Source organism: Elgaria multicarinata, chromosome 13 (assembly GCF_023053635.1).
Source record: "Elgaria multicarinata webbii isolate HBS135686 ecotype San Diego chromosome 13, rElgMul1.1.pri, whole genome shotgun sequence".
NCBI lineage: Eukaryota > Metazoa > Chordata > Lepidosauria > Squamata > Anguidae > Elgaria > Elgaria multicarinata.
In genome coordinates, this window is record NC_086183.1 from 34,151,925 (window position 1) to 34,290,090 (window position 138,166).

The 138,166-nt window shown below is 53.0% G+C and overlaps 8 protein-coding genes and 1 long non-coding RNA gene across 10 annotated transcripts; 4 read left to right on the top strand and 5 right to left on the bottom strand.

Annotated features, from left to right (window-relative positions):
• Positions 1–5,653: 5,653 nt before the first annotated feature.
• On the top strand, positions 5,654–6,946 carry GPR4 (G protein-coupled receptor 4). The gene has a single exon (XM_063140677.1). The coding sequence runs from the start codon at positions 5,832–5,834 to the stop codon at positions 6,936–6,938; it is 1,107 nt and encodes a 368-aa protein (XP_062996747.1). The 5' UTR covers positions 5,654–5,831; the 3' UTR covers positions 6,939–6,946.
• A 2,283-nt stretch (positions 6,947–9,229) lies between these two features.
• On the bottom strand, positions 9,230–13,245 carry LOC134408421 (uncharacterized). Its single transcript, XR_010026096.1, has 3 exons — positions 13,157–13,245; positions 10,179–10,409; positions 9,230–9,250 (listed from the first exon to the last, which is right to left on the bottom strand). It is a non-coding gene; the product is annotated as an uncharacterized LOC134408421 (long non-coding RNA).
• On the top strand, positions 13,042–14,707 carry OPA3 (outer mitochondrial membrane lipid metabolism regulator OPA3). Its single transcript, XM_063140678.1, has 2 exons — positions 13,042–13,259; positions 14,149–14,707. The coding sequence occupies exons 1-2, from the start codon at positions 13,118–13,120 to the stop codon at positions 14,475–14,477; spliced, it is 471 nt and encodes a 156-aa protein (XP_062996748.1). The 5' UTR covers positions 13,042–13,117; the 3' UTR covers positions 14,478–14,707.
• Positions 14,708–18,867: 4,160 nt separating this feature from the next.
• Positions 18,868–51,935, bottom strand: VASP (vasodilator stimulated phosphoprotein). The gene is made up of 13 exons (XM_063140676.1): positions 51,806–51,935; positions 33,160–33,331; positions 31,520–31,688; positions 30,766–30,838; positions 29,655–29,716; positions 28,870–29,174; positions 27,717–27,814; positions 26,620–26,680; positions 25,850–25,883; positions 24,387–24,432; positions 22,336–22,420; positions 21,258–21,315; positions 18,868–20,406 (listed from the first exon to the last, which is right to left on the bottom strand). The coding sequence occupies exons 1-13, from the start codon at positions 51,808–51,810 to the stop codon at positions 20,369–20,371; spliced, it is 1,206 nt and encodes a 401-aa protein (XP_062996746.1). The 5' UTR covers positions 51,811–51,935; the 3' UTR covers positions 18,868–20,368.
• Positions 51,936–56,238: 4,303 nt separating this feature from the next.
• Positions 56,239–67,138, bottom strand: LOC134408416 (amino acid transporter heavy chain SLC3A2-like). The gene is made up of 9 exons (XM_063140675.1): positions 66,944–67,138; positions 63,313–63,663; positions 62,838–62,996; positions 62,204–62,289; positions 61,281–61,358; positions 60,016–60,074; positions 59,622–59,799; positions 58,537–58,665; positions 56,239–56,773 (listed from the first exon to the last, which is right to left on the bottom strand). The coding sequence occupies exons 2-9, from the start codon at positions 63,638–63,640 to the stop codon at positions 56,423–56,425; spliced, it is 1,368 nt and encodes a 455-aa protein (XP_062996745.1). The 5' UTR covers positions 63,641–63,663; positions 66,944–67,138; the 3' UTR covers positions 56,239–56,422.
• A 3,913-nt stretch (positions 67,139–71,051) lies between these two features.
• PPM1N (protein phosphatase, Mg2+/Mn2+ dependent 1N (putative)) lies at positions 71,052–77,856 on the bottom strand. Its single transcript, XM_063139801.1, has 5 exons — positions 76,948–77,856; positions 74,647–74,764; positions 74,056–74,170; positions 71,500–71,563; positions 71,052–71,115 (listed from the first exon to the last, which is right to left on the bottom strand). Exons 1-5 carry the CDS (start codon positions 77,854–77,856, stop codon positions 71,086–71,088), a joined length of 1,236 nt encoding a protein of 411 aa, XP_062995871.1. The 3' UTR covers positions 71,052–71,085.
• A 1,744-nt stretch (positions 77,857–79,600) lies between these two features.
• LOC134407831 (reticulon-2-like) lies at positions 79,601–92,063 on the top strand. Its single transcript, XM_063139779.1, has 5 exons — positions 79,601–79,707; positions 84,895–84,939; positions 85,751–86,245; positions 88,042–88,296; positions 91,882–92,063. The coding sequence occupies exons 1-5, from the start codon at positions 79,677–79,679 to the stop codon at positions 92,061–92,063; spliced, it is 1,008 nt and encodes a 335-aa protein (XP_062995849.1). The 5' UTR covers positions 79,601–79,676.
• Positions 92,064–92,168: 105 nt separating this feature from the next.
• LOC134408158 (reticulon-2-like) lies at positions 92,169–101,035 on the top strand. Its single transcript, XM_063140304.1, has 7 exons — positions 92,169–92,234; positions 94,538–94,745; positions 95,318–95,456; positions 97,143–97,212; positions 98,466–98,512; positions 99,584–99,642; positions 100,604–101,035. Exons 1-7 carry the CDS (start codon positions 92,222–92,224, stop codon positions 100,644–100,646), a joined length of 579 nt encoding a protein of 192 aa, XP_062996374.1. The 5' UTR covers positions 92,169–92,221; the 3' UTR covers positions 100,647–101,035.
• Positions 101,036–106,818: 5,783 nt separating this feature from the next.
• On the bottom strand, positions 106,819–112,678 carry FOSB (FosB proto-oncogene, AP-1 transcription factor subunit). 2 transcript variants are annotated; one of them, XM_063139951.1, is made up of 5 exons: positions 112,500–112,678; positions 109,387–109,698; positions 108,500–108,607; positions 107,017–107,301; positions 106,819–106,916 (listed from the first exon to the last, which is right to left on the bottom strand). In XM_063139951.1, exons 1-5 carry the CDS (start codon positions 112,629–112,631, stop codon positions 106,851–106,853), a joined length of 903 nt encoding a protein of 300 aa, XP_062996021.1. In that variant the 5' UTR covers positions 112,632–112,678; the 3' UTR covers positions 106,819–106,850. The 2 variants fall into 2 exon arrangements, with proteins under 2 accessions (XP_062996021.1, XP_062996020.1); XM_063139950.1 differs by having other exon boundaries at positions 106,819–107,301.
• Between the last annotated feature and the right edge of the window lie 25,488 nt (positions 112,679–138,166).

The following is a 138,166-nucleotide window of genomic DNA, read 5'->3' on the forward strand; positions in this document are numbered from 1 at the left end:
TGAATGAGCCAGGGCAACGGGGCTAAAAAACACGCTTTGTCTGGAAGCGCCCACTGCCATCCCCTCCCACCCACCCCCGCCCCCGCCCAGCAGCAACTGCTCCCTTCATCAAGAGGTGCACAAGTGCAGCTTGGCAGGAAACCCCCTCTCCAGCCCCCACCTGCTCCTCTGGTCTCAATACCAGCCCCCCCCCCCTGCATTGTTCTCCAGAGTGAAAACAAAGCAGCCCAGCCTCTGACCCACCGTCCCACTAAACAAACCAATCTCGTAGGAGAATTGCCAGTCCTCCAATGAAGCTGAAGAGCTGGAGATTCAGGTCAGACTTAATTCATTGCTGAAACTCACTGCCAGGAGATGTGCTGATGGCCACCAACCTGCATGGTTTCAAAACGAGATGAGACCCATTCATGGAGGAGGAGGAGGAGGAGGAGGCGGCGGCTATCAATGGCTACTAGCCTGGATGGCTATATGCTTCCTCCAGCAGCAGAGGCACTTGAATACTAGTTGCTGGGGACCACCAGCTGGAGAGGGCGAATGCACTCATGCCCTGCTTGGGGGATTCTTGTAGGCATCTGGTTGGCCCAATGGGAATCAGGATGCTGAACTGGATGCGGCCTTTGGTCTGAAGGTCTCGTAACTCCTGAAACTCGTTGCCTTCTGACAGATGGAAGCAAACAAAGTATCTCTGCTGTAGGCGTCTTGTTCCACTAAGTGAGCTGCCGTGCCTTTGCACTCCTTCGCTCCGATCAGATTTCTTACTGCAATTACATCTCATTTCTTGCCATGCCTCCCTGCTCCCCTTCCCACACATCTTGGGAGTAATGAGGGCAATCAGGGCTTAGAACTCTCTCCCTCCCCCCCCAGAAGGCCCCCTTTTCCTTCCCTGTTTCACACCAAGAGTCGTGCCAGCTTCTAAGGATTTTGTTAGCAGTCCCCCTGCCCCAGGAACAACACCTTGCAGGGCGTCATGGGAAGGCCGTAAGTGATGAACCAGTTTAAAACTGGTTGAAGTTTATAGTGTAGACACAGCCTATTGTTTATTTTAAAATTCTAGGAAATTACCTAGAAGAGCTGCAGGAGCAGAGCCGTGTAGGTTTCAGAACAATGCACATACATACTTTCTCTCTCTCTCTCTCTTTATTTATATATAGATATATATTATATCACACACACTAAAGTTCTTCCTGAGTGTTCTGTCATTCTGTAGATCAACGAATTTGGGATTTGGGGTGCCATTCCTCCTCCTTCGAGAAGCTGTTCCTCTTGTAGCACTTGGTCTCAATGTTTCAGGCTCACTAATTACTCTGCCACGGTGCTTTCACAGTGCACTGAAGTGAAATGGACCACACCGAAGGGAACTGATATGCATGGTGCAATTGGTATTTATTTATTTATCTCTCTCTCTCACCAAGGTGAACCTATGTTTACGCCATGGCCACAAGCGCTCTTGTCGAAAGAAAGGCTGCATTGCCGACGGGGTGGAGAGCTGGAATGTGGGGAAGACTAGGGGTCCCCTGGCTCTGGTGTATGTTCACGCCCTGCCTTTAACTGGGACTTTTCATGTGAGGAAGAGGAGGTGCCTGGCGGCGGGCTGCGGGAGCCCCGCTGCTCTAGCACCAGCCTGTGTCTGCTTTGTTCGCTGCCCTTTAGAGCTTGGCGGGAGAGTTCGAGGGAATCATGTCAGCAAGGATGGGGGGCCCCCAATGACCTTCAGTTCCAGCGAGTGGGATTAAGGGCCCAGAAAGGTCAGCATTAATTTTTCAGGAGCCCTTTCGTACAGAAATTCAACATGCAGCACTTTGAGAGAAGTGAGTTAATTACAGAATTAACGCTTGCGGCGTTAAACTGGCGGTCAATTCCTAAAAAGACAGGCAACCGGGGCTCCAGCGTGCCTTGCTCCTTTGGAAACCTAGATCTGGCCTTGGGGGTGCACTGTGGCGCTCTGGCCATGCTCAAAACGCTAAAAGGGAGAGTGCCCTGAAAGCAGCCCGGGAACTTTGACGCTGGTTGAGAATGGGGATGCCAGGGTGCCAACCGGAGCCACCCCTTCAAAGCAGACCACACCGACCCTCTGCTAGCTTCGCCGGTTACCATTTTGCTTCCGGGCTCAATTCCAAGTCCTCCTCTGAGCCCTGAACTGCCCGTGACCAGAATCCCTCAACCATCTCCCCGCGGCCCCCATGAGAGCCTGTGCCAGAGAACCTGCCTGCTAGCTTTTTGACCCACGGCTCTTGGGTGGCTGCACGGCTTGTTAACCACTCCAGCCAGCCAGGTCTGAACGTCATGACAACCTGTGCCCGGACGGGGTAATTAGGGAAATCAGCCGGCACACGCGGGGGTGGAGCCCCCATGGCTTATTAACCAGCCTTATATTGCATCAACCGGCACTTTGCGTGCCTCGGCTTCTGTAGGGCAGCGGTCTACGCAAGAGGAGGCCTCTTTTGTTTTGTGGGGCACAAGATCCAGAACGGCCTCCCAAGAGAAGGGCGCCTGGCTCTATCACCGCTCCCTCTGGGACACCAAAGCCCATTTTGCTACAGCAGCGTTTCTTGGAAGGCTCTTAAGAAGTACTGGTTCTTAGCTGCTGAAATTTGTATTTAGATCTGCTGAGATTTGTAGTTGGATTACGTCCATTTTTACTGAGATTTCTTTTTTTACCGTTACAAGTTGCTTTGGTGATCTTATTGAAAGGCACAACAGTCATCCTCAAAATAATTGTAAGGAATAATTATTTACACGGTGGTCGTGCAGGCAGCCACATAAAGAACTGACCATCTATGGTGCCTGCACAGGTGGTCGTGGTGGCAGTGACCGTTTTATTCCCACAACACTGATCAGAAAGGTGGGGAACGGGTCATGAATGCTTGAATCCTACTAGGCAATGCCTTTATGAGGACTAGTTAAAATGTTACAAAGTAAGGATGAGCAAGCTTTTTCAGCTCACTGGAACTCTTCCTCAGGATAGGTGTTAACCAAAAAGGGAGGGGGGAAATGGTGGGGGAAAGAGAATGGAGTAAAACTGTACCTATGCATAGCGAAAAACACTACTAGTCTGCACTTTTTATGATGCAATGGAGGCTGTTTATGGAGACATAATTAGGTTACACCACGCCGGGTAGAAGAAATATCTCAGGTTGCAACCGAGGCTATGAGGGAAAGGTGCAGGCATTTCTTCCCTCTTCGAAAATGTAAAAGGTGGGCACTTAGGTGTCTTACCTGAACTATGGACAAACCAGGAATTTAGGAGGACAGAATCATTTAATGGCTGTAGGCTATTTAAGACAATCCACAGAATCCTGGACTATATCACTTCTGTTTTGCAAATGGGTGGGTGGGATTGCATCCCTGAATGCTCTCCACAGCATGGGGGAGAGATAGGCGGAACCCTTCTTCCTAGCATGCTATTTTTTTATGTGCAGGAAGTTCAAAAGCAAAAATAAAGAAGCATTCAACTATGCAACTCCCACTCCGCTGTGAAGTGGGACAGTTCCAAAAAAGGTTTACTACATAATTTTGCTGATTGTCTGACTCGCAGGTGCAGCGTGTGAGTGAGCGACTCTGTGTGTGTGTGTGTGTGTGTGTGAGAGAGAGAGAGAGAGAGAGAGAGAGAGAGAGAGAGAGAGACTTCTCGTGTAGAAATGGGGTGAGGATGATGCCCAGAACTTTCTGGAGTGGGCCCTACACCCGATTCTCCGCAGTCTGCAGCATCGGAAGACTTGTCGTTTTATTAACTTTGTTCGACTCGAGGATGACGAGGAAAGGTAAACCCGCACAAAGCAGAAACCCTGGAAATGGCTGCAGGCAATGGACCAAATCCCTCTGGTGGCCAATATGCCATGGACTCGGGTCACCCAGGAAGCACAGCTTGCACTTTTATCAGGAGACTTGTGACACACATTTGCATGCTCGCTCACTCCTTCAGAGTTTGAACTGTTGCAGCTTCACCTGCAAACCAGCTGTTTGCTTGGTTTTGCCTGCTTGCTCACCCTTTAGAGTCCAAAGTTTTGTCTGCGGTTCTGATCATTAAGGATGTTTCCCACTCCGATCTCCTTGCATCACCCCACAACGTCCCCCCCGCCCCGGTGCATCCCGTCCACTTTCAAGTGTTTTATTGACAAGCGGGTGTGTGTGTGTGTGTGCGTGTGTGGCAACCTCTCCAGATGGTCTCTTCTTCCGAGAACAGTCAAGCGGAGGGGCAAGGTTTGGGGGGTGTTTTGGCCACTCACTTAGGTAAACAGCAGGCTTTGGTTTAGTTACGGGCAGCGGCTTGGCTCCAGGCCACCGATGTCAGTGCGAAAGGAGTTGCACCTTCAGGGATACATGCGGGCAGTGGAGAAGCGGGTTTGTTGCAGCAAAAATAAGGAAGAGTCTTACAATACTTTACAAGCGAGCCCATTTATTATGGCATAAGCTTGCATGTTTATGAAAGCTTATGCTATAAACACATGCCTTTAGTCTTTACGGTGCCACAAGACTCTTTTTTCGCATTCACACTGCCAGATACTTTTGACACCGGCTGTGTCAAAACTCACCAGCCAGCCAGCCAGCCACCAGGATTCTCTCGCCACCTTTTTCTGCCATGCCACAGCTGCCAGCATCCAGTCGCTTATGGACAGGACTATCTAAGATCTGCAATAAAGTTAACAAAGTACTAAGCTGAAAAAGCTGAATTTTGCATCCTGCAAAAACCATGCACGTTTGCAAAGTTTGTGCTGCTTTTCTGGCCTGCTTGGGCAGGAACATAGGAGGCTGCCCCAGTACTAGTTCAGGCTACTTGTTCATCTGGCCCAGTATCGTCTCCTTGGACCAACAGTTGCTGTCCAGGGTTTGGGGCAGAGAGAGGTCTTCCTGCCCTCTAAGCCCTGACACACACACACACACCCCAGGAGCTCTGGAGAGCCCCACTCCCCTGCTGCCACGAGAGAGCGTAACTCCTGGCTTCTGAGAGCACACCAGGCATAGCCCACACACATTCATACATACGCTTATAACCATGAGGGCTAGAATCGTGCCTTTCAAAAACAATGCCAGGATTATTGGGAGGTTGGCTTTTGCACCAAGCACCACACCCCAACTTTTTCTGCGCATGGCGGCGTTCTTGCACATGCCCCATTCTCCGCTCCCGTTCACGTCAGACAGCCTGGCTGGCACCGGAGGAGATGTCCTCGATGAGTCGTGCCCCCTTGTAATTGACCGAGGAAGGATGACATTTGGATTTGCCACCTAAGGCAGCAAGTGTCGCAGGTCAGCCCTGCCACCGAGAGGTCCCAAAGGGAGTTGAATAGGGTGTAGCTCCCGAGGCCGCCTTCAGTGCCTCAGAGGAACACATGCTGTAACAGGGCAGACTTCCCCAACCATCATGCCTTCCAGAGATGCTGGACTTCAACTCTCAACATTTCTGACCACTGGTCATGCTGGGGGTTGAAGTCCAAAACCCATGGAGGGCACCAGGTGGGGGAAGGCTGTAGTAGGGGGAAGCGTAGGAAAGACGGCTCAGCGATGACTTCCCCGATAACGCCCCTCTCCTAACCTCTACCTGCGTCTGCTCCTCTCCTCTCAGGTCCGGAAGGGCAGGAAATCCCACTGAGAAAAAGGCCCAGCGCCAACCAAGCTGCCTAGCGAGGCCAGTGGCGAAGGGAGAAGGCGACAGCTAGACTCGGCCTATGGAGACCTTGCTGCATGCCGGCTCCAGGAACGTCCTTGCAATGGCCTGCGTGGTCCTGTGGACATGCCACTTCCAGCCCCACAGACTCCTGCTCTGAAGTTGGGGTTCGCCACCCTGTTGGCTTCCACCACTTCCCAGCGGGACCCGCTGCATTTCCGTCCCAAGGATGTGCAATACCACCCTCGTGAGCTGGAGCTGCCACGTGGACTCCAAGATCGACCACCTCTTCCCCCCGACGCTGTACATCATCGTCATCACGGTGGGGCTCCCCACCAACTGCATGGCCCTTTGGGCCGCCTACCTGCAGGTCCGGCAGAAGAACGAGCTGGGCGTCTACTTGATGAACCTCTCCATTGCAGACTTGCTCTACATCGCCACCCTGCCCCTCTGGATCGACTACTTCCTCCACTACGACAACTGGATCCACGGGCAGGAGTCCTGCAAGGTCTTTGGCTTCATCTTCTACACCAACATCTACATCAGCATCGCCTTCCTCTGCTGCATCTCCGTGGACCGCTACCTGGCCGTGGCACACCCGTTGCGTTTCGCCAAATTCCGGAGGGTCAAGACCGCCGTGGCCGTCAGCGCCGTGGTGTGGGCCATTGAGATTGGGGCCAACTCAGCCCCCCTCTTTCACAACGAACTCTTCCACGACCGCTACAACCACACCTTCTGCTTTGAAAAGTACCCCATGGAGGATTGGGTGGCATGGATGAACCTCTATCGGGTCTTCATCGGTTTCCTCTTCCCATGGATGCTGATGCTGTTCTCCTACCAGGGGATCTTGCGGGCGGTCCGGGGGAACATCTCCACCGAGAAGCAGGAGAAGGCCAAGATCAAGCGCCTCTCGCTCAGCCTCATCGTCATCCTCCTCTTCTGCTTCGCCCCCTACCACGTCATCCTGCTTTCCCGCAGCGCCGTCTACCTGAGCAAGCCCTGCGACTGCAGCTTTGAGGAGAAGGTCTTTGTGGCCTACCACACCTCCCTGGCCTTCACCAGCTTGAACTGCGTGGCCGACCCCATCCTCTACTGCTTTGCCAACGAAGGGGCCCGGAGTGACGTGGCCAAGGCCCTGTCCACCTTGGTGCGCTTCCTCACCAGCTCCAAGCCCCAGGAGATGGCCAACGCCTCGCTCACCCTCGACACCCCCCTCTCCTCTAAGAAGAGCAGCTTCTGCCGGCAGCCTCTGGTGCTCCCGCTGCCGCCCTTGCAGGCTGGGTTGGGGATGAGAGACGAGGAGCTCCAGATGAAGATACTGACTTTTAAACAATGAACACTCCCTCCGGTTAAGCACCTGGTGCTACTCTGCAGCATTCAGCTGCTGCTCCTGCTGCTGCTGCAGCCACTGGCAACCTGTCAGGGCAGATCACTAACAAATATAGTGTTGAAAATAAAATAATAATATTATGACAACGTAAAAACTCCTTGGAGTTAGTACATTTCTGTACAGGCTCCACGTGTAAGAAGAGCCACGCTGGGTCAGACCCAAGTCCTATCGAGTCCAGTATTCTGTTCCTGCAGTGGCCAGACAGATGCCCCAATGGGCTGCCCACATGCAGGACAGGAGCACATTATTATTATAACTATTATTATTATTATTATTATTATTATTATCATCGTCATCTCTATACCATCTAATAACCAAAGCTCTCTAGGTGGTTCACAACAATGCAATAGCACCCTCCCACTCATGTCCGCCAGCATATGGTATTCAGACAGAGTCATCCTGCCTCTGATACTGGGGGCGATATATAGCCATCATGACTAGTAGTAGCCACTGATAGCCTTTTTTCCGTGAATTTGTCTAATCCCCTTTTAAAGCCCTCTGAGCTGGTGGCCCTCACTACATTTTGTGGCAGTGAATTCCACAGTCAAACTGTGCGCTGTAAGACGATTAACAGTAACGTCTAGCATTTCTATGACTTTCGCCTGTTGAAAACACGTCATGTGCATTACCTTGGTGACAATATTACAACGACCCTGAAAGGACCATATTATTATCCCCGTATTGCAGACGGGGATGGGTGGGTGAGGCCGCAAAGGTGAGAAGCTTCCAGCTTCGTTGTTTAGCCTCTTAGCCACTGCACCAGGCCTGCTCTGAGCAGGAAACATCCCCTGCCCTGCTGGATGAGGCCAAAGGTCCACTTCGTCCAGCACTCTCGCACCACCAGCGGCCTGCCAGATGTTCTTGGTAAGTTCATAAAGCCTGCATGCTGTAGGGAGCCACAGCACGTTGGTCTCCAGAGGGGGACTGCCTTGGTGGTTCCACTTTTAATCATGGTGACCAGGAACCGCTAATAGGTCTGCCATCCTTCCATGCATTTCACTAATTCTTTTGTTGTTGTTTAAAGCAGCCATCCGTACACCATCACTTGATAGCACATCCCACAGGTCGATTATGTGCTGTGTGAAGATGTCTTTCCCTTACTCTATCCAGAACATGTAAATCAGTTCCCCACGTTCTTGTGTTCTGAGAGGGGAGTAATTTCTCCCTCTTTGTGCCTTTATTCCCAACCTTACAGATGTCCATCAGCTGTGCCTCACTGATCTGAACCTATTGTGCCTAGCTGTTCTTCATGACCCCTGCAAAAAGCCCTCTTTCTATTCCCTTATGTGGGCCCCACAGCAACATAGAAAGGTTTCTAAAAGGACCTGCAGACACACCTGTAAGTTATCTAGAGAACATGCAACTATTTAGGGCTCATAGCTTAGAGCAGGTAGCTGGAAAACTCCCAGTTCTTTCCCTCCTGCACATCCTGCCCCATTTCTCCTTTGCTTTCTACTTTAATCAGGGGTAACCAAGACCATTTGTCGCCCCAAGCAGCTGCAAGGAAGGAAACGGGGGTAGCAGTTACTCACACAATACAAGAGTTTCCCCACAGAATCCCTTGCAATGTCAGAGATCCAAGAGAGAGAGGAAATATCCATCTCTTACTTCCCCTCATTCTCCCCCCTCCCTCCCAGTTTCCCGTCTCCTGGTTACTACAGGAAGCCAAATGCTTGGAGATTATGGGGGCTTAATTAGCAGAGGAAGCTCTTCACAGGCCACAGAGGCTGACACACAAATTTGGCACTGAGCCAAGCTTCAGCCTCCTCTGCGCCCGCACAGACAAAGAGAGCGGGGCGTCTTGCTCCAAATTGCTACACCCCAGAGCTGATCACGTTTCGGTGCCGGGCGAGCAATGGTGATTTTTTTAAAGCCCCAGCGCAATTTGAGCACCATGTCCTCAGACGCTGATCCCAGATGCCCGGGATTTGGCTCCAGTTCTTCCATGGGGAGGCAGGCTACCCAACACATGCTCAGGAGCTCTTGTTGTTTCATAAAAGTTGATGGCCATTATTCATTTGCTTGACACAACTCACCTGACCCTCTTTAATGACTCCCATTATACTCACAAATGAGAGTGTTCAAGTAATAGAGAAAGGGTGACTTTTCTCCTGCTTTCAATGCACACTTATGGGTGAAATGTGAATGTTACCCTATGTCAGAGGCTATAAATATGGAATAGGAGCCAGCAGTTACTCTGTAGGTCAATTCACTGGAGATACAACATTATGATCTATCACCCTCTCAAGAGAAAGTCTCTGCATATATAAAAAGACGACACTTTTCCCATAAGTAATTGTTTGTCAGCAACAAGGCAGAACAGAAATCCCTTGTGTGCTTAACCCCAGAGGTAGCTGCATTTCCACACAGGGCAACTGATCCTGTTATAGACAGCTGCTGTTGAACCACTCGAGATGCGATAAAGTTAAACTTGCACAAATTTCCTCGCCTCTGAGATCAATTTGGCCCTTGGCAAGGAGCCTCGGAGCAAGGCTAGCCCATAGATGACTCCCCGTCCCAGGAATGTGTGAGGCAGAGAGAGTTGACCGTCAGTGACGTCCCAAGATGAGAACAGTCTAATCTCAGCGCTTCACAAGAGGCAAGAGCCACCGCATCGAGAGGCTTACTGGGAATAAACAGGAAGAGGCCACAGGCGAGACCGAGTGGAAAGGTCCCTCTAGGGGAGGTGCTGTCCCATGAATCCCAGCAGGCTGAGGCCTCTCTTGTGCCCCAATTGCTCAAAGAATGTCAAAGCCCCACGTGTCCAGGAAGGGAGCATCTCCACCTCTGCCAAGGTAAGGTGGAACACATGGTTGGCCCAAGAGAATTCTAGTCCTGCAGCTCCCCAGATGATTCTGCCCTTTTAAGGGTGGGTTTTAGAGTGGGATTGTGTCTCTGCTTCTGTTTATTCAGTTCTTTCTCTCCACTAAGTCTTCTTGATCCCTTCCTATTCAAGCTGCTGGGATGGAGCCCAAGACCATAAAGAGACACGGCTGAGCTTGCTGGTTTGGAAGCAGGGCAGGGGAACACTGGGCCTTTTGACTCCTTTCAGGGCCTGGATTCCATACTCCCCGTTTCATGCCTTCCACTAAAAGGCCAGGGGGGCTATACATTCCCAGAACTCCTGAATTCTATGCCTAGCTCAAGGAAAGTGGATAGTGCCTAGAGGCCCTGGAAGTTGCCTACCATGGGTTTGATCTTCTTGGGGAAGCTACCCCTTTGCTCCATTCTTCACATGCTCCCTCTGTAAATCCCATCCAGCTTTTCTGAAGTTTTCTCCGAAGGCTGAGCAGAGAAGGTGGCATCCGAGAAAGGGAAGACAGAAGGAAAGTCCTTTAATTCTTGTTTTGACCCTGTTTCCTCCTGCAGCTCCCACCAGCCGCTTTTCATATTTGTGTTCACATGGTCCGGGTGACCCTGCGGAAAAGAATGAGCTCTGGGTCAGTCTCTTGGCCAGGCAAAACACAGCAAACAACTCAGAGCAACTGAGCAGCCTCTAAGGGGATGGGAATGTCTCAGCTTATTAAGAAAATTCGTATGTCTCTTCACAGATCTCTTTAAATATAGAATGCCCTCCTCTCATTAACCCTAACCTCATCAACACTTCATTGATTTTCTAAACACGTTAGTTAAGGCAGCCAGAAACTTAGAGGTACATTCAAGGTAATCAAATATATCAGAGGAACTTTATTTTAATAGAAGTCACACACACAAAAATTGGTCTACATAGGGCTTGTGAACAAAATTAACAAAAATGTATTAAAATTAAACAGTGCAAAAGATGAAATAAAACCTATTGGCAGGGGGAAATCATTTGGAAGTATGATGATGAAGAATGATTCATACATTTAATTTTTTCTTCAAGTTTTAAGTGATGCAATAGGTATTCAAAGATCAAATGGCAAAATATTTAGAAGCATAATTTCCAGATACTTTGATTTGGCACACAGATATCATTATTCTACCAAGACTGGCCCACATCATTTTGCTTGGCCTGACCTGCTGCATTACACAATTCAGGAGGGGAGCCTAGCCTTCCCAGGAGAGTCTGGCCAACTCACGCTGGGTAAACAGGATGACAGATTAGACAGGCTCACCTTGGGCACACCTTTATTTCGACAAACCAGCCCTTGGGATGGAGAGTTGTAGGACGAAGGAGAGAAACCCTGGGATGGGCTGTTCCACTCATGGCCGGTCAGGAGGATTGCTAGGGGCCAGAGTTTGACAGGGAGGTTCAGAGTTGTAGTGTAGTAACATAGGAAGCTGCCTCATACTGACTGGCAGCAGCACACCCACACCCCACCCCAGGGTTTCAGGCGAGTTTTCCAAGCCCTACCGGGAGATACCGGGCGTCAAACGTGGGACCTTCTGCATGCAAGCAGGGATTCTACCACTGAGCCATGGCCCCTGCTGCTCAGGGTCTTTGGGCAAAGGAGTAAGATCTCGGCGTGAGGCGCAAGATTGGGGTGGCTGGGCAGGAAGATTAGTTGTGACTTAGTTCTATCGCGAAACTGCCAGGCACAGGCTGGTTATTGCCCTTATTCTGCACCCTCCAGACGTGTCAGGGGTGTACCAGGCATGAGGTGAGGCTGTACCATGCATGATCAGGGGTCTGGAAACAAAGCTCTATGAAGAGAGACTGAAAGAACTGGGCATGTTTAGCCTGGAGAAGAGAAGGTTGAGGGGAGACATGAGAGCACTCTTCAAATACTTAAAAGGTTGTCACGCAGAGGAGGGCCAGGATCTCTTCTCGATCCTCCCAGGGTGCAGGACACGGAAGAAGGGGCTCAAGTGACAAGAAGCCAGATTCCAGCTGGACATCAGGAAAAACTTCCTGACTGTTAGAGCAGTATGACAATGGAATCAGTTACCTAGGTTGGTTGTGGGCTCTCCCACACTAGAGGCCTTCAAGAGGCAGCTGGACTAGGGTGGATTCCTGCACTGAGCAGGGGGTTGGACTCGATGGCCTTAGGACTCGACCATTCCAACTTCCAACTCGACCATTCTTCGTTTCTGTGAAGGCCACCTTTACCTCCAGGAGACCTGGCAGCCCCGTTCCACGCAGTGCTGCTGAAACGGAAGCCAAGGGGCACAGAGGGGAGAGCTGGCGGGTGGGACGTCACGGGGCGCCTTTCTTGCCCACGGCTGTGCTCCTGCGCCTTTAAGAGCAGCCTGAAACACGTCAGGTGAAGCTTCCGCCGCCCAGGCACCTCCATGCCAGGCAAAGCTTCCCCTGTGGAAATGCTGCCAGCGTGCCAGGCTGCTGCTAAAGGCACACGCCTGGCCTGTAAGAGCCTCGCAGCAGGCGGAAGTTCAGCAGGTGAAGCTCTTCCCGTCCGGGCGGCGAAAGCTTTCCCTGCGGAACATCTGCTCTGGAAGGCGCAGCGGAGCCAGGAGAGTAGTGGCGGGCGGCGGGGGAAGCCTCCGGGGCCAGGCAGGGCGCGGCTGTACACGTGCGCCCGCGTTCACACGCGTTGTCCGCGGCGGTGCGTCCCTTTCCCGCCAAACGCCCGAGAGAGGGGGGAGCGAGCTCTCATTGGCTCAGGAGGAGACGAGGGCGGAGCCGCCCATAGAGATAAGAAAGATCTAGAGCAGCCTTCCTCAACCTGGGGCGCTCCAGAGGTGTTGGACTACAACTCCCAGAATGCCCCAGCCAGCTCTGCTGGCTGGGGCATTCCGGTAGATGCAGTCCAACACCTCTGGAGCGCCCCAGGTTGAGGAAGTGACGCACACGCGTAAACTTACGGGACGGGGGTGGAACCGAAGGGAAGCCCCCCTGTCCCAGGCATTTCCGGTATTCAACCGCCGCTCTCCCTTGTCATCTCTATGGCAAACCGCCTTCGCGACCAAGATGGCCGTTCCCACCCTTCCGGTTTTTTTCCGGAAGTGGCCGTTTCCCAAGGACTGAGAGGGAAACTAATTCATCATTCCATTTTGCCTCATTAGTATGCGCCCTTCCTCATTCAGAGGGCTCATTTGCGTATTCATGAGGGCTCATTTCGTGCGAGAACCATTCGTGCGCGCTGGCGTCAGAGGCCTGCGTAGGGGAGCTGACGCGCGTGCGCGCTGACGTCACCCGAGTCGGCGGGGCCGCTCCGCGCGCGGGGGCCGCTGGGAGCGCGAGGATGGTGCCCGGCGCCTTCCCGATTGCCAAGCTGCTCTACCTGGGCGTCAGGCAGATCTCGAAGCCCCTGGCCGCGCGCATCAAGGACGGGGCGCGCGCCAGCCCCTTCTTCCGCCAGTACATCTGCGGGCCCCCCGCGCAAAGTGAGTAAGGCGTGAAGGGGAGCCCGCCGATAGGGGGAGCCACCTGTCAGTACGGAGGGGGAAAGCCAATGGGAGCGGCCGAGGGTGGGGTACGAGGAGAGAGTCGGCCAATAGGGCGGCGCGAGGGGCGGGCCTGGCCGGGGGGACGCGGCCAATCTGGAGGCGCCGGGCTGCTAAGGCGGCAGAAGAGGTGACATTGCGGGGCCTCGCACGTGGCTGAGCCCCCGAGCCTACTGGCCAGGCCTGGAACCTCCGCAGGGGGAGAAGGAAGGAAGGAAGGAAGGACGGAGCCCTGTCTTGGGGGGGGGGGGGATGAGAAGGCCCTCAAGGGTTGGGACTGCAACTCCCATCATCCCCCAGGCAGCAACTTCCATTTGCCCCCTGCCCACACGGGAGGTTCCTCCACCCCACCCCAGGGAAGGGCCCACGGAGGAGAAGGGGAGCAGCACCCAGCCCACCATCCCCATCAGCCCCTGCCCTAAAAATGGCTGGCTGGCTGGCTGGCTGGGGGGGAGGGGGCGCAAGGGGGGGTGCTGCTGCTGCTGGAAGACGCCCCCACCCCACCCCGACCCCCCAGCCTCACAGACTCCCTGCCATGTCAGGCTCGAGGACTCCACTCTGGCTCAGACTTGATGTTCACAAATCGCACTTAGGATGATGCCCTTCAGATCCTGCCATGCACTGGACGGATGTTCGTGGGGGGGGGGGGCTCACGGGCACCAGGGAAGGGGAGTGGAGGGGCCAGTTCCTCCCAGGCCCTCTCTCCTGGCCTCCCTTGGGCAGGAAGCGGCCCGCCGAGGGCTCCCAAGGACCAGGCCTGCTGTGAAGCCGCAGTGGGGGTGTTGCCCGTGGGCCCCCGGCTCACGCTCTCTTCCTTTTTCTCCTGCAGTTTATCACTGGGTCGAGATGCGCGCCAAGATGCGCATCATGGGGTTTCGGGGCGCTGCCATCAAGCCGCTGAATGAGGAGGCGGCGGCGGAGCTGGGGGCAGAACTGCTGGGCGAAGCCATCGTCTTCGGGGTGGGAGGGCTGTGCATCTTCCTGGAGTACTCCCGCCAGTCCACCAACAGCAGGAAGAAGGAGGAGGAGCTGAGCAGCACCCTCCTGGGTCTTCAGGAACAGATCGCGGAGCTGAACTTGACTGTGGAGACCCTCGACGCACAGCTGCGGGAGGTGAACCGGGTCCTAGTGGCCGTCTCGGCCTCCCCCAAGAAGTGACCTGGCTGCAGGGGAGATGCAGTTGCCTGGAACGGCGCTCCGCTGCGAGCTGTGTGCGAGGGTCCCCTTGCTGGGGATGCGCCGGCAAGGAGAGCCCTGGGGATCCCGTCCTATATAGCAGGATTGAGGAGTGCAAGGCCCTGTGTTGCACCCCTCCCCTTGGCTGCTGAATTACTTGGGTGTTTCCCTAGAATGTAAATATTGAATCCATTAAAAAAGAAAGAGTGCGAGAGCGTGTGCTCTTTTCCCTTGGTGATTACTGTGGAAGAACTACGGATACCGTCAGCGGGTGTGTATTGGTATTCTGGGGTGGGTGGGGGTTAACCTTTTTTGCAGTGCGATAGAACTGTATGGAGGAGGGTGAAGCAGCCACATTTCCGGCGTTTTTGCTGTTGCATTCTAGTATTTCAGATTCTGGAAATGGGAAGACTGATGTTCTCAGCAGTTTGAAAAATGTTGTGCGCTCGGGGATTTTAAATAATTGTTTGAGATTGTCTGGCTCTGTTGTTACATACGGCAACGTGGACTACATGGCATTCGGAGTTCCGTTTAGGTCTGAACTTCACTCCTTATCTGCAGTGGTTGGAGGACTCCAGTCTGGCTCATATTTGATCTTCATATTAACATCTAGCACCAAAATCCAAAGACCAGGCAAAGCCTAGGGCAGCCTTCTCCAGCCTAATACTTCCCATGTATGGACTGCAAATCCCATCACTTCCAGCTAGCATGGTGATGCCATGGAGCAGTGGTCTTCAACCAGTGGGTCATGAGATCAGTCCAGATGGGTTGTAGCAAAGCTGTTGCCACCATGTTGGGTAATTGTGAAAGTGGGTCCCATGTTGGAAGTCTGAGGTGGGTCTTGGATCTGGACCAGGTGAAGACCACTGCCCCTGGAGCAGAGGGGTAGGTCAGGCTGTGCCAGTAGATCTCTGGGTGATTTACAGTAGATTGGCAAGGGAGTTCTCTCTGTTGTTTACCAATAGCAACAAAATTACCTTTTCCACCTAAATTAATATCTGAAATTTAAATGGAAGATAACTAGGATGGACCTCCATGTTTAAGGATTGGGAGTTCAGGTTAGATCTGCTACTGAAAACAAATTCCTGGGCTCATAATGTGCTCGGATGTTCTTTAATGCTAAGTGTGCATAATTTGCCCCTGGATTTGATGCATCTGCGTTTCTTACGATGAATTCCGATATCCAGGGCTGGGTGGGCCCATTTGGCCCTAATCAGCAGCCGCAACGAAACGTCACACACTCCTGTTCCTTTAAAATGAAGAAGTCTTGTAGGTTGTCCAAATTTCCCGGCACACAGCGTTCCATAGCCTCTGGTGCTGTTCCGACTAGGTACTTAAATTATTAACTTCTTTAAAAGCACTTGTATTGACTGCTTTTTGCCTAGACAAGGCAAAAGGGAACCCACATGGCAGAGCAAAATGCTGCCAAAGATTGCTGACATTGAACCAGGTATTGGGTGGGGGAAGGAGACAAATCAATTAGGTGGCCCTGTACTCTTAATCCCTATTTTTAGGTTAGGATTATCTGTGCCGGTAAAACTCAGGTAAGAGGGTGGCCCTGGGCAAGAAAATTCAAGATTGCGAGCTGAGCCCTATTCTGTTCTGAAGCAGGGAAGGAGAGCCTTTAACCCGTTCCTGGTGATGGGGCTTCCAGCAGGCCCGCTGTTTTGGCTTACATGCCAGGAGGCTGCAACGGCTCTGGTTTGCCTAGGGCAAGGGGAAGGCAGAGGGGAGCAAAGGCCTTGAGGGCAGAAAGCTCCAATTGGAAGCCACACCTGACATGAAGATGGGGAGATAGCTCAGCTGTTTCCCCAAAAAGCATCCATGCTAACACAGCCGTTGGGGGTCTCATCTTGCTGCTGCAGCAGCTTGACTTCATGCCATTATCACCAATATGAACTCCAGACTAGAGTTGGAAGGGGCCTATAAAGCCATCGATTTCCTGCAAAAGTCAGGCTAGAGGAGTCAAAGTGTTCTCCCCACATGTCCCACAAAACCGTAAACTGACCCTCACCTCATTGATACTTGTACTCTAATATCCCAGGTAGCCAAGTATGTTAATGTTCTATAGGCGGTGTTTGTACATGCAAAGGCTCCCATTTGGCCATCAATACCTCCAAAGGCCATCAGAGCAGAGTTGGTGGCTTTTGAAATGCATTTTTTTGGGGGGGGGGGGGTTCTGAGATTCCTTAGGAGTAAGCTTCTCCAGGAAAATGACCTGCAGGAGCTGAAGAGCTGCCCTACAGCTTTAAAGTGTGCAGCTCCTCAGAGAGCCAGCGTGTCACAAGGATTCAAGCTAGCAGACTGTTCAGGCATCCACTAGCCAGCCATGGAGTTCCAGCACAGCCCGAGGGCTCCAGGTTGCCACAGGAGGTGGGTATCCTGTGACCCCCCAGCTGCTTGGCCCTACATCTCAAGAGCAAATATAATGGGGTTAAGAGGTTGGGAAATCCAGGGTGGAATTCCCATTTGGCCAGAAAGCCTGTTGCTCTAACAGGAAGTTTTTCCTGATGTCCAGCTGGAATCTGGCTTCCAATAACGGGCTCAAGTTAAAGGAAGCCAGATTCCGGCTGGACATCAGGAAAAACTTCCTGACTGTTAGAGCAGTACAATGGAACCAGCGACCTAGGGAGGTGGTGGGCTCTCCCACACTAGAGGCCTTCAAGAGGCAGCTGGACATCCATCTGTCGGGGATGCTTTAGGGTGGATTCCTGCATTGAGCAGGGGGTTGGACTGGATAGCCTTATAGGACCCTTCCAACTCTGCTATTCTGTCTTTGGGCCAGTCACTGACTCTAACCTACCTCACAGGGTAGTTGTGAGGTTAAAATGGGAGAAGGGGATCCTGTAAGCTGCCTTGGGTTCTTCAAAGAGGAAACAAGGCCGGATAGAAACGTAATAAATAAAACTGGACTCCCATGATTCCTCAGCATTGGCTATGCTGGCCAGAGCTGATGAGAGCCGGAGGGCTACAAGTTGCTCACACTGGTGGGCAGAACCCGGCCTGGCAAATGCACCAGAATCCTCTGAAAGGGGCAACGTAGAGGAACAGCTTGGGGCCCGTGTGGAACTAAAGACCAACAGGTGGCGCTCTTGATTTGGGATGCTAATTTTCACCACCCCTTTATAGAATCTCCCTTTTCTCACCCCAGCTTCCATCAGGTCATCTACTTCGGCACTCAGGCCTCCCATCTCCAGAGCCTGAGGATATCCGGTATTCGAGGCAGACACCTGTGTGCACCAGTTGCTGGGGAGCATGGGTGGGGAGGGTGCTGTTGCACCCCATCCTGCTTTGTTGGTCCCTGCTGGTTGGCCACTGTGAACAGGCTGCTAGACTAAATGGACCCTCAGTATGATCCAGCAGAGCTCTTCTTGTATATTTCCACTACTAAATCTTGGCCCAAAACAGACAAGGGGGGCAGCCCTTCTTCCCACTCCCCATAGCAAAGAATGGAATTATGGTTTAAATTTGAGCCAAGGCTTATGAAGGTGGAACCCTTAGAACAGCAACTACCCAAAGCTGTAAATCTGAGCAAATCCCAGTGACTACGCACTGCAGAATGACAGAGCTCAGTCTTCCTTCCCCAACCTGTTCCAGATGTGCTGAACTACAACTCCCAGAATACGCCAGGAGGTGTAGTCCCACACATCTGGGCAGCCCAGGCTAAAATGCAGCGGAAGCTCAGAAAACGTGCACAGGGTTACCATACGAGAGCCAGCACGGTTCTAGTCCCCACTGGGCCATGAAGCTCACGGGTGACTTGGGGCCAATGATGGACTCTCAGCCTAACCTACTCCACAGGGTTGTTAGGAGGATAAAATGGAGAGGAAAAGGGTCCTGTATGCCACCTTGGGTTCCTCCCAAAAGGACAAAATGTGAGATATAAATGAATAAATAAGCTTCTAGCTCAAGCCTTTCCCAATCTGGAACCCTCCAGATGTTTTGGACTACAACACCCAGCATTCCTGACTTGGCCATGCTGGCGGGGGCTGAAATCCAAAGCACAGGCAGACAGATGTGCTAGCACAGCCTTCCTCAACCTGGGGTACTCCAGATGTGTTGGACTGCATCTCCCAGAATGCCCCAGCCAGCTGGCTGGGGCATTCTGGGAGTTGTAGTCCAACACATCTGGAACGCCCTAGGTTGAGGAAGGCTGTGCTAGATACTCAAGGCGGCCTTTCCTCCAGCCCTGAACACCTGCTTCTAAGACTAGGATTAGGAACGCACCAGGATGCATCCGACTGACGCCCCGTCCTCCCAAACTGAGCCCCTCCCCACCCATTCTTTGCAAACCAAACAGGACCACAGGAGTGTCACTCCATCTTCAGCCCCCGTCCCCAAACCCACCATGAAACACACACACACGCCTAGATTTTGCAATTTTACAAAAAAGGAAAAGATTTATTCCTAAAGACGTTTGGTGCATGTGCCCGAGATCCTAGTGCCCATCGCCAGGTGAGTGGGTGCTGTGTGTCGGAAGGGTGGGTAGAAATCGGGCAGAAATACCCAGCAGATCAGTAATAATAATAATAATAAAAAATCAAAATATAATATTCCATCCAGCTCAACAAAAACAAAACGAAGTCAAAAATTACAGCTCAGTAGAAAAGCCAAGAACCTGCCCTGTTTCCCCTCCACGGCCTGAGGGAGGTAGAGGGGTGAAAATATTTTTAAAAAATTACCCAGAGAGGTGAGGGCAGGGACTGGGGTATTAGATAAAATATTCTGAGAAGTACCCCATCTCCACGTGTAAAATCAAAAGTTACAAAACCAAGAGAAACCAGCCGTGTGTGTGTGTGAAATGAGGAAGGGTCCTGGGAGGTGCGTAGAGAGGGTAAGGGCCCCCCCTCTTTATTCGGGGAAGAGTTCCATCGTCGGGGTAGGGTGAGGGTGCATGCGTGACTACATGCTTTGCAATAGCGGTGCCCTGAAAAGGTAGTGGTGGGCAACTAGCCAGCCACGGGCCGAGATTCCGCCCGAGAGGGGCTGCTCCCCGACCTCTGCCACTGTCTCTCGTGTCTCTGCTCTTCTCCATCGCCTCCCCCTGCGGCCTCCTTTCTGCAAAAGGAAGAACTCCGGGGGTCTCTCCCCAAGGGAAACACCACGGCTTGCGGAAAAGCACCCGGAAGAAGGGTGCGTGGGCAGGCTGTCGCCCCGAGTCACAGCCCAGCGTGGCAGGGTTGGTGCCGACCCCTGCCCGTAAGGACAGGAAACTTCTCCAGTTTGATCAAGCAAGTGGGACTCTCTCAGCCCGGGGGGGGGGGGGCAGCGGGGGGGGAGGGCTCTCCAAGAAATGGGTGCTTCTCCCACTTCCCTCCTCAGAGGGTCCGGGCTCCCTCTAGCTGGGCTGGGCACACAACCCCTCTAAGGGAGTGGGGGGGGGGGCAGAGAAACCAAACACGGAAGTCTAACAAGAGAAAGAGGATTTGAGGGGGGAGGGACTCGCCCTCTCTGGGAATGGCACAGTGTAGGGGGGGCTCGAAGGCAGTTCCACCAGGGAAACGGCCCCACGACCCTCCCGTGGGAACAGCCTCTCCTTGCCAGGGGAAGGGAGTCAGGGGAGGGGGCAGGGTGCTGCTATTGCTCTGGGTAAGGCACAGGTGGGGGGGTCCTGCCCTTCCTAGGGTGGGGGGCCACCACAGATCATCCCTCTCCCCCACCCGGAAATTGCACAGCGGGGGCCAGAGGCCTCGGAGCCGACAGGGAAAGGGTGTGTGTGTGTGTGTGTGTAGCTTGTCTGGTGCAGGAGGGGGAGGGGGAGGTGACTGGGGGGGGGGTTCTTCATATTTTTTTCCTTATTTTTTTATTCTTGTCTGCACATTTGGGAGAATTAAACTGCTGACTCCAGGTGGCCCCGGCAGGCAGTTGGGAGGCTAAGGCGATCCCCGCTTCCGTAGCTCCGCTACAAATGCTGGAGAGGAGAGAAAAGAGAGGGGGGGGGGCGATGGCAGGGTCAGACGGCAGCAGACGGGACGGGACGGGGGGCTTTGCAACTCGGGAGCCCCTTTCAGGGCCTGCACATTTTACGAATGCAGGACCTATCCAAAGGCGTCTTCTGTACCTGCTGCTTTGTGGTAGGATTGGCATCGCCAACGGGCAGAAAGAGGGTCAACAGAAGGGCCGTATTTCACCAGGGGCAGCTGGAGCATCCGCGGTTCACTCCTAAACACCCAGCCTTTAGACCAGATGTGCTCGACTACAACCCCCATAATCCCCAGCCAGCTATGGAGGGTCGCAGGGTGGGAAAGGCTGCTTTAGGCCATGTCAAGGGGGGCCAAGTCAGGGATGGGGAACTTCCAGCTCACAGAGGCTGCTTTGGCAAGCCATCCCCCCCCGCCCCCCCCAAGTATTAGGTCCAGCCTGAGAACAGCCAGGATTCCCTTGTGCGCCCACCCCCACCCCCACCCCCCACCAGTGAGCCAGAGGGACAGCAGGACCTCCATTGGTTAGGAAGAGCCCATTTTAGATCTAAATCAGGCTGTCAGAATCCAGACAGTTTAAACAACAACGAAGCCCCAAGTCTGCTCTCCTCTGGTGTGAAGTGAGTTAAATGACCATTTGGACAGGACGCAAGAGCCCTGCTGGATCAGGCCATCTGGCAGGTTCCCAGAAGGCCACAAGGCCAGGAGCCAATGGGCCGCTCCTGCTGGTAGACTGTCTCTGGATGTGGAGGCTCCACGGAGCCCCTGACAAAGCCTCTCCTCTCCCATGAGTGGGGCTCATTCCTCGGTTTCTCGTGGCCCAGACCCGGCTCCAACTCACCTTGTATGATCTCCTCTTTCACCTTCTGTAGCTCCCGCCGGACCTCCTGCAGAAGTTCCTAGGGTGGCAGTGATGGAGCGAAAAACATGCTTTTAGGACAAGGTGCGGAACCAGAATTGGGCACGGATGCCCCCCACCCCACCACCAGACATTCCGTGAGCCGGACAACACGTGGCCGTGGCCACACCCACCAACACAGCCCCGCCCATGTTGACTTTCTCTGCTCTTCCTCTGCCCATACAGCAGCCTTCCCCAGCCAGGCGTGATGGATTCCGGCTACCTTCATCCCTCCTGGGGATGCTAGGAGTTGGAGTCCAACACACCTGAAGGGCACGCAGCTGGGGACAGCGAAGCTGGAGAGTCCCACGCCAGCCACCACTTTCATGGACAATCGCACGAGGAGCGAGGTGAATGTGTGCACCTGGTTTCCACCCTCCAAAACTCCCCCCAGAACAGGGGGTGCTACGAAAGGTGGGCAAAGCCTGGGCCAGCATTTGCCCATCCCCCAGACACCCATCCATGGGGAGGGGGAAGGTTAGCCTCCCACCCACTTCCACACACAGCGTCCCACCCCAAACAGCTGCTTGGCAGGCTTTGGGGAACCAGGGGTGAGCCGCCCCATCAGCCTGGCACTAGGGAAGTGGAACTGACACAGGGAGGAGGGGGCCATTCCTGCACACCTCCTCCTGCTTCTCATTCCCCCCCACCCTCCCTCAGGCCACCAAGCGGTTGAGCTGCAGGCTCACCGATTTGGCCAGGATGCAGACACCCACCTCAGGCCACGCTGATGGCCTTTCAAGGGCAGCCTGCCCCCAAAAGTGTGTGTGTGTGTGGGGGGGGAGTCTGTAAAGTCTGTTGAGGCGACGGCCTGAACACCCCTGAGAGCCTACGTGCCCGGGCACCATTTCACATAAGCAGCAGGGAAGGTGGAGCAGCGGCTGCACCGCCTGGGGAGCCTGGGAACCGTCCCTTCTTTGGGCCCAGCAGTGGTTAGACGCAGGCCAGGCCAGGGGCCGAAATCGAAAGCACGCTGCCAGGGTAGCGTGGGGCTGTTTCGAGAGGCCCGGGGCCCAATTACCTGCTTCACCCGTTCCAGCTCCGATTCATCCCCTCCTCCAGCTCCCGTGGGCTCCGGGCCAGTAATCGCCCCGGCAGATTTCATCCTGGGTTGGGGAAAAGCGAAGAATAAAGCCACAGAAGGGGGCTCGGTTTGTGCCCCACGTCCCTTGATCAGAGACGTCCTGGGAACGGTCGTCACCGAGGGCCAAACAGACGATGCGCATTGGGTGGGCGCCGTGGGAGTTCGCCATAAAGCTGCTGTTTACGGGGCAAAAGCAGGCGTGGGAACTGCAGCTGTCCGCGCCACGCCCAGTCTGGCCCTGACCAGCACCTGTGCCCACGGCGCTCCCGGAGTGCTGCCACTTAAACCCAACTCAAGTGGGCAGGAGTGGGCTGGGGGTGGGGAGCTAGTATGGGACCTCTCGCAGGACGGTGTCCATTCAGAACGCCCTTGTGGGGGGGGGGGAGCTTGCCTGTCCCCACCCCACCCCGCAAGCATTTCTTCTGAAGAAAAGGATTTTGCTGGGGGGGGGGGCGGGCTTTGCAACAGAGACATCCTCCTCCATCAGCCTGGTCCCCTCTTAGATGTTTTGGACTTCAACCCCCATCAGCCCCAGCCAGCCTGGCCAATGGTCCTGACAGCTGGGAGTTGTAGTCCAAAACATCTGGAGGGCACCAGGTCAGGGAAGGTTGCCCTATGTGCATTCTGAGGCACCACTAAGGAGAAATGGGCAGGAGCCCTTCCCTCTGCCATAACTCTGTGGGGATGGGGGGGGCAGATTCAGATCAGCTGACACAAACACACTTCCACGTTCAAGGGCGATGCCGGTTGCTTCTCTGAGAAGCTGGCCAGCAGTGAAATGGTTATGGCCAGAATTTCAAATGGCCATAAGGTTCCAGGGTTAACAGCCCCCTGACCTGGGGGGACGAGGAAGACCACCGCTCTCGGAGGGGAGTGAGGGGGGAGCAGGCCTTCTTTCCTCCACGTGCCACATGAAATGTCCGCCGTGGGATAGTGAGCCATAGGGCTGGGCCTTGTGGTTCATTCCCCCTTTGAAGAGAACTACGGGGGGCCAGGAAGAAGGGCTGCAAACCAGGGCTCTGGACTCCACCCAGCTGAGAGGGAGGGCAAAGAGCACCCCTAAACTCCACCTGTGCTTCCATTTCCTCTCTACAGCAAACAAGGCTCCAGGGGGGTGAAGGGACAGTCTGATAAGCAACTTGAGGGGACTGGGGGGCGAGTAGAAGAATAGAAGCCGCCCCCCCTCCCTTCCAGCAGCCCAGAGAGCATCGCCAAGGGTGCTCCAGGTTCTGGGAACGGCCGGCGGCTGCTTTGAAGAGCCAGAAGAGCCCAAACCGGCCGGGGTCCCTGCCACGGCTGCCTCCTGTCTCTGGCCAATTCCCACCCTGGGTCCCTTTGGGGCGGTTGAAAGGAGGACCCCCGGCCCCTTCGGGTCAGCGGCCACTTCTCCACCGGCAGGGCTGCTCCACCTCCTGCCTTGCTTTCTTGCTGCCCCCCCCCGGTGGCGAGAGGCCGTTCCGCCCTCGGCCGAGCCGCTGCCGCTCAGCACCGAGCCAGGAAGGAAGCCAGTGGGCTTCTGCTCACATGGCCCGTTCCAGAACCGCCGGGAATTCTCAGGGAAACCCGGCACAGGGAGGGAAGCCTCAGTTCCCGTCACGGAGGAAAACCCCGGTCATCAAGCTACGCTCTATCAAGTACTTAGCATCATAGATTCTCCTGCCTGATACCTAACGTGGCCGGCCGGCGGCCGGGCTGTGGCTGGGGGCGTGGCGCTCCTCTGGGTCACTGTTTTCCTGATGGGGGGAAGAGAGAGACTGAGAGACGGTTTGGGGGCGGAGGAGAGGAGAGGAAGAGAAGCAGGGTGGTCCCAAGCCTCCACTGTCTGTCCCTGCAGTAGATCTCGTGGCCCCTTGTGGGGTCTGCCGCCTTTCCTGGCCAGGAAAGGAGGAAGAAACGTGGGGGCTGATTGCAGAACCGGGGCGGGGAGGGACGCAGAGTCCCTTCCCTCCCCTCCCCCCCCCCAAGGCTGGTGGACAGACAGCACTCACCTGGGTAGCGTCGTGCTGGTCTTCTCCCAAGGCCTCCGGAAGGAGTCTATGGAAAGCGAGAGAGAGGAGGGTGGGACCGTGCCGTGGAGGCCAAATCCAAGATCTACGACAAATAGCCCAAGCCTCTGGACATCCTCAAAGAGAAATCTCTTTTTCTGCCAGCCACAGACAGGTCAGAAGACAATGGGGAGGCTCAATGCCCCTGGCCACTACAGTCCCATCAGCCCTGCCCTGCATATGCAGCCCATGTGGCTTGGCTCACTTGCATGAGTCGCCAGGAGCCATTTCCTCAGCAAGCATAGGAACACCAGAAGAGCCCTGATGCTGGATCAGACCGAGGGTCCGTCTAGTCTACCGCTCCGTTCACACAGGGCCCAGTCAGCTGTCAACCAGGGACCCACAAAGCAGGACATGGTGCAACGGCATCCTCCCACCCATGTTCCCCAGCAACTGGTGCACACAGGCTTGCTGCCTCGGATACCAGAGGCAGCACCTACACCACAGCACACTCGCTCTCTTTTCCTCACACAGCACGCAGGTCGACCGGTGCTGGGGTTTCGGCTTAGAATTCTCTCTAAATCATAGGGACTAGAAATTCGTAGGACCTCTTTATAATTTGAAAGCAAGAGATTCTCAGTAAGGTAAATCATAGAATCATAGAACAGCAAAGTTGGAAGGGGCCTCCAAGGCCATCGAGTCCAACCCCCTGCTCAATGCAGGAATCCACCCTAAAGCATCCCTGACAGACGGCTGTCCAGCTGCCTCTTGAAGGCCTCTAGTGTGGGAGAGCCCACCACCTCCTTTGTCGTACTGCTCTAACAGGAAGTTTTTCCTGATGTCCAGCTGGAATCTGGCTTCCTGTAACTTGAGCCCGTTATTCCGTGTCCTGCACTCTGGGAGGATCGAGAAGAGATCCTGGCCCTCCTGTGTGTGTCAACCTTTCAAGTATTTGAAGAGTGCTCTCATGTCTCCCCTCAATCTTCTCTTCTCCAGGCTAAACATGCCCAGTTCTTTCAGTCTCTCTTCATAGGGCTTTGTTTCCAGACGCCTGATCATCCTGGTCATCTCTCACAATTCTGTGAGAGATGCCACGTGCCTCCACTGAGGGAGGCGGGGTGTCGAAAAACTCACCTCTGCTTCCGAGAGGAGTGCCCAAATCTTTCAGTGCGAGCAGAGGAGGGTCTGTGGGGGGTTGTAGTCTATACAAGTGGCCTCATTGATAGCCAATCTCAAAGTGGCAGCTCTGTCCTGCCTCCTAGCCGTTTGCCGTCTAGCCAGGGGCAATGTGTTCCGCTGCCCAGCGGCAAACACCCAACCTTGGACCTCTCCTGCTTGCGCCATTCCTGGCCCAAGACTGGCAGCTGTGCCCCCCACCCGCCCCCAAGCACATCATGCATTCACGAGACTGGCTTCCGTCCAGGAGCCTTGCGCCCGGGCCCAGCCTCACTGCCCCTTTGGCCCACCTGTGGTCTTGGCCCCAGCGGCTTCCGCGTCGTCCTGTTGGGGGCGGGAAACAGAAGGGGGGAGGGGGTCAGTGAGCTGAGAGGAGCTACAAGGTCCAGCCACCCTACCCCTGTTCCCCTCTGAAAAAATCCCCCAGTTTTTAGGAGCCGCAAAGCACGAGACGGCGGCTCTGCCTTGATCAGCCTTGTCCCTGATCTGACTTTGCGGGGGGGAGGGGTGCTGCCACGGAGCCACTTCGGAACAGACTCTGCGCAGCACCGAGCGCCTTGTGGACGTGGAAGAGGCCACGGTTGTGTTCTTTCAAAGGAAGGCGAGCTGCCAAGCCAGCCCGGCCACAAGTCGAAGGGGAGGCAGGCCCTGGGCAGCAAAGTTTGGGCACCCCAGAGCTGACCCACCAAAGGGCACAACCCAATGCTGGGAAGGCCTCCTGCACAAGCCCTGTCATAATGAGAAGCAGCCCAAAAGCAGATCTGAAGGAATTCATTTTGCAGCGGAAAATATGACCCATAGCCAAGATTGGTGGGGTGTGGGTGTAGGGGGGGAATGGGGGCATTGGCTATGGGGCGGTATATAAATGAAATAAATAAATAATCAACAGAATCCTTCGGACAGGCTACGCTTTGCCCATCTCACTTGCCACTAGTGCTCAGGGCACAGACGGCTGACATTCCCAGCCCGTTGCGTGGACATCCTCCCCCTGGGGCTATTTGGATCTAGGGTTCAAAACACAGGGGCCCCCGCCCACTGCACCCCAGGGAGGGGCTCTTACGTGCGCTGGGCCTTCCTCTTTCTTTGGAATGGGCTTCTCGCCTTTCTCCGTAACTTTCCTCCTGTGGGGCGGGGGAGAGACAGAAAGGGGTCACACGCTCCCGCCATCACACTCCCAGCACCCCGAGGGGGAAGTGAGACCTTCGGCCTGCTTCTCACATTTCCTTGAACTACCTTGAACTCGTTTTAGGAAGCAGTGGGGAGAAAGCACGCGATGTCCCCCAAAGGGAAGCCAGTGCCAGGGCAGAGCAGGCAATGCCAGGGGGTGCCCAACGTATGTTCCGGAGGAAAAAGCCGCCAGTGGTGCAGCCCCGGTCATTTCAGCAGCGGAGGGGAGTGGCTGTGATGCCAGTGGGGTGGTGAACGGCACAGGACCTCTCCCAGGTGCGAAGCCAAAGTCCCAAAGGGCCCCCGTGCACCTGCCAGCTGGCCGTTCCCTCACTATAAGAGGGGTTGGGGTGGATGAAGGCGGCAGGCAGGATGGTGCACCTGTGCCAACCCAGGTGGGGCCGCCCGCCTCGTGGGCTGCTCCCCACCGCCTGCTGCTCTCTGGGGAGTCATTTGGGGGGAAGGCTGGGGTGCAGGGCTCTGGACTTCAGCCCAGGACCCAGCCCTCGCAGCCCCACTGAACACTGGCGGTCCAGGGAGAGACGCCACAAGCCAGCTGGAACACGGGATGCGGCCTTCTTCCGGGGGGGGGGGGGTGGCTGCCTGAGCCAGCATTGCCTCCTTGCCCTGGCCGTGGCTCTTCGTCTCTCTTGGCCAGGCGCCATCTTCCCTATCCCCGGACACCTGATCCGGTATCTGGAGGTGCCGGCAATAGAGCCTGGGACGTGCCGGACACTCAGCAGGGGCTGTACCACTGTGCTACAGACTTCTCCGCTGGACTCTTGTCTCGGGCTGATCCAGGGGGCAAAGAAACCCCCCCCACGGGCTTCAGCGGGGGGAGCCCTCCCTGCCCTGCCCTGCCCGCCCTGCCCTGCCCTCCCTGCCCTGCCCTCCCTGCCCCGCCCTGCCCGCCCTGCCCCGCCCTGCCCTGCCCGCCCTGCCCTGCCCTGCCCTGCCCTCCCGCTGGCCGCAACGCCCCGCCCCACTCACCGCCGGGCCAACATGGCGCTCATTTCCTCCATGAGGCCTCCCCCACCTGGTCCGCTGGAGGCGGCTGCAGCTCCGGGTGCAGCCTTTGGTCCCTCATCCTGTGCAGCGGGGAAGAACAATTCGGGGCGGGGGTGTGAAGGTCCAGGCAGCGACGCCTAACCTCGAGGAGGGAGCGCTCAGGAGTCCACCATCCACGTCCCCTGCCCCCCCCGCCCCCTGCGCTGACCACCCTGACCCCGGTGGACGAGGGCTTGCAGGAACCCCACGTCCTCGCCTTCACTCCGGCTGACGAAACCGGAACAGGAACAAGGGGCGGGGATGCAGGTGGCGCCAGGCCCATCCGTGGGTCCCAGCGGTTGTTCCTGCCCTCCCTCGAGTCCTGCCCAGGTCTGGGGCGAGGGAGAGAACGGACCCCGTCCCCATTCCTTTCCCCCTTGGGGAAACAGAGCTGGGGTGGGGTGGGGACGTGTGGCTGAGCCCCATGCCGGCTGCCAGACATGCAACTGCTGGGAAACTCTTTCCTCCCCAGCACCCGTCCTCTGCTGAGCGGGACGGTTCAGGACCCAAGGGAAGGACACCCTTATCCCCCCTCCCCTAAACTTGGGTCGATGCTACACTGATGATGAAAAATGGGGAAGAACCCCTTTCATCCCGAGGGCTGAAATTCGTTTCCGAGATCTTCTTGGGGTGTGTGTGCGTGTGTGTGTGTGTGTGTGTGTGTGTGTGTGTGTGTGCGCGTGTGTCTGCCTGCATTCTATTATTACATTGATCGAGTGGTGGGCGTGGCCAATGGCACAGAGGGCGGGGCCAAAATACAAAAAACAAGCCTCTTATAGTTCAAAGCTCTTTACTGCCAATACCTCAGCCGAACACGGCCCCAAAGTGTTTTTATTTCATTTTATCTTGTACACTGCTCTGAAATCTTGAATGGAAAGCGGTATATAAATATTGTAAATAAATAAAACGCCAAACTCTCAGTGGTTGGGGAAAGGGCCGTGGGTCTTCGTGGGCCGCTGGAGGGCCACCGATGCGGCCCTTGGGCCGGAAGTTCTGCACCCCCACTGCAGAAGACTTTGTTCCCCTGTTGGCTGGCGCCTGCACCTCCCTCCTCCTCCTCCTCCTCCCCCCCAGCCCCGGTCTCCCCCCAACTCACCTTGCCAACTTTCTTGAGCTTCGCGCCCGCGATCGCAGCAGCCAAGCCGGTGGGTGCCCCGGCACCTGCAGCTGGGCCCTGGGCAGCTGGAAGGGGTGGCGCTGGGGGAGGGCCCCCTCCGGAGGGCGGAGGGCCTGGGGGCGGCCCGGGGGGTGGTGGAGGCCCCGGCGGAGGGGGCGGCCCTGGCGGTGCTCCTGGGGGCAGCCCTGGCGGTCCTGGCGGGGGGCCCGGGGGCGGGCATTGTGGCGCTGGTGGTGGCCCGGGCGGTGGCGGAGGGCCTCCCCCTGAAGGGGTGACAGGAGGTGCTGTGACAGGAGAGGAAAGAATGGTGTTTAATCTGCCCACGCACACGCACACACACACACACACACACACACGGAAGTGGGCAGAGAGGCTCTGGGCCTGCCCCCCCCCAAACACTACTTAAGTGTGGCGCAGAATAAATGCACCCCCCTCGCCCCGTTCCCCACCCCCACCCCGGCAGCACTAATCCCCATTAAACCAATTGTTTATTCTCCAGGTGCTCCCAGGTAGGCCGGCCTCATCCTGCCCACCGCGTTCATTTCTGGGCGCAGCGTGACCCAGCAAACCAGCACCCGGGAGCCCCTTGTCAAGGTGGGATCCCAGATCCTTTCAGTGAGAGGGCAAGGCTCCCCCAAACTCCCAGCTGGGAGCTGAGGAAGGGCGGCGGCGGGGGGGGGGGGAGGATGGCACCTGGGAGGCCGGAGAGAACCGGTGGCGCTGGGTGGGTGCTGCGTCCCGTCCCGTCCCACCTCGGCACTCACCTGAGACGGCCACCCGCCGCTCTCGCTCTGCCTGCTCTTGCTGCTCCCTCTCCAGCTGCTGCCTAGATTTTTTTAGGGGGGGGGGCCAGGAGGGAGGAGACAGAGAAAGGAAAAAGGCATCAGTTCTGCGCCAGGGGGAATGGGGGGGTGCAAAAGAGGACACCCCCCCAGCCCACTCCACCCTCACCACCGGCACACCGCCCTACCGTGCCACTCACTTGTGTGGAGGCTCCGGCAAAATGGGCCCCAGGATCCCAGAAACCGCGAAGCCACACATGGTACCAGAGGTGAAGCTGAGCTCAGCAGCCCCCCCCCCAAAGCAAGCAGAGCAACGCAGATGCGGAGAACAGCAGAAGCCCCGGAGCCCGGAATGGAGGCGGCTGGGAGGGGCGGAGGGCTGCAGCTGGCCCCATCGCCTCCCAAGCCGATTAGCTGCTAAGCCGACAGGGCCCGCCCTCCGCTGCTCAAGGTGGCCGTGGGGGGAGGGCGCTCAAACCGCCCTCCCCCGGCTTCCACTCTGCTCAAGCGAGCGAGGCGTAATTCGCACTGGGGCCTGAGCGGCGTGACCCAGTGGGGAAGCCACGGCAGGAAGTGGGGTAGCCACGGACGGACGGAAACACTCGGTTCAAAACCTGCCTCGGCCGTGCTGGACCAGGTGTCCCTCCTTCGACAGCCCCCGGCGGCAAAATGGGAACAGCGGCAGCCTACCTCACGGCCGTTTGTCAGAAGGTAAAGTCTCCTAAGTCTGCGGAGTGTTTTTAAGGAAGTGCCAAATTGGATGGGAATCAAGTTCCTTCCTCCCCCTCACTGTCTCTCATCTCAAAAGTCTCTGATGCTGGCAGCAGGAGGTGAAAAATGAAGCCCCAGCACCACACCACAGCCCACTCCTGCAAGCAGCACCCTGGGAGAGATGGGCCGGGCTCCTCTCCCTTCTTACAGGGTCATTCCCGAGCGTGCAGCGCCTCACACGCCTGGGCACTGAAGCAGGCGCAGCTGAAGCCCCCGGAAACACTACTGAAAGGCAGCAAACCCCGCAGAAGCCGGGTCGGAGCCCACGGGGCACGTGCCACAGGCACACCCCTGCTGGGGAGGCCCACGGAGCGTCCGGTACCTTTTCTGTTGCTCCGCCATCTCGTCTGCAGAGGGCCCATTCTGCATCGGCCGCGGTGGTGGTGCAGAGTTCCCTTGGGGACAAAACAGACAGAGCCAGGATTGCTGCGTAGGTTCAAGTCCGGTCGAAGCACCGGACCAGAGGTCCTGCCCTTCTCTCGCTTCAGCGAAAAGCAGCCGAAGCCGCCTCATCTGGGGCAGGGCGGCCGCTTCCTGGGTCTGGGATCCACCCAGCTGGCCTCACCAGAAGCCCCCTCCCCCCCCGCCGCCCCCACAAAGGAATTTCTATGCCTTTTCGCTTTAACTCCAAAGACATGAAACCTAGGCGAGGATTTTCAAAGGAGGCTACGACTCTTTCAAGAGGCAAAAGTACTGGCGCCCAGATGAGGATGCCCGCTGCATCTCTGCATGACCCAGAACAGCAACTCATGCAGAGATGCATGGGGTTGGTTCTACCTAGGGTGGTAATTCTAACAACACAGAGAGAACAATTCTGCTCCACTTCAACTCCCATCCCCCACCCAACCCCTATTTCTAGTCTCACCAACGACATCAGCTTTCTGAACCTGGTGCCAAACAAACTCAACCCATCCGGAGGGCACCAGGTTGGGGAAGGCTGAGTAACAGGGCTGCCCCTTCCACCCATCTGGGTCTCCCTCAACCGCAGGATCCATCCGGTGCTCCAGCGCAAGACAGGAGCCACGCAGGCCGCTGCTCTCCCCCCCCCCCCCCCCGTAACGCGGGGTCGTCCTCACCGGAATCCAGCACCTCCAGGGCGTGCATCATCCCACTGGCGAACTGGCTGGCGTCCTCTTTGGTGCCAAAGTTGAGCCCCCAGACCTGGCGGGCATCACGCCACTGGTGGAAGTTGGGCGTGGCCTGGTTGTACTTCAGCCCTTTCACTATCGGACTGTTGATCACCACCTTTGGCGGGGGGTGCGGGGAGAAGAGAAGCAGAAGTAAAGGCTCCACAGGTGAGACCCAAAGGGTGCAAAGAGGCCACTTGGGGGGGAAACGGAGGTGCTTTTTCTACTCCCCCCCCCCGCCCAGAAAGTTTCACCTGCCACCAAATCCAATCCCTTTCCCATGTCTTTGGTTGGGCCTTTTAATGAAATTTTAAATCTGGGTGACACTGCTGTGGTTTCCAGGCTATTTTGCCATTGCAGCCTTTCTTATTTCGTTAATTTGGGGGTCTTTTCATTCTCAGGTGTAATAATGTTCAGAGGAGGGCAACCCGGATGATCAGGGGTCTGGAAACAAAGCCCTATGAAGAGAGACTGAAAGAACTGGGCATGTTTAGCCTGGAGAAGAGAAGATGGAGGGGAGACATGATAGCACTCTTCAAACACTTAAGGGGTTGTCACACAGAGGAGGGCCAGGATCTCTTCTCGATCCTCCCAGAGTGCAGGACACGGAATAACGGGCTCAAGTTAAAGGAAGCCAGATTCCAGCTGGACATCAGGAAAAACTTCCTGACTGTTAGAGCAGTATGACAATGGAATCAGTTACCTAGGGAGGTTGTGTGCTCTCCCACACTAGAGGCCTTCAAGAGGCAGCTGGACAAGCATCTGTCAGGGATGCTTTAGGGTGGATTCCTGCACTGAGCAGGGGGTTGGACTCGATGGCCTTGTAGGCCCCTTCCAACTCAGCTATTCTATGATTCTATGATAATAATCAGAAGTACGTGGATTTTTAAAAAACTGAAGGGAGGGAGATTAAATAAGTTTGAGTAAGAGAGGCAGCGTGGTGTAGTGGTTACAGTGATGGGTTAGGATTGAGGAGACCCAAGTCCTAATTCCCATGAAGCTCACAGAGCAACTTTGGGGCCAGTCACTGACTCGCACGCTAAACTACCTTGCAGGGTTGTCGTGAGGATAAAATGGAGAGGAGGGGGATTAGGCAAGCCACCTTGGGCTCCTTGTATAAAAGGTGGAATAAAAGTGGAGCAAGTGAGTAAACAAATAAATAAGACAGGAAAGTGAGTCAGACGAACGCAAACAGGATGTAGGTCTCCATATGGGATTCTTCCCATTCTCTCCAACACATAGTAATCTTGCATCAGCCTTCCCCAAGCCGGGGCCCTCTGGATGTGTTGGACTACAAGCCCCAGCATCCCTCAGCTGGCTGGGGGATGCTGGGGGCTGTAGTCCAACACATCCACAGGGCCCCAGCTTGAGGAAAGCTGCTCTATATGAAGAATCCCAAGCCATAGGGGAGGGCCACAGAGACAGAACTGTGCACCCCCAGGTTGCCGGAAAATGGGCACACTTTTGGCTACCCAGCCTCAGGGGGGTTGCTATGGCAACAGTGGCGATGCTGCTGCCTCCTCCTCCTCCAGCCCCTTCCTTCCTTTGCTCCTCCTTGGCGTGTGCCTGGTCTCGGGACGGGGCATTACCTGCTGGTCCGGCAGCATCTTACGTCCCACCACCCGGAAGGCGTTGTTGGCGGGGCTGTGGTAGATCTGGATACGGCTGAAGGCCTGGGGGCCAACCCCAGCCGGCACCCATTTCTTATTGGCATCGTCATAGAGCATCACAGTCGCTCGAGTGGTGCAGACCACGGACTCGCTGGGGTTTGGGAGGGGAAAGAAGCGGAGAGGAGACACCGAAGGGAAAGAGTGAGGCGAAGCGTGAACAATGGCAGAGAGCGGCACCCCAAACAGAAAGAGGTGACATGCCAGGACACCCACCCACCCCAAAAAGACATACCCACCCACCACAACTGCCTTTCAGTACCGACAAATTAAGCAGCGTTTATTTTTTTATTTATTTGTTACATTTTTATACCGCCCAATAGCCGAAGCTCTCTGGGCGGTTCACAAAAATAGCTGCTCCAAGGTAGCTTTGCCATGTAGGAAGAGGAAGTCAGTAGACCGAATGTTCCATGGGCATCATGCACATTTGCATAAAACCCAATAGCTGTAGCTCATATTCTGCCATGAAATTTGCAGGGGTGGTGGTTTCTTTTTAAACAAGGGAAGTTAGAACTCTTAAAACCGGGGCAGAAGTGGAGGGGAAGAGAACGGGGTCACTGCAATAGAACCGGCTCCTGACCTCTAAACGTCTCACCCCCTACAATTAGGTTGCCATCTTTTTTCTGGCTCCGCTCCTCTGCAGCTGGACATGCAGAAATGTCCTAGGCAAAGCTTCTCCCGTCTCCCTGCCAGGGCCGGGCGGGGGGGGGGGGGGAGAGAGAGAGACAGGACGCTCAATGACCATGTGTCAATCTGCTCTTAAAGGCAGAGGAGCAGGGCCAGAAAAGAAGACGGCTTCCCCGATGGACTTCAGACCAAAACCACGCGGGTCCTGTCGCACACGGCGCATGACCGCCAATCCCCCTGCAACATCGGCTACATCTGGATGGAATGTTCTGCAAAGCATCAAGTCACAGAAGCCCCAAACAACACGCAAGAGAAATGTGCTTTGGCAGAGGGGAGCCATTTTCCAGCCCCTCAGCTTGGATTCCCCAGAGGCCAAGCCTTATATGGGTCCCCAGGGGCCAGGTAGGGTGCGTGTCGGCAGTGTGCCTGCCTCTAGGGAACTTGGGGACATCAGAAGAGCCCTGAGACTGGATGAGACCCAGGGTCCATCTAGCCCAGCACTCTGTTCCCACAGGGGCCAACCAGCCATCAGCCAGGGATGAACAAGCAGGACATGGTGCAACAGCACCCTCCCACCCATGTTCCCCAGCAACTGCTGCACACAGGCTTACGGCCTCAAATACTGGAGATAGCACACAACCCTCAGGGCTAGTAGCCATGGATAGCCTTTGCCTCCAGGAATTCATCCAACCCCCTTTTAAAGCCATCCAAATTAGTGGCCATCACTATTATTATTATTATTATTATTATTTATTTATTTATTTATTTATATAGCACCATCAATGTACATGGTACTGTACAGAGTAAAACAGTAAATAGCAAGGCCCTGCCGCATAGGCTTACAATCTAATAAAATCATAGTAAAACAATAAGGAGGGGAAGAGAATGCCAACAGGTACAGGGTAGGGTAAAACTAACAGTATAAAGTCCGCACAACATCAAGTTTTGAAAGCTTTAGGAAAAAGAAAAGTTTTTAGTTGAGCTTTAAAAGCTGCGATTGAACTTGTAGTTCTCAAATGTTCTGGAAGAGCGTTCCAGGCATAAGGGGCAGCGGAAGAAAATGGACGGAGCCGAGCAAGGGAAGTAGAGGCCCTTGGGCAGGCGAGAAACATGGCATCAGAGGAGCGAAGAGCACGAGTGGGGCAATAGTGTGAGATGAGAGAGGAGATCTTGTGGTAGTGAGTTTCATAATTTAACTATGCGCAGTGTGAAGAAGTCCTTCATTTTATTTGTCCTGGATCTCCCACCAATCAGTTTCATGCTCTGTGTCTTTAATAGCAGCAAGCCACACAGAAATTCAACAGGTGGAACTCACTTTTGCCACCGATATAAAGCGGTTGGAATAGCTGCCCCAATTGAATGTCTGCCTGTTCAAGACATAGCGGCACAACCCACCCACCCCAAAATACCCAGCCCCTTCAAACTTCCCCAAGGTAGGCACAAGACTGCACAGAGCAAACTAAAGCTAGGAATTTGTGCACAAAACCATCATAGCCATTGGAGTCGCTGAACTTCTGAACATCTTAAGATTTGGGGAACGAGGGCTTAATTCAGATCCAGATTCATGGCGTCATCCCTTCCACCGCTAAAATCTTGTTGCACTCCAGCCTTCCTCAACCTGGGGCGCTCCAGATGTGTTGGACTACAACTCCCAGAATGCTGGGAGTTGTAGTCCAACACATCTGGAGCGCCCCAGGTTGAGGAAGGCTGCACTAGACAGAGCTTGAATCTGTCGGTGCCCACGAAGGCTACGTCTACGCTAGATTTTAGCCAGTTCAATCACCGTTTCTTCCTCTCCATATGGAACTGTAGCTTTGGGGGCAGCGGGAGGAGGTCCTCAGGGTCTCTCTCTGAACTTTCTTACCACCTTTGCCAAACTACAACTCCCAGGATTCTTTTGGAGGAAACACGAGAGTTAAACTTGTGTTAAAAACCAGAGTGTGAGTGTGGTGTAGTGGTTAGAGTCCTGGACTTTGACCAAGGAGATCTAAGGTTTAAACCCCCACTTGACAGGAAGCTCACTGGCCAGCCTTGACCAAGTCTCCATCAATCAGTCAATCAATCTCTCTCTGCTACTTGTGTGCATGCGCACATGCACATATTTGCACTGCAGATCGGCACCACTCAGGCCCCACCCTAAACACTGGAACAGGCCTGGGGTTTGCTCACTGGGCTTGGGCTGTGCCTGAGGGCACATTCACAGGAACCAAGACAAAAGGGCTTTACGTAGCTGGAGGAGGTACTCCGAAGCCCAGCCGCTTCCTCGCCTACTGTCCTTTTATGTCTACGGAGCGCAGGCTGCATTTTTGCCCACCGTGCATGCAGGGTCATGCTCAGCACCAGTCAGAAGAGGATATCCCAGAAGCCTCCTTTTCAGAGCACTGAAGAATCATCATTCTCTCCCCACCCCCACCGCCCTCGTTCTTGGGGCGGGCAGAGGGTACCCTGGGAAGCGCTGCAGAAGGGCTGCTTCTGGGGGAGCACTCCTTCAGGCAGACGTCTCTGGCTCCCCCCTCCTTCGCGAGCGCCAGTCGCAAGCCTCCACAGCAACCACAGGGCTATCGCTCAGGATGGGGGTTTCCGCAAGAGGAAGCTGAACATACATGGAAATTGCTGAAGACAGGAACCCAGCCAAGCCGACGCTCAACACCAGAGGGTCCACCTTGCCTGCACCTCCAGAGCAAGAGTTTGAGAGCGGCACAGACAGTAGACAGAACTGGATCTGAGAGACCCAAAGACCCCCTCCCCTCCCCTCCCCCGCCATGCCCCTCCTCACTGAGTGGCCATCGTCAGCCTCGGTTCCCCCATCTGTAAAATAGCTTAGTGCAACAGGAAAAAGTAGCCACACCTGATAAAACACTTCGCAGATAAAACATGCCACAGAAATAGCTTGTCCTAAGAGACTGCAAAAGCCAAATTAAAACATGGGAGTGGGGGAGGGGAAGAGGCCTGAGAACATTCACACACACACACACACGGCTGCCGGTCCAGGTCCAGGCCGATTCAAAGTGCTGGTATTGACATTCAAAGCCCTAAACGGTTTGGGGCCAGGTTATTTGAAGGAACGCCTCCTCCCATATGTACCTGCCCGGACCTTAAGATCATCTACAGGGGCCCTTCTCCGCAAGCCCCTGCCAAAGGAAGTGAGGCAGGTGGCTACTAGGAGCAGGGCCTTCTCCGCTGTGGCACCCCAGCTGTGGAATGAGCTCCCCAGAGAGGTCCGTCTGGTGCCTACACTGTACTCCTTTCATCGCCAGCTGAAGACCTTTTTATTCTCTCAGTATTTTAACACTTAATTTTAACTTAAATTTAGGGTTATCTTATATCAATTTTGCTGCATGGTTTTATCCTGGTGGTGCTTTTTATACTGTATTTTGTATTTGTGTTTTTAACCTGTTGGTTGTTTTATTATGGTTTTAATTTTTGTGAACTGCCCAGAGAGCTTCAGCTATTGGGCGGTATAGAAATGTAATAAATAAATAAATAAATAAATAAATAAATAAAAATAAAGCCACTGTGTAACCTATGCAAAACGCAAATTTATCTACTGAAGACCTGCAACCAGGAAACACAAATTATACAGGGGCCCCGGCCAAATTATGCAAATTTAAAGAGGTGCTTGCCTACCCTCACACCATTTAATCTCTTCAGGTGGCTCATGGTTGCTAGTCCGTTTGAAATTGGGAAGAAGAAAAAGGTAATTGCTGGGGGACATTTCCCCCAAAACTTTTTCAAAACTGCATTAAGCTTTGTTAAAGACTAACAAATGTATTGTGGGCATAAATAAGCTGCTGTGGACCAGGGTCCGCCACATAAGATGCATGATGTGTTGTCCTAAGCTGTCTGTCTGTCTGTCTGTCTGTCTGTCTCTCTCTCTCTCTCACACACACACACACTGCTGAGGCCTGGAAGCATGTTGGGACAGAGGGGCAGGCTCAGCCGCAGATGTAGCCCCAGTACAGAGGCCACATCACACAGCCCAGCTACTCCCACGTCTGTGCCCCCCCTCCACTGCCCCTGCCAAAAAAGCTGCCTAGCAAGTTCTTGAAAACTCCTCAACTAGTCTCTGCTCAGTACAAGGGTGCTAGAACAATTGCAACACCTGGCAAAACAGGAAAAGTCACAAGGCTGGTGAGGGCAGAGGAGCACTCCCAGGCTGGGGGATAGAGGACTTGCCCACAGAATGGGATTGCGGGGCGGGGGCGGGGTTGCAAAACTATGGAGCACAGCAACACCAGCAGGGGGGGTGTGTGTGCGTGTGCGTGAGAGAGAGAGACTGAGACTGACTATCTCATGGAAGAACCCACCATAGCAACTTCTTAAGGACCCCTAACATAAGAGGGGGACCAAACATTCTCTGCCTTCAGCCATGAATGGTGGAAGGGCTGCACAGGTCCAGGGGGGACAACAAGGCTAGAGCCGCTCAAGAGAGGACCCCCCCATCTGTCCATTCCCAGCTGGCCTTGGCCATCACTAAGCAGCTGGGATGCAGCCCCTCTTCCCAGGGCCTCCCAAACCCCCTCCCCACTCCACGAAGCAGCTGCCCGCCCCCCTTGTGCCACAACAGCTCAGCTGCTCTCCAGGCACCAACGGGTGAAGCGGAAACAGCAGCCGCTCCCTCAATCTAAACAGGGAGCGCCAGGCCAGCAATTCCTGCTTCGGCTGCAGGCAGGTTGGGGCAGAGCCTGGCCCAGCTGCAAACAGCTGTTTCGCAGGAGAGTTGGGGGGGAGGTCAGAGCGCACGCACACTCCGAAGGCAACATCAGGACAAGTTTCCCAACCACATAGGCAAGTCAGCAACAGAAGAAGACAGCCTAAGGCCACTGAGGAAGATCCTTTCATAGAGGTTTGACTCCCAAGAAAACGAAGAAGCAAGCCGGCAAGTCACACAGGGCTGTGCAAGGGTGTCGTTGCAAAGTAAAAGTGCAAATGGCCGCACTGGGTACAAGAAGTCAGATCTCTGGGAATCTAAGCCAGCTGCCCTCCCGCTGTGTTGGGACTCCATCTCCCAGTGTTGGCTGGGGAATCATAGAATAGCAGAGTTGGAAGGGGCCTACAAGGCCATCGAGTCCAACCCCCTGCTCAGTGCAGGAATCCACCCTAAAGCATCCCTGACAGATGATTGTCCAGCTGCCTCTTGAATGCTGGGAGTTGGAGTCCCAATACAGCAGGACAAGACCACAATGGGGGCAACTGAGCTAAGGTTTCATTTAAAGCAGGGGTGAGGGTCCCCAGCCCAGGTTCCCAATCAGGCCGTCTTCCAATGGCCACGCCCCTTTTCTTGTCCCCCCTTCACACACCTTGACCACCAATCACTTGGTGTCTTCTCGCTTTTGTGCAGTTTCCCCCCCCCCCTTTCTTAATGGTTGTAAGGTTGTGACTGGCAGGAAGAACTTTAAGCTACACTGGTAATAATAATAATAATAATAATAATAATAATAATAATAATAATAATAATAATAATTTGTTTCCTACCCGCCTCTCCGATTGGATCGAGGCAGGGAACAACAGCAAACATAAAATACTAATTAAAAACATAGTATACACTGTTAAAAAAAACCCAAGGCCATTAGCCTTGATACCTTGGCCCTGCCTCTTTTGCCACCACTGGAAAGCGCCCCCCCCCCCCAGAACTTTTCCAAGATGAAATCCAGCCCCCAGGCAGACTGAACTTCAACATCTCTGATTTAAAGAATGAGCAAGTTTCTAACCCTCTGTGGGGTAAAAGACAGGCTCAGCCATGTGTGAGCAATGCCGGCTGACGTCTCAGAAGAGAGACAGCGAGGGACGGCTGGGCGCGATTCCCACCGTCCAGGGTGCTCCTTGCGCTTCCCTGCACCTAGCAAAACCAGAATATATTATGCACAGCAACAGTAAGGGAAGTCGTGCACACGTTGCTTGCTCCGCATGCACGAAACAGGCCACAGAATCCACATCGCTGTGGCAGAGAATTCGAATGGGGAAAAGCCGGCACCAGTTACACACCGCTCTAAGTATAATGGATGTGACTCAGGGGGTCAAAGTGGGGCAGGCGAAAGCTCATGGCCCTCCTTTGCCACAGCCTCACTGTCTGGCCAGGGACAAGCGTCCGTTCCTCTCTTCTCCATCCCATCTGTAAAATGGGAGCAACAACCACCTTCTGCACTGAAGTTTTGCAAAAGAGCAGGACGACAGAGAGTGCAAGAGTTTTGCACATTTCAAGCCATTCATTTATCAACTGCAAATATTCCCTTAGCCCAGGCCAGGCCAGGCCCTCCATCCACCAAGTTGCTGTCTCCTCCTTGCTCATTCACTCACTACATTCATCCCTTGGCGAACGCCCCAGCTCTTCCCTTCCTCCCCATTGTAAAACTTTTAACTGCAACCTCCTGTGTTTTGTCCGTTCACACTCAGGCTACCCTATAAAGTGCCAGGCACATTAATAAAAATAGAACAGCGCGGCAACATCCCTCCAGTATTAAATCGGTGGGGGAGGGGGGCAACCCACCTTCTCTTCCACCCTCCACCCCCCGTTATGTTGAGTAACAACTGCAGCCCATCACGAGTTTGCACGTCAGGCCTGATTCTTGCATGTCCTGGGTCACTTCACAATCCTACTGCGGCCGCAGTGATGCAAGGTAGGAAACCGTAAGTCCCTAATACTACCTCATTTTTGTTTTTTAAACCAAAACATCCAGAACATTGCAAAAGATGAGAGCTGTGAGCTCTGGCTTCACAACTGCTGTGTGGGCACAACCCGCCGGAGGGCAGCCCTGCAAGTCTTGACCGGTCACCGGGGTCCTTGCAAAGCCATTCTCCAGTGGCACGAAGCAGGACTTTGGGTCCGTTCCGGAGGACAGCGGCACACTGTGCTTCGTCTGACCCTGGTTCTAGGGCTGTGCTCCCATGAGCCCTGCATAGCTCTCTCAGCCACCTAAAATTATTTCTAGGCCGCCTTTAATGTATATCGCCAACGCCAGATCTCCCTGAAACCACGGGGCGGTGTTACCCAAGAAGAGTGCCCCATGCCCGATTCCCCAGAATGCAGCGAGATGCATCCAACCCGAAGCGAAGCGACTGACAGGCCGCCTCCGGTGCTTTCTCCCTTTGCAACCACCCCCGGGCTCTCCAAACCATCTCCCTTCCTGGCAAAAGTTTGTTTGCATTTTGGGAGAAACACCGCAGGCCCCAGATCAAAGGTCAGTCCCTTGTGTTCTCGCCAGCTCTCTCCCCGCACCCCTCGCTCACACAATCACACGGCTACAAACGGAGGAAGGGTGCATCCGATTTGGAAACACTTGACCAAGAATCCCGGGGCACGAAATTACAGCATAAACCGCCATCCCTGTCACAACTCCATGGGAGGGGGAAGAAAGAGGAAGGTGGGCCGCAGCAGAAGCAGCAGCAGCAGCAGCAGGGCTCCTGTGTCAGCTCGGGCAAACCCCCTCTTGAGCCTTCGGGAAACACCCCAGGTCGGGGGCGGCTTGCTTGGGGAACGTCTTACCGATGCTTCAAGTGCAAAAAGGGAGGCGAGGGGGGGGGTCTTCGCAGGAGAGTTTCCAGGGCCCGGGGCGGGTGGGGTGCGTGCAAGCCCCTCTGAACTCCAAGACAGCTACCAAGCAGTGCCCAGATCTAGCAAGGGAGTGGGCAGCGGGGGGGGGGGGGGCGGGGGGAGTCAGCAACGGCTGGTACCGCCAACGCCAGGCCCAAGGCCAAGAGATAGCACCACGGGCCCCAAGCCAAACCTCCCTCCCATCCCAGGAGCCACAGGTAACCCTGGGACTCAGCTATAGGGGGCAGCCCTAGAGGAGCCAGCTCTGAGGAAACAAGCAAGTGGGGGTTCACATGTGCAGAATAAGGGCTCAAGCAAAACACCCCGCTTTCCTCCCTCTGCAAAGCACAAGCGGGATGCCCCCCCCTCCTCTGACAAAGGCTAGAAGAGGGCATCATAGAGGCCGGGGGAGCGGGGTGGGGTGGGGGGAGGAAAGTAGCACCTGGAAGGGCTGAGGAGAGCGTTAAGGAAGGAGCAGGAAGGGAGGGGGGAGAAAAATAGCAGCCTTTGCCCATATAAGGGTATGTTTGAAGGACGGGACGGATCTGTGCCGCCGCATGTGGGAATGCAAGACGTTTACTGGGAAGGGCCGGGAGACATCCAGCCTCTCCCCCTTCCCCAGCAAGGACAAGGGCCCCCCGCAGCCCAAAAGCACCCTACGCCCCTGGTCCCCCTTTCCTCTCCCCACCCCGACCAATCCCTCAGCAGGTTTTCACAAAGAAACCCCCTGCTCAGGCTCCCTAAATGCCAGACGAATGAGCTAAAAGTTTGGCTGGGGGAGAGAGGGGGGTTGCAAGAAGACAGCAACTGACAGACAGGTACGGCAGGGCGGGGGGGGGGGGTGTCTGTTGCCATGTTACTCTTTCCTGTTCACATTAAAAAAAAAAAGTTGTGTATGGTTGTGGGGGGGGGGGGGGGAGAAGGGAAAATTGGCTGTGCTGTACGCCTTTGTTTTCTGCAAACAGACAGAGAGCCGTGGGGCTGGAAAGTTATTTCAGGTTCCTGGGCTCTGCCATCACACTTGAAGTCATATGGGGGGGGGGTGTCACAGAGGGAGGGGGTGCATCACACTTGAGAGTAGCAGGCTAGCTTAGAAGGTGCAGAGTAGGGCACTGGGCTGGGAGGGGTGGTGCCAGAGGCCCCCCTTGCTTTCCCCACTCCCCCCACACACATAGAGGCATCTGCTATTTGGGGAAGCTGCTTCCTTCTGCCTAATGAAAGGGCCAGCCCTGCCCAAAGCAAATTCAGGATGCCTCCCCTCCCCACCCCTCCATGCACAAGGACGCGAGTGGGACGGCCTAACATGGCAGATGGCCTCCAGACCCTCCTCTTTGGAGGAACAGGGGACGTTGGCCCCAGCTTCAGAAATGCAGGATCTGAGTCTGCAAGGGCCTTCCAAGCACTAAGCAAAGCAGCGGTCCCTGTCCACCCACCCACCCCCACCTCTCCACGTTCACCTGCACCTGGATTTCTTCTCCTGCGTGGCCTCGGTTTTCTTAGGCGGGTCGGGAACTGGGGCCTTTGGCTTTCCGAGTGTGATTCTGCCAAAGGGAAGCAAAGGCACGTCTCCCAAGGCAGAGGGTCGAAGGGTCGGGAGCAGAAGATGCCCGGCTCCCAGGTCTCGGCCCGAGGGAATCATTCCATCCACCCCCAGCAGCAGGAGACCTTCGAAGGGGTTCAGGCAGGGTGGGGGCCTGGCCGTTTGCTCCTCCAGTCCCAAATCATCGGGGGGGGGGAGAAGTTTTGCCTCCCCATCTCCCAATATGCAAATTATGTTGGGGAGAGAGGGGGGGGCAGAATCTCAAAGATCAGAAGCAAGTGACAGGAGGAGGGGGGGAAGCAAAGTATCTCTATTCTCCTCCCCGCAGGCGGACTCTGGGAAGCCCCCCCCACCAAATACTGATCCGCACCTGAATTTTGTTGACTGTTTCCCTTCTTTGTTCTTCGCAGGATCAGGAGTTGGGTTGGGTCTGTTGGAAGGGATGAAACTTTGGTCTCCCAACAATGAATGGTTGGGGGCGGGGGGGCATTTCAGGCTCACAACCTGCTGCTTGTCCTGTGGGTGTGTTTCCCCCCCCACCATACCTCTCAAAAAAGCACACACACAAACGGAAGTCGTTTCCTGAAGGGGCAAGAGGCCCTTCCGTGGCACAGCACCAGGAAACAGCCCCTCCCCAGGACTGGTCCAAAACAGCAAAGACTTGGGGCTGGGAAATGGCTTTCCATCCTTGGAAAAGCAAGTGGCTCTATGGAGAGGGACGCGGTGAAGTTCTAAAAAGCCCCTGCATGTGGAGTGGGGGGGGGCAAATCCCCAGGCAGGCCCTGATCCATCCACCCCCTAGCTTCCCTGCCTGCCTGCCACCTTCAGTGCTGCATCAGGAGCTGGAGAAGAGCCTGTAACCCAGGGGGGAATCACAGGGGTCTGGGGGGGGGGGGAGGGGGAGACCACGAGCAGGAGCGGGACCGAAGGCTGGCCAGGGCTGGGAGTGAGTGAAAAGCGGGTCTTTGTTGGTGATGGTGGGGAAAAGCTCCTTGATCCTGACTCTACTCTCTCCTGGAGACGAGGAAGGGAGTCGAAAGGGTTGGGGGAGAAGAGGTATGTCGTTCCCCCCCTCCCCAGACCTGCTTCTCCTCCTCCTCCTCCTCCTCCTCCTCCTCCACTGCATGCTCCCCTGGGCAGGCTGCATTTGAGACGCTGAGTCACTTCCTGAGAGGCGCTTTTCCTGCTTCTCCAGCTCAGGACATTTTAGGAAAAGGGGGGGGAGGGGAGAACAAGCCAGGGCTGCTACTCCTCAGAGAGAGAGAGAGAGAGAGAGAGAGAGAGAGAGTGTGTGTGTGTGTGTGTGTGTGTGTGTGTGTGTGTGTGTGTGTGTGTAAACAAGGGACACTCCAATGCCTGGACACTGGCAGGTGAGATGCAGGCAACTCTCAGGGCCTTCAAAGACAGGAGTCGAGGTGGGGTTGGTTGTGGGGAGGTGCTCTGGGGCAAATTCAGTGGGCTGCACTGGTGGCAGGCTGGTCAGGCAAAGGGGAGGCCAGTCCCAGGAGGGGAGGGAGAGCGAGGCTCCTAGGATCCAGGGCCAGAGGCGGTTACAAGCCCAGCCCGATCGGATGCGTCCAATTCCCCGCGCCCACGGAGGCTGAGCAGCACCCGTGTCCCTCAAAGGAGCATCCCTCCCCATTTCGGGAGGCAGAACGATGGAGCACAGCTCAAAGCCCCGTCGCACCCCGCCACAGCCAAGCCCAGCCAGAGGGGCAAGGCCTCCCCCGCACAACCTTTCGGAGCGGCCCATTTTGGCACCAGCCATGCTGAGAGTGGCCGAGCCTGGCCCAGCCACAGTCTCCACCCCCCCCCCCATACACCACACACCAACCCCCCTCCCCCACCCCGGAGACATGTCGAACAGAACCCCGAGCCATGTCACAATGCAGCCAGCCCAGAACCTCCCGACGGAACTCCATTTCCAAGCATCCCAGGAGGCGGCCTTATAACATGTGTCCACCCAGCCCAGCCCTGTCCAGCCGTGCCTCTCCGCCCGCTGGTTCGGCAGGAATATTTGCAGCACTACCTGGAGACGCTGCCCAGGATCGACCCCCTTCCGCCTGCAAAACAGCCCCTCCCTCCCTCGCCATCCCTGGCAGGAAGAGCCCAGAAGCTTAGGGTCCAAAGAGGACAGCCATGTAGCCGAGGACAGCCATGTAGCCGGGCCAGGCCCAAACCCCGGTGCCTGATTGAGAGCGTGAGGTGGGCTGGGGCTTGCTGTCGGGGCTTCAGAGCCAGGGCTGGCTGTGACTAGTCAGCACGGAGGAAAAGGGCTTCTGTCTCCTCTTCTCGGGAACTGGCTCCAGAGCACGTGAGGGGACCATTTCCCTGCCAGGCCATACAGGACGGGGTCTTAACCTCCCTCAGGCATCTCTCCGAAACTGCCTTGCAGGATCTATCTAACCCAGCACCCTGTCTCCAACAGTGACAAGCTAGGATGCCATCCGGGAAGCCCACAAGCACAGCTCTCTGTCACCCAGCACTTGGAGGTAGACGGCCTCTGAATGTGCGGGCTCCATTAAACTCTCAATATTCATTGCTGATAGGCTAGCCTTCACAACCCTACTGCCCTCCGTAAGTGTTGGACTACAACTTCCAACAACCCCCACCCAGCGGGAATTGGTGCCCTCTAACACACCTGAAGGGCACCAGGTTGAAGAAGGCTGTGACAGACCTACCTTTCTCTATGAGCATCACCTTCCCCTCGTTTTAAAACCACATCTTATCATACTGGACAGATTTAGTACATTTCACACCCCACCTTTCTCCCGTCCTGGAACTCAAGGAGCCATTCACAGCTCAGTGTGACAGAGCCCCCCTGCTTTACATGAAGAAGGCCCCGGGATCTAAGTCGGGCAAGGAAAGGAATCCCACCTGAAACCCTGGAGAGCCGCCACTGCCAGTCAGTGTCAACAATACTGGTCTAGATGGACTCAGTATAAGGCAGCTTCCTAGGATTCTAACCTGGTTGTCCCCCATTTAAGCACTGAACAGAACCAGGCTGGCTTAGCTTCAGCAGACGCGGCCTGCATCAGGTGCCCGCATCTTGTGGTGGTGAGTTCCACAAGTACATTCTGGGAGCTGCCCCACTGCTACAGAACACCATTCTGCTGGAGTAAAGCAGCTGCTTGTTCAAAAGGGTGTCAAGACATTTCTATTTGTGCACAGCATATATTGAGCCATATTTGCTGGCTGGGGGACGCTGGGAGCTGTTGTTGGACACATCCAGGCGGCACCAGGTTGGGGAAAGCTAAGCAAAGAGTCAGCAGCTTTTGAACAGGAATTAGCATTTATCTTTCTTTTTAAAAAAGCTTGATTTTAATTGACATCGTGCATGTTTCGTTCTTCTAAAATATATTGTAGCCTGCCTTTAGATTTGCTAGCCTAGATCCATAGCTCTCCTTTGAAGGCTCGTGTAAAGGTCAGAACTCCCTGGTAGCCCAGGAGTTAACCCCCCCACCCCACCCCACCCCGCTCTCCCCCACATCATGTACACAGTGGAAAAGGGAAGCTGGGGAAATTTACTGGACTGTTTCCTGCTATTTGGGTAATCAGTAGACTCTGTGTGGTTTCAGACCCGCAGCCAATCAGGAACTCCTCTGTGCAAACTGCAAAGCCCAGTGGCTCGCTCCGCTCCCCAGCCTGGCTGTCCATTTTCACAGACAGAGAAACTGAGGCATGAAAGGAAAAGCTGATTCTCAAACAAGGCTTTTGCACCGCAAAAAAAGCAAAGAAAAAGCAAAGAACTATTCGCTAATTTAAAGTAAAATGACTACTGCCTTTTGGGTAAGAAACGCTCACTTTTGAAATCACCACCAATGGTTCTAAGTTTAGTTCCGTCAATCGCTTGAAATAACCCACATCCTGCGCCTTCGAGTCGAGCTTACGCCCGCCAGCCCCCAAGAACTTTGCACACAAGAGCTGGTGGAAAGTCAGCAGTCGGAGTAAAACTGCTTTGCTTTCCCAGGCATCTGAAGCTGACATGAATGACATCCGCAAGACCCCACCCTCAACACAATTCCAGACAGCTGGAGAACTCACAGCTGTTGAGAGATACCAGGAAGACACTCCAAGTGGCAGACAGGAGGAGGGTCCCCCACCACAGCTTCTAAACCCTCTCCTACCCTTCCTCCACTGAGCTTTCACCACTAGGTATTGCCGCAAGGCTTAAAAACAAGACGTTCTGATCCCAAAGTTGACCACACTGCTCTTACCCACAACCTCCGTTGTCAGTGCACGTATAAAACAGAGGTGTACACGTTGCAAAGACCACAGCTCCCCACATCCCATGACCCCAGAACCTACGGAAAATGTGACCAGGCGTTTGTGAGTCGCGAGTCCGGATTCTCGGGGGCTATTATTCATAGCTCAGTAACATTTTTTGATGCTTCACAAAAATGCTTTACGATTTGTGCTACAGTTACTCACTGGTCTCAGTCCAGGGAGAGGAGCGGAGTTGAAGGTGGGGGAGAGAGATTAATTGGAGGACAACCAGACTCCAATTCCACAGGTTGGTTCAGGCAGCAGGAAACGTAGGTCAGGGCAGAGGTAAGCCAGGTGTCAGAACCCCTGGGTGTGAAGGCCAAAAATGAAGCCAGATTCCAGCTGGACATCAGGAAAAACTTCCTGGGCTGTTAGAGCAGTACGACAATGGAATCAGTTACCTAGAGAGGTTGTGGGCTCTCCCACACTAGAGGCCTTCAAGAGGCAGCTGGACAACCGTCAGGGATGCTTTAGGGTGGATTCCTGCACTGACCAGGCGGTTGGACTCGATGGCCTTGTAGGCCCCTTCCAACTCTGCTATTCTATGATTCTATGATTCTATGACTCGCCCGCTGGCCTCGAGACTTCTAAGCCAGTGAGGTTTAATGGCAGGTGTACTGCCTCCAGCCTCAGTAATCTCATCTGCAGAAAGGGAATAAAAACCTCCTTCCCTCCCAGTGCTATTGCAAGGATGACAATAATATACAGTGGGGAAACACAGAAATCAGAATCGGCAGCTCTCCACGGGACCCAGTGCCAAAACCTCTTTCAGATATAGGCTCTTCAACCCCCCAGAATAATTCTGCTTCCCCAAACAATTACTCGCACTGGCCAGCGTTGCTTTCATCGCAGAACTCAAGGGTACCAGTCAAAGGTAATGGTGTCACAGCAAAATTATGCAAGCCACATTCCTTAGAGGCAGGTCTTCTGCCTTCCGTGCCGCTCCTTTCAAAGCCTGTTCATATTCCCACATCCAGGCATACGTTGGGTGGGGTGGGGTCTCGAAAATGGATTTTGCAAGAACACCTGAGGGGTTGATGAACTCAAACACGAACCTGCAGAACGTTTAACAAAACTATGCATGGAGGGCAGTTTTAAACAAGGGATGAAGGAAGAAGAAATTAGCTCAGCACCTCTTTCAGGTAAACTGGTGGAAAGCATTATTAAAGGGAGAATTATTTAGCATCTGGAGTGGGTGGCCCTCCATGATGGTGGACTGCAACTTCCAGCAGGCCTAGCTAGTATAGCCAATAGTGAGGCATGATGGGAGCTGCAGTCCAACAACTTTTGGAGGGCCACACATTCCCCATCTCTGATTTAGAAGACTTGCGTAGTTAAAATCAGCATGGCTTCGACAAAAAGAAGTCCTACCTCACACTTTTTTGAGGACATCAATAGGCATGGAGACGGCAACATTCCAGTAGACATTACATACCCAGACATCCAAAAAGCTTTGGACAAAGTCTCTCGCCAAAGGCTCCTGAATAAGCTTAATAATCATAGAATGAGAGGACAACTCCACCTATGACTTGGATCTGTTCTCATAAAACTAGGAGTCACCCAATGAAATTAATGAGCAATCATTATAGGACGTATAAAGTAAGTCCTTCACACAATGCGCAACTAACCTATAAGATGCACCACGACAAGATCTGGCTCTAAAAGGGGACTAGACAAATTCAGGGAGGATTACCTTTTGGCCACGACACATAAATGGAACTTCCATATACAGAGATAGTGTACCTTTGAACACCAGCTGCTAGTGACAAAAAGGGAATCCAGTTCCCTACATTGGCCACACAGGATAATAGGCCAGATGGATCCTCAGTCTGATATAATGGGACTCTTGTATTCTTAACATAACCAGGATCACAAGAACTGTGGCATAGAGTCATGGGCCACTCATCACGTTTTGAAGCAGGGGGATTATACTCAGTGATGCATGAATCTTTGGGGGCTTTCAGAGCTACTGACTAGGCGCTCTCTAGATCCCAGTTTCCACCAGCAGTAACTCTTCAAACTGTGTTCATTCCCACTGTTGTTCTTATGCCAGCATCAACCTGTACAGTGCTTATGTAACACAAGCAAGAAGGATGAGATCTCTGCCCCATGGAGCTTACAATCTTAAAATAAGATTAATAAATTAAACTCTCCCTCTGTTCCCACTTAGGAAGGCGCTGAGTTCCGCCTTCCATTCAGAGACAAACACACACAGGGTCAGATGGGCCTCCATCTTGTCTCTAGCAGCCCAGGCAAGATATCCTCTAGGTAAAAATAAATAAATACCTGAATGACCTTTTTTCTTCAAAACTCCTGAAGGAGGATGACATTCTACCTCTTCCCTTCCTTCCTCTACATTATTTCCTAAGAAGACAAAGAACCCTATGGCATCTTAAAGACTGACTAATTTATCACAGCATGAGCAATACATTTACGGCAATAAATTTGTCAGCCTTTAAGGCGTCACAGCACTCCAGGTCTTTTGCAGCAGAGCTGACAAACGTGGTGACTCTTCCTGGTGCTCAACACAAACATAGGCTTCACCCACCCACCCGCCCCTCTGCCCTGCCCTCTTTTCGGATTGTAAGCCTGCAGGCACGGATCGTTCCTTTAAATTTAATTACAATACAGTGCCTAGTGCTGCCATTAGAGACAATAAAATATTATGACTGTTCATTTACATTCAGGGGGAATTTCTTCTGAACACTTAACATAAGTCCATCTTGATCTTGTTCACTCCCTTTGCTTTCCTTTGGGGTGGGGTGGGGTGGGGTGGGGTGGGGGGTCAGGCCAGCTCAGTTAGTGCAGTTTTCAGGGAAATTCGGCAGAGTTGGGAGAGGGGGACAACTGGGCTGGGCCCTGTGGTAACTGAGGTGGGGGCAGCCATGCCTGGGATGACTCAGGGATTGGGAGCCCAGAAGGAATCGCAGGAAGTTGCCTCAGGCTGAACTGCTCCTGGCCTAGTGACTTCAGGCTGGCTGCTTCCTACCATGGAGGTGGGTCCTGGGGGGTCTTTCTCCTAAGCCACGCCCTCCACCCTCAAAGCCTTTCTTGTTACCTTCAAAACACCGAAGGGCGTTCTGTCAATAAGTCAATCAAGTAGCAAAAGCACTCCGCACATGCTCAAGTACGCATTCTATTACTGCTTTATTGGCCAGGGGATGATGGGAATTTTGGTGTCTGGAGGGCACCAGGTTGGGGAAGGCTGTGTGAGATGTTGAACATTGCTAGGAACATCGAGCGCAGAGACCAAGCCTCCCCCCACACCCCGAACTAGGGGTGTTGTGTGTACAGGGGGTCGGGCAGCAGGCATACACCACAGCAGTGGGGTGCGGGGCATTAGGCGTGTGCGAAGACCCGCACCCTCCCTCCTCAGTCATTGAGAATCCCCTCCACTGACAACAAATCAAAGGGGTTTCCCCCCTAAACGTGATTCCTTGGGGTCCCTCCCCCCGCCCCCCCAATTCTGAAGTTCAATGAGCTTCCCATCGCGCAGAACCAGCGAAGGACCCGCTCCCAAAGCCCAAAGTCCAACAGGAAATGCCTTCACAAACTCTCTTGAGAGTGAAAAGGAACCCTGGTCTCATCTCATTCGGGGCGATCCCGTCCTTATTTCTGTGCGCCTCCTTTCCTGAGGGTGACTTTGTCCCCGCCCCCCCGCCCCCCCCCTCGGACAATGACCTTTTGGGAAACTGTTTTCTTCCCATTGTTCAACTCCAATAAACTCTGTTGCCATCTTGGAAGACTCCCCTTCCCCAGTCTCAAGTTGCCGGGGGGGGGGGGGGAGGAAAGCAGCCACACTGAAGGGCCTGCAGGCGATCAAGTTGAGGAGGGGGCGGTCCACCACCCCCCACTCAAGGAAGAAGCGGGGTAACAGAAGGGGGGGGTCATTGGCTCCCTCCAGGAGCCTCCTCAAGGCTGCAGTTGCAAAGGGATTGTTCTTGCCTACTTTCTATATTGGGGGAGGGGGTGCTTAAAACAACTTCCCAGTTCGGGGGGGGGGTCGCATACACACCAACAACGCCTCCAAAAAGTGGGAAGGAATTCCCCCAACTTCTTTTCTCGGGGGAGGGGGGTAGAGAAACCCAGAGAACGCGTTGCTTCCAATCCGTGTCCTGGGGTGGCTGGGTGGGGGGCCACCTGACCTTTGCCGCGTGAAGCCCCCTCCTTCCTAGGGGCAGAAAACGCGCCCCCACTTCGTGGGCACGGGGCGGGCAGCTTCGTCAGAAATGCGGCAATTCTTTTCTAACTTTCGGCGGCGGGGGGGGGGCAGTGGCGCGAGGAAGGAGAGGCAAATCTCGGCCTTTGCAGACTTCTGGGAGGGCCGGGTCCCTTCCCGCTACTCCGGGGGACCGGGCTGCCCGTTCCCTTTCCTTCGCCCACGAAAGACCCTCCCCCCTTTCCATTGGAGAGAGGCGAGAAAGGCCCGCAGGCGCCGTTCCCGGCATGGGCAGCTTGCAGCTTCCTCGGGGCGCAGACCCGCGGGGAGCTGTTCCCGCTGCTGCCTGCCCGCCTGCCCGGCCTCCCGCCCCTTTCCCCGCGGCTCCGAGGGGCGCCCGGCTCGGGCGCAGACAACAAAGGCGCGCGCCCCGGCAGGTACTGACCTCATGTCTGCTGGCTTTGTGCGCGGCGCTGCAGCCGCCGCCGCCGCTGCCGCCGCTCCTGCTGCTGCTGGTGCTGCCGCCGCTTCCGCTCCCCAGACCTGGCTGGGTGGGGACGTGGGTGGGGCCGCGAGGCCGGGCCGGCGCTCGGCGGCAGCGGCGGCGGCTCCGGCGCCTCGGCTCGGGCGCACTCAGCTCCGCCAGCGCCGCTGGACCCCCCGGCTCAGGCGGCAGCAGCGGCAGCCCGCGCCGCGAGCTCCATCGGCCGCCGCCCCCGCCCCCGGCTCGCTCCCTGGCGCTGCTCCGCCCGCGGCTACCTCCGCCTCGGCCCTGCTCCGGCCCGGCGCCGCCGGGGGCTCATGGTCCCGATCCCGCGCCAAAAGCACGCGCACCCGGGAAGGAGGAGGAGCCGGCGGCGGCAGCGGCGCGCCCTCCCCCGCAGCCCTGCCCGGCTTGGCCTCCCCTCCCCCGCGCCCGCTTTGATCTGGCGACAATGTTGCCACTTGGCGCGCTCCCCCCCCTCCCCTCTTTCCTTTTTTGTTTTTTTGGTTTTTTCCCCCTTTTTGGCTACATTTCATTCCAAAATTCCACTCCCTCATTCCACAATGCACCGCTCCGGCGCTGCTTAAAAGGGGCGCGGCCAGTCGGGCGCCTTAAAAGGGCCACGGGGTTTGGAGGGAGGAAGGGACGCACGTGTCGGGTTGGCAGCCGGTGGGCCCCCTCCCGTAGACGAAACATAGGAAAGAAGGAAAGGGGCCTCTCGTGCAAGCGCTTGAGTCCTGGCTGGCTCCTAGAGGGACGCCTGCTTTCGCGGACGTTTTCTTGGCAGACTTTGTAGCGGGGTGGTTTGCCCTTGCCTTCCCCAGTCGCGGTTACTTTCCCCCCAGCTAGCTGGGGACTCATTTTACCAACCTTGGAAGGATGGAAGACTGAGTCGGCCTGAGCCGGCTGCCCGAGAACCAGCTTCCGCTGGGATCGAACTCAGGCCCTGCGCCACACGAAACATAACAGGGCTCAGAAACCTCAGGTTGCCACAGGGCGAGTGGAATTCGAGCAAGGCGGGGTTTTCCCCCTGCCGGCCAGATGGGGAGAGAGAGCGAAATAGTTTTTAATTGGATGATGACTATTAATAATAATAATCTTAGGGAGTGGCGGCTGGTAGAACTGTACAGAACTGTTAACTGTATTTTAAATCTTTGCATTGCTGCTAGGTATTATTTATTTCTGGATTTTATTTTAGGCTCTAGTTTTAAATTTTTACATTGTAGTTTATGGTTTTTATTGTTGTGTAACAGACCAGACAGCGCTGGCTATGTAAGGAATGAACAACTGATAACTTCGGCTGAGCGAATGTGTGAACTACTTGTAGAGATGGATCTTCATGTAACCAGTCGAGTAGCTTCATGCGCTGTGTGGCTGCTACAAAGATTAGAGCAAAAGGATCTAAATACAGTTGCAATAAGCTGCACACATGATGAATGGATTTGATTGGCTTGTTCAATCTTTTGTGTCTGTGGCTCTTCTTCTGGTAAAACTGTAAGAACCTATGGTTATGTGCAATAAAATTGATTGGTTTAATAATAATAGTTATAATACGTTAGCAGGTTCAAACTGCTACATACAAATTATTCTGTTGTGACCCTTACAACAGCCTTGTAAGGTAAGGCATTATATCCTCCTTCTTGAAGATGAGGAGCTGAAGTTAATGGAGAAAGTGACTCACTTAAGGCTACCATAGGTGTTCACGGAGTTGCACATATATAGCCACTAGGCCACAGCAGTGCTTTTATTCATTATGTCTTTATCCTGTAGTTTTTCGGTTCGCTTTACAATTTTTATTATTTATAAGAATATATTATTCTTTTAAACTGCTGTGGCAGCCACTCCAGCTGGAAAGCAAGACAAAGGAAATGAGTAAGCAATGACTTACATGGGATAACGGGCTCAAGTTAAAGGAAGCCAGATTCCAGCTGGACATCAGGAAAAACTTCCTGACTGTTAGAGCAGTGTGACAATGGAATCAGTTGCCTGGCGAGGTTGTGGGCTCTCCCACACTAGAGGCCTTCAAGAGGCAGCTGGACAACCATCTGTCAGGGATGCTTTAGGGTGGATTCCTGCATTGAGCAGGGGGTTGGACTCGATGGCCTTGTAGGCCCCTTCCAGCTCTGCTATTCTATGATTCTGATTCTATGACTTAGTAGAAACAGACTAAAGGCTCGTATAGGCCAGCATTCTGTCCCCAATAGCGGCACCATGTCAAACACTACCCAAAGCCCACACGGTCTTGTCTTGCCTACGCACAGTGTCAAGTGTGTGACTTTCTCCCTGGTGGACATACATTGTGCCTGTGTACTCGGGTTGAGGCTTCGTTGCTGACCTGAAGAAGCTGACGGAGGCGGAGAGGTTGGCGGAGGAGACCTTTGGGGACCTGACAGCAGCATCTCACACCCAATGTGGCAACTCCTCTGCGATCACTGAGAATGAGGCCTCAGGGGAGAAAGGCATCATGCAGCAGAAAAGGGAAATGACCCCTTAGGAGGGGGCCTTTCCTTGGAGGATGAACAGATTCCTCTTTGTGGCAGTTTGGCAGGGGCAAAGAGAACCTGGTTTGTTACCTTGACTGCCTGGCGGCTTGCCTGCATGGTGCCATGTTTGCAGATGTCACACGTCCCCCAGATAGCCTGGGAGCTACAGCTGGGTGGAGCAAACTTGTCTCTCCTGTGGGGTTACCTGGCATGTCTTCTACAACGGTATGCACAGAGGGCCTATGCCACCCTTCCCCAATCTGATACCTTCCAGGCGTGTTGGACTACAAGTCCCAACATCCCCAGCCAGATATGCTGCCAGCGAACCTTGGCTTTCATTTAAAAGACAATGCAAGCTTCTAATTAGGGAAGGGATGGTGCACAGAGGGAAAGGGCAATGCAAAGCTGCAGTGCTCCAGAAGCCACTCACTTTGGCTCTGGCCCCGCCCACCATCAAATCTTCCCCTGCCCACCATTGGCTTCTGGTCCCAGACTGATCCCCCCCCCCCCCAAGAGCTCTTCCTAAGAAAAAGGCTCCTCCCTCTGGCGGGAAGTAAGTGGTTCCCTGATGCCCGAGTTCTTTTTATCTAAACCTGGGAGGTTGTGTAAACACAGCAGGCGCTCTGCCCCTAGTTCTCTGTGGCCCCCAAATTTAGAAGAGTGAAATATCAAAAGCTGGGTGGGGCGTCTCTCTCTACCCATCCCCTTGTTTTAGTCCATCGTTAGCAGAAATTATTAATTTTTGTGAACCGCCCAGAGAGCTTCGGCTCTTGGGGCATATAGAAATGCAGTAAACAATAATAAATAAATAAAGATGCATGATAAGCAACTCTATGCAGATTCATTGGCGTCACAGAATCCATGGGGCGGGGGGGGGGGCTTTGCAGAGGAGCCTTCATGGCCCAAAGGAACGAGCGTTTGTATGGATCCCAAGGCAATTGCTTAATGGATGAAGCCAAAGCTCCAACCACCTAGAAGAACAGTTTTCCGATCTGTCTCCTACTCCTAGGAATGGAAGCTGGGCTGGGATGTTTATTTTGTGTGTGCTCAGACGCAAGCCTTTTTCAGCTGGCCCTCAAGATGTGCACGTTATGAGACAGTAGATGCTGAGCACAGGCAAGAGGGGTAAGACTTGGCACAAATGGAGCCTGGCTCAGAGGGGCGGCACCTGGCCTCTTTCTCCCCCTGTTTGCATTGTGGGAGGGAAGGCGTGATCAACCCAGGGAGTTGGTGTCTAGTGCGTGTTACTCACTTGGCTGTGATAATGTTGGCTCTGCTCTTTGTGCCCGGTGGAAATCGGCCTCTTTCCCCACTCCATCATGGCATGAGTGAAATCGAAGGCTTGGGATCCCATCATTCTCAATGGTGTAGCATAGCCGCTGCTTGCATGGCCCAAACGCTGCACCGCTGACTTCATCAGCCGCCCCTCTCAGGCTTCTCTCTTCCCTGTGACCTCAGCAGCAATGGCCACAGATAGTAGGGCAGAAATGGGTTTCCCCACCAGCAGTAGATCCTTGTTGTAATGCAAAGCATTTGGGGCTGGCTTGGTCTTGAATGGGGCAATGAAGACCTGCCCCACATGAAAACTCTGAAAACTAATCTGCTAATTTCCAGAGAATAATGTCCACCCTGGGGCTGAGAGCTCACAGTACAGCTGATCTGAATTACTTACGATATCATGCTATGTACAGTTGCTCTCTGGGGAGTGGAGAAGTACATGTGGGTATGATCAACACCTCTGCCTGCATTTTGGGACTATCCTTGGAAAATATCATCATGACTACCTGCACTTCAAAATTTACCATTGCACCACTGAATTCATTATGCTTATTATTGATTCCCAAAAAACCCAATGGGAGGACCCATCTCCCCACTCACTTGCCCTGGCAAAGATCCTTTAAATCAGTTGAGTCAAGCAACCTCATAACTGTATTGATGCGCAGGAAGAATGACTAGTCTATGATAACCAGTGGAGCAGGAATGTCTCTTCCATTGGCCAATAACAGGACAACAGAGTGGCCAATGAGAGTTCCTTTCTCCTCCCATTTGCTGTCTCCTGGGCGCCTCCTACAAAGGTAGATTCCATAGCAGCCAATCACGGTCTGTATCCTCTGGGCACTTGGAGGAGGACAGCCTGGTGTGGCATCAGCCTTACAAGCACCAGACTGATTTCTTTCTGCGGCTCCGGGTAGGTGCTGAACAGCACCTTGGCGGGGGCGGGGATACTGAGCTGATTCAGGTTGAGCTGGCAGGGTCGTGAGCCCAGATTCAGGAACACCAGAATGTCAGAGCAGGAGCCGGGGCGAAGATAAGCAAAGATGTCCTCAGAGTGGTCAGCCAGAGGCAGAGAGACAAAGTCCACACCGCGTAAGGCAAATGAGTTTGCACGCAGGGCCAGAAGGGAGCGGTACAGGTTCGCTAGTGGATGCCCATTGGAGCTTCCTTTCTGCAAGAGAGAGGGAGGGAGACCCGCAGCAGGAAATGAAATTGCTCTTCTCCACCAAGAAAGATTGCTTCCACACTAACAATTTAAACTATCCTTTAGTCAACCACTTTTTATGGATCATGAGCGGGGAGGGGCACGCAAGTTGTCTTGGAGCAAGCCTTATCCATTTCAATGGGGCTTGCAGGGGTGGATGGCATGGATTGTGCCCATGGCCCATAGTGTGAGGCTTGGGCTCATTGCCCTGGGGAAGATCAATAATAATAATAATAATAATAATAATAATAATAATAATAATAATAATAATAATAATAATAATATAGTTACCCACCCCTCCCTCTGGATCGAGGCAGGGTACAACACAAATAAAAACACCATAAAATACATACAACTAATTCAAACGTTTAAAACCAGTGCATCATTAAAAGCAGCACACCATTAAAAAGGCATCTTAAAATTCAACTGGGTCGGCCTGCCGGAAGAGATCGGTCTTTATGGCTATCTTAAATTCTGGAAGATCAAGTGGTGAATCAAAACTTTGCCTACAGTTCTTCCACTGTATCATGATTACATTCAAAGTGGGCTTGAAAAAACCAACAAAGAAATGTAATAATAAATAAATAAAACCCTGAGTGTTCATTAAACTCAAAATCAGATGTCAAAATGACAGAGTTCAGTTCAGGGTCTACATCTGAACCTTCCCACCAAATACAAGCTGCAACGGAAGTTTTGAGGGGCTAAATCAGAGGTGCAGCTTTTCCCAACCATTGATTCTTTGGTGGTTTTCTGGCTTTTGCGTAGCCTCCCTGCCCTGCCCCCCACCCTGCGCTTTCTAAAATGCCTCTTCTAAGGCTTCCTTACTGGCAGTAAGAGTGTGATGCTGAAATATGCTGGCATTTGAGGGCCCTTGACTTTTGCCTTTGGCCCCCATCCCTTGACTGGAGTGCGACCCCCGGAGAACCCCTTGAAAATTAAATCCGGCGCTGGGCTGAAAGACATTCAACATCTACTTCTGCCCTTTCCTAGTAAGGGTTATAAGTGAAGAGCTTGACTTCCTCCCTGCAATTCATAGAATCATAGAATCATAGAATAGCAGAGTTGGAAGGAGCCTACAAGGCCATCGAGTCGAACCCCTTGCTCAATGCAGGAATCCACCCTAAAGCATCCCTGACAGATGGCTGTCCAGCTGCTTCTTGAATGCCTCCAGTGTGGTAGAACCCACAACCTCCCTAGGTAACTGGTTCCATTGCCGTACTGCTCTAACAGTCAGGAACATTTTCCTGATGTCCAGCTGGAATCTGGCTTCCTTTAACTTGAGCCCGTTATTCCGTGTCCTGCACTCTGGGAGGATCAAGAAGAGATCCTGGCCCTCCTCTGTGGGACAACCTTTCAAGTATTTGAAGAGTGCTATCCTGTCTCCCCTCAATCTTCTCTTCTCCAGGCTAAACATGCCCAGTTCTTTCAGTCTCTCCTCCTAGGTCTTTGTTTCCAGATCCCTGTTCATCCTGGTTGCCCTCCTCTGAACACGCTCCAGCTTGTCTGCATCCTTCTTGAATTGTGGAGCCCAGAACTGGATGCAATACTCTAGATGAGGCCTAATCAGGGCTGAATAGAGAGGAACCAGTACCCCACGTGATTCTTTCCCTCCTTTGCCTTTAGACCACTGAAAATATTCTACTTGAAACTAAAACCTAAAAGAAGAGCAAAGGTGAGGCAGGACAGGCACTGAGGGGGAGAGATGCAAACTGAAATGCTTTTTGTCTCACCGTCAGCTCGTTGTCCAATGGAACTGGAGACCCAGCTCCACCTTGCAACAGTGGGACTCCTGGAAGGCTGAGCAGTAGCACCCCAAGCATCTCCCCCAAATCAGCGACCAACGGGAGCCCCCTGGGCACCTGGAAGAGAGTCAACCAGGATTACAGATTGAGACATTTCATCTTCCTGTCTCCATAAAGTATTGATGATCTGCATTCTGCAAAATGTTGTTGTTTCTCAGCACAGAGGTTGCATCCTGATATCTGCACCGTGGGCAACAGTCATGAAAATGGATCTGGGCCCTGCAACACTCCAGGTACCAGAGCAGGGAGCAGGGTAGTCTGGCTTCTACTCCCTGTGGCCTCCAGTTCACCTGAATCCACTTCCAGAAGGGCAGCTGCATTGAGCTTCCACAGCAAAACCCAGCAAAGGCTCTTTTGGTTCTTTAAAGACTAACAAATGTTTATGGGCATAAAAAAGCTGCTGTAGGCTAGGGTCCGCTACATAATATGCATGAAATATTATCTTAAATTGTTGCTTTCCCTCCCTCCCTCCCTCTCGCTCTCACACACACATGCACGCACACGCACGCATGCACGCACACCTAGCGTTGATCTTGGGGGAACTGTAAACAGGTCAGACGGAAATGAAATGCAGAAAGAAAAGCGTGTCAACAATGCTCTTAAAAGTGGCCATTCACATACTGTTTGTGCGTGTCAGCATGGCCAATGGCTAGGAATGATGGGAGTTGCAGTCCAACACATCTGGAGGGCCCCACGTTGGGGAAATACATACCTGCAACTTAGGATAAAACCTCAAGCATCTGGTGAAGCAGGCTCTTTGCCATAATAACAAACTCGTTAGTCTTTCAGGTGCCACAGGACCCTTTGCTGAGTTCACCTCAAGGGCTCCTTCCCTCCCTCCCTCCCTCCCCCCCTCCCTCCCTCCCCAAAATTTCAGGGTGCTCCCTCACTGCAACAGCCAGGCCCTCGGAGAAAACCAGAGCGGGATGTTACTGGGCAACTTGCACCACAGCAAGTGAAGACTCCGGGGCTACCGAGGTGATTCACCAAATACCAGCACCGCCCTCCCTCACCATCCAGCCAGGCCACGGTGTCCCCGGATGCCTCAAGGTGCCCTCCTCCACCCGCTGTGCCAGCGCCTGGGCACTCAGGTTGCTCTCCACTTCCAGCAGATGGCAGGCGAGGATGACATTGCTGGGCACCCAGCGAGAAATGTTGCAGCTTTGGCTCTTGTCCAAGACAATCAAGACCCTGGAAGAGATTTACAGGAACTAAAAGGTCAGCTTCAAACCTTTACGGTTGGAAATTCTCTCCAGTCTCGATGCCCCGGACCTGCCTGCATCCCCCAATACCGCCACTAGGGGTCCTCGCAGCCCGTGGGCTACGGAGGTGGGGCTGGGAAAGGGGGAATTTGGGAAGCTCAGAAAGCCCCCCCCCTCCAGCCCCCAAAGTTCACCCCACACTGACCTTTCCTCACCCCGATCTGTCTGCATCTCACTGTCCAGCTCACTCCAGGCATTCAGGACCTGTAATCAGATTCCACATACGCAACTTGACATCCCACATATTCCGGGTCAACTAATCCAGAATAACTAATACGCTTCCACCTGGGTGTTTATCGTAGCATAGTCTCCATGCCTCGTTCGCTCACATTTTGCTGGGGTTCCACATGCCGTCACCATCCTTCCACGATCCTTGCGCGTTTCCCCACCCACAGCAACAATGTCAAGCCCAGGAAAAGTGCAAGATGTCTCTCGACAGGGTGGAGAATCAATTGCATTTCAGCTTTTAGCTTCCAGCAGCAGAACAGCAATGACTTATCTGTCACTGCACCGACCCACCTGCCTGGAAACAGGCCTAGTCCCACGTTCTCAGCCAACCACATGCGCCCCGGAATCTTCAACTAAAATTTAAATGTGCATTTAATGGGGGCATTTAAAAAGTTCACACTCATATGAGGCAGGATAAAGGTTAAAGGTTGTTTAGCAATTCTGGTTAAGTCATCCTAAATCTGGAATGTGGAATTGGAGGCCTCTATGTTGACATTTAGACTGTAAACTGCTTTTGGGGGGTGGGAATCTGTTACTCTGTAAAACAATTTATTTATTTATTTATTTCATTTCATTTCATTTCATTCCATTTCATTTCTATACCGCCCAATAGTCTGAGCTCTCTGGGCAGTTCACAAAAATTAAAACCATTCAAAGTATAAAACAACAGTATAAAACCATAATATAAAATACAATATAAAAGCTCAACAAGATGAAAACAGCAGCAATGCAAAATTACAAATTTAAAACACCAAGTTAAAATTTATTTATAGACTGTTAAAATGCTGGAAGAATAAAAAGGTCTTCACCTGGCGTCTAAAAGCATATAATGTAGGTGCCAAGTGAACCTCCTTAGGGAGCTCATTCCACAGCTGGGGTGCCACAGCAGAGAAGGCCCTGCTCCTGGTAGCCACCTGCCTCACTTCCTTTGGCAGGGGCTCACGGAGAAGGACCCCTGAGGATGACCTTAGGGTCTGGGCAGGTACATACGGGAGGAGGCGTTCCTTCAGGTAGCCTGGCCCCAAGCCGTTTAGGGCTTTAAATGTTAATACCAGCAAAGCTCCCAATAAACCTGGCTATAGGGAACCTACCTACCCCCCTGCTCTGAAGTTGCCACAGCCATTGCCAATTTGATTTTGGAATACACACACACATCACTTCCCCCAGAGAGGGCACACTTACCGCATCCAGGAGCCAGGCAGGGTCTTTTGGCACTAAAAATCCATGAACGCCTTGTGCCTGCCAGAACTGCATCGCCCCCTGCATTGCATGGTGGGAAAGATGGGGACGGGGTGGGGGGGAGGGAGGGCAGCTTAATTTGGCTGCAGTAATCCTAGGCAGACTTACTTGGCAGCAAGCCTCCTTGAACACAGTTGGGCTTCCTTCTATGTGCGTAAACACGCACATAGGACTACCCCGCATGAAAGAGATCACACCAGAACCAGCCAGCGTAGGGTGGCCAGATGCTCCTGCACCTTGTGCCAAAGTGTGTGTGTGTGTGGCAGAATGACCCATTGTTACAGGACTATTCAAGGTGCAGGTGTCCATTCCTCTTTGGCATCTGGTCGCCATCACCACAGGATATGTCTAGTCCTATGAGCAGGACCTATTTTGAGCCCAGTCTGATTTCTGGATCAAGTACAGGGTGCCTCTGAGCATGTGGAGAATTCCCCACTTTGCACCAAAAGCTGTGAATTCCAAGCAAATGTAAGCTTGGGTCACTTTCCTTTGCAAAATTGAGCAGGCAAATACCAATAGGCTGAAAAGAAAGAAAAAAGAAATCTCGTTTCCCTCACCACCACCAAATAGAGGAAGGGCTGAGGGAAAGAAGAAGAAGAAGAAGAAGAGGAGGAGGAGGAGGAGGAGGAGGAGGAGGAGGAGGAGGAGGTAGTAGTAGTTGTTGTTTTTATTATTTGTTTTATTGTCCCCCGTGCTGGCTGGCCTTTCCCCTCCCTGCCTGTTTGTTACTGTGATTTTAGAATGTGAGCCATATGGCAGGGAGTTTTGTATTTTGTTTTATTTTGTTCTGTACAGCACCATGAAAATTGATGGCGCTATATAAATAAATATTATTAATAATATTAATACTAATAATAAGAAGCCACCTTGAGATGCTGGTCTGTTTGGTTGTCCTCAAGAATACGGTCCAGGTTCTCTTCCAAGGTTGGGAGTTCAAGCAGGATTCGGACCCCTGGATGGTCGGACAGGGTGGGGGGTGGATTGGATTGGGAAAAGCCAGGAGAAGGCAGCTGAAGCACCTTGGAGAGCGCCTTTAGAGCGCTGACTGAAACCCGGAATGGATTCACCACCACCCTGACCAGAGCCACTGGCCTCCCCTAGTTCCAGTGAGGACCCAAGCCCACCCTCTGCCTCCGATGAGGGACGGCCTGGCCTTCTGCAGCATGCTGGATGGGAGATGCCCACTGGTTTGGATGACTTTAAAAAAAGAATCACACATATTCATGGAGTTGGAGGAAGAGAGGTCCTTGGGTGGCTAAACAGAGCCTCTCATGGTCAGAAGCACACCAGGTTCTGGGGAGTGGTTTGGGCTGCTGCAGGGCCCAGCCCTTGCTCCAGGTAGCCCTTTCCAGTCACCTGCTACCCGAGAGCTTTTACAACTGGGGATTGATCCTGGATGCTCAGCCTCTGAAGCAGCTGCTCTGTGCCTGCTGAGCCACCCCCACCCCCGCCCAAGGGCTCCTCATCGGGCTAGACGCTAGAGCAATGCCGTCCTCGTACCTCTCTTGCGCCCATCGTTTGCCAGCGCTTGCAGCTGTTCCAGGGAGCCGTGGGCAGGCAGCAGGCTGCTCAGATTGGCAAGGTCTCCCTCGAGGATGGGGCCCAGCACCAGGGCCTGGATGGATAAGCCCAGGAGCTGGTCTAGCTGACAACTCACACCTAGCAGGAGGGAAGGGGAGAACCTTGGGAGGATCACCACACCAGGCAGGTTTACAGCGCATCCATCAGCTCACCATGATCTGGTTGAGCTCATTGCCGGAAAAAGGAAACGTCTTGAAACTGTTTTCACTCTGGAAAACTCACACCCATCTAATGTTCTGTCCCCAATCAATCTTCCAGGTGTGGACTGGAGGATGCTGGGAGTTGTAGTCCAACAGATCTGGAGGACACTAGAATGGGGAAGGTTGGCCTAGGTTGGGGGAACAGCTTTTGATGGGTACCTGCAACGGGGTCACTCCCCTCCTCCCACTCTTACCTGCAAGGTCTCCGTATCCATCACCATTGGAGTCGGGGAAAGAGGTGGGCGGCAGGCGGTAGAAGGAGGACTTTTGCCACCAGGCCAGGGGTGGCCGTGGCCGTGGCATCCTCAGCAGGAGAAGGATGGCCATGCTGAGCATGCAGGCAAAGACCACCCCCAGGAGGTAGAGCAAGGCCTTGCGAAGCCCTGGCCAGGGCGCGGTGCTCGCCTGCTGCACCACCTCCTCCTGGGTCAGGTAGGTGGTGCTGGGCGCTGCTGGGCTCAGCAAGGGCAGGTGCTCGCTGGGCACCTGGGAGACGATGGCCGTGTCTTCGACTTTGCCCATTGTCCACTCTTCTGTGCACAAAGCTGTAGGGAGGGGAGGAGAAGACACACACACACGTGCGCACGCACACACACACACACACAGAGCATAATTCCTGACACTGAGTAAGAAACACACACAAAAGCAGCCGCCCTCTCCACTTCAGTCTCTACTCCGAGGCTCAGGGATTGCCAACATAACAGAGCAACTCTGAGCATGGCCAGAGTTCATTTCTATCACCAGAGTCGCAGCCACCCAACTGCAGATTGAGCAGGTTGTTTCCAATTGGAAAATGGCACACAGACCTCTTTAAGAGACTTGGCCTGAAAAGCAGTGTCCGTAATACATAAATGCATTCAAGAATGTCTGGACCTTCGTGAGCGCAATACAGTGGGAAGTTCTCCTGCACAAGCTCTGCTTAATCGAACGGGAGCTACTGTACCAGAACACAAACGCCCCCATATATTGCCTCATTGTTTCTGCTGCAAAGCCAGCTGTCTTATCATAGAATCATAGAATCATAGAACAGCAGAGTTGGAAGGGACCTACAAGGCCATGGAGTCCAACCCCCTGCGCAATGCAGGAATCCACCCTAAAGCATCCCTGACAGATGGTTGTCCAGCTGCCTCTTGAATGCCTCAAGTGTGGGAGAGCCCACAACCTCCCTAGGTAACTGATTCCATTGTCGTACTGCTCTAACAGTCAGGAAGTTTTTCCTGATGTCCAGCCAGAATCTGGCTTCCTTTAACTTGAGCCCGTTATTCCGTGTCCTGCACTCTGGGAGGATCGAGAAGAGATCCTGGCCCTCCTCTGTGTGACAACCTTTGAAGTATTTGAAGAGTGCTCTCATGTCTCCCCTCAATCTTCTCTTCTCCAGGCTAAACATGCCCAGATGTTTCAGTCTCTCTTCATAGGGCTTTGACATGGCGTCTTTCGAAATACTGTGTGAGGGATGTTCTGCAGCCGCCCTTCCCTCCTCAGACAACCAGGGAGGGGGGAAAGGAAGGGACTCTTGGATTCAGCTGTTTATCATCTTGATTATAACAGGAGGACAAGGTCACCTCCCCCTTCTTGCTCCACGTCTCTCTGTGTGAAGCAATGCATGCAGTGGGACAGGTTTTCAAGGCCCCCAACCGCACCTTCACCCTTGATCTAATTCCTGCGCCTCCAGATCTCTGTGCCCAGAGCCCTGCACAAGCACTGGCGATAACCTTCATGCCCTTGGTGCAGATACGGGCCTGCCGTGGAGTTACACGCAATGCTTCAACAGGGCTTGGGGACGGACGGTTCAGGTGTTCATAGGTGCCAGGGCCCCGGTTCTGAACCTGTTTTCAACGGGCGGGCGGCAGCAGGGTTTGGGGCACTTTGCGCCCTCTTCCAGATCGGGAGCGCCAGAAACAACTTTCACCAACCTGATACATTCCTTGGACATTTGCTGAGGCCGGGACAGGAGAACCGCCCGCCCGCCCGCCATGCTGACTCAGAAACAAGTTGCATGACATTCCCTGGGTCTCAATTCCAAGTACGTTTATGTAGCCTCCAGGGCCATCCCCTGCCTGGAAGTCACCTACTCTGAGCTGGAGTTAATTGTGGAATTACAGTGAATATTACCACTAATATATGGTGTGTGTGTTTTTCAAGTTCTAGGGTCGCCAGCGGTTTGTATAAAAATGCGGCACAGCTGAGTGTACCTGTGGGCCCATTTCCTAAAATAGCCTTCTCCAACCTGGTACCCTCCGGGTGTGTTGGACTACAACTCCCATATGCTGTGCTGGCTGGGGATTATGGGAGTTGTATTCCAACACACCCAGAGGATACCAGGTTGCCCATTGGCCTGAAAAGATTATCCAAACCAATAGCAGCCCAGGGTCCTACTTTACAGAAGACAGTCCTCTGTTTGAAGGTGTCCTCATATTTAAAGACGAAGAGTAACAGAAACGGAGGTCACCCAGTCAGTCTTCCTCACTACGGTGAGAGATATTGTATTTCTATTTAAATTCTAGTTATTGTTTCAGTGTGCATGCATACATAGAAATCATCATATGCAAATATTATACAAATTGGCACCACCACCCCTTTTGGGGGTGGGGTGGGGTCAGGCATTTCTTCTTTTTACGCACTGTGTAAGTGCCCACCCTATCCAAACCTGATTCTCCCATCCTTAGGAAACACAAGAAAACGGTTCACAAAATGACCAGGCTTTTATACAGGTGAGGTAGAGGCACCTTTGCTCTTTTTAAAAGTGATTTTCAGAAGTCTCCTTGAGTGCTCCTGTGCCTGAGCCACAACACTGGGGGCGCTCAGCCCCTGGACTTGAGGGTCTGAGCCTAAAGCAGGCGTGTGATGTGTGTTTGCTGAGAAGTCCTACTGAATTCAGTGGGGCAAACTCCCAAGTAAGCATGCATTGTGATTGCAATGAATGCACTCCCCGCACCCTGCTTTAAACCAGAGAATTGCGTAACTGTGTGTGGGCCAGGGGCAAGTAAAAATGCTTGTGGACTAACCACTTTTGTGAACTTAAAATGCACAGCTGGAAGGCTTGCCACTTCTTCCTAATTTCAAGGAATGGTTCATTATTTATGAATCTTATTTATCAGAGAGAGGCACCCTAACTGCAAAAGCAGCTTTAATGGAATACGTTACAATGACGGCATGTGCTCAGAAAGCCCCGTTAATGTTCGAACACACATAGAAGGCCATTTTCTTATGGTCTCGTGATGCATTCTTTATTTTAAAGCTCTTCAGGGGGCAGCCCCTAACAGCTGTCCTGAAAAGCCACTGTGTCACCACGAATGTGCTAGCAGGGTGTGTGGCAGGAGCCGCATTCTGCCCCCCCACCCCGGTGATAAAGCACCGTGCCTCTCATGCTGCAAAAACGTGGTCATTTCGCCAGAGCTGGGCAGTGACAACGTCTTCATCCAGCACAGGACAGAAGCAGCAGCGGTGCATTCATTGTGAGACAAAGCGATGGTGGGGAACAGCCTTCCCCAATCCAGTGCCTCCAGATGTGTTGGACTGCATGGCTGGCTGGCTGGCTGGGGGATGCTGGGAGTTGTAGTCCAGCACATTTGGAAGGCAACAGATTGAGGAAGGCTGGTTTGGGAAGAGGCCTGCTGGGGAAACCTCACCTCCATCCGTGTGATCCCACTAGCCCAAGGTTAGCTGCTCCCTGTCTCTCAGCCTCAGTTTCCCCCCAAGTAAGGGCTGATCTACCTTACAGGGATGATGCCAGGATTACAGACATCAGGCTTGGGAGGCCCTTGGCCCTCTCTCCATGCTAAACATGGCTCTTAAATGGCTCTCCCAAACTGGCAGCGCTCTTACCTTGCTTTCTGCGGAGTCCTCCACCTGCAAAGGTCTGTGGAAAGCAGAGCAAGAAGAGATGTGGGCCTGGGTGGGAGAGAGAGAGAGAGACAGAGAGAGAGAGAGAGGAAGGAAGGTGGGAAGGAAAGAGGGTCCAGGAGACCTCTTACTTCCCCAAGTCCAGTGGACTGATAGGAGGGTGGTGGGTGAAGCCTCTCCCCGCCTCCAACCCCCTGCACCAAACAGTGGCGGCTGTGGTGGTGGGGGGGGGGAAAGGGAGGGGGGACTCCCAAGTCCTTGTGAAACATTAGCAGGCCTGTGACAATATTTGACCAGCAAAGCAAGCGGCAGATGCCTGGTCTTCTCCCTACCTTCCATTCCAGCTCTGAGCAGTTATCTCTGTACACACCTGGGGAAAAGGAACCAGCCAAGATACACACAGCCCTGAAGAGTGTGAGGCAGTTATCTCTGACCATGTGGAGAGCAAGACCATGCCAGCATGCCACCGCTCTTGCTTCCTTCAAATCCCTCCCCCCTTCTTAAAATCCACCTTTTCCATGAAGACTTGGGCTCCGTCCCCTTGGGTTCCCATGGACAACTGCAACTAAGCCTATCGCCCAGATCCGGCACCTGGTGCAACTGAAACAAAGACATATTATTCCCTCGATGATCCCTGGGGCCTCTGCTTCCCACCACTTCCTTTGTGGTTTCCCTCAGGGAAGGGAACCATCCTCGTGAGCTCTGAAAGCTCCCAGGCTCACTGGCAGTGCTAGATGGATCTGTAAGAAGACAAGCTGGAGCGTGTTCAGAGGAGGGCAACGAGGAGGATCAGGGCTCTGGAAACAAAGCCCTATGAGGAGAGACTGGAAGAACTGGGCAGGTTTAGCCTGGAGAAGAGAAGATGGAGGGGAGACAGGATAGCACTCTTCAAAGACTTGAAAGGTTGTCACACAGAGGAGGGCCAGGATCTCTTCTCGATCCTCCCAGAGTGCAGGACACGGAATAATGGGCTCAAGTGACAGGAAGCCAGATTCCAGCTGGACATCAGGAAAAACTTCCTGACTGCTAGAGCAGTATGACAATGACCTATGGAGGTTGTGGGCTCTTCCCACCCTAGAGGCCTTCAAGAGGCAGCTGGACAACCATCTGTCAGGGATGCTTTAAGGTGGATTCCTGCACTAAGCAGGGGGTTGGATTTGATGATCTTAAAGGCCCCTTCCAAGTCTACGATTCTGTGAACTAGGGGATGGATCCAGGGTCTGCTTTCAGCAGGATGAAGGGACCTCCATCTGATTTTTTAGAGATCCCCCTCCACCCCACACCCCATAACTCATCTCATTCATCAGGGTCTTCTGCCTCTCTGTGGAGTATTTTCAGGGGGTTGGAGGGGCTGCCGTGGGATGGAAGGGGTGAGGAAGAAGCCCACTTCTGCCAGCACAGTTAATTCAGCTTCAAACTGCATCCATCCCAACCGATTTATTTTCAAACCCATTTGTCTCAGTTCCTGCAGCCTTTCCCAATCTGTGATGGGACAACAGGTGTGTTGGGACTACAACTGCCATTATTACCCCAGCCGGCGTGGCCATTGGCTCTCACCAGGTTGAGAGAATCATCCTTGTAAAGGTAGCTGGTAACTAAGGCCGTTCAGGGCAGAGGTGGAAAAGATGCAGTCAAAACAATATTAATGTTCCTTCGTAATAGATCTGTAAAAAAGTACCTTCCTCCTGGCATCAGCTTTTGAAAAGAACAGGACTGTGGATTATCCTCTCAGTGTGGCTTTTGCTCACTAAATGTGGAAATGTTCTCTTTCCTGCAGATGCACAAAAGATCCTGGTATTATCGTGGACTGTGGTGAGCCGATGACGTTGCTTCTGAGCCTCACTGGTAAGCTAAGTTTTGGGACATGTTTTCTTTCTATGGAGGAGTTGACCTGTCAAAAGGTAGCAAATTCCAGCAACAATAAGCCATATCCATTTATGGGAGTTGCTTCCGGTTTGTAACTTGTGTAAAGAATCCAAACGCACGGGTCCCACAGTCCTCCAAATAGGATTTGTTTTGTGTCTATTGACGGCTGACAATTTACTGCTATGAGGCAGATTATGTCTCCTTCAATTTCCCTCTATATAAAAACATTAATTATTATGATTGGATTAATCTGTTGGGTAAATGATGGTTCAGGAGTTCACGGTTGTTCATTTTCTTCCTTCTTACTACTGTTTTTGTGTAACATTTTAGCTTCTATTTTGTGTTGATCTGCAGGTTATAGGATGCTGGGTTTTGTTTGGTTGTTTAATATTCCTTGCTAAAACTATAATATATAACATGGGGGGAAGGACATGCTATGGATTTCCAGTCCTTGAATAGGACACACATAACCAGAAACAAACTTAGAAACAGCAAGGGCGTGTGTGCAGATAATCCTGGATGTCACTGCAAAAGTGAAGTCACTGTAATATCCTTCCACCAACATACAACAACAACTTAACAATGCATGAAGGCCAGTGCGAATGAGCTTCTCACATACACATAGAACTGACGCTGGAAAAGCAAACATGGCCTTACAAGAATTGGGAGATGGGTTTTCCCCCACATATTATGTACAACCTGTAAAATTACATTCAGCTCAGGCAAAGGTCAATCTGTACAGGGAATTTAGAGGTTTGCCAGCCAGCCTTCAGCCCAAAAACTGTTTCTGCAGCCAAAAATCAGCTGTTTAATTAAGACATAATACAGAAGACAGTGCATTAGAGAATGTGCAGAGTGTTTTGCAGAGATCTGAATTAAGATCTGTTTCCTTAAAATAAAGACAATTTCTTCAAATAAGGTCAAACCTAGTAACCTCTTCTGTATGTTTCAACCACAGACCCTTTTCTGTGTTCCCACCATGTCCGCTGTAATTCCTCCCCATTTTGTGCCAATGTATTAATATCTGTAAATAAACACTGATTAAGAAAGCAAACGGAAAACAATATTTAATTGTGCCCAGCAATGTGTCCAAGGGCCCTTATAGCAAGGTTCTATGTATACAATCATTTAGTTAAAGATAATATACAAACCGTTGGGATGAACAAATCAAAGGAGCTGGAGATATCAACACAAACCTATGTCATTTCAATGCAACCACACCATAACAAAATGTGCAAAACTAAGACAGACTCTCACCAATTATGCCATCAACACAGCTATTGAATCCTGGAGGCACAAGGCATAATCCCAGAAGAGAGACTTGGAGAGAAGAGATTGTATACTTGGTGTGATAAGGAGAAATGGGAAGCTTAGAGACAACTGGATAGTCATGAAAACAACTGTGCAAAAGATAATATGAGAAAGCCATCCTGGAAGAACTATTTTCTGGGCCCATTTTCAATGCTTCTGTCTAGTACGGCATAACCTGTACTAATAGGAAAGTGCCTCTGAACATGTGTAGAGTGCCTTCATGCCACCATGGAGATGCCACAACCAGCTTCCACATGTTTAGGATGGAGGAGAAGGCCATCGACTTTAGAAAGCACAGCCCCTAATCCGGAATAAGTCCCAGCACCCCCTCATTTTAGAAATGACACCCCGTGTTCCAACCTCAGACTCGTGGGAGAGTCTCAGCGAAGTCTCTCTTTCTTGGTTTCACTTTCCCATCTGAAAGGGGGGAAATGGCAGCCTAATTCATAAGGGGGTTGTCAGAGGAAACAAGATAAAGGCTGAGAAGAACTGTGCAAATCTAAATGGTTATATCGTATTGAGCCAAAATATTAAAGACAACTGACCAAGGACTGCAGAGGTGAGCACTTTGCGTTGTCTTGGCATCAGCGGGTTGCACTGTCCCTTTTGAGAAATTCCAGTATGTGTGTGTGTGTGTTGCATTTCTTTATCATCTGAGTAGAATATTCGAGAAATAAACTGGTATGCAGGTAAGAAAATATGATGATCTTTTCAGAACAGGTAACCACGCAGCAACCTTGCAACTTGGTGTGAGCGTCTGCTGTTCCTTTCATTCTGCGGTGTTTTCCATCCCAGTGGGGGTGGCCCCGACGCTGCCCATTTCCCCCAAATGTCTTCCACCTTGCTAGGTTCCCCCCAGAAATTTTGAGTACATTGACACCCCCCCCCCAACCTGAGCCCTTCTGGGAGAGGACACCGGAGCTGTTGTCCAAGAGTCATGGCATTGTTCAACTTGAGTCCGTATTCACACTGGGGGCCTGAAATGAAAATAAAAATAAGGACATGGGTGGAGGGTCGGGAGATGTGGGTGAATGGCACAACGCTAGCTACAAGCACGCCAAAGTCGGCATGGAGTTGAGAAGGGGGTCAATGCATGGCACTCTCAAAAATGACAATTTCCAAGGTTCCTTGGGGCAGCTGGCAGATGATGGAACTGGTCTGAAACCAGTTTGAAACAAATGGTTGAACTGGTTTGAAACCCAATTTAAAATGATAGTTGAATTGGTTTGAAACCCAGTTTGTAGTGTAGACACCTGGGGCATAACTGAGCATGAGGAATGTAAGTAGGGCAGGCAAGCTTCTAAACCAGCTGCCTGTCTGGAGTCACAGGAGGGAAGCAGAGGATCCCAGTGGCCCCTTACCGGCAGCTGTGGCTCGTCGTGCCTCTGCTTCACACGCTCGTAGGCAGCCATGATCACAGCTCTCCTGTGTGGGGAGGAAGAACGTCAGTAGGCTGGGATACATCAGCATCCCACCAAGACCCTTTCCCAACCTGTAGTCCTCTTGTCTTTTAAAAAGAAAAGGTGCCAGTCCAAGGATAAAGCTGGAAGAGTGCCGTAAGCATAAGCAGAGTGCTGTTCACACAACTGCTGAGTAAGTACAGGCACAGATCTGGGATTAGGGGGTTCCATTGTCAAGTCAGAAGGTGAGACCTTCAGGCAAGCTTGAGCACCAGCACCTATTATTTCGGGGAAACAACTACACTTTAACCCTATTTGCAGTGCGGCCTAGGACTGCCGACCAACCAGCATGAAAATGGTCTAGTTCTGCTTTCTCCAACTTTGTGCCCTCCAGATGTGCGGGTGTACAACACATCTGGAGGGCACCAGGTTGGGGAAGGGTGGCTTTAGTAGTAGTAGTCATGGTCCCTTTAAGACAGTGGTTCTCAACCTGGGGCACTCCAGATGTGTTGGACTGCATCTCCCAGAATGGGAGTTGTAGTCCAACACATCTGGAGCGCCCCAAGTTGAGAAAGGCTGCTTTAAGAGAACATCTTTTGCTTCGTCCCAGGGAGAGGGGTTTCTTTGTGTCTGAAAAGGGAGTAGCAAGTGAAATGCCAAGGCCGCACTGGGCGAGAAGCACCTGGCATCTGATAACACCTCCCCGAACTAGTGCCGGGGACGGGGAGTAACAGGTTGCAGCTGTGCAATGTCTGGGAACATTCCCCCTCCCTTCGGGAGAGGTGTGGGTTGCTATGGGGTTTCTATTGGTCAGGGTGGGTCTGGTGACAAGGGGGTCCCAGAAAGGGATAGAAAGCCTAGGCACCCAAGGGTCCGGTCTCTTTCCTGTGGGTGTCAGGAGTCCAGTGTGTGTGTGGTGAGTTAGAGCGTCCAGGCCGGGCCGACTGGATGGCAGAAGCTCCACGCGGCCGCTGAGGGAAGGAGTCCTAATTCAAGTGGCGTAAAGTCAAGTCGGAGTGAGCAACAAAGGGGTTGAGTCGCAGAATTAAATGTTTATTTTGTTCTAAGTTTAGGTTTGGGTACAATTGGGCAAGGGACCTTGCCTGAGTTAATGGCTGGTGGGTGGTAAAGTGGGTAGTGAGTGCGAATTCTATTGGCTTGAGCGTGTAAAGGGGGAGGGTAAGGTATTAGTCCCTGCAGTCCTAAGTGTGTCATTCCTTGGTCCGTGTTTTCCCCCCAAACCTCTTACGTGTTTACCTTAATGTGTGGACCCTTACAGAAGTGTGTAGTGTGAAGAATAAAAGTGTTTGGTCCCTATCTCCGGAGTGTGGCATCGTTTCCTTGAGAACCTAGACTTCAAAGGGTTAACAAGCAGCAGTGAAGGGGCGTGTGTCTGGGCTGGCTGAGTCAGGCCCCCCTTCTCCGGCCGGGGAATCCCTGAGTCAAACCGAGCGATTCTATCACAGTAGTTGTTGGGTTTTTGCTTTTAGGAACTTAGGAACATACAAATGTTGGTCCAGAGCAGCCTGTGTCCATCCAATCCAGCTTCCTCTGCTTCCCACTTTAGCCTATCAGACGGCTCCTGGCCCTCCTCTATTGGCTGCCTCTCAAGCAACCAATGTCCAGAGATACACTGCCTCTAAACTTGGAGGCTCCGTGCAGCCATCAGGGGTAATTAATTATTATCGAGAGACGGCATTCACTTGCACAAGACGGGGTGACGGCCAGCAATTGGAACTGCTTTAAAAGGGACTGGACAAATTCCTGGAGGACAAGGGCTGTTAATTGCTACGAGTCCTCTGATACTAGTATCAGAGGCAGTATGCCTATGTACTCCAGTTGCTGGGGAACATGTGTTGGAGGGTGTGGTTGTAACCATATCCTGCTTTGTCGGTCCCTGGCTGACAGCTGGTTGCCCACTGTGTGAACAGAGTGCTGGACTAGATGGACCCTTGGTCTGATCCAGCCTCAGGGCTCTTCTGATGTTCTAGACCAGTGGTTCTCAACCTGGGGCGCTCCAGATGTGTTGGACTACAACTCCCAGAATGCCCCAGCCAGCAGAGCTGGCTGGGGCATTCTGGGAGTTGTAGTCCAACACATCTGGAGTGCCCCAGGTTGAGAACCACTGTTCTAGACCATTTCCCCTCCATGAAGGAATCTTTCTCAAAGGCATCTAAATTAGCAGAGCTTGGGGAAGGAAATGCCATCAATTAATTCTGTATTTAGGCCCAGTTTCCAGAAAAACAAAGGATCTCCCCTCCGCCCCACAATTAAACTGTACACTCTAGGGAAATAAACTGCTTTTCTTGCTAGACTCTGCCCCAGAAGTGCTGGGCCCCACCTCTAGTCCCACCCTCCACCGGCCCAGGCAACAGGATAATTTTGGTTGCAAAAGTTGACTGTCCTCCATTTGCAACAGCCCATGACGACTTTTGCAGAATCAGATGGAGGTTGATGTAGATCCCTGTTGGGGGAGGGGAGGGTATCCCCCCTGAAGAAGGAGGGTTTCCTACTTACTTGCTAGCCAGACCTCCCCCTGGAGGAAGGCTCGGGTTCACCTCTGTGGCCAGGCGATGGAATAAAGCAACAAGGTTGGGGCCATCTTCCTGCTGCAGTAGCTCCTCATAAACCTCTGGCATAATGGGGGCAGGAGAAAGGGAAGGGGGCTGGTTACTCGCTGCCATTCGCCCCTCTGCCAAGCCTGCTAACTCCCCCTCTTGAAAGACAAGCATCCTCCTCCATTTCCCCCGGGGGTCTCACGTTCACGGTGGTCTGCAGCGCAATCCTAGGGGCGCTGAAGGATACAATGCTCGAGAGCCGAGTTTGAGTGCCTGAAAAGCTTTGTACGTGAGCTCAGCTCCTCCGCTTGCTAATTGGGCTGCAACAAGAAGTCTTCTGCAACCTGGCAAGTGAACTCAGGATAAGCTTTGCTCAAGTCCAAGATTGGAGGCAGCTCAGATCTAAAGTGCCACATGGGAACCAAGCCAAACCGTAAAGACTTTGACTCATGCCTGATGTAACGCCTAAATCTCCCTCTGCCCTCAAGGTCTCCCCTCCTCCCCAGGTGTTCTGTATGGACACCAACCCAAACCGGCCACAGGTACAAACCTGCCACCCTCTTCTCCAGGTAAGTGTCCAGCTCACACTCCTTCTGCAAGGCCTCCTGGGAGACACCCGGGGCAGCTGGGAAACACACCACGATGCAAGTCATGTTGTCGCGGCTTCCCTGCAGGGAGAGCATAGAGTCAGCCATCCAGGTGATCGGAGAATTGTACCTCCTGGCCAGCATCTTCTGCAACGGGGACAGCCATCTTCTTCCACCTGGAGAACCCTACAGTTCTATACACACTTACCTGGGAGTAAGTCTCACTGAATGCAGTCAGACTTACTTTTGAGTAAGAATACAGGCATGCCTGCAGTCTCCAGGGGAACTTGTTGCAAAGAGGACCCTATTCAGCATGTAGTATTTGTAAGAGTCCTGGCCTGGACTAGGAAGAAAGCAGTTGCACCGCTGGGCTGGAAGGCCCACATGGAGTTTGCTAGTCAAGCTCTGCTTTAGCGCCCAGGAAAAAAGATCCCACAGCTTTCAGGATTAATGGTATCTTTTCCATTTTCTTCAACCACTCAGGTTTCTCTTCCGTCAAGTCCCTCCATGCATCCCACCTTTTTAATTAATTCTTCCCTGAACTACTCTTTCTTGCCCCTCCTAAATTACTTCTTGATGCTCCACAGTTCCACTTCACTAATCCCTGATGTCTTTGCCCTCAATTGCCAGCCTCTTCCATAAACCCTTGGGACAGGGACTGTGCCACTTATGTGTGTTAATTACATGACTGGTGGTGTTTTTTTTATTGTAGTAGTAGCAGCAGCAGCAGCAGCAGCAGCAGCAGCAGCAGCAGCAGCAGCAGCAGCAGCAGAAGAAGAAGAAGAAGAAGAAGAAGAAGAAGAAGAGGAGGAGGAGGAGGCTGTTGCTGGGCAGAAAATAGAAAGGAAAGTGTTACACAGACTTGATTAGCTTTGGACAGGGGTTGGCTGAAGGTAGATAGCCAGATGCTGTGGACTTCAACTCCCAGAAGCCACTGCCAGCATAGCCAATAGGAATGCTGGGAGATGAAATCTAAATATTTGGAGATTTCAACTCTTTGCTCTTCCTTGGCTTAGGACATGTCTGTGGGAAAAAGTCTCAGGTCGCACTTAGCTTGGGTTTGTTTGTCCACTCTGTCTAAAGTCATTAAACTTCAGTAAACTGTTTTGTTTGACTTTTTTATGTTTTAATTTTACAACTGGGAGTGGGGCAGTAGTTATATTTAAAAAAAATGGTCACTGAGAGTACTTCAAAGCAATTACAAAAGTAGTTACAATTACTTTTAATATAACGTGGCTAACTAGGGGTTATAAAGTAGTTGTTTTAGTAGCAGAAATCATAGTATTTAAACTGCTTGTACAGTGCAATTTAATGCCTATTTACTTGGAAGTAAGTCACTCTGGGCACATCTACACCAAGCAGGATATTGCACTATGAAAGCAGTATATACGTAGAAGGCAGGAGCCACACGACTGCTTTATAGCGGTATTGAAGTGCACTGACCACTGTTGGGCCCGTGACACCTACCATATATCAGTTTCATACCGCTATATCCTGCTTGGTGTGGCTCCTGCCTTTTATATACCGCTTTCATAGTGCAATATCCTGCTTGGTGTAGATGAGCCCTCTGTGTCCAATGGAGCTGTGTTCAAGTATGCATAGGGTTGCGCTGTAAGTCTGGTTGGCTTTACTTCCAGCATCAGTGGTGGACGCTATGATTTTGCTTCAGGGGTGGAGTCTCCTACATAGACAGGAGGAGCTTAAGCCCACCCTTTCTTCAAATTTGTCGGCTCCAACAAAAAGGGAGAAACCCCAAACACAGTTCAATGAGAGATTATTATTATTATTATTATTATTATTATTATTTATTTATTTATATAGCACCATCTATGTACATGGTGCTGTACAGCGTAAAACAGTAAATAGCAAGACCCTGCCGCATAGGCATTCTATTACATTCTATTAGAGAGGCACCTTTTCTACTGCCTGATATTAAGCCTTGGGTTAAACGCCTTGGGCCTTTCTGCTGACAAAACAAAAACCCAAAGACCTATAACTCCATCGTCAGGCAAGGGTTTGTCATGGCTCTGGCCACTCCCCCTCCTTTTCTCTCTCTGTTGTCTTTTCCATTATCAAAACTGAGATGTAAACTGTAAAGTGTTACATATTTTGAAATTTTTATTTATACTTTGTCATCATCGTCATCATCGCTATTTCACCTGTGATGTCTAGAAACCCAGGCAGCCATCATGTCTGCACTACTCAAGCCCCCTGGGAAGCCGCCCCCCCCCCATCATCACCATCCTGATGGCCAAGGACCTCACCTTGTAGAGGCAGGCATCCAGCACACACTCACACACGTCCCGGGGGTCGTCAGAGAGGCACAGGCGGGAGCGCACAAACGCACACAGCCCCGCGTTGTCAAAGGCATCCCAGACGCCATCGCAGGCCAGCACCAGGAACTCGTCCTCGTCCGGGCAGCGCACCACCTCGTAGATCTCCGGCTCGGGTGACACCAGCTGCTCAGTGGCACTGCACCAGGCCACGGCCTTGTAGTCAAAGTCGCCCAGGGCGCGAGAGACCGCCAAGGACCCGTTGACCCGCTGCAGCGTTACGGTGCCGCCGGCGTTCTGGATGCGCTCCCGTTCCCTGGGCTTTGTGGGCTTGTGGTCCTCCGTGTAGAAGGCGACGGTGGCCGAGCGGCACAGGAGGGCCCGCGAGTCTCCCAGGTTGACAAAGTATAAACGACGGGGTGAGACCAGCACGGCCACGGCGGTCGAACCCGCATGCTCCCAGTCTTCGGCCTGGGACAGGGACTGCATGCGCTTGTCCAGAGCTAAGAAGGCCTCCCGCAGGGCCTCCTTCACTGCCTCGGGGTCCTCCTCTTGCCCTGACAAGGCCTCGGCCGCCAGCACATGCTCCAGCAAGTGCTTGGCACAGAAGTGTGCCACGGTGCTGCCCGCGTGCCCGTCGTACACCGCAAAGAAAGCCCAGTTGGCCAGGCTGTCGGGCAGCTGAGGCCGGATGGTGTGGGCATCTTCCATGTGGGCCCGCCAGCCCTGCATCGAGCCAAGGCCGTACCTCAACCCCCCCACCGCTCCTCGCTCCAGCAGTTTCTCCGTCCGCGGCGCCTCCAAGAAGAAACTGGGGGCTTCTTCCGCATGCTCCGACTTGAAGAATCGTGACACCATCCGCTCGGCTTCCGACACCAGGAGTCTCACGAAGCTGGCCATCCTCCGCCACGGCCCCCACAAGCACGATACCTCCCCGAGCCTGGAAGGCAAGAGGCTGGGAGCCACCCTGGGAGCTCTGGAGGAGTCACAGGCCCCAGCTACCCTCTGGGGGACTCAGCCACTGCCCTCACCACCACCTGCCATCTTGGGCGTCCCCTCGACCACCGGGTCTTGTTTGCTGGCAGCCGGTATCCTTAGCCAGGGGGTGGCCCAGTTTCGGTCGCTCACGTCCAGAGCTCAGGATGCTACTTGGGGACTGGGTGCTGCTCCTCAGCGGGCGGCAGGCCCTCTGCGGTCAAGGCGAGCTCCTCAGTATTGCAGCTGGGCTCACTGGAGGGGTGCCCAGTGGCCCAGTCTACTAGCCCGGGGGTGCTCATCCCCAGCTGTTGCTCTTTGGGTAGTCCACACAGTCTCTCTTCCGAGATGTGTCAACTCTGTGGCCACAACATGGCCTTTCCTTCCCGGCTGCCAGCATCCTCCGTGGGCCGTTGCTGGACTCCTCTCTTTCCGCCCTGCTCACCGTCTGCCCCTGGTCTCCGAGAAGCAATTTCTGATTGGCTTTTCCTCCTCTTCGCTTCGGCATTAGCCCAGCAACTGTAATCTCTTCATCCCGCAGCAGCTAAATATGGGGTTTTAAACCCCCTAATCCCGCCCGCGCCTGTGTCTGCTGCCCAGGCCATTGCAGTGTCTCCCAGCCAGAGTCCACCCCCCAACTCCCAACCCTCGTGGGCCACCACCTGGCCCATTTCTGAGCAGCCAGATGGGGTCGTGTTTGGGTTTTTTAAATGCCACTTGCCTCTTCTCCCTTAGGGTCAGATATAAAGCAAAAGGAAAAAGGAAAAGAAAGAGAGAACAGCTTGCCTAACCCTGGTCCTGCTCTGTGTTCCAGAATGCTGCAACTTTGCTGCTCAGTCCCAGGCAGGATCCAGTTTGGCTGCAGAATCCTGCCCCCTCTGAGCCCCTGCTCTGTTTTCATAGGTGTTTCGATTTACAAAAAAACTTTTAAAGCACGTTTCCAGCCCCTACGAGTGTGAAGATGATGCTTGGAACGGACTGAGGGCTGCCGGGCCTGATCTCAAGAGGCACAAGAACCCTGGATGAGAGAGCGTGGATCATGTATGCGGGTTGCAGAATGCTGCTTTTCTGGGCGCAGAATCCCCCCAGGGATTTGCCCCCCCTCCCCTGCTGGTTGCGCCGTGCGCGTCGCGCGCCTGCATGGATAACGAGAGGCGGGGGCGGGGGTGTTCTGCTGCGGGGGCGCGCGCGCTGTGCCGCTCAGCCCGGCCAGCGCGCGCGCGCGGGCTCTTCTGCCGCTGCTCGTCCGCAGGCGCCGAGGAGGGGCGGGGGCGGTGCCGAGCGGCAGGCGGCAGCTCTCCGGCAAGGGCGCGCCTCTCCCGCCTCCCCCCTGCCCTTCCCGGTCACAGCCTGCCGCCCCCCGCGGCGATCGCAGCCCCCTTTCCAGCCGCCCCCCTCCCTGGCAGGTGCGCGCGGCCCCATCCTGCGCCTGCCTCCGTCCCTGCTCGCTGCCTTTGTCTGCTGCATCCCCGCCCGCCGCCTCGCCTCTTTGTCTGCTGCTCTCGCGCTCGCCGCCTTCCAGGACTCGCGGCTGCCGCAGCGCCCCCCCCCCCGCCGCGGCCTCGCCGAGCCCCCCAGCCCCGGAGGCAGGCAGGCAGGCAGGGCTGGGCAGCGGGGCCGGGTGGGGCGCGATGGGGCCGGGGAGATGAGCAGCCGGCGGCGGCGGCGGCGGGCGAGGGCGGCGCGGCCAGAGCGCAGCGCGCGGGCATCCCGCATGGACCTCGAGGCGGCCGGCGGCCGGGGCGATGGGTCAAGTCCTGGGATTTGCCCACTGCAGTAGGTATCCGGGGGGCAGGGGCTGGGGAGGGGGGCAGGCCGGGGCGGGGCCAGGCCAAGAGCCTTCTCTCTCCCACCCCCCCTTAAAAGCAAAGCCCGTTTCAGGCGGGCAGGCAGGGAGCCCAGGGGAACGAGAGACCTGAACTCCCGTCGCCACCCAGTCAAAGGGGACTTGGAAGAGGTGTTTTTGGCGGGGCGGGGCGCCGTGGGGCGGGGGTGGGGGGAGAGCTCCACTCTGCATTGGGGGAATGAAGGCGGAAGGTTGAAAGCCGATTCCTTGCTGCTTTCCCCAAAACTTTAGCTGCCCACGTTTCTAATGCTGAGCCGGGCCTCCAGAGCTTTGTTTATACGTCTCAGGGCAGCGCCCCCCCCCCCCCCCGATGTTCAGATGTGTACATTAATTGCGCTTGCTGAGAGCTGAAGGACAGGGCGCCTGCGCTCACACTGCTGCACCCTGCACATGCTCAGGGAGGAGCAGTTCCATTATTATTATTATTATTATTATTTTGCAGATTTCAGGGTTGAGGCTTTTGCTGCTGGTAAAAGGAATTTCTGTAGCAAAGCACATATTAAGTGCAGGTCTGCCCCGGCCTAGAATGTTTTTACAGTCTTCCCTAAGTTTAAAAAAGAAAAAGAAAGTGCGGGGTGGGGAGAAGCAGTAGTGAGCATCTTCTTGTGATTCAAAGGTGCATACAAGCAAATTGCTGGTGATGTGTGTAGAGGTCACCTCTTGCGTTTTGCTGGGTGGCTGAAGGACAGGGGCATGAGAAGGAATTCATCACTGTAAGGCTTTAATCCAAAACACATTTACTAGGGAGTAAGCCCCATTCAGCCTTCATTGAGGAGCCTCGTGTGGCGCAGAGTGGTAAGCGGCAGTTACTGCAGCCGAAACTCTCCCCACGGCCTGAGTTCGATCCCAGCGGAAGCTGGTTCTCGGGCAGCCGGCTCAGGTCGACTCAGCCTTCCATCCTTCCGAGGTTGGTAAAAGGAGTCCCCAGCTAGCTGGGGGAAAGGTGACCACGACTGGGGAAGGCCATGGCAAACCACCCCGCTACAAAGTCTGCCAAGAAAACATCAGCGAAAGCAGGCGTCCCTCTAGGAGTCAGCAAGGTCTCAAGTGCTTGCGCGAGAGGTTCCTTTCCTTTCCTTAAGCCCCATTGAGACTTACTTTCAAGTAAACGTGCATAGCGCTGTGCTTATAAGGCAGCCTTCTCCATTCTGGTACCCTCCTGATGTGTTGGACTACAAGTCCCAGCATCCCCTCCGTCAGCAAGGGAGGTTGGAATGAGGTGGGTATTTCTGCCCAGAACTGGCCTTGCTGCTGTCTCTGCCCGTAACTGGGGCATCGAGGCCACCGGCCCCACAGAGATGGAGATGGCTGGACGTTGTCCTGAACTGAAATTCCACGTCAAAGAAGTGGTGAAATGCGTCTCGTACAGTTTTTACTTTTGAAATACATTTTGGGTTTGTGGGTAAGACAAGTGATGCCCCATCCAAGCCCTACTTTTCGGTGGAGCTGAGAGTACTGAAACAACCCTGGGCAAAGTCTTGTGAAGGACAGGAAAGAGGAGGGAAGGGCCATGGCTCAGTGGGGGAGGCCCTGCTTCGCATGCAGAAGCCCCTGGCATTTCAGGTATGGCTGGGGAGCCCGGAGTTCGGTTCCCCGGGGTTCCATTCTGAGCGGAATGCAGGGGAGGCTGGTGACTCCAGTGTCAATGGGCGGTGAATGCGCTCCAGGTTTCAGTCAGAACCGTAAAGGAGCTGTCCAAGGTGTTGCAGGCTGCAATGCAATATAATACCAGGGGAGGTTGGTGGCTCTGGTGTCAGCGGTCAGTTCTGATGGGAAGACGGAGCGGATTTAGTGTCCCATTAACATCGGAGCCACCAGCCTCCACTGGCTGAATAGACCAGTGGTCTGAATGGTAAAAGGCAACTTCCTGTGGCAAGTCTTTTAGCAGAAAGATATCAGTTCACACCTGTGATGAATATACACCTTTTGTCGCTTCCACTTGGTTTCTAGGATGGTCAAACATGCCAAGAATTAAGTGCAATCAGCTGCAGTTTGTCAGGCTCTGATACAATATAATAGCTGCAGTACCGAACACGTTCTGTAATATTTGTCATCAAGACAGGCGGTTATGATGGAGGGAGCCAAAAGGAAGCTCTCCTCTAGCTGGCATCTTGTGCAGGTGGATCTTATCGTGCGTGGGCACTAGCATCCCCCCCCCCCCCGCCCCGCCTCAGAAATTTAACTTTTGGAGATCCTGAAGCATGAAGCATGATAATGCACAGTTTGTGCATATTACAGAACGTCCAACAAGAATCTTCCATCATTATTCAAAAAGTCAAATAGGGACACGGTTTTACCAGCACCTTGTCCTATAAGACAGGGGGTTGTTCCCTCTGTAAATAGGGACACTTGGAACGTATGCAATCTGGGACTAGGTAGCATTATTCATAGAATCATAGAATAGCAGAGTTGGAAGGGGCCTACAAGGCCATCGAGTCCAACCCCCTGCTCAATGCAGGAATCCACCCTAAAGCATCCCTGACAGATGCTTGTCCAGCTGCCTCTTGAAGGCCTCTAGTGTGGGAGAACCCACAACCTCCCTAGGTAACTGATTCCACCGTCGCACTGCTCTAACAGTCAAGAAGTTTTTCCTGATGTCCAGCTGGAATCTGGCTTCCTTTAACTTGAGCCCATTATTCCGTGTCCTGCACTCTGGGAGGATCAAGAAGAGATCCTGGCCCTCCTCTGTGTGACAACCTTTTAAGTCTTTGAAGAGTGCTCTCATGTCTCCCCTCCATCTTCTCCTGTCCAGGCTAAACATGCCCAGTTCTTTCAGTCTCTCTTCATAGGGCTTTGTTTCTAGACCTCTGATCATCCTGGTTGCCCTCTTCTGAACACGCTCCAGCTTGTCTGCATCCTTCTTGAATTGTGGAGCCCAGAACTGGACACAATACTCTAGATGAGGCCTAACCAGGGCTGAATAGAGAGGAAGCAGTACCTCACGTGATTTGGAAGCTATACTTCTATTAATGCAAGGATTCCGCCTTCATGTTTCCCAAACATGTCTGCCACCGTCCGTTCGTCTCCATACTCAAGTGTAACTAAGCCTAACTATATGTAAGTGGCCTCGTTCAGAAGACGCTTTAACCATCGTGGTTAAGCCAGAAAGCCAGGCCGTGTTCAGAAGACACCTTAAACCAGGGGTCCCCAACCCCCGGGCCGTGGACCGGTGCCGGTCCATGGCCTGTTAGGAACCGGGCCACGCAGGTGAGCTGCTTTCACCCACCCTCCCCCACCCCAGCATACCTGGGCGTGGGGTGCCATCTCGCCTGCCCAGCCAAAGTGAAGCCAAGACGCTGGGGTGGGGTGGGGGCGGCTCTGGGGTGGTGCGCTCGGCTGGAGGCCGCTCTGGGAGAGCGACTTCCGGGCGCGCCGTTCCAGGGCCGGCTGCCCACCCTGGCATTTTGGCTGGGCGCCCACCCAGCCGGGGCAGGGCTGGGCTGCTGGAGAGGGGGCAGGCATGGCTTCCCAAAACCATCCCCTCAAACCACCACCCCCCCCCCCCCCGGTCTGTGGGAAAATTGTCTTCCATGAAACCGGTCCCTGGTGCCAAAAAGGTTGAGGACCACTGCCTTAAACCATGGCTTTAACCATGGCGAATAAAGCAAAAAGCTTTATTCACTGTGGTTAAAGCCATGGTTTAAGGTGTCTTCTGAATGGGGCCACTGAGAGAAATGTGTGTTCTCCACCTATGTGCCCCCTTCCATTCCCCTCCCATTCTGCTTCTGTCTCCTCTGTAACTATTTTAGATTACAAGCTCCTCAGGTCAGGAACCTGCCCTATCCTACTTTCTAATGCAAAGCACCACAGTCTGTCTGTCTGTCTGTCTATATATACATATATGTTGTGTGTGTGTGTGTGTGTGTGTGTGTACTATGTCCCTTAACACTGATAAAGAAACAATGCACAATATAAAACCTGGAGCGCATTTGTGAACCGCCCAGAGAGCTTCGGCTATTGGGCGGTATAAAAATGTAATAAATAAATAATAATAATAATAAATAAATAATAAAAGGCAGAATTGGGAGATTGGTATAAACCCCAAGGCTGCACTCCTTTAGTTTGAGAATTTTAAGTTTAATTTGGATTCCAAAACAGAGAAAAGTAACTGGCCATCAGCATCCCTCTTCCCAATCACCCACTGGTGATGCCCTCTAGCGTGTGGCCATGGAGTAAGTAGAGGCATGGCAGCAGGGCCCCCCCTCGCGGCTGGCTCTGGGCCTGGCAACCCTCTGGCACGACCACCAGTGGCTTCCTGATGTTTCTGCTGCTGGAGTGAGGGGTGTGTGCTGAGGAGGCAGGGAAAGAACGGAGGGAGAGCCGGAGTGTGTCTGCAGGATGGGGTTGATCCGGATGCACCCAGCCGCTGTGGCAGAGCTCCAGATGGTGCATTAATTGCTCCTGTGCTTCTGCACTCCGGGCCCTCGTTGGAGTAAACTGAGGTCATTTCCTGGATCGTGCGCTGATGGGTATGCACAGGACTGAGGTGGAAGGCATCCGGTCACCATGTGGCGAGGCAGAGCGAGGCGCTACAGCTAGTCCAAACTGACATGCCAGCAGTCAACTGCTAAATCGTATTATGAAAAATAGCAGCAGCAGCAGCAGGAACAACAATAATATCAATAACAATAAAAAGCAAGCTATTCAGTGGGGGTGGGGGTTTTGAACAGTAATATTCAATCTTTTCACACCCAAGACTTGCCTTGAATATCAATCTGCAAGATGGGACTCAATTTTATTAGTTTTACATGTTCACCTTTCTGCTTCCATCTATTCCTTCTGCATAGCCAAAGTTTAGATTGTAAGCTCCTTGGGGCAAGCAGTTAGCATTCGCCCTCTCTCTCCCCCCCCCCCTCTCTCTGTGTCGTTCTGCTTCATTTAAAATAAGCAAAAATGCTCTGATTGATTACATCATAATGGTGATGGTGTTACTGGTACAACCCAGCTTAGGTTACGGCAGCCTTCCCCAGCTGGTTTCCTCCAGATATGTTGGAGTACAACATGGCTGGGTGGGGATGTTGGGAGTTGTGGTTCAGTGCATTGGAGGGACCCAGGTTGGAGAAGGCTGTGTCTGTGTGTCGTCGCAGTGCCTAAGTCTTCCTCTTTGTTCCTTGCAGAAGAGTCTCCTTCTACCGCCTCCACTACACCTGACTCTACAGATGGTGAGTACTTGTGGCCAGCGGGCACAGCTGGCCAAGGCCGCAGGCTTACAGGAACAACAGTGTGCCGTGTGTGTGTGTGCTGTTTTCTTCATTTGCGGTGAGGGGTCGTAGCTCAGTGGGAGAGCCTCCACTTTGCATGCAGAAAGGCCCCGGGTTCGATCCACGGCATCTCCAGGTAGGGCAAGAAAAGCTCCTGCCTCAAACCCTGCAGAGTGTCAGCAATATTGGGCCAGATGGACTCGGGCAGCTTCTGCTGGAGGCTTCCTGGAGGCACCTGAGTGGCCACGGTGGGGAACAGGATCTCTTTCCTAAAGCTTTTAAAACTTGATGTTGTGCGGACTCTATACTGTTAGTTTTACCCTACCCTGTGCCTGTTTACCCTACCCTGTGCCTGTTTGCATTCTCTTCCCCTCCTTATTGTTTTACCATGATTTAACTAGAATGTAAGCCTAAGCGGCAGGGTCTTGCGATTTTCTGTTTTACTCTGTACAGCACCATGTACATTGATGGTGCTATATTAATTAATAATAATAATAATAATAATAATAATAATAATAATAATAATGGTCTGATCCAGCAGCCAGACCTGTTGGCGTTTTTATGCCCCTTGGTTTGCCCACAATACCCATTGTGAGCTGGAGCCAGGCATGCTGACCTGCAAACGTAGCGGGTCTTCCCGCTCGAAGTGGGCCTGGATTCTTCCGTGCGCCTTGCCGCCTCCAGCCCAGAGTGGGGGGAGCTGTGATGATGTCCAGCCGGGAGTGGGTGGCCCTTGTCCCTCATGTTGTGACCTTTGCCTTTCCTGCCCCAGGTGGCAACGATGAATCTGACTTCCCGGAGCTGCAGACGGCACGGGAGTTCTCTGAAGATGAGGAGGAGGAGGCTTCTGTGGAATGGGGCACGCCGCGGGAGCTGACTTTTTCCTACATCACCATTGCGGCGCCCCTCAGCGGCAGCCCAACCCTAGGGGAGCACGGCCCTCGCAGCCGGCGAGACTCCCAGACCCGCCGGGCGCGGGGCCCACTGCCACGCACCGAGACCTGCGAGACCTTTGTGCCGGCCCTGGGGGACAGTTTGGAGAACATTCCCAGCCTCTGCCCGTCTCCCGACGGAGAGGGGGCATCACCTCCGGGCGACTGCCAAGGACTGGACCCCTTCTCAGGCTGGGATGTCCGCGCGGCCTGCTCCCACGAACTGGACGTAGCAGAAGGCAAGGGAGTGCAAGGGTCTCCACGTCACAGCCCTGTTGAGCAGGGGACGGAGTGGGGACGGAGCAGCAGCAGCAGCAGCAGCGAGGTGTGCTCAGGTACAGAGAGAGGAGCAGCCCTGGCAACTCATAAGCCAGATCAATGGAAATAAAATGAAATCCTGAAATAGCAGCAGCAGCAGGGAATGCGGGAGGGTGTGAGACAGGTTGAGCACGTGGCTCACGAGGCTCTTAAAAATCCAACCGGCTTCGAAACAAGTGAAATCGTAAAACGTGGGATCCTGTGGGAGAATTCAGAACTGGAATGCATGAGATGCTGGGGCTCAGGGGTTCCAGGTTCATATATCTTGTCTAGGAAAGGTTTCAATAGGCCTGAACGCGAAGTGCTTGTTGCTATTTTTAAGGGACCAGAGGTCAAGAATGGTCAAAGTGCAGGAGGCTGGAATGTTTTTGCCATGGTGGGTTTTTCCAAATGGGGAAAGTGTGTGTGTGTGTGTGTGTGTGTGTGTGACATTTTCAACAAGAAAAGCAAAATGTGGTCTTTGACCTGCTTTTCTCTTGTGGAGAACAAGAGATTGGGGATTCACTGGACCAGTTTGCATAATTGAACAGCCCATTGTGGTTTATTTAACCTATGGTGGACTATGGCACATACAGTATAACACATAACACATGGGCTGGGTTCAGACAACATGCTAACCCACATTCAAGGGTTGAGTTTGGTTGTTTTGAGCCAAGGGTTGTTGTTGAAACCTGGGTTATCATGTTGCCTGAACCCAGCCATGATAACAAACCATGGTTTGTAAACCGTGAACAACCCACAGTTCACAACCCAACAGCAAACCATGGGTTCTCTTCATGGGTTGTTTGTGGTTAACAAACCATGGTTTGTTAGCATGGCTGAATTCAGACAAGACGTTAATCCAAGTTTCAAAAAACCCCACCATGGTTCAACAACCTACATTCAATCCATACCCAACCCTTGAGTGTGGGTTATCATACTGTCTGAATCCAGTGACTCTTGTTGGATTATGTGAGGGCTGTTTAACTCATGGTCCCTGGGTTCACATGATAAGAAGAAGCCCAAGCCAAGCAGTGACTATGTAAATCCTGCTTGGCATGCACTGCAGCCCATTGTGCCTTAAACAACCCACAGTGGACTGTTTTGATCATCTGAACCTGGCCACTGCAAAAGGATAGGAGTGCCAAGTCCCTTGTACTCCTCTCTGACTCATTGTTTAGGTGATGTGCAACATGTATTAGTTAGCACAGTGCAACCACAACCTGGCTGGCTAAGGAGTGGTCAACAGTAGGTCTCCCCCACTCTTTCAGGGCTTATGGATGAAGTGGGGATACCTGTATTAAGGAGTAATTCTTTGTTTGTATAAATATGCCTTCCTTTGGTTGAACCCAAAGGAAGGCACATCCCAGAGTGCAGGACACGGAATAATGGGCTCAAGTTACAGGAAGCCAGATTCCGGCTGGACATCAGGAAAAACTTCCTGACTGTTAGAGCAGTATGACAATGGAACCAGTTACCTAGAGAGGTTGTGGGCTCTCCCACCCTAGAGGCCTTCAAGAGGCAGCTGGACAAGCATCTGTCAGGGATGCTTTAGGGTGGATTCCTGCATTGAGCAGGGGGTTGGAGTCGATGGCCTTGTAGGCCCCTTCCAACTCTGCTATTCTATAATTCTGTGAACCCCCAAATCTCAGGTACTGAAGATGCACGAGAACTAAAATGTCTCAGAGAGTTCTAACATTTTAAAAATTGTATTAATCTGTGAATTCTTGAGTAAGGAACTAGGGGTAGTCATAATTCCAGATTAATTAACCCACAGCAAACAAAAAAACCAAAAAGTTGTGACCTTTGGAATGTGGGGTTGTCAACTCTACAGATCCAGCCGATTCTTCCCTGGAGGGCCTCCTGCCACCTGACGCCTTAGCGCCCCAACCTGGAATGGGGGCGCCTTGTGGTGCTGACATCGTCCAACCCCAAGCACTGACCTCACCGGAGTTCCGCCGACTCTCACTGCGGCATGAAGAGATGGAGGAGGACCACGAGGAAGAGGGGGCAGGCCAGGAACCAGCCACGGAGCAGCATCAAGTTGAACCAGACCAATCAGGGAACACTCTGGAAATATGCATCACAGGTAAGCAGACGACAGAGGTCAGGAGAGGGGGCGTCCTTTTGGCAGGCTGCCGGATTCCTTAAATGCTCTGCTGGACTCAGAGAAAAGGAGGGAACCAAAACGGTGCTGGGGCTCCCTGTTAGGGAACCAGACAGAGAGCCTAGCAGGAGGTCCCAGGGTGCAGAATCTCTAGTAACAGGGGCTCTCCCTGAGGCAGGGACATAGGAAGTAACAGCCCTCCAGGGTTTCAAGCAGGGAAGTCTTTCTTGGCTGGACCTGGGACCTCCAGCGTGCAGAACGTGGCCTCTGCCACTGAATTGGGGGCCCTTCGCAGAGTCTGGATCCTGGCGAACGCATGGGGATGGCCCAACTTTCTGATTCAGCCTAAGGCAGCTTCCTCTGTCCGTTCAGCTATGCTGGTATTCTGCACAGCTCAGCCTGCTTAATAGTTTTCCCGCCTTCTTCCTCACTGTGTAGATTAGTTGGTGATATGCTGTTTCGCTTTTGTCATTCCAAGTTTCTTATCAGGGCCTGAGGTGCAGAGAAATGGGGGAGGGGGGGCACAGACAATAATGCTGCTCCATTCCTTAATATCTCACCTGGAAACCCCCCCCCCAATTTTCTGTTTTGTAAGCGCTTTGTAGAACCTGGAAACATGTTCTCATTAGTATTATTTTGATACTTTCATGAGGACTAGAAACCTGCCATGGTTTATTGAAAAGAAAGAAATTAAAGGTTCCGGTTTGCTGCTTACGGGCTTTCCTCTGCAGCTCACAAGCACGTATGTTGGAATTGTTGTAGATCGCAAGCTGAGTATGAGCCAACAGTGCGATAGGGCTGCAAGAAAGGCAAATGCTATTTTGGGCTGCTGCATTAATAGAAGTATAGCTTCCAAATCACGTGAGGTCCTGGTTCCTCTCTATTCGGCCCTGGTTAGGCCTCATCTAGAGTATTGCGTCCAGTTCTGGGCTCCACAATTCAAGAAGGACGCAGACAAGCTGGAGCGTGTTCAGAGGAGGGCAACCAGGATGACTGGGGGTCTGGAAACAAAGCCCCATGAAGAGAGACTGAAACATCTGGGCATGTTTAGCCTGGAGAAGAGAAGATTGAGGGGAGACATGAGAGCACTCTTCAAAGACTTAAAAGGTTGTCACACAGAGGAGGGCCAGGATCTCTTCTCGATCCTCCCAGAGTGCAGGACACGGAATAACGGGCTCAAGATACAAGAAGCCAGATTCCAGCTGGACATCAGGAAAAACTTCTTGACTGTTAGAGCAGTGCGACAATGGAATCAGTTACCTAGGGAGGTTGTGGGCTCTCCCACCCTCGAGGCCTTCAAGAGGCAGCTGGACAAGCATCTGTCAGGGATGCTTTAGGGTGGATTCCTGCATTGAGCAGGAAGTTGGACTCAATGGCCTTGTAGGCCCCTTCCAACTCTGCTATTCTATGATTCTATGTTCCTTGACTACTTTCCAGGGATTCCTGGACAATGGTGCCTGTGAGTTTCCAGCGGCTGCTGAGCTGCCGGATGCCCCAGCACTTCTCTGTTTGCTTGATTCCATTATGCCGGCCTCAGTAGGGCCTACTTCGCCCAGGAAACATCCCACTCACGGCCCCTGGCAGCGTGCCTGGAGGAGAATTGCAGCCGAGTCGAGTCAGGGGTATATTTAGCTGATGTGCTGAGTGCAGCACAAATTGGAAGCAGGAGGGCCTCCTTCGTGCGCTTCCCAAAGATCCCCACGTGGGCAGCTGGCTCTGGGGCACAAAGCCTGCCAAGGGGGCTCATTTTGTCTGCCTCACCCCCCATCCACCCCTGCTATGCAGACAGGGCTGAAGTCCTCTTAACCTCTCGTGTTAAAAGCCCGTTGCTCTTTCCACCCGCTTTTTAAAAAAAGTTTCAGGTCATCAAAGTTCTAAAGATATGAAAGTATTTATTTTTTAAAAAAATTATAAACACACCTTTATCCCAGAAATGATTTCAGGACGATGTACTTAAAATAACCTAAAAACAATGCAGTACGTTACAGCACCATAACAAGAACCAAACATCTAAACATCGAAAAGTAAAACCCAGAAGCAAAATATTATTTCAACCAGCTAAAAAAAAAGTTTATTTTAAAATGCTGGTGCAAACAAAAGCAGTTTCATCTGGCACCCAAAAGAGTACAAGGTTGGTGCCAGAGATACCTCCCCTAGGAGGGCATTCCAGAGTTGGGGTGCCAGTGCAGAGAAGGCCCTTCTCTTTTAAAAAGGTTAATCAGACTTCTCTTATGAAAGGAGTACAGAAAAGGGCCTCCTTTGATAACCAGCAGGTTGATAGGAAATGTTCTGAAACCATTGAGGGAAAGGAAGCAGGAGCCCAGTTTCATTTTCTTACAAGTCAAGTGGTTGTTTAGAAGGGTGTTTGTGAAGCAGCCATGCACTGTTGGAAAGGCAAATGCTATTTTGGGCTGCATTAATAGAAGTATAGCTTCCAAATCACGTGAGGTACTGCTTCCTCTCTATTCGGCCCTGGTTAGGCCTCATCTAGAGTATTGCGTCCAGTTCTGGGCTCCACAATTCAAGAAGGACGCAGACAAGCTGGAGCGTGTTCAGAAGAGGGCAACCAGGATGATCAGGGGTCTGGAAACAAAGCCCTATGAAGAGAGACTGAAAGAACTGGGCATGTTTAGCCTGGAGAAGAGAAGACTGGGGGGAGACATGAGAGCACTCTTCATATACTTAAAAGGTTGTCACACAGAGGAAGGCCAGGATCTCTTCTCCATCCTCCCAGAGTGCAGGACACGGAATAACGGGCTGTAGTTAAAGGAAGCCAGATTCCAGCTAGACATCAGGAAAAACTTCCTGACTGCTAGAGCAGTACGACAATGGAACCAGTTACCTAGGGAGGTTGTGGGCTCTCCCACCCTAGAGGCCTTCAAGAGGCAGCTGGACAAGCATCTGTCGGGGATGCTTTAGGGTGGATTCCTGCATTGAGCAGGGGGTTGGACTCGATGGCCTTGTAGGCCCCTTCCAACTCTGTTATTGTATGATTCTATGAAAGGCGCCCACCCAGTGCTCCTTCCAGCATGGCAGAGGGCGCTAAGATGCCGCTCTCAAACCACACGTGGTCACTTTCACCGTTGCTCCCAGCACTGAAGCGGTTGCTGGGACTCTTGCCTGCCGGACAACCTCTGACTGCAGCAGTGAAGAAAAGGCACTCTGCACATCCTCAGGCTGTCCCTTTTATTAATTCTTCAGTGGTTGCAAAACTGGCAAAGCCAAGGTAGGTAAAATGGCACCTTTTATCAAACCGATGTAGGTTGACATCAGAGATTATGTAAAGGTTGTGTGTTACACAGCACTCTGCATCTGATGAAGACTTCTGTGAAACTCCCCAAAGTGCAAAGTCCTTTTATTGGGCCTTCAAAAGAGGTACATTTATGTACTGGGCCTCTCTAATTATTATTTCACATTGCTGCAATGGTGGCATTGAAAATAGGTTCTGAGCTGTGGCTCAAATTAAAGCCTGTTCTCAGCTTTCTGGGGTTAAAATCAGGCTCTCTGGGCTCTCAGCTTCCACCAAACTAGGAGGATCAGCCCTCCATCCCACCCCTCACTCCTCAGCTGAGGATGGGGGCCAGGAGAGGCTGCTCCATAAAGTCCCGGCTCACCGCCATCATCGGCGGCTGGTGCTGCCCCTCCCCACGAGGGGCCCTGGATTGGCAAAACCTTCTCTGGCCGCCAGGCCAAGACAGGACGGAGGATCCTATGATGGGAGACGGCAGCTGGGATTCGTCAGCTATTAATAGCCCCCCGCCCCCCCCCCCGCCACCGCCCTGACAAGCGCTCCCAAGCCCCCCTCCCATGACTGGGCATCCCTCCTCCAGCAAAACAGCCGTGGTGCGCGGTGAGGTTCCCGCAGAGCCCGCAAAGAGTGTTGGAGCTGCAAGGAAAGGGTCTCGTCATGGCGAACAGAGGTGGGACCCTCCCCTCTTTTAAAAAAGATTCCTGAATGGGCAAAGCTGGGGGAGGGCGAGAAGATAGCAGATGGGTGGAAGGGACTTGGCAGAGGGAATTTGGGGGCTGGGGGCTGGGGAGAAGGCTCAGGAGCCAGCACAAGGCCAGTGGCTACCAAAGAGCTTGAACTGGGCTACCCAAGGTGGGATGGGGGACAACAGGCAGGACATGGAGCCAAACCTTAGAGCCTGTTTCCGACTGTGTGTGGGGTGGGGTGGGGTGGGGTGGGGTGGGGAGTATGAGATCAGGGGAGCTGACGTATGGGTGTAGAGGAATGGCGTGGCTGCTGTTGGAAATTGCTGGCTGGGGATCCCCAAATCCTCGTGTCTGGGGCCAAGCCTTCTGACCCCCTACCCCACCCCACAACTAAATCTCTTGTGCCTGCACAGACGCATTGAACGGCCTGCCTGGCATTTGGGCCTGTCAGTTATGGGGAGGGTGGGAGGGGGCAGGGCGAGAAGCCTCCGACAGCTGCAGGCGCTGGGCTCCCTCGCCTCTCTTTCCCCAGCCCCTCCTCCACTCCCGGGCCGGCAGGGCCGATCGAGAAGGGGCAAGACGTCCCCCCAGCCCGGGCTCCGTCCTGGATTTAGCCCTTTAGGAGGGCGCTGGCAGGGAGGCTGGGAGGGCAAAATGGCTGTGAGCCCCTGGCCGTAGGCTTCTTCTCGGCAGCCCTGGGGCACGTTGCCAAATAGTCCTAACCCTTGCCAGGCCTTAGCCACAGAACTTGGGGAGTAACTCATCAAGAGTGCTGCTGGGCATGTGCAGAGTGTTTTCTCATCAGCTGCGAGTAACTGCAACCACCCTCATTTGAGAGGAGGCGGCCATGGCTGCTGGGTACGGAGGGCCGGCTTCTAGGATTTGCGCCGTGAAGAGGGAAAAGGTTGTTTCTTGCTCCTCGAGCAGCCTTCCCCAACCTGGTGCCCTGCAGTTGTGGACTACAGCTGGCTGGGGGATTCTGGGAGTTGTAGTCCAACACATCTGGAGGGCTCTTGACGGCTGGGTTTTGGCAGGTTCTGTCTCCGCCAGTGTGGCCAAACGTAACCCCAGGGCTTGGCGCGCGTCCGGGGTAGATCAGAGGTCTCCAGCCTCGGCTTCTCCTTTGGTCATGGGACCTGCCGCTGCCATTCCAGGTTGGAGGAACCTGGGCAGAGGCCCAGGCGTTGACTCAGCAGCTGCAGCAGCAGCAGCACTGGGAAATGAGGCTGGCGCTCCCCTTCCTCCACCACACTCGGGAAGCGGGACGGGCGTCTCCTGTGGGTGCCAGGCCGATCGCCAAGGCAGCTCCCCTCAGTTGCAGAGGGGCGTCACTTGGCCTCCGACCTGGGTGGGCTTCCCAGAGGTCTTCCTCAAGGGGTGGGATTGGCTTACTCCGACGGGGCGCTGCTGCAAGGGAAAACATCACTGCCCCTTTGCCTTGGAAATCTCAGGGTTGTCTTTAACAAAGAGCCAATATGTTCCGATAGGAATCACACAGGCTTGTATCACCAGGGGGGCAGAAGAGTCCCAGCCCCCTTAGGTTTTGTGATCCCGCCCCCCGCCCAGCTACTGTTTTTAGAAGACTGTGGAAGAGGGGTCATGATTTGGCAAAAAATGGGGGAATGTCAAGGGCTGAGGCTTGTGGGCCTTAATATCATTAAGGGTCTCCGTACTTTTCCCCTCACCCCTAATTCAAGTACCGGTTGGAATACATTGGACCAAAAGGTATATCTAACATAGAATAGGGTTAAAGGTGACTACTGCATCATAACTACTTGTAAAAGCAAGGACTTCTACCTGCTGTGACATCACAGAATGTTCAGAAATATTTTAACTGCTGAAGGGGAGCGGACCAGGTACGGAGAGCTCCGTGTTGTGAGGGAAGTAAAAAAGTGGCTGGGTGTGGGAAACCCTTGTGCAACGGCAATGCCGAAAGGGTAGGAAAAAGAGGAGAACTCGAATACAGTTCGGTGCAGGTGCCTAGATCTAGGCAAACCGTGTTGCTTTCTGCATACGGCTGCGGGGAGTGTCTGCAATCATTTCAGGAAACAAAACATCCCAGCGGCAAGTGCTTTTCCGTGCTGCCTGTCTGGTCACGGATTGCGGAGCGGCACCCGTTTCTCACTGACAGTGCAATTATCAGGACTAGAGACGCAAATGGATCCCTTCCTTTCTTTTAAAGGCAAGATCCCATTCCACCGCAGAGCTGACAGGCTCTGACTTGGGAGATCAGCGTGATCACGTCGCTGTGCTTCCTTTATTTCCTGTTTTCCTGTTCTCCCTGCAGTGGCAGACTTGGTGTACTGGCGGGACACCCGCAAATCGGCGTTTGTGTTCACCGCCTTGATGGTGGCGTTGCTGTGCCTGCTGCATTTCAGCATCATCAGCGTGGCCTCCTACGTCTCCCTGGCCGCCCTCGGCGTCACGATCTCTCTCAGGGTTTACAGCAAACTGCTACAGGCCATTCACCGGGGAGAGGGGAAGAACCCCTTCCAGTGAGTAAGGCTGGGATCGACCCAGACAGCTCGGCACCCGAGGGTGGGAGGAATCCACAGGGCACCCCCCAGCAACATGCGGCCATGTGGGGCGCAATCGACCGCTGGGAAATTCTCACACACATGCCTCATTGAAACGGATGGGAGCCATCGAAGAGCCGCGGGGACTTGTGCAGGAGAAGCGGTTCACTGGGGCGAGCGCCCTGGACAGGTCGGGCCGTGTCCATCTGGGTTGCAATCTTGCTGGGCTGCAGAACTAGGAAACCACCAAATGATCAGCGGTGGGCGGAAAGGGGCTGCGGCCTGGGGGAGGAGGGAGGCATGGCTATCTGGGGGACCGCAGGACCTGAGGTTCTGCACCCCTGCTTTAATGGCACCCCAAATTCGCACTCACGCTGCGCCTTGCCCGGTGGCGATGCCAGCTTCCCCGAAGACCCCCTGGAGTGCCTACCTCCCCAGCGCCTCCTGATCGCGAGGGGCGCCCCTCATTTGAGCTGCATAGTACGATGGGTGCCGAAGCGGTGCTGTGTTCACACGACTCCCTGCCGCTTCCTCTCCCCTTCCTTTGCCAGGGCTCAGCTCGATGCTGACTTGGGGCTGTCGAAAGAGCAGCTGGAGCACCTGACAGAGCGAGTCGTCTTCTTCGTCACGACGGGCACAAAGTCCCTGCAGCGCCTGTTCCTGGTGGATGACATGGTGGAGTCCATTAAGGTGATTGCTCTAGCCATCGTTCCCCTGCAGCTTAATTTGGGGGCAGGGCTACAGCTTAACTGCCTCTGAACAGAGAGGCTCTATTGTTAGCTCTGGTGAACAATGCAGGCACCTGTACACCTCTCCTCTTTGTGAATTTGTTTTCAGTGCCATGAAGAATCTAAGAATTGGCCTTGCTGGATCAGATCAAACCAAGCAGCTTCATCTTAGCCCAGTATCCAATTTACAACAGTGGACAGCTGGATGTCCCTGGGGAGCTCATAGGTGGGGCTCGAAGGCATCCACTTCCTCCTGTCCTTTGTTCCCCCACATCCGCTATTCAGGGGTACAAATCTCTCCAATGTAGGAGTTCCATTTTTAGCTATTGTGGTCAATAACCATCTCTCAGCCATTGGTCACTCACGATTGTCTACAGGTACTTTAGACGACTTTGGTCACCGTTCAGTTTCAGTTTTGTAAAAGCATTTTTGTGGTATGGGGCGGGGGTTGCAGCAGGGGAAATCCAGCATTTTTTTGGCATCGCAATAAAAAGCACCAATTTCCCACAAGTGCAGTTGCATTATTCCAGTAAACCACACTGCCTCCTAGAGGTTATGTTGTAGAAAGTACAGGAAGGTAGGAAAGGAAAATAACTTCAGGGAGAGCTCTGGTCTTAATTCTGCAATAAAATCGGAAGAAGAAACAGCAGAACAGAAAGCTGAACGAGACGGACCCTTGGTCTGATCCAGCATGGCTCTTCTTAGTTCTTAACACTGACAGTTTAACAATTAACAGCTCATTTAAAACATATCAAAACTTTAAATGAACGTAAAACATACAAGAGAACAGATAACTATATCCAATACCAATAACATCAACGTTATACCCACATTAATAAACTTGTTCAGCAGGTCATATTAAGGGAGGCCTTGCAATAAGATACCTCACGAAATTCAGATGCAATCTACCTCTGAGTATCAGTTGCTGGGGAACAAACGAAGGGGGTGTGTGGGTGTTGTTGTTTACCTGCCATACTTGTGGGCTTCCAAAGGGAGCATCAGGCTGTCCGCTGTTGAAAACAGGCTGCTAGGTTGGGTAGTCCCACTTTGGTCTTATCCAGCAAGGCAGTTCTTTGGGTCCTTACATTCATGATGGTGATGGCAGATCAAAATAGTCGGTAGCACCTTTGCAACTTCATACTCGTCATTAAATTCTTGCCTTCTGGGATGCTGAAAATAATATTCCTTGGTGGAATAAATTATTATCACCCTGTTGCGAAGATTGCAGAACTGCATTTAAACAAGAGTGCTATGGGAATGGATATCTATATGGGATACACACAAAATAATATAAGCAAACCCCAGTTTGGCACTTACATACAATTTCCAGACCAACCGCTGTTTGTCTTATGATGGGTTGGGACTTGAGCCAAGGGGTCAAATCCTGCCAAGGCTTTGTCACCACATTGCTTTCTCTCCACCCATCTTATCTTGTCCTCTGGTGGACACTGGAGGATTGGGGATGGGGGAGCCAAAGGCTGAGTTCCAATCTTGCTAGGGACCTGGCAGGATGGAACCTCTCCTGTAGGTTCTGGAAAAGACACTCCATTTGATCTCAAAACTTTCTGAATGTAGTTTTATAAAAGAGACCAGATCCAAAGCAAGATAAAACTCCTTACACCTCTCTTCTCCCTCTGTCCACTTTCAGTTTGCTTTCTTGTTCTACATCCTCACGTATGTGGGAGCTGTCTTCAATGGACTGACCTTGCTTATACTGGGTAAGGTGCTGGGCTGGGAAGGGAGAAAGCAGAGCATGTCTGGAGCAGCGCAAGTGGGGCAAACATACACACACGTGTCTAGGGCCTTAGCTAGACCTAAGGTTTATCCTGGGATCGTCATGAGGTCATCCCTGTTCATGGAAATGACACACAGGATATCCCGGGAGCAGGCAGGAACGACCCCGGGATAAACCTTACGTCTAGCTAAGGCCCTAGACACGTGTGTATATATATTTGTGTGTGTGTACACGTGTGCGCAAGTCTTCTGTGTCTTTAGGAGCCATATTGTAAGCAGAAATTCATCCAGTGAAGCTTTACTCTGGGCCAGAAAAAGCTGTATAAAGGCACTTTCCTGCTGCACAGGTGCCCTGAAAGATTTATTTAAAAGTGTACCCTGCCAGTTTTGCAACAGAACTCTTCCTTGAAGTGCTTCCTTACTACTGTAAAAAATGCCACTTTTGACCAGAACTACTTTGGTTGGAAGATCTGTGGTAGTTACTTCTGTTCCCCCTCAAATATTTGAAAGAGACAGTGGCTGGTTCTGCACATAACACTAGCATGGGTTGTAGAATTCTGGGTTGTTGTGATGTGTGAGTGCAGCTGCACTTTCAAACCATGATTTCGTTAGTTAACCACAAACAACCCAGGAAGAGAATCCATGGTTTGTTGTTGGCTTGTATAAACTCTGGGCTGTTTAAACCATGAGTTTTCGTGATGTGTGAACTCAGAAGCATGGGTTGCTTTGCCGGGCTACAGAGGCAGCAGGTAAGAGTGGTAAAAAAAACCCTTTGCAGCCACTCAACATGCCAGTACTACTGCGTCGCAAAGGCGTTTGGGATACAGGGAAAGAGGGGCAAAGGAGGAGGGGAAAAACAACCCAGGGATTGAGAAAATAAACCATGGCTTGTTCAGTCATCTGTCAGACAAACCCTGCATAGGGCAAAAAGCCAAAGATTAACCAGGAGTTAAATAAAACAATAGCTAGTGTTATGTGCGAACCAGGTCAGTGTGATGGGGGCCAGAGGTGGGGAGCATTGATTCTTTAAGACTCCATTGTTGCCTTTTCTTTAAATATGTATTTCACCTCAATACCTGCGTCGAGTGACATTTTGGAAAGACTCTCAGCTCAAACACCAGGGGGGAGGTGGATACGTCCAGTTATCCCAGTTGCATTTTCTCCCAGTAGGTGCTGGGGAGAGAAGCCGAGGGAGGCCACCCAAGATGTTCACCTCTCTCTCTTTTGCCTTCTCCAGGTGTGATAAGTGCATTTACCTTCCCTCTGCTGTACAGGCAACATCAGGTGAGTGTCGTGAACGTAGCTGGAACTGGTAGACTTTCTTAAAGGGAGACCCGCTGCCCCACCCCAGAAAAGGTTCTGGGTATTCAAGACACTTTGCTGACTCAGAAGCCGCCTTGGCCCACCTGTCTGGCTTGTGGTTACTGAAGGGGAAAGGTGGATTGAAGACGAAAGTAGCATTTTAGAGCAATGGTGACAATTTAGAAGCAGCTTTGCTGCATTCAGTCCAAAGATGCCTTTTCTCTCCTGTGTGAACTCCAGGAAAAAAATAATCCTGGATGTGTCCATTTGAAGCAGAGCCTGACTGTACATGACTCTGATTGGCTACCCTCTTTCCTGCCAGTCATGATATCATACACACACACACTGCTGAACCATGGGAAGAAGGGGCAAAATGTATAGCTGAGCCAGGCGTCGATTCGCTGATCTGCACGTCTGCCATTTCTTTTGCAAGGCCATGAGGAAATACCAGGGCTGGTGAACTTTCAGCCCGGGGTTGAAAGTCCATTCTGGAGAAGCTGTGGAGGGCCGGAGTGGTTGGACACCCACCCACCCAACGTCTTTCTCTCCACAGATTAGGAGGGCCCAACATTGTGAAATGGATTTTGAGGGACGTCTTTAAAAACTTCCCCATGCTTAAAAATATTAAGGCGATAATCTTGTATTGCAATTCAGTCTCCACAGAGAGAGAGGGGTGGCTGACTGGAAAAGATGGAGGACACAGCAGGTGCAGGCACACACACACACACTCACACACAGGGCTGTTTTGTTTCCCAGGATGTCAAATGGATGGAGGCTCTTCCAGGGTCCTGGGGTCATAGAAGCATAGAATAGCAGAGTTGGGAGGGGCCTACAAGGCCATCGAGTCCAACCCCCTGCTCAATGCAGGAATCCACCCTGAAGCATCCCTGACAAATGGTTGTCCAGCTGCCTCTTGAAGGCCTCGAGTGTGGGAGAGCCCACCACCTCCCTCGGTCACTGGGTACTTGGTCAGCGTAGTTTCTGGCTGAATTTCCTCCTCGTCTAGCTGATATGTCTCAATGAACGCTCCTTTTCCTGTCCTCCTCCTTTCAGGCACAGATTGACCAGTACGTAGGGCTGGTGAGGAATCAGCTGAGTAACCTCAGAGCAAAGTAAGTCCCACGCGTGGGTCCCCTGACTCCCACCACCCATGCCCTGCCCTACCTTGCCCCTTCCTGAGTGGAGAGGGAGGGAGGCCGGAACTTCCTCCGTGCCCGCTCAGCCCGGATTCTTGTTCTTGCAATGCCCACGTTATGTTGTTGAGGGAAAGGAGTTGAGCAAACTTTTGCTACCGTCTCCATGTGTTACATGTGGGGTCACAGATTTGGTAGTGTTGGCCCCAAAATCTTCACAGCTCTGCCGTGTTATTTGTGGTATTAACTATTTGATGGGGGGGAGGTGTTTCCCCCCACATCAATCTGGAAGGCAATTGGTGAACTGGGCTGTGAAGTGCACCCTAAATATGGCATAGGTGCAGCCCAGCTGGGGGGTTATGATGATGGTAATCTACTACATCTGGAGGACACCAGGTTGGGGAACAGTGCCCTCTGCTGGGTTCCCTCACACTTGGAAATGACCATCACCGCTTGCCCAGGGACCATTTTGGCAATGGCTGGGTTCACACAACATCACAAGCCAGGGTATGGGGTGAGTGTGGGTTATCATTGAAATGTGGGTTATGGTGTTGTGTGAACCCAGCTGCATGAACAAACCATGGTTTGTTAACCACAAACGACCCACAATGTGCTCATGAGTTGCAGCGCAATATCAGAAGGTGTTCTCTCTCCCTCACAAGAGGGGACGTTGTTTAGAGACGATGCTTTGGCATTCACCGTTTTAAAAATAAAGCACTTTAAAAATCCCCTGACTGGTTAATAGGGGGACAGCTCTTTGTTCATCTAATTTTTTTTTTAAAAAAAAAATCATCACAACAATTAGTCGATGAACTAGTGCAGTCCTAAAACAAAATAAAGGCTCAAATCACAGGCAGCCTTGATAATCAGGGACATTGTAGACATGGGGAAATGAGCCACACTCAGCTTAACTTTTCTCCCTTCTTTTTCCGCCCCATAGGATGCTGTCCAAGCTGCCAACAGCCAAAGCGAAAGCAGAATGAATGACTCCCCTTCTCTCTCCCCCACCCTACACAGACTCACACACACTCATACTTACGCCCTGCTCCTTCCACCCGCTCTCCCAAACACCCCCAAAGAAACCCTCCCTCTCCAGAAAGAGGGCCCAAGCTTCCCTCCCCCGTGCAGATGCATGGGGCCCCCATTGCTTGCAGGCTGCACAGGGCAGGCAGCTGCTTTGCTTCTGCCAAGTCCCCCTCCGACCCGGAGGTCTGAGAAGACAGGCGGCCCAGAGCAGGGAGGGCAAAGCAAAAACCCTCCCCTGGGCACCCCAGGATTCTCCTCTGCTAACTGCACATAGAGAAGCTACTTCTCCCAGCATGCTCTGCTCCACCTGAGCAGCCTGCACGGCATGCTGGGCGTTGGCGTCTCTGATTGGCACAGCCTCTGGGGGGGCCCACCAGGCTGCCAATGGGTGGTGGCTATCTGAGTTGGTGGTGTGGTGGTGGTGGGGGGCACATCGAAGGACTGAGCCCATAAATGGGGTTTGCCAACCACTTAATCTTGCCGTCGTCCGACGCTCCTCTGTCCCACATCTGCCCTTCCTTACTGCCTGCTGAGTTTAGTTCTGCATTCAGAGTCGACACCCGCCCACCTGGAAGCACCCTTTCAAGGCTGGACAGGACCAGACAATCCACGTCCCCCTTTTCACACCCTTTCCCCGGGGTGTCGCAGCGGCACTCAGCCTTCTTCACGGGCTGGGCTGCGACTTGGCTGATGAGGCGACGGAGTCTGTGTGCCTGGTTCTTTTAAGTTTGCTTGGATTTACACTTTAATAAAAACGGTTGTGGAAAAAAAAAAGAAGAGGTCTGTGCTTGGGGTCTTGATTCCTTCAGTCTCATGCATGGACTGCAAGGACTGTGCAGCAGGTTATGCGCGGGCGAGAGAACCTACATGTAGGTTTGCTTCCACCTTCAATTTCATTTATTCATTTATTGAACTATTTCACTTATTTATGTATAGGCTTTTTATACTGCTCTATATCTGACAAGGGTCCCAAGAGATGGACAATAAAAAGTAAAAATAATAATAAAATACAGGGTTAAAATACTTAAAATCAGATGACACCAATAAGCCTTTGGAAAAGCTTGTTTAAATACAAATGTCTTCAGTAGCACTGGAAAACACACACACCTCCAGGCTCATGAATTGCAATGTTGACTGTAGGGAACGGAGCTGACGAGCGCTTCACTGAGCCTCTGGTAGTCCTGCTTTGCTGGAGATCTAAGCACCCTGCAGCCCCAGACACCCCAAGCGGCACCTGGCACTGACGCTCTCCAAGTGAGGCCTGCTTTGAACTCCACCTCGCAGGGAGGCCAGCCGGAGCAGCGGCGGGCCTTTGCCAACGTTTCGGAGTGCCCCTGCCATGAAGTTCCTCTATCCCCTCCCAGCATTATTTCCCGGTGCAGGTCAAAGGCTACCTTAGGCTTTGACCGGTCAAGTATTTCCCCCGCTGTTTCTTTTCTCTTCTGGCGACACTTCATGGGTGCAATTGGCCTTGTTTCGAAACGTTTAAAGCTTGGAATTTAATTGTTTCGAAACGTTTAAAGCTTGGAATTTAAAGAAAAGCCGTCTAGACAGGTTGCAAATAAGTGCTCACCAACACTGCTGGAGGGCAACAGGTTGGGGAAGGGGGGGGCTGCTGGGAAAAAATTGTCATCGCTTCTTTAGCTGTCTCGACTCTAGAAAGCTGAGTATGAGCCAACAGTGCAATTTGTCTGCAAGAAAGGCAAATGCTATTTTGGGCTGCTGCATTAATAGAAGTATAGCTTCCAAATCACGTGAGGTCCTGGTTCCTCTCTATTCGGCCCTGGTTAGGCCTCATCTAGAGTATTGTGTCCAGTTCTGGGCTCCAGAATTCAAGAAGGATGCAGACAAGCTGGAGCGTGTTCAGAGGAGGGCAACCAGGATGATCAGGGGTCTGGAAACCAACCCCATGAAGAGAGACTGAAAGAACTGGGCATGTTTAGCCTGGAGAAGAGAAGATTGAGGGGAGACATGAGAGCACTCGTCAAAGACTTAAAAGGTTGTCACACAGAGGAGGGCCAGGATCTCTTCTCGTTCCTCCCAGAGTGCAGGACACGGAATAACGGGCTCAAGATAAAGGAAGCCAGATTCCAGCTGGACATGAGGAAAAACTTCCTGACTGTTAGAGCAGTACGACAATGGAACCAGTTACCTAGGGAGGTGGTGGGCTCTCCCACACTAGAGGCCTTCGAGAGTCAGCTGGACAGGCACCTGTCAGGGATGCTTTAGGGTGGATTCCTGCATTGAGCAGGGGGTTGGACTCGATGGCCTTGTAGGCCCCTTCCAACTCTGCTATTCTATGCTTCTATGAAAGCCTAACTAGCCAAATCAACCAACATAATGCCCCCCCCCCCCGTGTGAATCCAGGCTTTGAGTTGGTCCTGGCTGATGCTCCCCATCCCCAGCAGGGGGAGCCCAATGACGTCTTCTCTCCCCAAAGTCCAGGAAGAGGTTTAAAAAAGGGGGGCCAGAAGAATATTTGCCCAGATCTGAACTTCTGACCAGATTATATTAACAGTACAGGGCATGCTTTAAAAACAACAACTCAGCAATGCAGATCAATAACGTAGTTTAATGGCACCTTTGGCTCAAGGCATCCTTCCCCAGCCTGGTGCCATGCCAGCTGGGAATGATGTGAGTTGTAGTCCAACATATCTGGAAAGCACCAGGCTGGGCAAAGGCAAAATAATGCTACATGTGGATTTCTCTCTCTCTCTCTCTCAAATAATTTGGGGGCAGGGAGCCGCTGCCCGCGTGTCCTGCTTGTGAGCTTCCCCCAGTTCATCTGAGTCGACCTCTGATGGAGAAAGAGGCGGCTTTATATTTGAGGCAAACGGGGCAGCGACCCTCTGCCTCTTCCCCACCCACTTGTGGCAGAGAAATCCCACCACAGCCAGGCACCTTTGCTCCAAGGTAGGGCTGCCAGATGCTACGCAGCATGGCCTCCTCCTGCTCTCCTCCGTCGAACACTATGTCTTTGCCCTGCCCTCTGCCCCACCAGCCCCAATGGGCACCAGCCGCTGCTGGATTAGATGTCTCCCACTGGGTAAGATCCAGCATAGGCACCTCACTACCTATTTTTGGTTGATGCTGCAGAGGGCGCTCCAGCACCAGGACCCAGAACTCACCTGCTTGGGATCTCATCCCACAGTGAACGCCAGACAACTGGCACCCATCACCTTAGCTCCCCCCCCTCCACACACACACACACACACCCGGGCACTGCCCCACCCTGAATGTGAAGGCTGAAGGCAAAAGGCGATGGGGTCTGGGTGCAGAGAAAGCCAGGCAGATCCACGGCTCGAGATCTTTTATTGCACCTTAATGTTTTCGTTTTTTTACATGAGTTTGAAAAAATAGATCTTATATTCATCATTAAAAAGTGCATTTTTTTTCAAAGCTGACTTTATTTGCTATTTCGCTAACCAGTTAAGTGCAGGACAGGAGGGCCGGGCAGGGTCCAATGTCTCAGCTCACCTTCCCCTCTGCTGGCCCCCCATTGCTTAATAAAACATATCACAAAAAAATAATAATATTACAGCACAAGGGGGTAAATTAATATTAATAATAATAATAATAATAATAATTAAAAAAAATAAAAATATTCCCCCGCCCCCAGCAAGTGCATAAACATCTTTTTTTTAAAAAAAAGCTGGTTAAAGTAAAAGTCCATAGATTAAAAATAATATTTTTAAAAAAACAACAACATCAAAAGCTTGGTCACAATAATTTTTTTGGAAACATTCTGTATAGCATCATGGCGAACTCTAGAGAACCAAAACAAGCAACATGGCAGCTTCCCCAATCCATAAAACACACTTGCGTGGTGGGTTAGGAATAGGCAGCACGGTGTCAGAAGCGAGCTGGTGCACAAGCACACACACGAGATACACGGTAGCTGCAGTTTGGGAACCAAAGCACAGACGGAAGAGGAGAGTCCCTTGCGGGGAAATGGCAGGTCTGTGGAAAGGACAGCTAAAAACCGGTATTCTTGGCTCTGCCAGCCTTAGAGGTGGCGGCGGGGGGTCAGCCCTTGGGACTTTTTCAAAGAGCAAATACTTCGCATCTCAGGATTGCTGGGGAGCAGGCACAAAGTGGGCACCTACTGGGTGGAGCATGAGAGGGAAGAGCTAAAGGCAAGGAGCAAAAATAGCCAGAGGCTTAGAAATAGTGTGGAATGGAGCAGAGAAGGGTAGAAGGCAGAAGGGGAGGGCGTGGGTGGGGGGGTGGGGGGCACACCACTAGCATTACCAGCCTGAAAGAGCAGTGGAATAAAGCCCACTAAGTCTGAACAGCTCCCAGACTGCTGTATTAACAGAACAACCACAAGGAATTATTGAAGGCTGGGAAAAGCGGGAGGAGAGGAAGAAATTTGAGACAGGGGCTGGCTTCAAATTACATCAGCCAGAAAGAGAGTCGGTGCCAATAAGTCTAAGTTTGGGCTGGCAAAAGGCAGAAAGGCCCCCCTGCCCTGTCCAACTATTATCAAGAGAAACCTCTATAGCAGAAAGAGGCCCATTCACAGTATTGTCACCAAGCCCCAGGCCCTCAGCCGCCCAGGCTACCCTCACCCAGAGACCTCCTCAGCCACAGATGAAACCGAGCAAGGGAGAAGACCCAATGGGGAGAGGATTCATGCTAGGGCACCTGGCAAGTTTGGCAGGGCAACTGGTAGACCCAGGGCTGAGTTGACCGGCCAGTTAAAGAATAAAGGAACGCAGCCCTGCCTGGTGCACCAAGAGAGGGCACTGCAAGTCCATAGCAAAGAAGCCGCCTGCTTCTCCTCACCCACCCACCCCACACCTCTAAAAGGCTTCAATGCTTTCTGCTAGAGTCAGTATTTTATACCTTTTTCTTGCTAATTTATTGTAAGTATTTTATACTGCCCTTCAATAATATCCCCAGAGCAGTCCCTGAAAATGTGAAACTGTAATCTTGTGAATTGGTGAGTATTTATTTGCAAGCCAATTAAGGGAGATTTCCCCTCTCTTACCCCACTATAACAAGGATGCAATCCCAGCTGAACTCTGTGGTACTTACTTCGGAGTAAATACACATAGGATTGGACTGTAAGTATACATCCCACTGAAATCAATAGGTTTTAAGCACCTTGTGTGCAATATTTCAGACTTTTTTCAGTCTGGCACAAACATTCAATAGGTATTGGCCAAAATAATCTACAGAAGCTGCCTGCCACAATCGAACAGTTAGTTCCTGTGGCACTGTTGCACTTTTGATACCCTTGAATGAACGTAAGTGGCAAGATTTAGCTTCTTCCAAGGAGACCCAAAATTCAGATCATGCTACATTGACTGAGGCCGTAGCTAGACCTAAGGTTTATCCCAGGATCATCCCGGGTTCGTCCCTGCCTGAGCACTGGATGCCCTGTGTGGCACTTAGATGAACAGGTTTGACCCCTGGGATAAACCTTAGGTCTAGCTACGGCCTGACTGGCATCAGGAAATGCATTGAAATGCCCATTTTTGGCAACACAGGTGGTACAGAATTCACAAAGCAAGTTAAAGCAGAATAAGCTATGACACAGCTCTGGGGTGGGGGACACCGGTGAGAACCCCCTTCGTCCTCATTTCCCCTACGCAGGTCATCCCTTTTGCTCGGCTTCTTACAACAACGCTGGCAAGAAGTAGCCAAGCATCACAGTCCAGCTCAGCCAGGGTTTTTCCATTCAGGTGAGGCCCTGTGTTCAAGAAAGCAAGCCAGGCTCAGAACTCTCCCAAGGCGGCAGCTCCAACGTGCAGCCCAGAAGTGTCCCGGTTCCTCCTGATTTGAAAATGGCAAAGCCCAAAACGCGGAAATGTTAAAACGGACAACCATCGGCAAAGACTCTCCACCTTGAGCTGCGCCCCTGAAAGTCTGACGACGACGACGACGACGACGACAAGAACACCACGTCGCATGGCTAGAGGCGGCGGCGGCGGTCGGGGCGGTGGTGTAGCAAGCGCTGGCAGCTGTTTTGGGGTGGGGTTTTTTTGGCGTTTTTTAGGGTTGCTGCTCCCAGATGGCTGGGCGGGGGGCATGTGCCCATTTCCATTCTCGCCCCCTTCACTCACACTGAAGTTTGCACATGTGGGTGTTATCGCTTTAGACACAAAATCTGAGTTTGGGTTTTGAGTTTCACAAAGCAAGGAGCGAGGGAGAGTTCAGGGAGTCCGAGGAGTGGTCACTGCTGCTGTTCCGCTGGTGCATGGCTCCGCAGGTGGTTCCCTCTGGGTAGGTGAACACAAACGAAGACGTATATGAAGGGTTAACCGGGTACGGCTCGGTCAGCTGTTCACCATGTGTAAAGTAAGAACTAGAAAACGCTACCTCCGCTGGGCCCACAGCCTGGCCTCCGCCGAGGCTCTGCTGGTAGTGGAGGGGCACCGATGAGTAGGCCGTTGGCCCAAAGGGGTCCTCTTTGACTGGCATGGCTAAAGAGCCCACCTCGGTCGAGGTGCCGGGCTGGCCACCCAGCTCTGGTATGTCCTCATAAGGGATTTTGCAGCTGGGCTTGTGAGCTACGAGGACGAATTCCAGGCGCTCTCTTTCCTTCTGCAGTTCAGCTATTTCCGACTCCAGCTCGGCTTTCTCTTCCTCCAGCTGGTCTGTCTCCTGAGGAAGAGGTGGAGCACTGGAGTCAGTACGGGGGCCAGGGCAGCAAGGGGACCGCGGGGGGGGGGGGTTAGTTGAGGCATCGTGGGGCTCTGCTTGGCTAGCTGGAGCCAGGCCTGAAGGGAGAGGCAGCCGGGATCACGGCAACGCCACCTCGTCTTGTTGCACCAACCCAACCACCAACCCAAGAGGAGCATCAACTGAACCGCCACCCACTAGGCTCGGCTCAGCCTGTCCTCCCCTCCCGAGCATATGGAGGGGCTAGACGCCCTCCAAAAGTGGAAGCCCCATCTTTCCTTTATCAATCAGGGTCTTCTCTCCCTAATCCATCAACATCAGGGGGCCGAAGTCATTCAACAGTCTGCGAGGCACAAGCCTATCACTGAGGGCAGGATGTGGGGGCGGGGGGCAGGGGTTCCCACAAATTCCCTACCCAATTTGGGGGACTCGGAGGGGTTCTTAAATTTCTCCTCTTTCCCTTTAGCCAACCGTAGCCACTCTGGTCTACAGATTCTGTGGCACTCATTCCTCCACCATCAACAAGTTGGCAGGCTGGAACAGCAACTGCCTTACAGGGAAGGAGACGGACAGGAGGAGAAGATAAGCTCTGAATTGCAAGCTTAAAAGTGGGACAACACAGGAGAAACTGGGAATTTCTTCAAGTGCAGCAAATTAGCCAGAGAGGCCCATGTAAAAACAGAAATTACGCACAGATTGCTCTAAAATTCAGATCACTGCGCCATAACTAAACCAAGAAAGTCTCAGGGCCATATAAGACACTTGATCCAAAACCTTGCTGGAAAAATGTGGTCTTTGCCTTTGCCCTTAATGCCTGACAGGGAGCTTAGGCAGGGCTCTTGGGAGACAGGGCCAATGTTAGAGATCTGGGTGGCAACGAAGAGGGCTTCTGAGCCACCCCCACCCCCACCCACCCACCCCGAGTACTTTTAACCATTTTCTAAGAAACTAAATGGCTGACAGTTTGCTGTCCTTCAAAATCCCAGCAATAAGCCACAGGAGGCGGGCCACATCGTCACGCATAACGGCAGGGCCGGCCAGTGAGCCAGATGGTACATGGCCTAGAGCCATCCCTGCTCAGCTTAAAGCTTGCGGGGTTCCCTAGCGGTCATGCAGACGCCTCTCAAGCTCAGATCCTGGAACAGCCAAGGAGTTACAGTTTACACAGGGGCATACTCACCGCTTGAAGGCGATCCGTCAGTTCTCGGCGGCGATTACGGCATTTGGCTGCCGCTAGCTTGTTTCGCTCCCGACGGACGCGGCGTTTTTCTTCTTCCTCAGGTGTCAGCTGCAAGGACAAGGAAGACGTGGTTAGGGCAAGGGACGAAGGGAAGACAGTCTGCCTCCCTAGACATGGCCCCATCCCAAGGGACTTTGCTGCTGTGAGGGAATTATGGGGCAAACCCAGCGCTCCCCTCCCTAATTGGGCTGGGAGGCGCTGATCCATCTTTAGCTTTAAAACAGGGCGATGGAATGTCAGAATCAACCTGGGTGAGATAAGGGACATTTGTGCTGCTACCACCATAATGCTCTTACTTGTGGCGGGGAGGATTCGTGGACTGGGTTTTCCACACTGTCACTAGAAACCCAACGGTTCCATGTGCCATAAATTAGTGTGTCCCAACATTAGGGAGGAGCAACATGCAAGTAAGATGAATTTGAATCATCGAATATTGGAGCTTCAAGCAGCCAATGTCGATTGGTTATTGTCAAAGCCAGTTTGCTTCAGGTGGGAGATGCAGAGCGGCAGATTCCTCGTTGCAATTCTAACTATGCAATAAATAAATAAACAAACTATGTTCCCAAGACTTTCCTTGCACCCCACACCTGGAGTACCAAGCCAGGAAAGCATGCGGAATGCAAGAGGGCAGGTACGGTCCCGCCCCACCCCCAAATGCAGTCATTAAGGGATCTGGGGGATCTCTCATAAGTTCTAGCATGCTGGGGGATCCCCAACTAGTAGGGTTAGATTTAGGGTGCAAAATGAGTTGAATTAGTAACCTCATTGCCGATGCCCCAGAGGAGGTTCCACAGCAGAAGAAAGGCCCTACAATCCTCCCCGCTCACCGTTTCCTCCCGCGTCCTACGGGGCCGGGCCCTGGTGGAAGGTGGTGGGGCAGCAGCCACAGGGCCGGCTGAGGGTCCAGCAGCATAAGCACCCAGTCCTGGCGTGGAGTAGCTGGTGCCGGGCAGGTCGTAGGGGTCCACTGTGGGGGGTGGCTGCTGCTGCGGTGGCATTTGCTGGCCTGGCTGTGGCTGAGACTGGGCCATGGACGAGATTAAGGTAGGCTGCACCAACCACTGGAGATCTTGGCTAGTTGATATAGCAGTCACAGTTGGCACGAAAGATCCGGGCATTTCCCCAAGGCCACTGCACTCCTTGAGAGATACAAAGACACCACAAGCTCAGAGACGGTAACATAGAGTCACACCAGACATCAGTCACAACTGTTCATGGGCTCTGCCAGCCTTTGCCCAACTGGGGACTTCTAGATGTGTGAGAACCAAATGCACTTGAGAACCCAGCTAGGGGGAGGCTGGGCTGCACGATATAAGCCTCGAAAATGGGCTCCAATTGGGCTGCCTCATGCTTCACCACCAAGGACTGGGGCCCAATCGGTCCTTTTTCAGCCTCTTTTGTCCTGCGAATATACAGCAGTCTATATTCGTCATCATGGGGCCAATAGGCGAAGAGATGCAACGCAGGTGATATTTTATTAAACCGACTTTGGTTTCTGTTTGAGTTTGTGCACGTTTTTGTCCACCCACCATCACATAGGCTTTATTTACATTCCATTTGCTGTCCAGGTGAGAATTGCAGGCCTAAGATTCCTCAAGCACTTTGCAGCAGCATCGGGCTCCTCTCCCCACTGATAATTGAGTGGCATTAGGTGTTTTGAAGAGCCCAAATGAAGGTAAAAGTGTCAGCCTTCAATGGTTGCAAAGCGCAATGGACATTTTTAGGACAATCCATCTGCTCCCTCATTGAATTTCAGGGGCTTTATATAATTTGCGTTCTACGCGGATACCGAGAAAAGCTCTTGTTCAAAACCTTGGCCTTTTTTAAGCTCCAGCCTCAAAGCCCACAGGTCTGCGGAAGCTGAGATGCAAGGGCTGACCGCAATCAGATCCAGGAGAGAAAACTCCTCAGGGTCCCCCCCCCCCCCCAGCAACATTGCTCAGAAATAGCTTACAGGCAGGGAGATCTTGGCAGCTACGTGCCTGGCTGCTAAACCCCTGTTTGCTTCTCATGGATGGATAGCGAGTGAACATGTTCAGGGGAATAGGATGAATTGCAAAAATAAACCTCACCCTAAGATTTGCCAGCCCTTCTGGCCCAAGAGCAAGGAAAGGAATTCACGCAGGTGGGGTTGTGCAGAGTGCAGTCTGAAGGAGATTATTTTCCCCCTGAAAGGCACACCTGCCTCAAAGAACTTCACCTGTCCTAAAAGCCTTTTGCCCCTGCTTCCAAACAACTTGTGATTGGTCGCTGGGGTGAGGCGAATACACCTGGATTATGCTCAAGACCATCACTGCCAAGCCTTGGGATTTTAAGACATTTCCTACTGTTGCCTGCACCTTAGGAGCAGACTGTCAATTGCTTGTGGCCTCTGCATCCCCCCTGATCCCCCCCTTCTCTGAACTCTACATTGCTTTCTTGTGCCAAAGACAGGAAACACGAGATGGTTGCTTATTATTATTATTATTATTATTATTATTTATTTATTTATTTATTTATATAGCACCATCTTGATGCTTTTGAACGCCAGAAGAGCCCTGCTGGATCAGACCAAGGGTCTATCCAGTCCGACACTCTGTTCACACAGTGGCCAACCTGCTGTCGACCAGGGACCCACGAGCAGGACACAGGTGCAACAACACTCCCATGTTCCCCAGCAGCCGGTGTATCCAGGCGTGCTGCCTCCCATACTGGAGGGAGCACATAGCCACCAGGACAAACAGCCACGGGTGGCCTTCTCCTCCAGGAATTCATCCAGCCCCCTTTTAAAGCCAGCCAAACGGGAGGCCGTCGCTGCGTCTTGTGAATCCCGTAGTTTAACCTCGCGCTGCAGGAAGAAGGGCTTCCTTTGATCTGTCCCGCATGTCCCACCCATGGGGTGACCCTGCTGAGAGCTACGGTTATATGGGGCGGGGGGATGTCTCCCGCGCCCCTTGCTCTACACCAGGCGTCATTCTGCTTCTGGAGGGCTGGAGCAACCCTTCTATCTATTATGGGATGGCGCGCAGCCCCCCCCCCCCCGCAAGAAGGCTCGTTTTCAGCCTCCCCCTTTTCTCTGCAGCTTTCTACCACGACCATCGCTGCAGCCGGCAGAAGAGGGGGCGGGGGAGGGGGCGTGGCCTCGGCTCCCGGGCCCGGCCAATCAGCGCGGCGCTCCTGCCAGCCCCTCCCCTTAGCAACGGGGGCGGACCAGCGTTCCAAAATAACCCGCGCGCCTCGGGGAAGAAGAGGAGGAGGAGGTGGAGGTGGAGGGAAACGCGCCGTGCGTGCTTCACGTCAGCACGGAGGGTTCCAGGACGTCATGCGTTACGCACGACCCCGCCCCCCTTTCCCCCCCGTCTCGCTCGCGCCCTCCTCCTCCCCCCCCGCTTGCGCATGCGCGCTGCCGACCTCCTGGTGGAAAGAATAAAGTTTGGGAGTGCGGACCGTGGTGGGGACTGGCGCTGGTCGCGGCCGGAGCCGGAGCCGGAGCGTGGCGGGAGCCGGGAGGTTTTGCCCCGGAAAGCGGCGCCGCGACTGCAGGCAGGCGAGAGGAGCCGGTGGGTGGCCCAGGAGCGGGCGGGAGGAAGGAAGGGAGGCGCGCCAGGGGGTCAGCAGGGGCGCAGGGCGGGGGGGGAGGGAGGGAGGGGTGCGCGTGTGGGGGGGTCCCCCAACAAAGACCCCTCCCCTCCCCCCACGGCACATGGGCTGTGCAAGGGACGCGTGCAACGACCCGCGATTCGAAGGGGCTCCTCCGAAAGCACGGCCGGAGTTCCCCCACCTACCTACCCACCCCCCCACCGAGCGCAACGCCGAGCGCGCCCCGTGCACACAAGCAGCGCGAGCCAGGCGCAGCGAGAGCAGCTGCCCAGGAGCGCCGGCAAGGGCCAGCCGCGCCGCCGCCGCCAGCCCCCCTCCCCTCCCCTCCCCTCCCCCCCCGATCCCCGAGCGCGACCCTTACCTGTGAGGAGGCGGCAGCGGCGGCCGTGGGGCTCCCGAAAGAATCCACCGAGGAGAGGTACTGGGACTCGGCCGAAGGGGACGAGCTACACCGGGAGGTGGAGTCGTAGTCTCCGGGGAAGCCCTGATACATCTCCCTCGGGGGCGCAGGGGGGAGGCCGCGGCCGCGCGGGGGGCGCCTGGAAGCCAAGGTGAGGGGCGCGCAGGGCTGGCCGGCCCAGACTTCCCTTGCCGGCGCCGGGTCCGGGCGCCGCGCGGGCCTCTCTCCCTCCCCCTCCGGCTGCCGGGCCTGGGGGGAGACGGCGGCGGCCGGCGCTCGCGCTCGTCTTGGGCTGGCGCCTCGGCGGCTGCCTCTCACAGCAGCATGCTGTCACGGCGAGGGAGCGGCAGGCCGAAATTCCACCGGTCAGGCCAGCCCAAAGTCCGCTTCCAGGAGTCCCAAATCCAGTAATCCGCGGCGATGCCCGGCAGAAGAAAAGACGCCGCGGGCAGCAGCAGCAGCAGCAGTAGTGGGGTCCCCGCCTCCTGCGCTCGGCCCCGGCTCCGGCTCGCTCTTGCTCTTGCTCCGCTGCGCGCTCGCCTGCCTGCCCGCCTGCTTGCTTGCTTGCCCGCCTGCTTGCTTGCTTGCCTGCCTGCCTGCCTGCCTTCCTCCGCGAGCCCAAACCTTATGAATGAACCCGCTCAGCAGCGCCGCCTCTTTATACAAGCGCCCCCCCCCTCCTCACGTCACCAGGAGGAGTCCCCAGCAGTGCCCGAAAAGCGGCTCCGGGGCCCTCCCCGCGCCCCAAACTCGGCCGGCGCGTTCCTCGGGTCCCGGCGCCTTGGCTGGCCGAAAAGGGTCTCCGGGCGGCCCCGGCAAGGGGGTCTTTTTCAACCGGGGATCCCTCGCTCCGCCCGCTGGGGTTCCTGTGACGCAATTAGCCATATATGGTCTTGTCTCTCTGTGTTTGTTTGGTATCCTAGCAATGACGTCAGAGGGAATCCCTTTCTCACAGCCGAGTCGCTGCTGCTGCGGCGGCGGCGGCGGCGGCGGCTTTTGTCGGGTATTAATAGAAACTTTTACTACCATTCTAGAAATGGTTTGAAATCTCGGTGAGGAGGAAAATGCAAATCCCACGCACACCTCAGCGGCCTGGCTAAGGGTTCAACACCCCCCCTCCCCATACACCCAGATGCAAGGCGCTTTAACGCTGTCAGCCCAGTGCTGCTGCTGCTGCTGCCGCCGTTTTGATTGATTGGCTGTCGGGTTGGAACCACCAAGAAAATAATTCACACATAACCCTTAACTTAGGGAACTCACTACTGTAAGATGTAATGAGGGTCCTAGAAGGGGGGGGGGGATAGTGTGTGTATGTGTGGCGGGTGTGTGTGTGTTAAACAAATTCCACTTAGCACTTGCAATATACAATTTCACCTTCCGGACTGGGAATATGATTGAGAGGTGGTACAAAAACTATAGGCAATGTATCATTTGGCTTACTTTACGTGCCTCCCAGCCCCCGCCACACGCACACACCTTAACGTTTATGATATGTTGGCAAACTGATCCAGAGTTTTCTTAATCCTTTAGATAGATGCTAAAGGGAAGAGCTGTAGCGCAACGGCAGGGCACATGGTTTCCATAACCAAACGGTCACCCAGCAGCTCCATCCTCGGCAACCCCAGGTCTGGCTGGGAGAGAAAGACCCGTGTGCCTGGAAACCTGGAAAGCTGCTGCCAGTCAGTGTGGACAACACAATGCTAGACAAACCCATGGCGAGACTCGGTACAAGGCAACTCCCAATGACAGGAGTTAATTTCTAAGCAGGGAGGTGCTGGGGTTCATGCTGCCCTGGAAGCTGACCCTTCCACCCCACCCCACCACTGCAGGTGTGGGGGAGGGCCTCTGCTGGGGATTCCATGGGGATAACTGTCGAGGGGAAACGAGGAAGCAGAAATATTCTCTGTGGTCCAACCCACACACTGGCCTTCCTCTTCTTGCCTTATCTGACCTTTCTATGGGGTTATGTAAGAGCAAGTTCTCACAGGCGCACACACCCACATACACACCCGCAACCCAAGCCTTTTGACTTCAGTCCATGTGCTCTTGATAAAATCCTCACTTGCTAGGCCAGCCTTCTCCAACCTGGTGCCCTCCAGATGTTTGGACTACATCAATGCAGCAAGCGTTTATTGTTCCCCACCTTGATCAAAATGAAGAGGCGGACAAGAAATAATAATAATAATAATAATAATAATAATAATGGCCAGGCATGATGGGAGTTGTAGTCTAAAACATCTGGAGGGTGCCGGGTTGAAGAAGGCTGTTCTAGACTGCGGCTGGGAATTCTCCAGGAGACATTGCGATATTTGGAATAAAGTGGAAAATGCAGCTTCTTCAGCGTATTGATTGCACCAGAAAAGTCATAACAGGACTCCTCCCTGGCTCCTTTGGGATGATCACCTCTGGGTGAGGTTTTAAATTCACAAGATTGCGGTCTGTCCCCCAAGGTTAATAGATCCAGAGCAGCCTTTCTCAACCTGGGGCGCTCCAGATGTGTTGGACTACAACTCCCAGAATGCCCCAGCCAGCTCTGCTGGCTGGGGCATTCTGGGAGATGCAGTCCAACACATCTGGAGTGCCCCAGGTTGAGAACCACTGATCTAGAGGGTTGTCAGAGTGCCAGCGGAGTGGGTGTTCTGGCTGATATGTGTGTTTCTGCTGTCGAAGCCTTGGTCAATCTGCAGAATGCATAAGTTACACAGACGGTTGACATGCTTGTTCCTGAGCGCCTTCCCCGGATTAGAAGAGCTCCTAGAGAGAGCCACTGTGTTGCTGGTGGTTAGAGTATTAGACTGAGACTCAGGAGATCTGGGTTCTAGTCCCCACTCAGCCATGGTGCCCACTGGGTGACTTTGGACCCCGCAGTGACTCTCAGCCTAATCTACCTCACAAAGTTGTGATGAGGATAAAATGGGGAGGAAAAAGAGGAGGACCATGTAATCTGCCTTGGGTTCTTTTCCGGGGGAAAGAAATATGGGATATAAACATAACAGTAAATAAAACGTACAAATATTAGATGCAACCTACCACCACTGAGAGAATGAACTATGTCATTCAGCATCTCTTGCTCAGAAAACATTGATTTCAGTCAAGAGAACAGCCTCACTGCTAATAAAGAGGAGAGCAATCCCTGCCCGAGGAGCAAACTCCCTTTTGATCATATGAGAAAGCGCCAAGATATGACCTTTGTTGAGCCCCTCCCTGGCTTGTGGGGACATTTAGCAGGTGTTTTCAGGTAAAGTTAATCCACCCCTCCCATAGTAATGACTTTGTAAATCTCCACCCAGTAAGTAGCTGATACAGAGGCCGTAGGGGAAATTTATGTAACCTACTAGTGTTGGGGGAAAGTACGAGGTTCTCTCTCTCTCTCTCTCTCTCTCTCTCTTTCTCTTCTCCCCTCCCTGTAATCCTTGTACAGGGTCTGTCTCATTTTCTTCAGCCACAGCTTTCTGATCAACTCCAGATGTACTGTAACATCTGGGATTGGGGAGTCTCCCTTGTTTTTTTACTGCATGTGGTTACTGGCCTGCCTGAAAGAGGATCCTTTTGAGCTCTAGCTGGGATCATCTGGTTTTTGTCTTGTTCTTAATTATTATTATTAAAAAATATTAGCATGCCTGCTGGTGGAAGCTCCAATAAACCTTTGAGGCTTCCCAGTAACTCCACCCCTGTCTGCCTTCGATAATATTTAGAATGGCCAAGGATGCTTATGAAAGCAGAGGAACCGTGGCTCAGTGGCTGTGGCCCTGCGCAAGGTTCCGGGTTCAATCCCTGCATGCAGCTTCAGTTTGGGGGGAAAAGGACTCAACTTGCAGGGAAAGATGCTCTTTCTGTCTGAGGCCCTGGAGAATTGCTGCCATTCGGGACAGATCCGTCTTCCTCAATCTGGCACCCTCCAGCTTGTTGGTCTCCAATTCCCATCATCCCCAACCAGCAAGGCTGTTAGAGACCCACACAGCTGGAGGTTGCCAGTTTGGGAAAGGCTGGAATAGATAGATAAGGGCTGGGCTAGATGGACAGACTCGTCTCTCCCACTGTAAGGCAGCAACTTCTGCTTTTGTTAAATCCTCCCTATCCAAATCTTTGCAGCCAGGCAGTTTTGGGTTTCTGAATTACCTGCAGAGCAGTGCTGGATTAGATGGGTCTTTGGGCCTGGTTCACAGACACATGGACGTCACACAGTCAATTCATGTACACTTGGCCGCTGAATGTGTGAACTCCATTGAAAAGTAGCTCTGCTGTCTCATGCACACCTATGCATGGTACTGGTTTATTTTGTGACATTCATATCCGGCTTTTTTTCTTCCAAGGAGCCTAAGGTGGCACACACAGTCCTCCTCTTCCTCTCTGTTTTATCCTCACAGCCATCCTGTGAGGTAGGTTAGGCTGAGAGTCAGTGACTGGCCCAAAGTGACCTTACAGTTGACTGGGGACTAGAACCTGGATTTCCGGAGTCCCAGGCCACCCTGCCTCTCAACTGGTTACAGCCACCCAAGTTTTATATTAATTTGTTTTATTTATAAATGCATGTAAATACTGCCCCTCGTTGTAAGATTCGGGTTTGTTTGCTTGATAAACATTCATGTATGGATTTGCCCTCGTCTGATCCAACAGTGCAATTCTTATGTACTCAGTGGGTGGGAAGCAGGAAATTCATGGTACCTTGCCAAGCGGATGCCAGCCGAGTTGGGACAAAGTGATGGAAAACAATGATGACATCTGGAACTTCAGTTCATAATCTTGGATCTCATGCCTGCTCCACTGGCTTTGAATGTAGCTCTCTCTTTGGAGTGGGTGTGCTCAAGGCCCAGGTGATTCTGACAATGTCGCCTCCCTCATCCTCGTGGTGTTTATTAATTGCATCTCCTCCGGCATTCACGGGTTCCCAGAAGCCCAAAAGACTGGAGTCGCGTTCCTATGGACAGGGAGTCTAGCAAGGGAAGGCAAAGCAGCGCTTCTAAATTAAGCTCTGTCCTCCTGCTCCTTTGTTGCTGCTAATTGCCTGCGTGCATTAGGAATGGATTTCTCTTCGCACCTGGTTCATTTTTAGTCCTGGAGATCTAAGCGTAGGAACTTTGGGAGGATTGGTGGGTGTGGGTGTGGGTGGGTGTATGTGCACACGCGCGAGTGCAGAATGAAAGCTCATTTTAAGGCTGCAGCCTTGTACCCACTTACTTGGGACTTACTTCTGAGTAAACATGCATAGACTTCTTTAACTGTCCATCCTGAATGCCCACAGAGTTAACCTCACCTGGTTTTAGACCTTGGAATGCAATTGAGTTAATAATGAAGCATTAGAACCTGCTTGAAGTTCTAAGGAGCCTGAGGAGCAGGAATAAAGAACACAGTGATTCTGAGCATATGCAGAGCCTCCCCCAACCCTTTGCTGGGTTACTAAAGCCAGATTACTCCCCTTACTTACTTGATATTAGCAAAGAGGAACTCCAGGGCAGATAGCATAGCAGGGGCAGGTTTCAGACCCCCCTTGAGCATGTGCAGAGTGTATTTTCCGCAACACTTGGCATTTAAAAATTAAGCACCTTTAGATTCCCTATTTCAGAGGAACTTCCGGTTCCAGTTTCTGCCGGGCCACTGGGTGTGAGTGGAGTTTCTTCCCAGAGGCAAGGAACCTTCTAACTTGGTTGACTGTTTGCATTCCTCTGGGCATGCCTCATAACCACATAATGCATCAAGCGAAAGGGTTTCTGGCAGCCACCACAAGCTGATCTTCCCGGGGACAGTGACCGGGCAGGCGAGACACGAATAATGACAAGGTGGAGCCTAGCCTGGCCCTTTTGCCCGGGTACCAAATATAGCCCCCGCCAGCCTACCCCACCAGCAATCAGACAGGACCCTGCCCGGCCGGGCTATTCTAAGCAGCTGGTTTCCCCCAGCACCACGCCACCCCCTGTCTGCCTGCTGCTGCTGCTGCCGCCTCATTGCTGTCTGAGAGGCAAGATCAGCCCCAGCTGAGGGACGTGGTCCAGACAGAAGAGCTGCCCCCTCTTTCTGACCATGTCTGCTCCTCCACCACTGAGGCCCAATGTGGAAGGGCTGCAGCTCAGTGGTAAAACACCTGCTGTGCCCGTAGAAAGTCCCAGGTTCCCTGGCATGTCCAGGTGGGTCTTACATCCCTAGAGATTCCGGATCACTGAACTGAGAAAAGTTTATGGTTTGCAATTTGTTATATATACTGAGGATGGGAACCTGGATCCCCCAGAAAAGATGCTGTACTACAGTTCCCATCACCTTCTGCCCATTGGCCATGGTGGCTGGGCCTTATGGGAGTTGGAGTCCAACAATAAGTTGGAGGGCCGCAGGTCCCCCATCCCTGATAAACCCAGTGGTGCCCTGCGGCAAACTACGTCCGATTGGACCCAGGTGGTTTCTCAGGCCAGGGGGTGGTGCTGGTGCAATATGGCATTTGAAAACTATTTATTTATTACATTTCTATACCGCCCCACAGCCGAAGCTCTCTCGGTGTTTTACAACAATTAAAAATAGTAAACACTAAAAAGTACACAAGATTCAAAAAACCATCAGAAGCATAAAAACAGTATAAAAACAACAGTATCCATTTAATACTATACATTTCCCTACAGCCAAAAAAGCAGTCAATATGAGATTTTTAAAATTCAGCATACTGTAGTGACTCTGTGAGACACACACACACACACACAGATTACTGATAGATTCAGTTGTCAGCCACATGAAAGCCATTGTGTGTACATTCTAGGGCAGAGGTATTGCTTCCAGGCAGGCTTGAACCCTAGCACCTATCTTTTGACACATACACACACTTGGTGTCAATTTGTTCTTTAGAGATTTTGTATTATGCTGCCCCATCCATTACAGCTGTCTATTTCAAATCCAATATTACAGCCACCATCTCCCTTTGGTGAGAAGTAGCTTTCATTTGACACATCTTACTGTTGTCATGTAGGCCACTAGTGAAACTGTTCTCTGCAGGGAGCTCTTCCACTCAGAACAGTTTTTTTTTATGCTAACAAAGTGAATCCCTTTGTCTCTTTTTGCTGGCTTTTTCAAATTTCATTCTAGCTTTGTACTCGGGGGATCTAGGGATGCCCAAAAGCAGCTACTCTGCCTGGTCCACAAAGTGTTCTTCAGAATTCCTTGCACCACAGAGAATGCTGGGCCCTGCCTTGAACGGACTGCTGCTTGGTCAATAGCCCTAAAACAGTGGCACCGAGTGTGGCTGCTTGCATTGTTTGGGTAGCTGGGCTGGTCCTGTTCTTGCCAGCTTTTGGAATAAATGCCTCTATATGTTTTTTAGGTTGGGTTTAGCTGTGTTTTGGTGGTGGTCATTGCACAAGGGATGCTTCGTTTGTTTTATTATATTTAAATATCCACCCCATGATATAAGTTCTCTGGACAGCTCACAAAATGAGCCCAACATTAAAATAAAATATAAAGCAATAGAAATCTTAAAATTAAGACAGAATTAAAATACAAATTTCAAGCAGAGAAACCCAGGCTATAAGACAAGGGTGCAAGGTGGGTGAGCATCCAAGGAGAGAAGTCTCAGGATGCTATAGAAAGGTTTATTATACAAAAGCCTGCAAGACAATTCGTTGTTAATTTCTGCAGCCATTATAACAACTCCCTCAAGGCGACCTAGAAGAGGCTGAAATGCGTCAGGCTTTTGTATCATAATCCTTTCTATATCATTCAGAGACTTCTCTCCCTTTTTGTGTACAGCCTACAGGACACACTTAAAAGGTCTGGATGTCTAAAAAGGTTTTCACCTGGTGCCAAAAGGAAATTTGGTGGTGGATTGTGCAGCTACTGAACACCTCCAAGGTCCATATGAGTCCGTGGGATGTGGGTTGCACATATGGGCTTTGGGGGAGTGCAACTCCATCCAGAGCAGGTTGAAACGCAGCAGCTGCACTACAGACCAACAGTACTTCCACCTTGTCTGGACTGAGTCTCCAGTCACCCTCATCCGCTGTTTTGCAGCATCTAAGCACTGGTTTATGACAGCTTCACTGCCAAGGAGGGCTTAAGGAGGAACTCAACCTCCTGGACCCAGGTGGGCATCATCTCCTGGCTAGATTTAATAAGCCACGATGGGCAAAGCTCAAACATACACCTGGTTGGTCAAACACAACTGAACACCTTGTCCACATCCTCCAATAACTGAAATTCGTGCAATGAATGACCAGATGGTGCTCTGGACAGCTCTGCTAATGAAACTCCATTAATGGGAAATGCCAAGGTGTGCAGGCATGGATGTAGCTGTCCCTAAATGAATATTTTAGTCTTCTAGTACTTGGTGACAGAGGACTGCTGTTGTTGAAAAGAAGCCCACTGTTGGGCCAGGAGACCCAGAAGATGGCCCCAGGGCTGAGAGGCCTGGATTCAGATTGCTTTGCCACAGCCATGGACTCATGTGTAGCCTTGCACAAGTCATTGTTTGGCCTCTGTTCCTAAGCTGGGATCTACCTTGCAGGGCTGTTGTGAAGGCAAAATGCAACGAAGTTTTGCAAATTAGAAGTGGTAGGATAAAGATATTCATTGTGATGTCCCCCTGGCCCAGCTCCATTTCTGTGCCTTGTGATGTGTTTACATGCGCACACTTGGCACAGCCGAGAATTCCTTCCAGCCAGACTGCTCCGTTGTGCCCCTACTAACCCCTATTCCCCTGCAGAAGTGGGGTTCGAAAGGAAGCATCCTGCCTTTGCCCCCCCCCCCCATCTCTTTATCTTTTGCTTCATCATAAATAGCTGCCCTTTCTGAGCAGGGGTGGGTTCCTCCAGCCCCTCCCCTCCTACCCACTGACAATTGGCACATCGTGTGCAGGGGCTACTTCACAGTGCTAACCTATTTCTGTTGATGCTGACTCACTCGGCAATGATGCACAACACAAAGAAAGGAAGGAGAAAAAGAAAGGAAGAAAGAAAGGAAGGGGCCGTGCCTCCTCATTAAACGGCTCCTGGTTAGGACTGTGGGGGGAAACCTCTGGTTTTCTAGCCAGTGATTCAATTCAGGATGGAGATGGAACAGCTGGACAGGGAGACATTTCTGGCTGGCTGACGGGGAGGGAGGTGGAACCCCCAACGAAGTGTCTGACACAGCACTTTGAGGTCACTAGCCAAGAATGTTGCATCCATTCCAGGGCGCTGAGTCATGCATTGGGGGCTGAGCCGGCGTTTTGGAACTCTGCCGGCTGCTGACCCACGTGCCTCTTCATTCATTCATTCATCCATCTATCCATCCTTTGAGACTATGTAACCTGATGGGGATGCAGAGCAAATTAGGAACTTGGCTTTTTTATGTGTGTGTGTTTCTCTTAAGAGGGGAAGTAGGGTTTTAATTTGGGGCTGTTTGGTGATGGTGGTTATAAGGTGAGCTACGCGGCAGGGTCCTGCTATTTACTGTGTTATCTGTACAGCACCATGTACATTGATGGTGCTATATAAATAAATAAATAAATAATAATAATAATAATAATAATAATAATAATAATAATAATAACAACTACCTGGTTCCTGGTTCCAACTGATACAAGGCAGCAGAAGTTAATGGTTAGAGTAAGAAAGACTGTGAGACAAAAGGCCAGGTTTTCTGAGAAAGGAGTGGGGTGCGGGGGTTATAGAGGTGGCTGGGAACTACGGGGAGGAACTAAAAAGGTTCTAAACTTTTGTGGGGTGTAGAGGGAACAGGATGGTATTGGATTTCCTGGGCTTCCAAAGACTGGAAACCAGGATTCCTGGGTTCTTTACCTGTGTGTGAAAGGAAATGTGGTGACCATTGGGTTTACTGAAGGACAACTCCAGGTGCCTGGTTTCTATCTTCCACTCTCTAGAGGCAGTGGTATCTAATGTTTAGAGCAGGGAGAGCCAGAATTCCCAGGTTCCAACTTCCTTTCACTGTTTATACGGGTGGAAAGGAATCTCCATGAATAAAAGCTTGGACAGAGTGCCTCTAAGCTTGGACAGAGTGCCTTTCTCTCATCATATGAGCACATATACATCCCAAGCCCATTCATTAAGTTCTATGGGAGGGCTCCAGATGCCCCCAGCCAGAGATTAAACCAGGGAAGGCATCACAACTGTGGAATACCAGGAGAATGTTTGCCTTATGTACACTTCATCCTAATTAATTTTTTAATAAAGCATATATAATTTTAATTTTTTAAAAATGTTCCTGCCTGCAAGCTTACAGTCTAAACATCTACAATACAACATTTATCTACAAGAGCAATGAAGACCTTTTTTTAATTTAAAAAAGGAAAATACAGTGCAATCCTATGCATGTTTACTCAGGTTTAAGTCCCACTGCATTTAATGGGGCTTATTTCCTAGCAATCCTTCTGTATAGGATTGCAGCTTTAGATTGCAGTTTTTAAAAAAGATCCCAAAGATTAGCAATGCCTTAGCATGATGCTTTATTGTGTACTTTACTTCAAAATTAAATTAAGGGATGGCACTGAGCCTCCAAACATCTGGAAGTAGGCAAAGGGCTTTCAGGAAAGTGGGGACCATTTCCAACTGTTTATCTACCTAGAACTGTTGGCCAAGTTCATGTTCGCTCGCTCTCAGACACACACAGACACACACTACAGTTGGACAGGGGTCTCCCTTGTTGTGAGAGATGTGCAGGCTTTCGACCACAACTTCTGCTGGCTGCACACTGTGTCTTAGATCGCCTTTCCTTCCTTCCTCTCCCAGCCCTGACATAAGTACACGTGTTCCTCTTGGCTTCGGCCTGTCACGTGAGCTGGAAGGAAAAGGCTGGGCAGAGGGAGGGTGTGTGGTGTTTGTGATGGTGGGACAGGGAAGAATTGGCTCACGATTTGGAAATAATAATCACAACAGCAACAACAAGACCCACTAGGTCTGCCTGGGATTTCTGGAGCAGTGCCTGACTTCTGCTGGGGACTGGCAGAAGATGGGGAGCTGGGATGAAAGGAAGGCTGGAAGAAGATGCACAGTTACAAGATGGGGGATACTTGGCTCAGCAATACTACAAATGAGAAGGATCTTGGAATTGTTGTAGATCGCAAGCTGGATATGAGCCAACAGTGCGATATGGCTGCAAGAAAGGCAAATGCTATTTTGGGCTGCATTAATAGAAGTATAGCTTCCAAATCGCGTGAGGTCCTGGTTCCTCTCTATTTGGCCCTGGTTAGGCTTCATCTAGAGTATTGCGTCCAGTTCTGGGCTCCACAATTCAAGAAGGATGCAGACAAGCTGGAGCATGTCCAGAGGAGGGCAACCAGGATGATCAGGGGTCTGGAAACAAAGCCCTATGAAGAGAGACTGAAAGAACTGGGCATGTTTAGCCTGGAGAAGAGAAGATTGAAGGGAGACATGAGAGCACTCTTCAAATACTTAAAAGGTTGTCACACAGAGGAGGGCCAGGATCTCCTCTCGATCCTCCCAGAGTGCAGGACACAGAATAACGGGCTCAAGTTAAAGGAAGCCAGATTCCAGCTGGACATCAGGAAAACGTTCCTGACTGTTAGAGCAGTATGACAATGGAATCAGTTACCTAGAGAGGTTGTGGGCTCTCCCACACTAGAGGCATTCAAGAGGCAGCTGGACAACCATCTGTCAGGGATGCTTTAGGGTGGATTCCTGCATTGAGCAGGGGGTTGGACTTGATGGCCTTGTAGGCCCCTTCCAACTCTGCTTTTCTATGATTCTATGATTCTAAGAGCCAGGGGCAGGGGCTCATAAAGGACTTCATTCATTCATTTTAAACTGCCCAATTGACCCAGGTTCTCTGGGTGGTGTACAAGACATTGAAAGCATAAAATACAATCAATAAAACAATGAATAAAATTGCACACAATAAAACCAACAGAGTAAAAACAGTCCAGCACATATCTGTGAAACCTACCAAGAAAGGCCTGAAGACCAGACCTTGGTAGACCCCACTCACACACCTGGTGTTTGAAGACAAAGTACCCCTGAATGTGGATGCACCATTGAGCTACTTTGCAGATAGCTGTTAATAGACCTCCTCCTCCTCCTCCAGAAATTTGTCTAACCCTTTGTCCCAAAGTGTCCAGCTGGATGGTTTGCATGAGCCCATAAGCAGGGCATGTCCCTATGAAGGTAAAAGCCTCCCCCCTCCCACTTTGGACACCAGCAGCTGGGGGCCTCTATTGACCTGCCATGGCTCACAGACGTTGCAAAAAGGGAAGAGAGATTGGGAGAATGCAGAACGGATGTCTACAGAGCAGCCTTCTCCAACCTGGTGCCCTCCAGAACTCCCAGGAACCACCAGCTAGCAGAGTCGTTCTAGAGAGGCTTATTGGACAGGGAAATCTTTAGGGTGGCCAGGCAGAGGTAAGCCAAGCCAGGCTGGAAAGCTGTGCAATGCCTAGAGACCCGGAGGTACACTGGGTAGAAGAAAGTGATAGACTGCGGACGGGTCCATATAAGCGGAGATGGGCGCGGGGTGGGAGGAGGAGGAGGAGGAGAAAGCCCACCTGGGCAAAGGACCCGGGAGATCAAAGGCGGACAGGCAAAAGGGCTGCCGGAGTGTGCAGGAGGCAGGCAAAAAGCATTCCGGGGAAGAGGCCAGGACAGGTTGCAGGAGGGGCAGAGGGGGAGAGCAAGCCAGCCAAGCGTGGGAACCCCGGATCGGGGAGAGCATTTCGGGGAGTGCGACGGATCCCAGATAGGCAGGTGGGAGGGCAGGGGGTCGAGGCATCCCAGATAGGCAGGTGGGAGGGCAGGGGGTCGAGGGATCATAGGCAGGCAGGTGGGAGGGCATGGGGTCGAGGGATCCCAGGCAGGCAGGCAGGTGGGAGGGCAGAGGGTGGAGGGATCCCAGGCAGCCAGGTGGGAGGGCAGGGGGTCGAGGGATCCCAGGCAGGCAGACGGGCGGAGGAGGATCCCAGACGGGCAGCGGCGGGAGGGAAGGAGGCAAAATCTTTGGGAGGTCCGGGGGGGGGGGGCAGGGAGGAGGAGCCCAGCGCAGGGTCTAGGGGCGCCGCGGGGCATCCATCCCCTCCGCCGGGCTCCCTGCATCCCGCGCCGCCAGCCTGCTTTCCTCTTCCTCCGGCCGCGCCGCCCCGCAGCCTTTCCTCTCCTCTCGCTCCGCTTTGCAGCGCCTCCGCCGACCACGTGGCTGGCAGCCCGCCTGAGAACAAACAACCCGCCGTCGCGTTGGCAACGGCGTTCCATTCCCCGCGCGCGTCATCACGCCGGCCGTTCGGTTTGTTGACGTTGCCCGGCAACGGCGCCGCGGCCCTGACGGCGGCGGGGAGGAGCTTCCCGCGGGTGCAGCGGCGGCAGCAGCAGCAGTCAGTCGGCTGTCAGCGCGCGGAGCGGGGCGGCGCTCAGGCTGGGGAGCAAAAACCAGGGGCAGGGGGAGGTTCAGAAAGGGGGGCGCAATAGCTGGGGAGGGGCGCCTTGCTTGGGAGCTGAATGGGGAGGGGAGGGGAGGGTTGGATTGGTTTCCTGCATTGAGCAGGGGGTCGGACTCGATGGCCTTGTGGCCCCCTCCCAACTCTGCGATTCTATGATTCTACGGTTGCACACCTGCTTCCTTATTAGGGGTTTGGAATAGGGGTGGGGGAAACTCCTGCATGGATGTGTGGGGTGCAATGGGTTGGAGGGGGAGTGCAATGGGTTGGAGGAGGTGCAATGGGTTGGAGGGGGGCTGCAGATCGGGGGTGGGAGAAGAGGTGGGTTGGAGGGCAGCCTTGCTGGACAACAGCCATTCTTCATATAGGGACTTGGTAATAAGGGCAGGATCTACACTACTGCTTTAAGCGCTTTATAACAGTTTTGAAAACTGTTGGGGCCCAGGACACACTCCATATACAGTTTTCAAAACTGTTATAAAGCGCTTAAAACAGTAGTGTAGATGATGCACAAGACTCAGCAGAGTCGGAGCGGAACTTTACCGGTGACCCCTAGCCGAGACGGCAGAACGAGATCTGAGTTTTTCATTGCAATTTCTCAGCTGTGTATTGATTGATGGATCGATTTGATTTGTACTCTGTCTTTCTGTCAACAAAAATGGCATTCAAGACAACTATGTGGCTGAAATGGTATATATTTTCAATTCACATCTGTTTTTATACATAGAATAAAGTAAATGTATTGTGTATAGGGTGACGGGGCATTGCCCCCCCCCCCTAAATTTTCTCTGCCGCCCTATTTTTTATTTTTATTTTTTTACAAGCAAATAATGAAAGAACAGTTTACAATTTTGTCTTTAAAAGGCCTGCAAACCAGATGAAGGGTCCCCAAACTTTTAGGCTGGCTATGGGCCTGTGTATGTATATTGGGCCTCTGTTTTTGGTTGGATTCATTTTGAGAAGATCTGTCTTGTGTTTTGGAATTGGACCTGTGCTCTTTCTGCACATTGCCTTGCTTTCAGTAGAAAGCAAACTCGAACTCAAGCCACTCATTCCCCGGTCCTTTAAACTGCAAGCAGGGCATTCGTCCCTGCAGTTTAAAAGATTGGTGAGGGGGAGCGATCACTCAAGCACAAGAACAGGCAGAAGCAGATGTAAGCGCGAAGCAGCCTTTTGGGATGCAGTGGCAGACCGGAAACGGATGTGGCACGTAGCTATGTGGGCTAATAGCCACAGATAGATGGACCTCTTTTCCTTTACCAATGTGTCAAAACCATCTTAGCAAGAGTCCAACCACATCTTGTGGTAGCAACTTCCATAAATGAGTTTCGTGCGGCATGAAGAGCGACTTTCTCTTCCCGGTCCTGAGTTCCCTGTGAGTCAATTTCATTAGATGACCTCTGAATGAAGTTTGTTGTGCTTAGACTGGGAGAAAAACAACTCTCTGGCCATATGCTCCATGGCCTTTGCTCCTCCAGAGTGGAGAGACCCAGCCACAGAATGCTGAAAATCAGCGCAGCTGCTAGGAGGGTTGTGGGGTCTTGCTTAGCGGAGGAAGGGATCCTGCGGATGGGGACCAGGGAGCAGGGGTTGGCTGGCAGGGAGGGCTGGATTCCGGGTACTGATCATTTAAATTAACTGACTTAATTCCTGGTCAATACATACGGGGTGGTGGTGGTAGCCATTTGAGGAGGGGGTAGCAGGCCAGCCCCTCTACCACTCCCTAAAAGGAACAGCTGGCATGGTGGCATGCATGGCCTCTACTCAGGCAACATATGTGTGAACATGCACAGAGTGTCCTTGTTAGGGTTCTGGATTTGGCCCAAGAGTTGGTAGTTGCTGATCCGTGACCTTCATCTTTGGCTACAGGCCTTTCGTAGAGAGAGATTTGTGTCTCTGCATACGCACATAACCTTTCAATATTTTGATGTGCATGCCTGTGTGAGCATATGTGCGAGTGATAATGCACATATTCTTGGGTGTCACTGTCTATGTGTTTCGTTCCAGACGCAATGCACTCCAATATGGCTGAATGTGTCACCTTGTGAGCATGGAAGCACATATGTCAGCCGACTGCGTGAGTAACTCTGTGTGTGTGTGTGTGTGTGTGAACGCGGGACTGCATGCATGTAAATAAAAGCCATTGTAACAGCTGCTGCGTATAAGCCTCATGGCTGCTTGTGCAGGATTGGGATTGTGCAAACGTGCACAACAACTGGAGATTGTGGGGCTGGGTGGTTTAGTTGCCTTTTGCGTGTGCGTGCGCCTGTATGCACATGTGTTGCAGAAATGGAGTTGCATTATCTGGGTGAGTGTGTCAGGAATTGGAAGCCGGGGACCACTTGTGTGTGAAAGGTGAGGGCAGCGCACCAGGAGCAGCAGCGCATTCCCGCATTGCGTGCCAGAAGGAGCCACTAGCAGTGGCGGCCCATCCCTTCTCAGCTGTGGGTTCTGGCCTCCGTCCAGGGGGATCTGGCACACGGCCTCAGTAAATAACAACAGCCAGAATTGGAAGCCGAAACTTGTTGCTAAGAGACAGATGTTTTGCTCCTGCAAAACTGGGGCCTCCAGTCCGGGCCGAGGAGCCTGGGAACCGGAACAGAGGGAAGAGGAAGGGAACTGGGATTCCTGGGATTGGGATGCAGGGCGCGGGGGGGGGGGAAGCGGAGGGGAACTGGGTCTTGTAGCTAGCAGGAATCTTAGGAAGGGACTACAGGCGAATGAGCAACGGGGCCTCCTCCTCCCCAGTTCTCTAAGTGCCCCACTCCGATCCAGTCCAGGTCCGGGCCTGATTCAAAGTGCTGGTATTAACATTCAAAGCCCTAAACGGCTTGAGGCCAGGTTATTTGAAGGAAACCTCCTCCCATATGTGCCTGCCCGGACCTTAAGATCATCCACAGGGGCCCTTCTCCGTGAGCCCCTGCCGAAGGAAGTGAGGCAGGTGGCTACTAGGAGCAGGGCCTTCTCCGCTGTGGCACCCCGGCTGTGGAATGAGCTCCCCAGAGAGGTCTGCCTGGCGCCTACACTGTACTCCTTTTGTCGTCAGCTGAAGACCTTTTTATTTTCTCAGCATTTTAACACTTAATTTGACTTAAATTTAAACTTTGCTGTTTTAATTCCATATTATAACCTATATCAATTTTTGCTGTGTGGTTTTAATCCTGGTTGTGCTTTATATATTGTATTTTGTATTCATGTTTTTAAATTGTTGGTTGTCTTTATGCTCTTCATGGTTTTATTTATTTATTTATTTATTGCATTTCTATACCGCCCAATAGCCAGAGATCTCTGGGCGGTTCACAAAAATTAAAACCATTCAAAGTATAAAACAACAGTATCATTTTAGTGAACCGCCCACAGAGCTTTGGCTATTGGGCGGTATAAAAATGTAATAAATAAATAAATAAATAAATAAATAAATAAATAATCTCAGCCTCCCTCAACAAGGTGTCCTCCAGATGTGTTGGATTACAACTCTCATATTCCCCAGTCAGCAATCATAGAATCATAGACTAGTAGAGTTGGAAGGGGCCTACAAGGCCATCTAGTCCAACCCCCTGCTCAATGCAGGAATCCACCTTAAAGCATCCCTGACAGATGCTTGTCCAGCTGCCTCTGCTGGCTCAGAATGGTGGGTGTTGTGGTTCCAACACCTCTGGTGAGCAGCTAGATAAAGATGTCTGCCTTTGCTGGATGCTCCTTTTCTCTTTGCCCCCAGGTGTCGTTTGGCTCGTGTGCTTGCTCAGAAGCAAGCCCCACGAGACTCATTCCCAGGTGAGATTTCCCAGGACTGCAACACAAACCTTGCAATTTATCCTTACAATGTGGTGGAAGTGAAAGGTCGGTCACTTTCCCTCTAATCTGTGCAAATGATTTTGAGTACAGAAGCCATAACTGGCAGTTAATCCAGATTAATTGACCTAGGCTCTAAAGGTGGCGGCGGGGGGCGAGGAGGGGAACAGCCCCTTGAAGATCCAGCCACCTTTTGCCTGAAGATGTCTCTCTCGGTCCTGGTGGTAGGGATCTAAGGTTTGGGGAGAATTGCCTTTGATATTGACCATATCATTCTTATAGTAGTAGCCCATTCCCAGTGCTATTTATTTCCCAGTTGCAATCCTGATTTCGTCCATCCTTGCAACAACCCTGTGAGGCAGGCCATCTTGGCTCCCATTTTATATATGGAAGAACTGAGGCCAAGATGGAGGGAGTGCCTTTGCCTGCGGCCACTCAGTGAGATCATAGCAACAGAGGTGTAATTCTAATGGCAGCCTCCCAGGCCAGACATGCTGCCTACTGGTCCTGTGTGTGTGTGTGTGTGTGTGTTTTGCTTCATCAGCAAAGTATATTTAGAAAGGGAGGGGGAACCCAGGAAGCTGGCCCCTCCCCTTGCCAAGGGCTCGCCTGCCTGTTCCTGTTCCCCTGCCTCCTGGTCCAGCCCCTCCCAGCCACCCAAGCTGGGGCCCCCTGCAAGGCGTGTACCTGCTCCTAGTTAGCCAAGGGGTTCCAGGGAATGCCTGGCAGCCGAGATGCATTCCTTCCTGGGGCTGGCGGCTGGCTGCGCCTGCTCCCTCGCCTGGAAGTCCTGCTGCTTACATAAACACACTTTGCTGGAGGCCCCTTCAGTTCTCTGTTTGTTTGCGTGCCTGCTTAGGAGGCCCAGCCAGGTCGCTAAGGGGGTTGCATAGCAGGCCTCACCTACATATTTATGTACCCGCTATGATTCTCCTGCCTTCCTTCCGGCCTACCTCCTTGACCCACATTTCTGTGCCCCCCACTGCTCACCAGCGGTACATGGCCTGTCCCTGAACCCTGTGTGAGGTGCCCCCACCCACCCACCCACCCCCTCCTCCTGCCGCCAACACCCTGCCTTCTCTGCCCCTCCTACAGTTCCCTGCTCCTTCGCCCCTCTTCCTGGACCCTTCCTCTCCTCTCCTCTCAAACACCTGCTGCGTTCTCCTCCGGGGCCTGTGTGGGGTCTCCTCCCCAACCCAGCCTGCCTTCAACATCCACGAAGCCCACCTATTTGGGATTCCAGATCTCCAGGCCAGAAGGTGTGACTGCTAAGCAAGCAGGAGGTTCTTGGGGCCCTGACAGAAAGTGAAGATGGGTTATGTCGGAGCAGGGGCACATTCAGCAGTCTGACCTTTGCCTTGAACTGTTCTTAAAATCCAGTGCTATCTGGCACTGCAAGAATGAGGCATCTTTGTCCTGAGAGCAAAACACTAACAAATAAGTGTGTGTGTGTTGCTTCATCAGCAAAGTCTATTTAGAAAGGGAGGGGGAGTCCAGGAGATGCCTTACCACCCTGCCCTTCAGCAAAAAAGGCTCCCAAACTGGCTTACAAATATCAGCAGGAAGGCTTACCATAAAAACAAAACAAAAAAGACATAGCACACAAGGAAAGGGGGTGGGGAGGGAGGAGGAAAAAGGCACTCTCTGGCAAACATGATCAGGCTGTGTCAGTCATCCTCCACTCCCACAAAAGTGCCCTCAGCTTGCCACGGAGCTCCATTTGTTTTCTCCCAGCGGCTCAGTGGGTTGTTGCTTTTCCAGCTGGATGTATGCGAAGCAATCACAAGTCTGCAGTTTTGCGTATGGTGAGATCTGCGTGAATCCACTCCACATGTGTTCTCAGCATGCTTGTTTGGGCATGTGAAAGGTAAGCCCCAGCAACACCATCTGGGCCCAGGGTGACCGTTGGGGAGAGCACGTGGTTGTCTTTCAGCCTGTGGCTTGTTCGTAATGTGTCCATGTTGTTGCGGTGTTTGGGTTTGTGCGCCAGCACATATTGGGAAAGGGGTCCACTCTTCACACATTGGGAGGGGGCACCACTTTCTGGCTTTTTGAGCACCGCAGTGATTTTTTGATTATTATTATTATTTTCATAACCTGCCCTGAACACTTGGAGGAGAGAAATTCAATAGCAGTAGGGTACCCAGCCTGCTGCCCTCCAAATGTGTTTCAACTGCTACCCCCATCATTCCTGGCCTCAATGGCCTGTGCTGTCTGGGGGTGATGGGAATTGCAGTCCAACCCATCTGGGGGAGGCTGGGGTACCTGATATGCAATGAATCTCCACCCTTGTCCCTTTCACTTACAGAGTATGCAGAGGTACCTGTGGCTGTTCTGGTCAGTTCCATCTTTCAGGCACACGCTTGTTCAAAACAAACCACGGAGCCTGAACGGCTGTTCTGCTCCATCCTCCCCACTCGCCACTGAATCTGACGTGTCTCTTACCCTAAAGACTATCTGCCTCACAGCCTAACCTACCTCACCAGGTCCTGGTGAGGCTCAGATGGAGTGGGGGGCGGGGGAGAGCATGAACATCACCTTGAGTGTCTCAGAGGAAGAGTGGATTAAAAATGAAACAAGCAAACAGTCACACGCACACCCACTGATTCCTCCCCCCACGTCACGCGAGTTTGCTGCACCGGTTCACATTGACCTGTAGACCTTCTCTCTAGGTTTTTTTTTGGGGGGGGGGGAGTGTCATATGTGGCATTTGACAAAAGGCTCTGGGGTCGGCCTCATCCGAGGAGGCGGGCATGACCCGGGTCCTGGCTGACTGTCTACGCAGACGTGCGGCTCCCCAAAGGGCTGCCCATGACGGGGGGGGGGGGGGCGGAAGCAGCCCAGGTGCCGGCAGCGGTCCGCTCCAGCGAGAGGCGCAGGGTTATTTTGGGCTCCTGCGCTCCGGAACGAGCGAGTGGGGGGCTATTTATAGCATCCGGCGAGTAAAACTGGGAGGGGCTCAGCTGAGCCGCCAGAGAGCCCGCACCGAGGTGGGGAGGCCGGGCTGGGCCGCCTCGGGGACCCCTGGGAAAGGACCCCCCCTTGCCCAGCGATGGATAAGATGGCGGAGGGCCGGGGGGGGGGGGAAGGAAGCGACGGCTTCGTGCCAGGAGTCCGAGGGGGAGACCCCGGCCGGCTGCACCCGTGTGGCAACCCTGACCTCCCTGGCTCGGGGCCCCCTGCACGAGGCGGGCTGAACGGCTCTTTGTGCCCGGCCGGAGAGAGGCCTCAGGCCGCCCCGAGCCAGGCGCCCTGGCCGCCTACGACCCCGCCTGAGCGCTGCCTGCTCCCAAACTCGGGGTACCTGCGCAGAGCCCCCCACCCCCGCCCCGCCCCGCCCCGCCCGGCTCGGATCCTCGAAAGCGTCCGTCCCTCCAGAAGGATGCGCTCTGCTCAGGAGAGAGGCCGCTTGCCTGCGCCAAACAGGGGGGCCTGCAGTGCGCGCTCGACGAGCAGGCTGTTCCACCCGCACAGCAGCTTGGATGTGAACCCGGGGTTTGGGGCGCGGGGGGGGGGGGGAAGGGGTAGGGCCTGATCCGCGCCCCAAGGAATCGGGCCAAGTTTTGCTCGTCCTCCGTGCGGTGCGGCCGCCTTGGGAGCCGCGCGGCTCTCGGTCGCCCTCTGGCGGCTGATCGCCAGCCGTGGATGAACCGGAGTGCTCGTCGCAGGCGGCCGGGCTCAGGGAGGTCGGGCGAGCCGTTCGCTTCCCTGTGCCCACAGCGGGCAGCCGGGTGCCCCGATGGGAAGCGCACGAGCAGGACGCGCGCCCAGTCCCGCCCCCCCCAGCTCACGCCCCCCCCCAGCAACTGGTACCCAGGGCCCCGGTGGCGGCTGGAGCTGGGCCGGAGCCTCCGTGAAGGGCGCTCCTGTTTCACCTGACGCACGAACAGCCCGGAGGGGGCAGCAAGGTTTGCAGAAGGACAAACGGGGCGGCGGCGGCGGCTTGAAGACAGGAGGGAATCCGAACCTGGGGACGAGGGGCCAGTTTCTACCCCCCCCATCCCTTCCCCTCTGGGGCTTCGAGACACCCCCGTGCGTGCTGCTGCTGCTGCTGCTGCTATTCGCAGGCACTCTGAGGCGCTGCAGGCCGCGATGCTCGGGCTTCCCATCACGGCCACCAGCGGAGGCACCAGCGGGACTCGGACCTCGGCGGGGCTGCGGAGCCATTCGGGGTCTCAGTCCGAACGCCAAAGGCGCCTGCCCGGTTGAGCTCGCTCACCCTCTTCGGGGGCGGTGGTTCAGCACCACGGAGCGCTCCGGGGCGGCCTGGCTGGTTCTGACTGAAGCCCCAAATGGGTTCACCGCCCCAGAGACGTCGGACACCGCGGCGCTGCCATAGCGGGGAGCTGAAGCCAGGAGGGCCCCCCCGCCCCCCCATGCCAGCTCGCTCAGCTGCCCCCGCTCGCGCCCTTTGCCGAGGAGGAGGCGAAGGCCGCGATCCGAAAGAGGCGTCGTGCCCGCGGCCACTCCCCCTCGGCCAGCTGGGCAGGGACCCAGGCGTCCGGGCGGGCGCCCCCCTCTGGAGCGCCGCCCGCCCCCTTGCCAGACGCGGCCCGTCTGCCCGTAACCACTGGGCCGCCCTGCCGTTCTGCCCCCTTGGCGGGGCGCGTCTGCGCGGCCGGCCGGGAATGTTCCAGGCCCTTCGGCCTCTGATTCAGCCCCGGCACTCAGTGCCGCCCGCGTCATCCCGGCCAGGCCGCGGGCTCCGGCAGCTATTAATAGCGCGCGCGGCTCTAAAAATAGCGCGGGGGGGCGCGCTGCGCAAGTCCCTCTTGCGCGCCGCGCGTCAGCCGCGCTATTCATAGCCCCGCGCCGGACGCGCGCCTCGCCCGGCACGGCAGGCGGCGGCTCGGCCGGGCTGCCCCGCTGCGGCCGCTGCAGTCGCTCCGCCGAGCTCCCTGGGCCGGAGGGACGGACGGACGGACGGAGGGAGAGAGGGAGGGAGGGCGGTAGCGACGCGGGGCAGCTCCCTGCGGCCGCGTGTCGGGCGGCGTGGACGCGCGCGCGACTCTTCGAAGCCCCCGCCCGTTGGGCGGATTCACAAGTGACGCGGGGAACACGCCTCCTGGCCCGCGCTGAGTCACGCGCGTGAGGCAAGCGCCCGGCTTCAGTCTTACGATGATGAATTTCACCCGGCGGTGACTGGAAGGTGAAAACAATGAACCCGAGCCACGTCAAGAACAGAGGAACCTCCGAGGGGAGAGGCACTGTACCGTGGGCTGCAGTCGCCGCCGGGGGCAGGGAACAGGGGAGGCGGGCCAGTGCGTCAGGGCCGGCCTGCAGCGGCTGGCTGGCTGGCGGCAAGAGCGCAGCAGCAGCTGAGGAGGCACGTGGCCTCTATGAGTGCTTCCGCACCAGCCTTCCCCAAAACTGTGCCCTCCAGATGTGTTGGATTACAACCCCCATCATTCCCAGCCAGCATGGGCCATTCTCTCATAAGAATAGAAAAAGAGCCCTGAGGTTGGATCAGACCAAGGGCCCATCTCGTCCAGCGCCCTGTCCCATCGTGGCCTGACAGCTGCCAACCAGGGACTGACAGACAGAGCAGGACACGGTGCAACAGCACCCTCCCACCCATGTTCCCCAGCAACTGGAGCACACAGGCTTACTGCCTCGGAGACTGGAGGTAGCACATAGCCGTCAGGCCTAGTAGCCATGGTTAGCCTTCTCCAGGAATTGATGGAACCTCCATAAACCGAAGCAGTTTTCCTGACTTGCTGGGGACAAACAACTGGGCGAGGAAGACCCCCTCGGGAGATCCGCGAGCCTTTGGCTTTTCCTAACATGGCTTTGTCAAATTCTATATTTTGTGCCGTCACCCAGATGATGGAACAGACGTGCTTTACACCTGTGGAGCCTGCCGCCAAGTTCACTGAACGTCTCCCAGGCAAAAGGGAAAGAGAATCAAAAGCCCAGGATCTGCCAGCTAGAGGGAGCCTTGAGGTGGTTTGTTCTGGCCTTTGTACTGCCATCTTTCTCCCTCCAGGTCCTCTTCCTCCTCTGAGAAGCGCGGTTTGTTTGTTTGTTTGTTTGTTTCCTGGAAGGAAGAAGAGTTCTCCACAAGGGCGCCAAGTTCCACAGGCGCTTTGGAGCAAGGAGGACCAGCAAGGGCGAAAAGCATCGCCAGCATGGAGACGCAGCAGTGTTCCGCTGGCCAGAGGTGCCATCTAGTGACACAGCAAGGAACTGCACACCATGTTTTGTTTTGTTTTGTTTTAAAAAACCAACCACATCTTTTGAGTATATGTTAAATAATATTCATTTTAAAATTATGTTCTGCTTTATAACTGAGGTGCATGAAAAAAATCAGGACAGCTTAAATAAGTTAACAATATTAGTGACAAAAACTTTTTAAAAAAACAACAGCACCACTAAATAAATCCTAAAGTATGCAAACTTCACCATGGTTACTTATGCTAGAATAAATGTGTTAGTCTTTAAGGTGCCACAAGATTCGTTGTTGTTTTTGCAGCAAGTAGATGAACACGGCTACTCCTCTGGATCACTACACACCCACCCCGAAAATAGAACCTCGCACAGGAACATCTGATGTATGGAACTTAGAGCCTGGGCTGGTCTTGGTTGGGGTGCCGCCACTAAGAAGGCCCTGCTCTGGTCACCACCTATGTAACATGATGGTGAGGCAACCTGGAGAAGGACCTCAGATGGAGAACCTAACAGCCAGGCAGGTTAGTTCATGGCACTTGACAGGGTCATGTTAGCGAAAGGCAGCCTGAACTTGCAGGGTAAAAGCAGACGTGCGGAGGGAAAGGCAACGGCAAGGCGGGCAGAATAGGCACCAATGAGATCGTACTGATGCTGTGGTTCCCTCCCCTACGACTGTGCAGTGGTGGTGTCAGCCGGGTAAAACTTTGGGGTCAGAGGTCTAGGGGTTCTCATGCAGTGCAGGACCCCCAAATGCAGCAGGGCTGGCTTAGCGATGCTCATGGCAATCTAAAGAGAGGGGTGGGTGGGTCCCAAGGTCTAGGTCCAGCTGCACCAATGAGTCTTACCCTTGCTTTGATCCTGAAAGCGAGCTGGTATGTTCTCACAAGCTCTGGCTGGAGAAATGAAAAATAAAACACCAGTCAGAGCGGACTTTGGAAAACAGTCTGCAGGGAGGTTGCTGGCCACTAGGTGGAGCCATTCATTTTTGGATCGGTCGGTGGGTGGCTGGGTGGGTGGGTGTGTTGTGTGTTTTCTGCCCTCGGTGACCACCCACTGCATTTTGCTCTTGAGCTGCGCACTGGAGTGATAAATCCCAGGACCTCCTTCCAATTTTGCAAACGATGCTGAGGTTGCGGCCTCTGGATCCTTCCACAAGATCCTGGGCGCGAATTGATGTCTTGTCTCCCACCCGGCAACTCCATTGGCTTTTGGAGCTGCGTGTGCCGTCAGACAGGCCCTGGCTGGACTACACAGACAGGAAGGATACTGGAATCCAGCAATTAGCTGAGTCTGAGCAATTTCTGGGCCGGCGTGCTTTTTGCTGAGAGACATAACACAGCCTTTGCAGCTGCTGCTTTGGTTTCTGGGACATGGGCTGCTGGCTGTGGTGCATTTAACCCTCTGGATCCTCCTTTCTGTGTGAATCTGGAATTCTCATTTTAACAGAGGCCGAGAGGCCTGAGGGTTTCTTTGCACAGCTAGCTTTCCCCCCTCCAATATTATTAGCTGAATTGGAAGAGAGTAATTCGACCCATATTTCTGCTTTTAACTTCCCACAGTCCTGGTTGATACGAACCAGTCCACAAGGGATTCCCCCTCCCCCCCCCCTCAATAATGCATAGCTTAACTATGGAACTCACTGCAACAAGACATGGCAATAGCCATGACCTTAGATGGCTTTAAAAGGCGGGTAAGAAATTTATTATTGTTATTGTTATTATGGGGATGAAACAATTTCATGAAGGACAAGGCTATGAATTGCTACTATTCAATGTGGCTATATATTACCCCCAGTATCTTTCCCAGTCACAAACTCACTGTCAGCAGGCAGGAACAGGCACAAGGAGATCAGGTGGAACGAAGCCCAAGTCATGAAAGAACTTCATCCTGGTGGGCTTTGGAAACTAATGACAGAGGTTCCATTTGGCTCAGTGTGGCTGCTATACCCATGTTGATGATGAATAAATACTCCCACCGCCATTCTACTACAGCTGCTGCTATTCCTCCTCCTCCTCCTCCTCCATCACCACCGCCGCCACCACCATCACCATGAATTTAACCCTTGCTTGTAGGGTAAGCTTTGAGCCCCATTCCATCCCACCTCCCAACCTTTCATAGATGAAAAAACTGGGACACTTTTGGATTTGTCATAACACCCAGATTTCCCACACTAAGAATGCATGTTTATGCAGAAAGAAATCTCACTGAGTTCAAGGGGGTTTACACCTGTGGCAGTGCGCATGAGATTGCAAGTTAAGGATCACTTCTGGAGTGCTTCCTTTTTCCTTTCCAACATTGATAAATAATTGCGGGAAACTCA

Excerpts from the sequence above, each read along its gene's own strand:
- GPR4 (XM_063140677.1), top strand. The coding sequence starts at position 5,832 with ATGTGCAATACCACCCTCGTGAGCTGGAGCTGCCACGTGGACTCCAAG.
- OPA3 (XM_063140678.1), top strand. The coding sequence starts at position 13,118 with ATGGTGCCCGGCGCCTTCCCGATTGCCAAGCTGCTCTACCTGGGCGTC. Across the intron at positions 13,260-14,148 it reads CTGCGGGCCCCCCGCGCAAA|TTTATCACTGGGTCGAGATG; the intron begins GTGAGTAAGGCG and ends TTTCTCCTGCAG.
- VASP (XM_063140676.1), bottom strand. Across the intron at positions 30,839-31,519 it reads CCTGGAGGTGCTGGATTCCG|GGAACTCTGCACCACCACCG; the intron begins GTGAGGACGACC and ends TTTGTCCCCAAG. Across the intron at positions 20,407-21,257 it reads GAAAGAGGAGATCATACAAG|CATTTGTAGCGGAGCTACGG; the intron begins GTGAGTTGGAGC and ends TCTCCTCTCCAG.
- LOC134408416 (XM_063140675.1), bottom strand. The coding sequence starts at position 63,640 with ATGGGCAAAGTCGAAGACACGGCCATCGTCTCCCAGGTGCCCAGCGAG. Across the intron at positions 60,075-61,280 it reads CTGCCTGGCTCCTGGATGCG|GTCCTGAATGCCTGGAGTGA; the intron begins GTAAGTGTGCCC and ends ATCTGATTACAG. Across the intron at positions 58,666-59,621 it reads CACCGTGGCCTGGCTGGATG|GTGCCCAGGGGGCTCCCGTT; the intron begins GTGAGGGAGGGC and ends ACTCTCTTCCAG.
- PPM1N (XM_063139801.1), bottom strand. The coding sequence starts at position 77,856 with ATGGCCAGCTTCGTGAGACTCCTGGTGTCGGAAGCCGAGCGGATGGTG. Across the intron at positions 74,171-74,646 it reads CCTGGAGAAGAGGGTGGCAG|AGGTTTATGAGGAGCTACTG; the intron begins GTTTGTACCTGT and ends CCATTATGCCAG. Across the intron at positions 71,564-74,055 it reads GGGGGAGGTCTGGCTAGCAA|GAGAGCTGTGATCATGGCTG; the intron begins GTAAGTAGGAAA and ends CTCCCCACACAG.
- LOC134407831 (XM_063139779.1), top strand. The coding sequence starts at position 79,677 with ATGGGTCAAGTCCTGGGATTTGCCCACTGCA. Across the intron at positions 84,940-85,750 it reads TACACCTGACTCTACAGATG|GTGGCAACGATGAATCTGAC; the intron begins GTGAGTACTTGT and ends TTCCTGCCCCAG. Across the intron at positions 86,246-88,041 it reads CAGCAGCGAGGTGTGCTCAG|ATCCAGCCGATTCTTCCCTG; the intron begins GTACAGAGAGAG and ends TCAACTCTACAG.
- LOC134408158 (XM_063140304.1), top strand. Across the intron at positions 94,746-95,317 it reads GAGGGGAAGAACCCCTTCCA|GGCTCAGCTCGATGCTGACT; the intron begins GTGAGTAAGGCT and ends TTCCTTTGCCAG. Across the intron at positions 99,643-100,603 it reads CTGAGTAACCTCAGAGCAAA|GATGCTGTCCAAGCTGCCAA; the intron begins GTAAGTCCCACG and ends TCCGCCCCATAG.
- FOSB (XM_063139950.1), bottom strand. The coding sequence starts at position 112,631 with ATGTATCAGGGCTTCCCCGGAGACTACGACTCCACCTCCCGGTGTAGC. Across the intron at positions 108,608-109,386 it reads GTAGGACGCGGGAGGAAACG|CTGACACCTGAGGAAGAAGA; the intron begins GTGAGCGGGGAG and ends TTGTCCTTGCAG. Across the intron at positions 107,302-108,499 it reads TGACGGATCGCCTTCAAGCG|GAGACAGACCAGCTGGAGGA; the intron begins GTGAGTATGCCC and ends CCTCTTCCTCAG.